Source organism: Falco punctatus, assembly GCF_963210335.1.
Source record: "Falco punctatus genome assembly, chromosome: 6".
Lineage (NCBI taxonomy): Eukaryota > Metazoa > Chordata > Aves > Falconiformes > Falconidae > Falco > Falco punctatus.
In genome coordinates this window covers 77,157,934-77,302,112 of record NC_137585.1, presented here as the reverse complement: position 1 = coordinate 77,302,112, position 144,179 = coordinate 77,157,934, and the positions used below count along the sequence as shown (strand labels likewise).

The 144,179-nt window shown below is 44.0% G+C and overlaps 2 protein-coding genes across 2 annotated transcripts; both read left to right on the top strand.

Annotated features, from left to right (window-relative positions):
* Positions 1-72,572: 72,572 nt before the first annotated feature.
* On the top strand, positions 72,573-104,548 carry NAMPT (nicotinamide phosphoribosyltransferase). The gene is made up of 11 exons (XM_080392021.1): positions 72,573-72,750; positions 84,424-84,580; positions 85,882-85,985; positions 89,326-89,454; positions 89,934-90,092; positions 90,448-90,584; positions 92,611-92,836; positions 94,067-94,186; positions 99,459-99,599; positions 99,756-99,890; positions 101,646-104,548. Exons 1-11 carry the CDS (start codon positions 72,691-72,693, stop codon positions 101,757-101,759), a joined length of 1,482 nt encoding a protein of 493 aa, XP_080248147.1. The 5' UTR covers positions 72,573-72,690; the 3' UTR covers positions 101,760-104,548.
* A 119-nt stretch (positions 104,549-104,667) lies between these two features.
* Positions 104,668-142,730, top strand: SYPL1 (synaptophysin like 1). Its single transcript, XM_080392022.1, is given in 7 exon segments — positions 104,668-137,686; positions 138,423-138,425; positions 138,427-138,542; positions 139,240-139,327; positions 139,331-139,444; positions 140,311-140,499; positions 141,351-142,730. Coding segments are annotated over 7 exon segments (810 nt in total). The 5' UTR covers positions 104,668-137,518; the 3' UTR covers positions 141,483-142,730.
* Positions 142,731-144,179: the final 1,449 nt, after the last annotated feature.

Sequence of the window (144,179 nt, the reverse complement as noted above, 5' to 3'; positions counted from 1 at the left end):
GGTTCTGCAACAGAAAGAGGGACAAGGGCTGGTGTTGCAATGACTTCTGCTAGCAACCATCACCAGTTACTGTTGTGCCAGCTTTTGTGTAGTCATCTCAGGCTTTCAAGTGTTTAATAACTAGTAAAAAGTCCTTTCTTTGGCTGAAATTTGGCATATGAAATAGAAAATTGTTAGGAATACCGTTGCACCTTTTTTCACCCAAACAAGTCTGGTGGTTTTCTGCTCTTGTTTTGGGGATGACTGTTCTCATTTTGGAGATTCCTTCTGGCTATTGCAAATGTAAGAGCAATTCAAATCATATTTACATTTCCTTATGTTTTCCCATCTCTAAAAGCATTATTAATGGACTTAGGGAGCCTGTCACTTGTTAATCTCTATGAGTCATACAAAAAAAGAGATCACTATTGTATGTAGTCTACTTTCTGTTGTCATTTCTCGCTGACTTATCTCCTCTTGAGCATGGGCTTGCAACAGCTGCTGTTGCGGGCTTGTTACCCATAACCTACATCTGCCTTTGCACAACAAACTGGAATGAAAGCAGTGGACTGAAAATGTCTTTCTAGATAGAATTGAACTTAATTCTCTATTGCCTTTTACTTGGGTGGAACAAGAACAATGACACTGTATCGTTGTATGCCATGTCACTGTATGTTGTGTAAGCAGCTCTACCAAATGCAAAGCAGTGGAAAGGAGTGCCTGGTGGCATTGTACAGCTCCAGTCTCCTTTGACTCTTTGTGGTCCAAGAGTCATTCAGGCGCATCTCAGACCTGAGTGGTATTATCTTGTCTTTAAAGTTTTGTAATAATGAAGAGAGCACAAGAAAAATAAAAAAATACTTTGGCTGACTTGAACTGGTACAGGCCAATGAATTACCATGAAAATATTTTTTTTATTGGATAATTCTTATGATCCTTGCTGCAAATATGAAAAGGAAGCATGGCTTGTTATGTGTTAAGTTTCTACTCTGAAGTATTTTGTTGGAAACTAGTTGCCTCTCATATGAAATTAATAGAAATTTCCTATAGCATATGTGATATAAGTAATTGCATTTCCCCAGACAGTGCTCTATACATTAATTATTCATTCCATTGCTGGTTATTTTGTCCTTAATCCAATAATAAACTTCTAGCTGTTCAACTCTGAAATCTTTTTGGTATCAAAAAGCTGGCAAAATTCATAGCATTTGTTATTGGGGAAGTAGTTCTGTGTTGGTAGACTCCGCTAACAATTAGCTCTTGGCACACAGTCACTTAGAGCTTGTCCAGACAGCAGTTTTTGCAAGATTTGGCTTTGCATTTGCAATACTTCAAGTCATTTGCAGCACTATATCCATAGTCACTTTTAGGCCAAAAAATATATTCATATATATGTTTTCCTTAGGTTTTATTTCAATCAGACAAATCTTCTGATGCAGATTGAGCAGCAGCTCAACCTGAAGTGAAGGCCAGGAGCCCACAGTGGGGGGTGGGAAGGGTGAAGGACTGCATCAATCACTGCCGTTAAACAAAATGCTTGTTAATCTTTGCCCTTAGCGTGCAGCAAGCACGAGGGAGCAAGCTCTCGTCTGGAAGAGTATTTGGAGAGAAGTAGCAAACATGCTATAAATTAACACCCTTGCTAACTTAATGGAAACCTTCCTGCCTTAACAACCTGCTAGACAGAGGTATGATTGATCCCGCTATCCGGCAGTGCTCCCCTACCACAAAGGAAATCTGTGTGCACTGTGGTGGATGGGTGGAAATGAGTGCACTGAGAGCAGTTGTCCCAGCCAAAGACCTGGCCACGTCCACAGCATTCCCCACAGCACTGGGGTTGCCGGGTCCTACACCGTGCATGTTGCTGCAGCCACAGGAGATCTGCCACCAGTGAGAACACAGCTGAGATTTATTAGAAGGAGCTGTGATTTAAACGAATTGTAAACAGCCTGAGCGTGCTGTGGTTCATCTGGACTCAGCTTGCTCTTTGCCTCTGAAGCTTCTGATTACCAGGAACCTGACTACAAAGATGTAGCTCCTTTCATGCAGTGTCCTGCCAGGCTGGGTCACAAGTGTGCTACTGAGAGCACGCATGGGTCTACTCCTGTATCTACCACCAGGTCCTCCTCTGCATCTCTGTGGGAGGCATCAGTCCCTCTTCTTTATTATAAGGAAATCTGTGCAGTGAATTGCTAAACCATCCAGCATCTCAGCCATCTGGGAGATGACTATAAAGGCGATTGCTCTGTCAGCTCTTTCTTATGCCTCTACTGTGGAAGTGCATGTGTAATCCCACTGAGAGCTCCGGGCTAGCAGACTGTTTTGTTACCATCAGTGACAAGTTTGCTAAAAAAGAGTATCCTGCTGTTGTCATTTTATATATTTTTGAGGGGTGCTGAGGTTGGAGGTGGGAAGCTGGGGAATGCCATGCAGTGGAATCACATGAGGAGGCACCAGGAGGCTTTGGGTCTCCTTTAATATGAATCTACCCTGGTTAATCCTGACAAGAAGTTGTTTCCAGCAGCTTGGCTTGCAGGAATGAACTGGGAGGGTCAGTCCAAAGCTGGCCTTTGCTGTCAGAAGGAGGTATTTTACATACAAGCCCTCTGCTGGTGCAAACAGTGGAGGAAAGATATATCCTTCAGCTAGGGCTGAGCAAAGTGAGGAGCCGGAAGAGCTGGTGGTGCTCACCTTGCTGGTGTGCCCAACAGGAGGTTGCAGCCGGACCTTATCTTTGCATGGGGTTTTATACAGCAAATAGCTATTGCATGTTTGCTCTTTGGTGAGGAAACAAGGCCTTTTTAAACAGCAACACCTAGGGAGCATTTTTTAGTGCCCATGGACTGGGTACTCCTGTTATCACCTCTGGCAGAAGTTAAGGGCAGACTGGGTTGCAGAGGCACAAATGAACTTGCATGTGGGTAGCTGGCATTTTGGGGGTTGCTTTAAAGCATTTTGACAACTCTCTTGTCCTTGTCCCTCTCTCCCTTGTCCCTCTCTCCCTTGTCCCTCTCCTGCCCTTACACAGCAGCTTTCAGCACGCACAGCTTCTGGGCTTGGACCTTGTGCATTGGGAACAAGTGAATTTGCAGTCACTCTGGGTTGATAATTTCTGCAGCTGGTAGCATTGGTCCCCAGCCTCTCCCCCACGTAGTGTGGGTGGTGAGGAGCTGGGGAGGGGGGAGGCAGCCCAAGGGGCAGCAGCCCTGTTTACCCATAACCAACTGTGCAGGGCAGGGGACAGCTCTGGTATGGGGTGGCAGGAGGGACCCCCGCAAAGGAGGCTGTTCCATGGAGATATGGTGGAGTAGGAGAGAGAGAGAGACCAACATGCAGGTGCATTGCGTTTGGTGGTGCTCTGCTATGTTAGAGGTATCTCTGGTACAAAGTAGTTATGTCATTAAGTGGAGAATGTATACCAGAAACCTCAGCCATGGACCTATCTATCTCTCTAACCTTGTCTTGGTGCCCCTGGGCAAATGGCCATGCCAGCCTGCCAGCAAGGCTTCTTGTGTGTGAGAGAGGCTGCCAAAGAGCAGGGCGCTTCAGGCATTTTGGTAAATGTGTGAAAAGGAAGAAGCTGCTGCAGTGTTTCCTCTCTTGAGTCAGAGGCAGCTTGACTTCATGCAGCTGAAATCTGTGTGGGTCCTGGAGCCAGTATCAAGCATCAGGCAGAGGTGACTGGCACTGGGAAAGCCCAGGTGGGAGCAGAGGTGGACAAGCAGCAGCAGCAGCAGGAGCTGCTCCCACCAGTGCACCCCCTTACCTCCCTGGTTGGTTTTTCCTGGGTTGTTTTATCCCCTCTTTAAGGAAAATACTGTTTGTAATTTGGTTCATATTTGGGAGTAAGGAAAATTTACTCATTGAACACCAGTTTAGCTTAATTTTCCTGTGTTTCTACATGAGGGGTTGGGCCAGGGCTATTTATAATAACAGTGTTAAATCTGAGGTCAGGCCTTGTTGCTGGCTGTGACGGCCGGCAGGTCTGCCCTCTACTACTTCTGCTTTTGCATCTCTTTCATCCACACAATTCAGGCTGAAATGTTCCTGGTTTGTTCATGGCTTGCTTCGTTTACACTTTGTTAAACAAGACAAATAACCGTGCTATGTAATGGTGCTTGATTGTTCTTCACCAGATGTGACCTTACACATGTAGAAAGTGGTTCATACCTCCTTTAAAAAAGAAAAGGAGGGTGTGGGGGGTGAAAAAAGCAAGTTGGAGCCCTATCGACCTAGAGACAAAAGCTACTAGGAAGATAAAATGTCATCCAGACGCAGCAGTGACTGAGCCACAGGATGGGTCCAGAAGCAGCTCTCCAGCAGCGGCAGCCTGCCAAGAAATCAGGTGCTGCTGGGGCTGCTGCCATCAAGTTTTCATTTATTTTTTTTTTTTTACTTTGTCACTTGAAACGTGGCTGTAAGCATAACCCAAGGAGAAAGTCAGAGCAGAGGAGGACAGCAAGCAGCCCCCCACCAGGCTGTCTCCTTGCAGCTCCACCTCTGCCTGCCCTCTCCCAGCTGCCTTCATTGACACATAGCTGTGTTTAAATGTATCTCTCTCCTCCTGGTGCTTTTTCACAGAAACCTCTGGCTTTTGACTGGGGAACAGGGAGAAGATGAGCACTTCTCATGGCTTTCTCCATTCCCAGGGATGGAGGCTCTCTAGACCTCTAATGGCTTCTTAATTATCCAAATCCAAAATTTTTTCAAGACTTTCTCTACCTCATGCATCATATGGCCATGTTAGAGCCGTAAGGACATGGCATGTGCAGATACGCAGGAGGAAGTGCAGCAAAAGGAACCATTTTCTCATTAACTGTATCTACTGAGGACTGTATTTATGTTAAGCCTGGCTGTCATGTTTCAGCCCTGTGCAGCATGCCACCCATGCAAGACTTTTATTTTTCAACGGATTGTATCTCTGGGGACTTCTGTGATTTCTGGCTGCTGCTTGGCTCAGAAAAGTGCCCAGGTCCTGACCCAACCTTGCTCCTCTGGTGGGATTCTGACATGTTACTGCCCATTAAGGGTGCCCCTGAGGTTGTTTTGATCAGGGGATACAATGACTGCTGCAAGATGGGGGGAAAAAACTGCAATGCCTCCAAATATCTGTTTGCTTTTTAAGTTTCTGCCTGCCGTTTTGGCAGGTAGCTAGTGTATGCTGGGAGCTTTCAAATCCTTCTCCTGCTCAACATGGCACTACCTCCTCTGTCCACACCAGGCTGGTACTGCCTGGCGTTTCCACCAATGCAAACCCCTGCGTTGGCAGAACCCACATAATGATGTTAATTCTGGGGCACCACTTGTAGTGTTACTTGGCCTAGTCCTTAATTGTATGAACAGCAGTGATACTAGGCAGTGTAACAGTCTCCCCTTATACTTCAGTAAGTAAGGTCATTTCCGCTGCAAAGAGTAATATAATGACAGGTGATTTCTCAATGGCTCTTTTAAGAAGCAACAAAGAGAAGGAGAATTTGCCCATGAAAACATAAAATTGCCCGTCTGAGCAGGTGCATGGCAGCGCAGCAGCTCCTGGCCTGACAGCCTAGCACCCAGCAGCACCAGGCAGGCACGTGGACAGCTGTTCCAGCTGTGCTCAGTGCCATGGGCTGAGTTCCGAAGTCTTATGGCCACAAAAATAATGGATTTTTTTTCATTATGGAGCACATAACTCACTTGAGACTGAGCTATGCAGAGATGGCTTAGCTCACTTTATATGTTCCCTAGTCTTGCAATTCCTTTTCTGAATAGTAAGCAAAAATAAACCAACCCGAAAAGGAAATTATTCCTCTGGAGACCTTTGATAAGTGCTATTTATAAACCCTCTCAATTATTTTTTCCCATCATGGAAGCCTGAGAGGCCAGTCTGTGCTCTTTGTGATGTGCCTGCAACGAGATGTGGTCACATCTGTGGAGTATTCCCATCTTGGATGTGATTCCTGCCGCTCTGCAGTGTTGGAAATAGGCCCAGCTGGCAGAAGCCAAGCCCTTCAAAGCAACCATCAGTTCTGTGTACCGGTGATTTTTTTTTGGAAGGGGTTGGTTTAGGTCCCCCTCCATTGCCGCCTGTTAATACACAGAAGACTACTCCTGTTACAGTTACCCCTGAGTGACTTACAGCTGAGCCGCTTCCGTGTAACACTCTGGAAATCACTGAAGCTGCAAGGAAGTGTTTACCAAGTTTTAAAGGAAAAATGAGCCTGCCCTCTAGCTGCTGCGCACACACACGTCTCCTTCCCTGGCATTCCTACAGCAGGCAGGACAGCATCAGCTGTGCTTCCTGGGCTCTGCCGGTTCAGAGGCTCCGGGGCTCCAGCTGGGTTTGCTACGCGGTTCCTCTGCACGGCGATGACCAGCCATTCACTGATGTAGTACAGCTGTGTGACTTTTGCACAGCAAAGCTGATTGTCCAAGCCACAGGGCAGCAGTTTGTAGCGCGAGTTCACCCGCGTTGCCTTCATCGTGGTGAGGAAGCAGCCCTTGAAGGGCAGCACCATTTCTCGCAGCCCTCAGGGTCGGGTGGTGCGTAGCACTTCAGGTCAGCACCTGAATTTAAACCAGGTGTAAGATAAGGGCCACAGCAAAAGTGTGTTTGAATGCCAGTTCAACTATGTATATAGATATCATTTGGATAAAAGGATCTTGAAAAATGCAGGAGAAAGCGAGAGGTCATCTGTGTGCTTGGGGGTCTGATACTCTAAAAGCATAGTGCCCCTGAGATGTTGGAAAAGTTCAGCATTTGGAAGTTTTAAATGATGAGAAGACAACCTGATGCTTATACTTGCTTATATATACTGGCACAAAAGCACGTGGCACCATACAAACAGATTGCCGCGCAAAGCAGAGGCAGGGGCCGTGGATTAAGAAGCTGATGGCTTGAGGCATGTGCTGCTTCAAGAAGCGGGGTGCACCTTAAAGATCTTCTGGCTTTCAAGTCTGAGTAATTAAATTGACTGCAAGGAGACAGTAATTTGAATTGTGGCTGGATACAGTAGTTGTTTAGGAAAAGCGAAAAGAGGGAAGGTTGCACCTTATGGGTCTTTCCCTTATGGGTCTTTCCACAGTGTTTCCTCACTTTCTGTCTGTTGTTCTGGAGTTCATCTAAAAGACCCAGAATATAAGATCAGGCCCTTAGCATACCATAATGTAGGAAAAAAAGGAGGAGAAAGCATGAATGGATAAGAGGAGAAAAAGGAGCATTTTCCCCTTCTCATACTGGGAAGTTGCTATATGTGTTCTACTGGTTACATTGGTGAGGGGAGAAATTATTTCAGGGATGTCAGCATGCCTGTGCGTGTTTGTTGTCCATGGTGAAGCCTGGCAATGGCCATTCACAAACACAAAATAATTTCTCCAAACGGTCTGAAAGGAAGAAGTTGTAAACCATTTCAGGAATGTTGAAAGAATTGCTTTGGTTTTAGTTGGGGTGTTTTTTTTGGTAGTGTCCCTCCTCACCCCCCCTTCCCCTCCACCCTTAGAAAAGTCAAAAAGTTTTTTGCAGAGAAAAGAAAACATTTGGCACTTTCACCATGGACTATTTTGTTTTCAACCATTTGAAATGAAAGAAAAGGAATTAATGTTTGGGGAAAGTGGTTCCTTTTTTATTGCTACCTCTGCCTAATGCAAATGCTGGAGATAACATGGATCACGTCTGGATCCTTTCTTTGCCCAGAGCGACTTGGACACTCATTGCCTAAATTTAATGATGATGAAGTTCCTCCTTTTGTAATGGCAAATATGCACTCTGTGTCCTGTGGCAAGGCATCCTGGCAGGAGCTGGGCTCATCCTGAATGACCCTGGTGCTGGCAGTCCTCAGAGAGCCCATTGACCTCTTCTGCAGATGCTGTGTCACTTTGCCAGCCACACTTAGGGGCTGACCAAGGCACAGAGGTATTTATTAACACAGTGGTCAGGCCACCGTGCTGAGAAGGGAGCAAGACTAATCAAATTAACTCTGTTGGAGGGAAAATATAGTTTTTAACCAGAACTTCTTGTTTCTTGGAGAAGCGGCCTAACCACAAGGCTGTGGTGTTACACCTTTTGTCTGAATGAAAATGGCTGTAGGGCACTCGAAAGTAGCTCTTGAGCTGATACAGTCCTCTCCGCCCTTTGTGAGAAGCTAGGAAGAGAGAAAGGGGAAGACCAGTTTAAAGCTTTCTGGTTTAGTTTTTTCTCGGAAAACGTGGATTTTAATTTACTTGTGAATTTTGTGGCAAGTGTCTGCTACCACCGAACGCTTAGAAGCAAAATGTGCAGCCTCCTCCCCACCAGACATCTGGCTAAGGCGGTGGGGCAGAGCGGCAGGGTGGGCAGGCGAAGGGGCTGGGGCTCCAGGGAGGCTTTGAACATGGTGGTCAAACAGGAGAGAGCCGTAAGTGAAGCCCAAGGTGCTGGAAATTTCTGTCTCTGAGGGTGTAATGAAGAGTGAGAACTTGCTGGGGTGGACGAGGGGCAGCTCTTGGGATGAGCCGTCAGGGCGGAGGTTTGCGGCGGTGCCAGGGGTGCGCCGCGGCGTGCGGGACCTCAGCTTGCTTCTTCCATAGCAAGGGTGAGACCTATGGAACAGCTGGCAGAGGCAGCCTGTCTGAAAGTAATGTTGAACGAGGAATTTCCCCACTTCGGAAGCCACTAGGTGGCATGTGAGGTGCAGCAGAAATGAAGCACAGTAGCTGGAGGCAGCGTAAAATGCTCGGTGGCTCGGCATCGCTGGAGGGGCCATCGCCCGGCCCGGGGAGCTGCTGCGCAAAAGCCACCTCCTGGTACTAACTCCATATTCTAACATGTCACAAATGTCTGAGCGTTGTGGTTTTCTTTTTCTTTAAAAAAAAGAAAATAAAAAGTTGGGTTTCTGTGGGACACAGTATATTAACAGGCAGGATCCAGCCCACCATTCTCCGTGGGGACCTCCCAGCATACCCCTGTGCCCCTCGGGGTGCAAACTGGGGGACATAGCCACCCACCCCCTTGGCAGGCTGGATCTGAGTCTTTGCAGCAGTTACCCCCAACCTTCTGCTGTGTTTTCACTTTGAATTTAAACAGGGTGTTGTTTTACATGAACATTCATCAGCTAGGAATTTATCTCTATATTTATATATAATATGATATGATATGATATGATATGATATGATATGATAAAATATAATGTAATATGATATTCTATTCTATCATATTCTATTCTATTCTATTCTATTCTATTCTATCATATTCTATTCTATTCTATCATATTCTATTCTATTCTATTCTATTCTATTACGTTATATATAAAATATAAATAAAATTTGTATTTTATAAATGTCACTGAACAGCCACCATTAGTCTCTACCTACTATTGCAAGGGACAGTGTTGAAGCAGTTGTTCAGCTTTGTCACCTCTGCCTTGTATTGAACCATTTGGTAGTTTTCTTGTAGTATTGTGGTTGGTGGGTTGGTTGGGTTTTTTTTGTTTGTTTGTTTGCTTATTCGTTTTTAATGCTCAAGTTGAACAAACTCCAACAAAGATCCCATGCAAGCCCAGCTGACTAATCAAGGCTACTAATTTCTAGTGATGGGTCACAAATCACAAATATATCTTTGTTTCAATAGCTAAAAGCATCTTCTATGATGTGCTTTTGATTCATTCCTCTGCTTGCATACAATTGCAAGTAATGCCGCAGAGGTCTCTTAAAATTCCCCCAGTGCAGCCTTGGCAGAAGCCAGCTCAGAAACAGCCCTCTGAATCCTGGCCCTCTGAATCACCTGGTCATGGCACAGAATGAATTTTTCTCCCAGCTATTCAGCTTGCAGGAACATTTTCATTTGGAAGAGAAAACTTAGTTTATCAACTGATGGAATAACATGTTGAAATATGTGAAAAAATAAAGGGTACCTCTACAAAAATGTGGAAGCATAAGTAGCCCTGGCTATATGTAAAAGGATGTAGGTTCCACCTACTAATGAGTCCTGGTCTCTAGGAAGAGGGAAGCAGGGAAGTGTTTTGGAAGGCAAAGATGGAGATTAGGCACCTTACTTCTGCGCTGGACATCCTTCATGCAAGTGCCACCAACCACCCATGAAAGCTGTAGGTTGGACATGTGAAAGGTGAGACCAGGGACATGTTCCCACTCTATTTCTTGCAATAAGAACCCAGCCCCTACCTTGATTATGAATCACAGGGGCCCATCAGTAGCCCTGGAGATGGCCTGCTGCTTTTTACCTTTCTGCCCCAGCGGGTATGTGGGTAGTGTTGGCTGGATGGTCTCCATCGGAGTCCTACACGGCCGTCAAGGACTGTCAAGACATATATACTTTCTAATACTTGAAGTCTTGAGCAGATTTATAAATGAAGCAACAGTTTGGAAGTTTTAGCAAAGACTTGCTGGTCTGACTACCTGTGTTTTTTCAGCATAAACACTACTTAGGGTTTTTTCAAAGCAAACCAAAGTGGTTGGTGTTGTAATTTCAGCATTAGCTATCAAAACATCCCTCTTGGTCGCTCTCTTGTTCCTGCGGTATGTAGCCCTGCCTGGCTGGCTTTTGGCTCTGCAGTTCAGAAGAATCTGTAGAGCTGAGCGAAAAGATGAAGGGAATCCAGCCACTTTAAAAAACCAAACCAAACTCCAGCCCCAACAAAACAAGCTATTTAGTAATTTCTGGCTGAATTTCTCCTTTTGTCTAAGGGTTCAGGCTGGAACAATTGGGCACGGGGGCTCCACATGTTTTTGCTAGTTCAAAGGAAATAACTCAGTTGTGTAGGAGCAGTGATAGACCTATAATGAGCTATTTAGAGTAGCAATAAGAAAAAATGCGTGAAAATGTTGAGGTAGCATTGGATTTACTGTGATGAGAGAAGGTGCTAAAGGAGCCCAAACTGCCTGTCTCTAATAATTGTTGTCCCCTACACTGTACCTACTTCTGGCATGTTGCCCTCTCCCTCCCTCCTGCAAAGTGCTTCAGCTCATTTCCAGCTCTGCCAGCAAGTGCTTCCCCACCTGAGGACCCAGCTGCTGCTCCAACCCCATCAGAAAATGAGCATGCCCTTGGCATTTAAGTTCATGTAAATTAAAGCACAACTAACTCACCAACTGGCATCCTAGACCATGTACAAAGAAGTCAGTAAACTCTGTATTGCCTAAAGAAGAAGAGGATTGACTCTTTAAATGCATTTAGTTTTGACAGGCTGATGCTGCATGCTATAGCCACCCAGGCACAGAGTCCTTGTAGCAGAAACAGATTTTGGAGTAGAAACCTCCAGGAGAAACACCCAGACAGACAGTTTTGCTCTTACAGATGTCTGAGAAATCAAAAGTTTCCACCATCCACTTCAGGATGAACCCAAACTCCTGGGACCTTTGCTGTTTAACAGAAAGGTCACAGAGATCTTTCTTATCTCCATAATAGACTAGAAGTCACCAGAAAGGCATTTGCTGGCCAATGACCTGGTTTCAGACTGGAGCTCTGCACCCTCTTGCCCACACCCAGCAGGATGGGATAAGGCATGCCAAGGTAGCTCCCCTTTCTTGAGGGGAGCAGTTCCACCTTGTTCTGGTTAAAGTTTATTTGCAGAAATCTCAACCCTTGCTTTCCTACAGCCTGTCTACTATCCTCTCTGCAGGAAGTCCCCTCTCCCAGAACTGGGGATGGTCTCCCTTGCTTGGAGCACAGGTTGTGTGCCCACATTTTTGTAGCACTGTAGCCTTAGACTGGTTGCCTGGACTGGTGCCTTCAAGTTATTGATGTTTATCCTCTAATGATGAGCTTAATCAGTTCCCAGTAGTGTCACCTTCAGCTGGTGACAGGCTACTGGCTGGGTGCTAGTAGGTGACGTTAAAGAAACACAAAGTGGACTGGAGGAGGAAACCTCATGTTGATGATAAGGGAGGATGCTACAAAGGACTGACCAGGACCCCATGCCTGGTCTGTGGCCATATCACATCTGACCTGTTCCGCAGGGTCTTGGCTACACGAGCTGGGCTTCCAGAACCCCAGCAGGTATGAGCAGAGGGTTTTGCTGCTGCTATTGCAACACCGGTTCCCCCAAGAACTTTAGCTGAGCTCACCACTGTTCCACCCAGACTCCTTGAAAAAAAGGTCTCATGGCCTCACTTCTGGAAGAGCTTATTTGCTCACCAGAAGTTGGTGGCCCAATCCAACTTGAGTGATGTCAGGCACAGAAAGGGAGGGACCCTGTTCTTTGGCCTCAGGCCATGCCAGCAATGAGGACATGCCTGCAGCACTCTGTCAGCAGGGATGTTTTTCTTTAACAACAACAATATTTTTTTCTAAAAATTTTCTGCAGTATTGACTGAGAATTGCCTTGCTCTAGCCAAATTGTCTTGCACTCTAAGCAAAAACATCTAGTCTGGTAAAACTTTGCAAAGTAGAGGCGGATCACTTTGTTATTGCAATAGAAATGTTTCTTAGATCTGTGGGAAAAGAATAAGGTTCCTCAGGTAGCGCAAGTTTATGTGGCATTTCAGCTAAGAAGGGTATGATCATGTGTTTAAATTGCAGCTCAAAGCTTTTAGTGTATGTCCCTAGCTAAAGGGTCAGCTTTGGTTTTCCGGACACCGTGTTGCGCTCTGTGGTACAAACCAGAGGCAGCTCACTCGCAGAACACAGGGAAGAACCTGCAGGTCTTCCTTACGGGAAGGTTCATAATGTAAAGAATCAGAATGAGATCACAATTAAAAAAGATTTGGATGCATTCAGATTTTGCACGTTGAAAGCTGCGATGTTTTGAATGTCGAAGTATTTTTATTAGGCTATGAAGTAAAAATGTTCTGTTCTGGCAGTGCCAAAATAAAACTTCCAGCCTTACCCAAATAGGTGTTTACATTTTTTTCCTATGAAATGCCACTGAAATCTTCCTGTTTCCCGGGGATTCTGGGTTTCAACACAACTCTGTTTTCTGTTTGAAAATTTTCAGCTCTTTGTAGCTGCAACTGCTGGCTAATATAGGATCAGTCCATCTACCTGCTGTACAATTTTGCTCTAAGAAATTCCCCCAACTGCAGCATTTTAATAAAAGCTGTACCAATGCATGTATGTTTAAAATCTGGTTAGAAACATCTTACCTGCAGTGTGCCACATTCTGAAAGAGCATTATCATTACAATAAAATCTCTCTTTTCTTTCATCTGTGACCTACTTTGCAGTAATTTCTATCAAAAAGTATAAATATCTCATGAACAAAACTGTCTATGTTGCATTTTTTATCTTTTTTTTTTTTTTTTTTTTTTGTTAACCTTAATGAATCAAGGCCCCAGAAGTCCAGCTGGCACCGAAGGTGATGCTTATTGTATGTTTTGGGCAGTTGAGGAGCTGGGGAGGTGAGGCTCTGACATGCTGGGTACTCTACCACGTGAGCCTGCAGCAGAGCCTAGGAGACCAGCAGCAGCAGCTTCCCAGAAGCTCGGGACAGTTTCATTTCACTTTCCTGAACCTAGTCATTAAACAACCGGCGGGGGGGGGAAGCAGCTCTTCTGCTATGAAGATTGTGGAAAGCCTGAAGATGTTTTGCGCTTCCTCAGTTCCCACACAATCTATTAGTACATGTGATGCAATGCTTTACTGTAAAATGTAGAAGATTCAGCTTGCAATGTGCCAGATCCTCTGCTTGTCCTTGAGTTCCTCTGCCGAAATGCGGTGCTCGCACTGCCCTGTATTTTTAGCTCCTTTATCATGAGACAGAAGAGCTGGACAGATACCAGGAAAACTAATAGCCTGACTGACTGTGCAGAGGCACAGTACATGGGAATAGCCTCTGTGTCCTGACAACTGTGCCAATACACAAGGTGAAGGAGGGAAGGACTCTTCTGACTAATCGTCCTGTAACTGCACAAGCAAGAAGTGACAGAAGACAAAACATTTTTCCACTTGGAAATGTTATTCTTTTAGGGGCCTTACCTTCCTCCTGCAATGATGTGGTGGCAACCTGTGATAAACACGAGCAGCACAATGAGCACTAAGTCCTAGTTAGAGGGTCAGGAACAAACCTTGAGCCACAGAACAGAAATGCCTTTTTGAATGCATTTATACCAACTCCGTGCAGTGATTCGATTTGCTGACAAAAATTCTCAAGGGGTTTTAATTCCATTTTGTTTTGGTTTGGGTTTTTATTCTTTTATTTCTTGCAATCTAGCCGTTGGAAGTTGATAGCAATGGTAGGAGCTATAAAGTGTAATTATTACAGTTGCTGTTCTGATTTTGGTTTAAGTTCCTTGAAGGCAAGGCTTTTATGAGCTGCAAATCAAGGGCACGCTGGTGAGTGCTTTCCTGGCTTTCAGAGAGTGATCAGCAGTGACAGCTAAAGAACCCATCTATTATTTATCAGATTTATCATAGTTTTGAGTTTTACCCTTTATATCATGCAGGCAGTGGAGTGGAGTAATAAAACACTGCTGCATGGGAAGTGATTTAACATCGCATGGATTGATCCAAAAATAAACTTGACCAGCATCCAGGTACAGGCAACATGGACACTAGAATCTTTATGGAGGAGGTGGATTGCCAAATGCTGGGGTTTCTTCATCGATTGTTCCTTATGATGTCTTTCTTTTAAAAAAAAAAATGGAACTTTTGTCCATACTGACAATCAGAAAAGGCACTTTCATTGCCTGTTTATGCAGAGGATGGTGGGCCAGCATGTGCCAGACACTACTGTTATTACCAGAAGTGCTGCACCAGCTTGGAAAAATGACCTTTCTAAGACTGATCCTGGGTTAAATTTCTACAGAAAAGCCTGGCTGCTCTGCTGTCACTCCAGGACACCCCATCTGTGGGAGCAGCATGACTCCTCTCAGCCTGGCACCCAGCGCCTGATGTGCTACACCAGGAGATGCTGATCCATGGTAGTGCCCGTAAGAAATGCCCTCAGACTCTGTAAAGTATCGTTTAAAATGCTGTTTATGAGAAGTAACACTGCAAGGATAAAATAGCACAGATAATCTTCCATCCCTTTAGATGCCAGGAACCCTGAGCTGTGCACCCACACGCAGCATGCTGTGCAGACCCCTCCACTGACCGGGTTACCCCAGTTTGAGCTGGTTTAGGATTTTCTTACAAGAGAACAACTCTGTGCATCATTTCTACTGTCAAGCAGAAAGGATGTTTGCATCACAAGTCCTTGCCGCACTTTTGGACAAAAGCAAGGCCAGGCTAGAGGTGTAATTGCTGGCACCAAGTGGGAGCTGCCCGCAGGCTCCTGTGTTACAAGATGGTGGTGAAGTTTGTCCTGCAGCTGCAGGGTGCCCCAGCACAGGAATGCAGTGCACGCATGGAGCTCCGTGGGTCCCCAGCTCCTCTGCGCACAGTGCCCCTCTGGTCAGGCTTTGGTCAGGTGCACTGAGGCTTCCCCGCACCCTGGGCTCATACAGAAGCTGTCCCGGCCAGCAGTGCTGTACAAGGGAGTCCCGAGGGGGACCTACGGCAGCATCACAGCGCTGCACCATGATGTTATGTGCCAGTTATCCTGCATTCGCACACCAGACTGCCAGCAGTGGTAATTATGGCTCAGACATATGGGCTAATCCATTGCCTCTTGCTGTGAGATCATCATCCTCACAGCACATCTTTCAGCAAACCTGGCCAGGGAGCTTTAAGACACCTGTAAAAGCCCCTCAGCAAGCAAAAACTGAACCTCAGATCAGTGTTGTCAAACTCCTGAACATCACTAAGCAGATGTTCTTCAAACAATGTAGATGTAAGCTTAATTGATGCAAGCAACCGTGAGTGTGTTTGTGCACCAGCTGATTCATGCCGGCATATTTTTGGTTCTACAGCTACTGCAGAAAAATAGAGTCCTCATCCCCTGTGACCCCACCACTGTCATTGCTCAGGCCTCTGCCAAGGGAGTAGAAAATGCTACCAAAGCAGAAGAGCAGCCTGCCTGTTCCTTGGCACTCAGGATGCATCGGTGGGAGCGGGCACAGCGTGTGCACAGGCTGAGCCCTCCTGCCAAAGGCAGACACTGAAGCAATGACCGCAGACCTAGGGGGGAGACATGGTGGGGCTAAGGCAGTAACCTCCCTGAGCACACGATGGATGCTGCAGGCTTCTTCTTGCTCCCTTCAGTACAAGCCAGGAAGAAAATGGGAATGTGTAAGGAGGTGTACGGAGGTGCATGGGGACCCTGACCCATGGTGCTGTGGGGTGCGTGGTGGCTGGTGGGCAGCGGGGGCTGCCAGGACCACCCCTGTGTCTCTGATGGGTTGTGCTTGCAAAGCACCAGTCTCTCAGCTCAGTGCTGCACAATGGCTGCAGAGAAAATCACTTTGGCCCTCCTCACTCAGTACTTTCATGTCTGCTTGGCCAGGATAGTTTTATTTTTCTCACCTTGTAAACAGAGTTGCCTTAACCTTCACAGAGGATTATCACAAGTTACTGGGGCACATCTGGAGCATACAGTGTGGCTGCTCAGGCTTCGAAAATCAGATTATATTTCCCTTTTAAAACCTAGAGCAATGTGTTCTTGAGCCATGAGTCACTTTAACTGTGACATAATCATTTGGATCATTTATGCTCAAAAAAGAAACCCTGAGCATCAAACAACAGCAGGAGGTGGCAAGGGATGGACAAAAGCCTCCAGATGCTTCCTCCCAAGTGAAACCCAGCAGAGAGCGTGTCCAGTGCCAGCAGCAAGGAGCTGCATCCTTGTACCCTGCAAGGGCAGCTGGGTGGGCTCCTGCCCAGTGGCACATGTTGCAGCTTGGAAGGAAGCACTCCAGTGTTGCAGAAACTCATGCTGACATGACATGACATAAAAACAAATGGGCGGTGGTGCTTGCAGCCCGAATGGGGCAGTGCTTTGGAAGCAGGGGGCTTCTCCTGTGCTCCCACTGCTGCACCCATGGCTTCTGCCTCCAGCCCCACAAGTGCCCAGTGCGCTGCTAGCATGGCCCAACCTGTGCCAGTGCCCTGCAGCAGGGCTCAGTGCCACGGCCACGGCCCCAGTGTGCCACGGGGTGGTGAGGGCTGCACTGGCACCCAGAGGCTGTCCCCCAAATGGGGTCCCAGACCCTGACACAGCCCTATAGCAGGGAACGCCACCTTGGGGTGCACCGGGAAGAACAGCCTTTCACAGGGGTTAGACAAACCTGACCTGACAGTGCCTCCAGGGAGAGTTTGCAGCAGTGGGGAAGGATCGATCATGTTGGATGTGATTCAATGGCATGGAGTCGTGCTTCCCAGGGAGCTGCAGCTGACTGCTGCCCCTTCCCTGCCTGCGTCCAGCTCCTGCCCTCGGCCAACAATGGAGCAAAACAACGGCCCAGCAAAATGAAACCCTGAAAACCTCTCTGCTTTCCTCACATGATTGAAATGCAGCCTGCGGTGAGGGGAAGGGGAAAGCACCAGTTTGGCAGCTCTTTTTAATTAGTCAATGAGTAAGCAAGGTCCGACAATAATCTGGTGAAGGTCCCATCATTGTAGGTGGCAACCCCTGACTTACAAGTCCCCTCTTTGACTTCAGCACAGGATTTTGCACTTGTGTAACACAGTCCTGCTGTTATACAACTAACCCCAGCCACACGTTTTCTGGTTTCACTTGTGATTCATGTCACACAGGAGACGAAACATGCTCACTGAACAAAAGCCACATTGCATTATTTAGGTTAAGGTTTGTAATACTCAGACCCTTGAACAGCAACAGGAATATCAAACAAATTGACAGCAGTAAATGTTTACAGGACCAAAGATCACAGAAAATCAATAAAGTCTGTGAGATGATTGTGAGCAAAAACTTCAAAACCAGAGGCAAAACTTTCCAAACTAAAGGGCCAGCAAAAGATCCATCAGTGCTGATGATGCAGTTTGCTTCTTTCCCTTGTATGCCTTGTGCAATGCCACATGTACAGCTCAGACCAAAAGCTTCTGACCCTAAAATCAGGCTTTATATCATGTGCTTCAATGAAAGGACTTGTAATAGGCACAGGGAGCACCAGGCTGGTCCCAAAGGTGTCTGGTTCGTGGAGTGCTTTCCTGGAATTTGTGCAACAACCAAATATCGCAGGCTGGTGCTTCCTAAGCTGCCTTGTGGTCTGTAGGGCGTGGGTCCATGGGCAAATTTTTTTGGTATACAACTCCCACTTGCAGATCAATAACTTTGTGCAGTCCCAAATTCTTGTGTGAGAGTGGAGAGGTGGTGCACAGCACACCACATTTTCAGTCCCAGATGGTGCTCTAACTGCAGGCTCGTTTGTGGAATCAGAGTTAAGCTGGAACTAGATGCAGCTTGGGGCTGAGTCCCTTTGCACTGGGCTGGGGGAAAAGTGCCCGTGACAAAAGGCAGGCAAAGAGGAGGCAGCATCACAAGAGGAGGTGCAGAGGTGGCCAGTCATGGCTGGAATGATGCTGGGCTAAAGGGGACTCTGGAATTGTACCTGTGGTCTCAGAGCTCAGGTGTAATCCCAGGAAGGAGGAAGACTTAATGCAAAGGGCTTGTTATGAGGCTGAGGCTGCCCAGTGCCTTTCCCAACAGATACTTCTCTGGTCTTGTGATCCCTCAGCCCAGCAACCCAGAATATCCCTGAAACAAGAAATCCTGGAAAGGAGCTTCCCATAATCACCCAAGTTAATCTTCCACTCCCCACCTTCCTGCAGCCTGGAGTGGCTGAGCTCTTTCTCTTGCAGCATGACAAATGCAAAGAAATCCTTCTACAGAATTAAGTTGATTAATATTTAAATCAGCAGCTTTCAACCTGCAGCCCGTTAAATCCCCTGGGTACAAGGTAAGTAACCAACAAATGGGAAGCCTACTGTCAGAAAGCTTAAATTTGTCACAGGGGGATCCCACATCTGTTAGGGAAAATATCTGCACCCATAAAGGTAAAATGATCCATAGCCTCCCAGATTTGTGTTTGCCTGTGAAACATCTGATATTCCAGTGGAACGGCATTCCTATGGAGTTAGCATTTAGCCATGAGAGAAAAACAGCCAGGACTAACATTTGGAAAAGTCATGCAAGTTTTACAAATTTGTAAAAATCCATTATGCAAAACCAGTTGTGTCATGCCTGTGTCATTTAATATCACAGGGATTTAAATCTTGGCTAACCCAACTGGCCAGGCCAGTTCTTTTATAATCCTTAAGACAAAAATGCAAAGTCATGTGTATTCTGTGTGGGGCTCTATTTTTATTTCTTGCAGGCTTCTAGCTCTTTCTCCATTGCTGAACTGCTTGCATAATACATTGCAATTTTAATTCAGGGAGAAAAGCATTTTGTGGCTGCCAGTGACCCAGGAGGTAGGAAATGTTTTGCCAGTGAAATAGAGCAGGTTGTTTTATTGGTGACCGAGGAAGAGGAGGAGGTTAAAGCACCACGTGAAGCTGTTCCTGTGTTCTAGCATTTATTAACAAGACAATGCTGGACTGTATGTGCTCTCAGGGGGATCGGTGGTCCATGCTGCAATGCACTTTCATGCTGCACAAGGAAAGCTTTGCTTAAAGCCTTCGAAGGGTGAGAGTGAGTTAAGCAGAGAATGCCGTTTCACCTGGTCCCATTGCACAGGGCATTCAGCATATAAAAAAGCTTTTTGGCTGTGAGCTCATCGTGCCACATCCATATTTATTGAAGATAATGCAGAATTAGACAGCACTGAATGACACTTAGCTCTTTGCAGTACGACAGTAAATAGCCGCATTGAAGTAGGCACATGCTATTTGCCTCGGTTTGCAGATATGAAAACTGAAGTGCAGAGGTGGGCTGCTCAAGGTGACAAATGCCATCTGGCAGGACTGCGATGAGGACCCAGTCCTGCTCTTTACTGGAGTGCCCTTGTGTGACATGTTTCCAGACTTTGTGTTATGGATCAGCTTCAGCCTTGCCGCTGAACTTTTGACCTGTCATGTGTGGCTGTAGCTCAGCAACTGGGACATCCCTGGGGGCTCAAATGGTTGCCCTCCTCTTGGCCCAGAGCACGAATTAGCCACTCTTCTGATTTCTTGCTCTCTGCAGTACTTTAAACACTCTGCCCCACACTGAGCTTCCTACAGAAGCATGTTCATGCTTGGAAGTTATTTAAGAAAGTGTTCGGTAGCTGTTGTTCAGAAGTGCTATAAGGGCAGCCAGGTAGGAGGCTGGATTAGCTGATCTCCTGAGATCTGCTCCCATCCTAACTGATCTTATCTGAATGGCTGAAAAACATTGACATCCTGTTTTCTGGCAGGGATTGTGCTGAGGTGCCTCAGTTGTTTATCACCTGACATCTTGTGAGAGTTGTGGTGGCTCCAGTCCTTGATCTCCAGAGCTGTCGCTGCTGGAACCAGCCTGAGGCCACCAGTGCCTTGGGATGTGTACACCAGGGTTGCTGTCGAACCAGTGGTTGATGGTTTAGCTCTTGAAGATGCTGGGCACGTGTCAGCAGCAGGTTCCTCTCAAATTAATACATAGCTGCCTAGAGTACACTTGGTTTTCATGCAGCTGGCTTTCCTGGTAGCTTAGCCAAGGTGAAAACCACGAAGGAGTGAGGGAGGATATGCCTCTGCCTATGGCACAGTGCTTTTCCTGAGCTTGGAAGACACTAATCCCACTCAGCTATTAAAATACAAATTTTCCTTACAGGGTGGGGCAAGCACTTAAATAACTTGATTTGATTTATTAAAGCCTTTTAACTAACCTGTCACAAGCACTCCAGTAACCTCTGAAAAATAGCTTGGGTCACCACTGCCTTGGGATCTCCTACATTTTCATGCCCGGGCCATACATCACATGCATATAGAGTGTATAGTATGTTCAACATGTGTGTGTGTAATTTGGTTCCCATTCTCACTATATCTGAGCACCTGCTATTGTACTTTTGAGAAGGGAAACACTATTGTCCCAGTTTACAAAGAGTAAACCGAGGCACAAGGAGCCCAGTGCCCAGGCGAGGAATGCCTGACCCTTCCCTGTCTCTCACTGGAAGTCTGATGGGCGTTGGGTAAGAAAACGCTTTTTGGGTTGTGCAGTTTAATTACTTGGCTGGGGGCACAGAGGACAGCTACAAAGAATTGAACCTAGATTTCAGACTAGCACCTCATGCACCAGATCATCCCCCGTACCTCTCCCATGGAGGTAGAATTACAATGTTTGCATAAGAAAAAAAAAAATGCTGTCCTTGGCAAGTACTGATTTTCTTGATTGAGTAGTTTCTCTGGTTTCATAGTTTAATTCAAATCTAAATAGGAATCCAAGTATTTCTAGCATCTTAGTAATGTGATTTTTCTACTACTGTGAGTTTTGAGTTGTCACTGCTTTGAAATTTTCTAAGTTAGAATTCTTAGACATTACACACATTTATACCTGTCACATTGCATTCTCCCACTTGCTTTTGAAAAGAAGGAATCATTAATGTGTTTTTTTCTCATGGGAAAATATGTTTTCTCTTTCCAGAATTACATTGAAATAGAGAATCAAAACTGAGCCTTCATGCTTCTTTTTTCAGTAAATTGAACTATTGTACACTATTTTTCTCTCCATACCTTGTGTTAACTTATGTTTAATGCATGCCATTGTCATTTCCAAAGCTTACATTTTTCAGGGAATTTAGATGCATGTTTTTGGTCCTTTGAGGGTAACACATGATATTTCTAAAGACCTTGGTTTGCTGTCTCTTAATTCCTCTGTTCTTTGCAGGTGTCCTTTTCTGCACTTGAGAATACTTCTCATTATTCCATGGATTCCAGCTTAAAATTACATTCCTTCCCAACACCAGCTGGTTTATCGATTCCTTTGAAATGTGAGCCTGTATGCAAGGGTATGATTGACACACGACAGGTAAAATGACTTCTCCTTAGGCCCAACTCTTACTGAGAATTTGGCTGCCTCCAGGTGAGGCATTCGCAAGTGAAATGCAGGACTCTGCACCCTGTTGGGTGTTTACGGACCCCTCTCCCATGCACAAGAGCCCATGGTCTCAGGATTGGATCCAAAACAGTCAGTGCTCCAGGCAAGCCTTGGAGAGCTGCTACGCCCAGAGCAAGGCAAGAGCTAAGCATCAGCCCCCAGGCACCTCAGCCAGGGCTGTGGGCAGGCACTGAAACAGAACAAGGTCTTAAAAAAAAAGATTGGTCAGGATGAGTTTGGTACAATGCTCTGGGTGATGCTCTGTTTGTATTGAGAAAGGAATGTACTCTGAATAATTAGAAAAAGGTTCCACTGAATGTACTCTGAATAATTAGAAAATATAAGGTGGGCATCTGAAGGAGATAAGGAGACCATCAAGTCAGGAAATCATTGAACAAAGAAAATTGAAAGGTCTACCCACCTAGATCCCACCTATTGTGAATGGAATGATTAGGTGTCAAAATCAAATGAGTATGTATGTAAACATGTTGTGTTACCTCTCACGAAAACTATATAAAATACCTAACTTTTCACTGAAAACCTTGGAGCTAGTTTGTCCAGTGCGAATCGGCTAGCTCCCCAACGCTGCACAAAATAAACACCTTTGCTGCTTACAGACAAAATTAGTCTCTGAGCAGTTACTCTGTGCCGTTTTGGCATCAGCACCTCCAGAAAGGATTTGTCAGGGTGAGTCGTCAAAGATTTTTCTTTCAAGGAACCAAGCAGGACTCACTTCTTTAAAACTGGGCTGGGGAAAATGTGGCTCATGCGCCCTCCTTCCCCTGTGATTCAGGTGATTCAGGAGTTCTTAAATACAGCAAATTAGCAATTTCTAACCATACTGCGAGGCAAATTTGATGGCACTAATCATCTGTGAACACATAGAAACATTTGCATTTTTGGTTGAAAATTTTATGGTTTAGGGATATGCTGGCATTTCTTCTAGGTGGTTCCTTATCAGTTTTTGCTTTGTACATTCCTGCCTAACCCTTCCAATATTGTATGTAGTCTGTCTCTATTTCCTTCTCTTTCCATTCATATCAACCTTTTCAGAATTCCTCAGTCATCTGATGAAATTGCGATCTATTATCCACATCTATACTTTCTAAGACTAATAGGGGAACAAGTCAAGAATAGAAAGATGTGCAAACTAGCATCTTGCTGTGACTTACTGCTACAGTCCCTCCAATTTCTTATTAGACAAGGTGATTCAGGAACTGTGATTCAGGGGATAACAGGTACTTTGGTGGGAAACATCTGTCTTCTGGGATGGGCTTTTTGTTTGCTTGTTTGTTCTTAGATTTGCTGTATGAGGTTTGAATGGTGTTACCTGATAGGCTTTTCAGGTGCAAATCGGCAATGTCAGCACATGAACAAGATGACTGCAGCAATTTCAGACCTATCAGCCTGACCCTGGGAATGTATCTGGAAAAGGTCCCTACTAAGGTGCACTTCCAAAGGTGAGTTGAGGTATCTGGGTCTATGACTACAAAAACTGCTCCCCCACCCGAACCTACCCAGGGAAGTACCACTGATACCACTATCCCTGACCTGCAAGCTCTGTCTGCGTGTAGAGCAGCAGGTCCATGCAGCTCCTCCCTGTCCCAGACATTGCACCTGCCCAGGGAGGGTTTGTTCACATTCGTTGGGCAGTCCAGTCTGGTTGGCCTTTTTGAGGCTGAATCCTTCTTATCCTCACCCTCCTGGTGATGCTTCACCAATCTCCATGAAATTATGAAGTCACTTAGCAGCCAGGTACTTAAAGCACAGAGTTGGGCTGACCCAGCGAGCAGCCACCCACAAAGCCACTCACTCATTCCCCCTTCCCCAAGACAAGGGAGAGAATAGGAAGAAAAAAAGCAAGAAAACTTGTGGGTTGAGATAAGGGCAGTTTAATAGAATGAGGAAAAAACCCCAGAAGTGATGCAAAGGAAATCGCTCGCTACCTCCCACAAGCAGACTGACGTCCAGCCAGTCTCTGAGCAACAGCTCCCTTAGAAGCCCCAGACCTCCCCTTCATGTCAGCAATAAAACTAGGGAGAGGAGGAAGAAGTTGTACAGTACGGAATACCCCTTTGGCCAGTTCAGATCAGCTGTCCCAGCTGTGTTCCCTCCCTGCCTCTGGCCCACTGCCAGCCTACTCGCCGCAGGGAAGCAGAGCGGGGGAAAGAGAAAGCCTTAACGTTGTGCAAGCACGGTTCAGCAATAACGAATACATCGGTGTGCTATCGACACTGGTTTAGCCACAAATCCAAACTGCAGCACCGTACAGGCTGCTGTGAATAAAGTTGACTCCATCCCAGCCAGACCCAGTCCAAGCACCTGCCTGGGACAGAGAGGGGAGGCCGAGTCCTGCTCCCCACACTTGCTCCTGCACTTTATCCGAAGGCTTGGCAGGCTACCACACAGGGGCCAGCCTGGGCAATAAGGAGAAGAAACCGGGGCTTCCCTGCCTGGCTCAGTGTAAGGACCACCAGACCAGTGCCAGCCACTTGTGTCTTTGGTCCTCTGACATCCCCAGCATGTCTGATACCCACTTTTCCGCTGTCAGCTTCAGTGCAAGGGTATGTCCCTGACCTGCCAGCGGTCCTTCCCTGGCTCCTGGAAGATGTGCTTTCAAATCCTCTTCTGGCACAAGAGGCAACTCAATTTACCACATTTATCTTAGGTAAAAGAGGCTGGTATTCAGTATTTCTGCATTTAATGAGACGCCTGATGCTGTTAGTGTGTGCTAGCTGCATTATGAGTGTACTGGACAGAGTCAGCCCCCAGTTGTTCAGTCTGGAGCCATGTCTGCATCTTACCCTGAACACAGGCATGGAGCAGCTCCTCCTGACAGCCTGGGGCCGCTCCAGCCTCCCCTGGGAGTAAGCTGGAGGCCCCGAGAAATTTAAAAACCAGTATTTGTGTGCCTCAGCATGGTGCTAAGCAGAAGTCTTCAGACCCACAGATATGAACAGAATTGGAGTTTCAGCTTATAGCTCCTCCAGCTCACTTGGTCTGTGACGCCACTTCTCCACTCCCTCCACTGAGCCACGGCACATTACCCGTGCTCACAAGCACTCCTTCAGAAAATGTCTGAAAAAACAGTGGCCCATTTCTTTCTATTCTTTCTTTAAATATCCACAATAATCTCTAGGCTTTAAGCAGCTAGTGCCCTAAAAGCATGTGTTCATCTGTATGCTCTATTAAAGACCATAAGCAAGATAAAGGGAAATTTTCAGCTTGAAATAAAATGCGTAGTTACAATTGCCTTAGTTCTTTTCTGGATCTCTTGGTGCTTCAGAATGCATCTGAGCATCCTACATCCACAAGGATAAAAAAGACAATTCATAGGCACATTAATTGTTACCAATAGTAATATAATCTGACTGTCATGGAATCAAGACTCAAATAAAAATCCCAATGTCTGGAAATCAGCTCTGTTGTTTATAATACCTTCTGTTAGAGCTATAACGAGGCAGAAAGGTGAGGAGGAGGTCCGAAGCTGTGTTTCATAGACTATCAAATCGCAAGATGGAGCCAGATTCATCCACATAAATATTTATATTAGAGAGACAAAGCTGCAGCAAATTCTTGGCTGATGTGAAGAGGCTTCAGATGATGTGAATTTTTATGGCTTGTGCTTTCCAGCAGGGCTGTGACAATTCACATCAGCAGAGGAGCTGCTACTCTATAATTAGCCAAATCCTTGCAACAGGGACTGCTGTCACCTTCCCATCAACCCTGCTCTCCACACACAGTTGCTATTTAACCAGTCACAGAAATGCTGCTTATCAGAGCATCTCGGCAGTGCACCAAACAAAAGACTATCTAGAACTCAGGCTCACTGTCAGACAGGCAGAGCCACAGACAACAGCAGAATTAATTCAGGATCTTTAGTTATGTCAAAAGATCAAAGATCAGCAGATCACAGGACACAGTTTCTTTCACAAAATGCCGGATGCAGGAGTTGGACTGAAGTTGCTCCTGAGCTGTCACCTCCGGGTTATGGCAAGGGAGGCAGCATGGGAGGGAGTCGGACAAGCTCACCCATGGGGGAGCAGGGAGAGCACAGGCATCTGCTTCTGATTGCAGCCTGGGTTGCTCCTGCACACGCCAGGGTCTCTGAAATTGGTTTTTATCCTGAGCGTTACATCCAGCAAAGATGCCTGTTAATACAGACAAAATAACAGAAGGATTACTGGGGTGATGAGGTCTTGGCCAAATGCCCTCTATTGCATTTTTCCTGGGGCAGTGGGGGGAAAGGACAAGCTTTCCTGGCCTCGCTGCAATGTGGGAGAACTTGGGTTGACCTGCGCGGCTCAGTGTGCTGCAGTGCTTGCAGCTTCCCTGGTAGGCCAGCAGCCCTGCCCTGTCCATTGTAGCCTGGTGCAAAAATAGGCCAGAAGGGGCTTTCCTGGAGGTTGCACAGTCCCATCAAATGCCCAGGCAATGCCAGAGTTTAGCTGAGGAAAGTGCCTGCGATATTAGAGAAAGACATGGACAAGGCAAGTAATTAGAAACTGGAAACCAGAAAGGTCACGACATTCCTTTGTATAAAGTGAACATAAAACCCATGCCCAATCCACTTGCAACCCTCATTATCCAAGCAAAACCAGGGACTCGCCACAGGCCAAGGAGTGGCCTGCACTGGGGATGACCCTCCAGCTCACCTTCCAAATCACAGACCCACATCTGGGGTCGCAGCAGTGCCTGTGGATGCTCCATGGGGGTTCCCCTGCTCTGGGACATCCATGCGTGGCTGGGCACCATGGACGGGAGCTGGGTTCTGCACAGCATCCCTCAGCTCAACTTCTGGCACGAGCTTGCTGAGGCTGTGGTCTGCCACACCTGGTGCCCTGATCGGACTGTTCAGGCAAGGACCACAGTGCCCTGCCCCAGCATTTCCATGCTGATCTGCGCTGAGCAGACTCGGTGCAGCTCCACGCAGCCCTTACTCGGACCAGGGGTTTAACTGGTCACCTCATACTCCTCGCCAAGCTCCAGGAAAGACTCTTTCTTCGGGACATAAGTGCTATTTCAAAGAAATGCTGCCCTTCAGGAAAATCACAAGTGGGTGTTTTGTTTCCAGGAGTGACTTTTCCCAAGGCTTTTGCAGTGGCGCTGCCTGTGTGGGCTCCCACACCAGCCTGCTCTCTGGAACCCAGGCTGATGCTTTTTTTGGAAGTTTACACAGAATTCGATTGCTCTTGTTCTGCAGTGTGACTGTGTATTTCTACTTCTGGCCTGGAAGATTTGCAGAGTCAGGGCAACCCCTGGGACATTGTCCTGAGGGATGTCTGCATACAGCATCCCCCCACTGCCCCACCTGGAAGCTGCCCTGGCCACCTCTCCAGTTAAATGCTTGAACCCTCCTGAGAAGAGAACCTCAAGATGCCTTCGCATGCTAGCACAGATCACGGAAGTATTATTTAAGCATCCTCAACTTCTTAGAAACAAGGTAAAGGCAGTGGGGTAGGAGACGTTCCCCTTGGCATTACAGCAATATGAAGAGTTATATCCCGTTATATCCCGTTACTCTCGTCTCTGACTCCACCTTCACAACACTTCTGTGACCGCCTCTTTGGCAAACAGGTATTACCTAACCCTTAAGCGAACCCACTCAGTTTATCAAAGTGTAGTTGAAAAGGTAAATTGCTTTATGATTATGACTTTCCACCACCTGTTCCTGCGTGATTTGATTGCAGAAGCTCCAGAAAACTACAGACAGAATTTCCAGATTATTCTTAGAGAGGATATATATAAATGTGTGTGTGGAGTATGTGTGTGTATTTGTTTATATGAATGAATATATGTATATACACACACACGTTTTGCTTATTGTCTTTTATGTGTGTATGACTACAGAGAGAAAGACAGCAAAATGGGTGGGGACCAACTTCCCTCAGCCCTGTCCATGCAGTGAGCTGTGTCCTTGCTTCCCTCCATCTGCCTCCGTGCTCGTGTGTCACAGCTGCTACCATACGCATGGTGCTCCTGCTCACTGCCAGGATGCAGATGTTGTAGCAACTTCAGTTCATGCCACCACTCCTCTGTGCGCCCTCGGATGTGCTGCACAGCCCAGGGCAGCCTGGGCAGCAGATGGAGCCTTCCCAGGGATCTCCTCCCCTGCCAGGGTGATGCACAGACCCAGAGCAGGGCAGACGTGAGGCTTCACTCAGCCCCTGTGCTCTCTGCCCTGGGGACAGGAGGGGCATTAGCCCACAGGCTGTGCCTCTCATCCCCATGAGACCACTCCCCTTGCACACAATGAAGGCATCAACACCTTCCCACCATGGCCAGTGTATTTCCACACCCATTCCGAGTATGAACACGCAACTGCTAGGCAAAAATAGGATCTCAGTTGCTGTGGGGCTCTCAACACTTTGCTGCAGTCATCGACATTGCCAAAGCATCACTGCCCACAGTGAGGATATCGCCACAATCCCCACCTGCAGCCCAGTCTGGTCAGCCCTCTGCCAAACAACAGCTTGGAATGTGCGAGACCAGTGCCAGGCCCTGCTGTGGTCTGGAAGACATCAGTGCACTGCTGGGGTGTCCAGTCCCTGCCTTTGGTACCCTGCTGTGCTTGCTTCTGGGTGTGGTGGTGACTGGTGGGGGGCAGCTCCTGTCTGGGGGGCAGGCAGAAAGACCCCAATGGGTCACAGCCATGATGGTTGTGAATCTGGCCCACACTATTCCTCTTCCCTGTGAGGTCCCTCAGGCTGTGATGGGGATACGGGGATCATCACAGGCTGCCCATAATGACAGGGAACTGCTGGGAGTTCCTCTGGCTTCAAAAGCTCCACCACACCCATCCTAAGTGGTCTTCTGGACATCATCGAGGACCCTACCCTCCTAGTCACCCTTCTGTGACCCTGCCCAGACCCCACTGTGGGAGCAGGGTGCTTATAAGCTGGGGAGGCCACCAGGACATGGCCGGAGCAGGGGTGCCTGTTTTCTGGGGTACATGAAAGGCTTGGAGCCCATTTTGTGTCTACAACTTCAGTGGAAGCTGCTGTGCAGAGGGATGCGGGAGGAAATGGGGAATGGCTGTGGTGGCCCTGGCTGGCTGCACCACCAGGCTGACCAGCAGTCTGGCCAGAACAGCTGCCAGTGAGAAAGCCCTAGGACCATTGTATGTAACCAGGGATTTTGGCAGCCCCAGTCCATGCGAACCTTGCTTTGGGGGTCTGCAGGGCAGGGCTGAACTGCATTTCATGGTGATGCAGGCTGGAATGGGGTCCTGGGCTGTGGGCAAGGCAGGTAGGAAAGGATGAGGCCATGGTGCCTTTCCGCTGCCTGCTGCCTCAGAGGCATTCCTGGTTCTGCCCCCTGCATCAGACAGGGTCTGTCAGACCTCAAAAAGTTCAGTTTTTTTCTTGATTTCATTACTTTAGGCTTGCCACATATGGTGTGAGTTGTGCTGCTCCTCAAGTCTCAGCAGTACCTTGTATGAGCTTTGGGTGGGAGCTCAGTTCATCGAGTGCTTGATGCTTCAGGTCCCTTAATTAACAACCTGTCCGTCTTCAATAATATTGGAAGAACTGGTACAGTGATCCACTAATAGATAATTAAAGGAAGATAATAGGATTAGTGTTGCATAACTTAGATTTATGAAAGATATTACATTCTCATTTTAAAAGTAATGTTAAATTAGTTTGAGAAGTTTGGTTGATAAACATGATGCAATTAGAGCAATACGCTTAGACTTGTGTAAGGAAGATTGCTTAATCTTGTATTCTGACTGAGATAGAGGATAAGACAAAATTGACACTGAATCTTTGTTTTTTTCAGGAGAGATCCAGAAGAAAATAATCATTATTGACAGTGTTGGAGGAATTAGTAAAAATACTGGCAGAAGCAAATAATAAGTATTTCAGTCTGGTAAAATATGATAAAACATCTCTAGGAACAAAAAAAATGCAGGTCATGTTTGCCTAATAAGGTGTTCTGTCTTGCAGAGCAATAATTCTGGAAGAGATTAGGGCTTACTGGTAGATAATCAGTTGTAATGAAATTGCAGAATGATGTTGGGACCTTCAGAGTCAACGCTGTTCTTGAATGTAGCCCCCAGCTTGTCACTGGGCAGGAGCTCAGTAGCGTTTGCTGCCTCCACATTTGGCACAGGTGCAGCTGGAATATGATGTCCAGTCCTGCACTTTGTGCTCCAGAGGGATATAAAAAACATCAGAGAAAGTTCAGCACAGACTAATACCGTCTGAAGGCCTGAAGAACCTCTTACTGGAGACACAAACTACTTGTCCTCTCTAAATGGTCTGTAAGAACCTGGTAAAAGTTTTTGATGTTACAGATAAAGATACAACAGCATTCTTGATTTAAAGTTGATAGGTAAGTTTAAGCGAGAAATACAATATAATTATTTTCACTAATGAGTGAAAAAAAAATATTTCACTAATGACTAAATTGTCATCGATTTGCCATCCCTGAAGAAGTTTTCAGTCAGTGTTTCTCTGAAGGATACCTTCAGATTCACCTGTAGTTACTGGAATTGAATCAAGGGCTACTTTGGGGGAATTAGGTAAGGACTCAGACAAATGATCTCTCCTGGCCTGACGGTTAGATGTAATCGCACAGCTCAGCCCTATGCAAATCTGAAAATCAAAGTCTGAGTTCAGTATCTTTTCATGCACTGCCGCACAATGTTCAACATCTTGGCAAATGCCAGGGAGGAACAGAATTTGTGCTAGTGACTGCAGGGCAGCCAACACACTCCTCCTTCCCTTTGGGGAGCTCCAGTGCTTGTGGTACCTGCTGTGTCCCAGCTGCTGGCTCGGTGGCTTTCAGTACGCACCTGAGCAGCAGAACAGAATTTTATGGCACATTTAAGACATATCAGATGTAAACTACAGAATCCCATTTCCTATGTACCTTTGTGAATGCTATTCTAATCTCCAAGCCTGTGTAGTGGAATTGCAGAGTAAATCATGACTGGTAAGCTTGCATGAAGCCACCTGTGTGAATACCCATCTCATTGCCCTGTGAGGCTGTGGGGAAGGCTTGCCTGGAACCTGCAGTTCTGACCCTCCTTCTCCAGGACCTTAAAGCTGACGTGAGGGGCATCTCTACTCACTCAGGGGGAACTCTGCCAGCTGCCATTCTCTGATGGAAAGCTGGACAGGAGACCAGATCTAGCAGCCAGTGCCAGTGTCTGAGGGCCAGCTGACAAATGTGGCGATGCATGCTAAGCCCCTTGCTCCAGCACATCGCACCAGCTATCGGTTCAGTCCCCATTGCCAGCAGCCGATGAACACCTACACTTTTACTTCATCCCTTGTCAATGTGGGTTGTATCATGCTCCCATCTGATTGCATTAAGAGCAAATGGATGTGAAGCTCCAATCTTCAAAGCTTCTCATGGATTAGGAGTGGCTTTAAGGCAAAGCTTTGTGATCGTCACCTGCTTCAACCTTGGGTTGCCACATCACCAGCAGTGTCTGTCGGTACTTGCAGCCTTGTACGCAACAGTTTACCCAGCAGACTGTAAACAAACATTTGTCAAGAAGATGGTGTGTGGCTCTGCACAGCTCGCACGAACAGTCTGGCTGCTTTATTATGTCCTTCCCCTGGAAACTCCAGTACCACTGGAATTTAAAAGAATGCTGTGATTATGTGTGTGTGTATACATAGACAGATACCCATATGCATATAGGGAGAGCTGAGGATATAAAATGTATATACTACAGACTACAAATATATAATATAAATAATGTAATTATGAAGCAATAGAGTATATTTATATAAACATATATATGAACACATATATATATATGCATTGTGTTGTATGGAAGGAGTTAGAGTCTGTGAGTACAACCACCGCACACATGCCCATCTCTTCTTCTTAGCACCTTCAGCTGGTGTGAATCCAGAGCTGATAAAGGGCACTCAGCCCACAGCTCAGGCATGGAAGCTCCTCATTCTGCTCAGTGCAGTGCTGTCAGCAGCCCCATGAGCTGCTGAATCCTGTCCTTTCAGTGCCCAGCAATTTAGCCTGGGCGGACTCATTTCTGGTGGGATAAGATTCTGAGGTTGGCTGAGACTAAAAGCTAACCTCGGGGCTAGATTTGCACAAGCAGTCTAGACACAGGAGCTTTCTCCTCTGCAAGGACTCTCTCTGCAGGCACTTCATTTTTTTCCTTTTAATTATTCTTTTGAGAAGATTAAAGCTTTGAAGAATTTTTAGAATAAGGAGCAAAAACTAAAAGTCTGCCACTTTGTGTGACTGTGTTTAATAAAATTCTCTATTTTGACTTTGAATGCTAATTTTAAAGCAAGCAGCCAAGAGCACAGGGCATTTCTGATTATTCTGTGCTGTCACAGGCAAGAAGGTTCAGGAATGAGAACGACAAACCAGATGTCATGACTATTACTTGAAACTCTTCTTTCAACGGTCACACACGTTAGGAGTCTGGATCAGTGAGGAATGCTAGCTGCTTCTACAGGTTTCTTGCTTTTTTATTCTTTCAATAGGACTGTATATCCAAATACAGCAGTATCTCCTTTCCCAGCTCAGACCATTAGAGCTTTGTAAATATATAAGTTCATCCCATTTCTTGGTTTGGATTGCATCACCACTTTTAGCAAGGTGCAAAAGTTATTTTTGTGTAGCTTTTTTTTGTGTTGTATGCAGCTCTATGGAATCCAAGAGTAATTCTTCCAAGGCTTTTTATCTGGTGCATTAAATAAGAAGCTAGATGTGAACTGCTTCAGTAACATGGCTTGGTTTATTGACTATGCAATGGCAATACAGTTGACAGACCTTTACTTGACAAACTAAAAAATCTCTGCCGTCTCATTCTCCATATTTGAGTAAACATCAGATCCCACCTTAGAAGCAGAGTTAAAAATCAAACCTTTGCGGGACATGTGATGCTTTATTTTGTATTTTACACCACGCTACAAATTATGTCTTCAAATGACTTCTTGACTTGTGTAAACACAGAAAAACAAGCCATACATGGCGACATGGTTAAAAAGGCACCCAAGATGGTTTTGTAACTCCTCCTTGACTGGTCTTAAGAGACTTGTGCAATACAAGCTATTTTTAACTGTCTCTTACTGTGTAAGGATGAACACTGCAAGCACAAAGAAGTGTATGTCTTCTCTGCAAGACCTGTGCCTGCTGCGTAGGTGCACCTGCTGGAGCTGTCCTTTTGTCAGGCAGGCACAAGGGATGCAGAGGTATTTTTAGTCTTTGTACATACATATTTTCCCCTTCTAATCCTTGAAGGACAGTATTCTGGGGCAAGGACTATGTCATCCAGTGAGTCACAGGAATCGCCTGTAGGACAGTTTATTGCTTCCAGCCAGTGTGCAGCTTGCCAGAAGCACAAACATCCTTTCTTTCCCAGCAGTTCTCAGCAGCTCAGCCCCCTCCTCATAGTGAATGCTGTCCCTTGGTATTTCATCAGAAATGGTCCTCAGACATGCTTTCTCCCACTATTGTTTTATAAAAGTCTCTTCAGTTCTTGTGTCAGGGATTCCACCTTCCTGTTAAAGGTATCGCTGAAGTGACATCTCTGCAATATTCTGCTTTCCCTACGTCTGTCCCAGCTCGGAGCAGGTGTCACTCCACAGTTACAACAGGTTCGCTTGTTTATACTTTGGTGCTGTCCTCAAGGCTTTCTCCCCAGGCCAGCTCAGGCTCTGGAGAAGGAGCACATCACACACAAAGCTGTCCCTAGTGGATACCCCATCATCCTTCCCTCTGCAGCCGAGGTGGTGCTGGGCTGCCAGTGCACACAAGGGCCAGAGGAGTGTTTCACACAATGTCCTAATGCCCAATAACTGACTTGAGCCGGGCAGCCATCCCTCCACCCATGCTACTCCTACAGCTGTTGTCCTCAGTTCCTCCAGTCCCTGTCTCCTCCAGCCAGCAGGCATTTTCACTCTGCCCATCAAATCCACCCCAGTGGATGCTAAATCCCCCCCTTTTTTGTTTGTTTCTCTACTTCTCAGACTATGTTATTGTGGGTGGAAAACAATCTTCTACATCCCCCTCTGCCCTTCCCAGATGGATTTCTTTCTATCTGCTCCTTTTGGTTGCCAGGTTGCCATCCAGGGCTTATTAGTTCCCTCTCCTCTCCTTTTCTTGCACCTGTCTGCAAAAGTACTTCATCTGATTTACATCATTCTTGAAGGTACTGATTTTGCCTGCAAAGAAGATGCCAAGTGAGACTTCTGCACAGCTTGTGTCAGAATGTGATTTAAACAATGACTGCCTTTTCTTGGCACCAGGTGATGCTTCATGGGACTGAGCTTTTGAATGCAGAGCTTGGAAGGATGAAATATAGCACTAACCTTTAAGGCATCTCCAGAAACTCAAAACGTGTCACTGATCAAATGTCAAGAGCAGTACTCTTAAAATATTTTATCTGGGCTATATGATTTGAAAACCCGAGCACTTTGCTACTTGTGTTAATTGACGATGTATCACTGAATCAAATCATTTTTGTAATGATTATTTCTTATGTATTATTCTCCTGATTCTCCATATGCGTACTTTTAGGTGTTATATTTTTTAAATTAATTATATTTATTTGAAAATATGATGAGGGATATGTGCATGCCTGTAGTATATGGCTTTGGACTCAGCTATTTGAGTCTGTATAAACAGAAAAATGGCAAAGCTTGATTTAAAAGTACTTTGAAATGTTTCTCTTCTGAGAAACCCTAAATCACTCAGAGTAACCATAGGGATCGAGAGCCATGTTCAGAACCTGCTTCAAGAACTCCTCAAGACCAGGGTCGAAAGCGAGAACTCCTTTGGCACCAAGCCGTACTGACCTTGGTAAGGTCAGGGAAGAGATCATGACATGCTGCTACTCCAGGAAAAATGCACTTGATGATCAGAAGGTGTCCGTGTTCCTGAATGGTTGTATCAAGTATCAGTGTATAATCAGATTATCAGCCCTTGTATGGTCCTAAACTAGCAGACCAGGTGTGTGTATATGCTGATCTTAAGCCTGGGCAATTGGTTTTGCTTTTATTGGGCTATAGGTGCATGAAGTTAAGCAAATGTGTGATTGGAGTCTTCACAGGAGTATGGCAAGGAGTATGGCAAGGCCTTAATTCCAAAATTGGGTTAATGCAAGTGGGTCCTTGAGCCCCCATTGAAATTGGATCTTCAGCTGCTTCTGCACATTCACACTTTTGTTGTACAACTTCTGCTACTGCTGTAGATAAAAGCACTGTTCGCATGAGCAAAGTTCAGCACAGATTTCACCTGGCAGAAGGCAGGAATTGAAAAATGAGTTTACCTTGATAACACCATCTTCAAATCAACAGCAGCTGAGAATGCAACATTTTCTAAAAGGGTTCACTATTGAATATCTAGGATATTTGCAAAACTGCGTTTCGATCAACTACTGGATCCAATGGTTAACCCAGATGTCTGTGCAGCAGGCTGCTGTAATTTCCACCATCCTCTTATGGTCTCATTCTTGGACTTTTTAGGTTCCTTACATCCAACAGCTCAAACTACAATTAGCACTGACTGTACCCTTTCTGGGTATAGCTCTGAGGCTCTTGGTGATCTCCTTAGGACCAAAAGGATGGCAAGGATTTACCAGAAGTGAGCTGGGTTTATACTGATCATAAAAGATTTCCCAAGAGAGCTTACAAAATACCTGAATTTCATGCATGTGTTTTATAGACATCCTGATAGTCCTTTAAAGCTCATCAGTTTAATACCAGCGATGGGGTGGCAAACAACTCGTATCAAGGAACTGATGATAAAACTGGGACAGCACAGCTTTGAAGGAAGGCATCCAGCCGACAGGTCAACAGAGAAAAGGTAATTTGAAGAAAAGTTCACCACTGCCTTGTCATCAACAGGAATTCATGCATTCAACCTATAACAACATCAAGTCCTCTCAGACTGGTTGCTTCTCCAAAGCCTGCAGAGACAGAAAAAGTAAATAGCCATATTACACAGAAGAAACACAACAGGCAACAGTGCATGTATATATATCTATATGTGTCTGTGTCTGGATGCATTGCATGCATAACAAAATATATATAATGCATATGTAAACATAACAGATTTGGAAACACTGGAATGCAGCAAGCATTCTAGTAGAGCCTTATCACGTGTCATTTATGCATGTGCTAAGCTTTATGTACACACCTAGGTTGTTTACTCTGCAGTTCTTGAAGCAGAATTGGAATTTACAGTAGTAAAAAGCCATGCTTCTAAAATATTCATGTAAACATTTTACTTAAAACATTTAGGGGTCAGTCAGGCTTCTAGAAATAAAAGCAAATCAAAACCCCAAAATTTGGTTTTCTGGTGTCCTTTATGGCTGTGTTTTTCCTTCATTTCTAATTACAGGGAAAAAAATATCACTACATGTTCCTAAACCCCAAGTTTAAACCTCTCCTGTAGTCCCCAAGATTCTGCTTCCATGTGGATGACTCAATCTGATCACAGTGTTGCTTGAAAAGCAATTCTTGAGATTCATCTTGAACAGTTATGGCTGCTTCTGTGTTTTACATTCATCGAATTCTGTTCTGAATGCAGTGTGAACACCCTTTTCAAATGGATTTTGCAAAGGGTTTGGGGAAAGTTTTCCTAAGACAGTCTTCTCCCTCACCTTTCTCTTTGCCACATGAGCAGGGCACATTTTTTGTGGTGGTTAAACTAATTTGCAGAGATGGGCCTGTAACATGTAAACTGTAATAGCCAACATTTAATTTCCTGGTGGAAGCATTCCTCATGAAAAACTGGCAACGCTTTGGCATATTTTTGGGAAGAAGAAAGAGAGGGGATGGAAGTGAACAGAAGGTAAAAAGGGAGGGATTTTATTTCTTTTTAATAGTGCTGCCAGTAACCATGTGCATCCAGTTTCACCTAATCATGTTCTTTTTTATTGTCCCCCACTGGACTTTTTCTCTGCCAGATTATGGAGATCTGAAATGTATCTGGTGGTCTGCAGTGACTGTACGAGATACCCACTACCCCAGCAGTCTCAGGCCAGATGTTAAAGAAACTTTCTGCTCTACAGAACACATACCAACTTGTATTTTCTCACTTTGTCTTTACCTCTGTTAAATGCAGATGTTGAATGAAGACCCCTGATTACCAACCACTTGTATTCTGGCTGCTGCAAAAGCAGCTTCGTGTCCTTTCACAGCAGAAGCGCTGATAACATGCAGTAAGCACAGCCAGCATCATTGAGATGACGGACAGGAGAAGCTTTAAAAGCTTTGTTGAGGGACAGAAACCATATAAAATAAGGGTGATTTTCCACATATACCCAGCACAATAGCTCAGAAGGTCAGGAATGGATCTCACTGGCTATTTTTACCTGCCAGGACTAGTGCTGACTGCCACAATACCTTAATGCTTCACCTTCCCAAGGACACCAAGCCTGAAGGCTCCCAAAATTTACTGTTTTACCGTTGAGTACGAACATAAACAGTAACCCAAAAGCAGCTGACACACTACAAAGCCACACCGTTTATGGGGTAATAATGTACACTGTACCCATATCCAACACATTCCCATGGAACACTGGTTTCATAGCATACACTGCCATTCATGGGATCTCCATCAGCAAATCTCTGAAAGTGATCCACTGACTTGGGAAGCCACAGGAGGGCAAAATGAATAGAAACCACATTTCCTGTGGGTGAAAATCAGGAGAAAACCATTAAGGAAGCGGCAGTGTGTGGAGCTCACTGTTGTGCTCCCACGTGTCTGTTCAGTTGCCTTGTCCCGAGTGAGCCCTGGGTACAGCTCCCAAAGTGGTCCATGGGAAAACAAAACCAAGAAAACCTGACACCCCCCTTTATGCAAAATCAGTTTTTTCCAGAGCATCTCGCAAGTAACACTTTGTCCTGTTTTCTCTGAACCTTTAGCAAGGGGTTCTCCTGAAGGAGGAGTTACCCCCTATGCCCACTCTCAGATTTCTGTTCCCTGTCTTATCAGCTATAAAGCTATTCTAAAAGACATTTTAGCAATTATTTTAAAGCTGAAACAATACAGCTTTTTTTTTTTTTATCCTTCTCATCTTGCTAGGAAACACTTTTTTTTTTTTTTTTCTGACTCAAACTGGCTATTAGGCAGGGTTTCAGTATTGCTGGTGAAACTCATCCCTCCTCAGCTGCCTGAGGTTTTATTTGTGGCACCCTAACAACCATATCAGGTTCTTTTCATCTCAGACTCTCATCCCATGGTGCTCCTCATTATTGTTTCAAAAAATACTTTTACACAACAGTTGTGGAGGGCCAGAAAGTTATTACCATCTTCCACCAATCTTGCCAAAGAGATTTATCTGTCATGACCAGGAAGCCAATGGCAGAAGGACTGAGACAATCCAGGTCCTCCACGTCCTATCTACCATCCCATAGGAGCAGTCTTAGTTTCCAGCAGACCCATCCCCACCCTGTACTTGGCACAAAACTTCTGTACAGACAGTTTTGGGTATTCAAACACCCTCTACCAGCCTGCCAAATCCTTCTTTCAAGCACTGCATGGAATGAGGCAGGCAACCCAACAGCAGCAATCACATATGATCACATCAGAGAAGTTTATCACGGTGAATCCACACATAGTTTGAAATAATTGGGCTTTTGCAGACATGGTCTACAAGTAGAGGAGTCTCCAGCTAGAGATGGTACTGGGGTCAGATTCCTGGATTACGCCAAAGCCTCCTTCCACACCAGTCTCTGTGACTAAGCAGCTAGGGAATTTGGAATTTAATCTGTAGCCTCAGGAAATTCTGTTTGCCTTTAAAGAGGCTTAGACTCCAGCTCACAGTCTGCAGCATGTAACCTGCAGTGAATATAGTGCAACACAAGTGCACGCAGAGAAATAAGGGAGCACTGAGAGGACAGCACCATGGGAGTTGCTTTCAGACCTTTTCTGGGAAACCAGCAGGACCAAGTGCCTCTCTGAGGAGCCCGTACTGGTGTACACACACAGCAGGAATTACAAGATCTGTGATCTGACTGGGATCACGGAGACATGGTGGGGCAGCTCACCAACTGAAGTGCTGCCATGGATGAATACTGGCTCTCCAGGAAGGACAGGCTGAGAAAGCAAGGAAGGGGTTTGCCCTTTATGTGCAAGAGCAGGGGCAACGCGCAGAGCTCTGCCTGGGGTGGATGGTGCCAGCTGAAAGCTTATGTGTTAGGGTTAGAGGGCCAACCACTGTGGGCAATAGTGTGGTGGGCGTCTGCTACAGACCACCTGATCAGGAAGAGCATTTCCCACTGGTCTCAGGGGCCTGTGATTCTTGAGGGCAAATCTCACCAGTAAAGACCAAGGTAAAGTGAACACTGTTTATCTTGATGGTATCAAGGCTTTAGGCACTGTCTCCCAAAACATTCTTATAAACAAACCAATGAAGATGATAAACCAATGACTAGATAAATGCACAGTGAGGTGTGGATCAGTGGCACAAAGTCCAACCAGAGGCCATTCACTTGTGGGGTACCCCAGGGGTCAATACTGGGGCTAATACTGTTTAACATCTTCGTTAATGACCTGGATGATGAGACAGTGCCCTCTCAGCAATCTGGCAGACAGTTTAAAACTGGGAGAAGTAGCTGATGCCCCAGACTGGCTTGCTGCTGCTTAAAGAGCCCTGCACAGGCTGGAGAAACAAGCAGACAGGAACCTTATGAAGCTCAACACAGGGAAACACCAAGTCCATCACCTGGGCAGGAATGACTTCAGGCAGCAAAGCAGGCAGGAGGTCAACTGACTGGAAAGCAGCTTTGCAGAAAAGGACCTGGAGGTCCTGGTGAAGAAGCTGGCCATGAACCAGCAATCTGCTCTTGCAGCAAAGGAGGCCACAGCCTCCTGGCTGCATTAGGCACAGCATCACCAGCATCAGCAGGTTGAAAGGGGTGATCCTTCCCCTCTGCTTACCACTGGTGTCTTGCATCTCAGTCTGGGCTCCCCAGTACAAGGCAGGCATGGACATAATGCAGTGAGTTCAGCAAAGGGTCATGAAAATGATTAAGGGACTGGAGGATCTGACACACAAGGAGAGGCTGAGAGCTGGGACTGTTCAGCCTGGGAAGAGAAGGCTCAAGGAGATCTTATCAGCATGTATGAATAAAGACCTGATAGGGTGAGCAAAGACAACAGAAACAGACCCTTATCTGTGGTGCCTAGTGAGAGAAAGAGACGAAATAGGTGTAAACTGAAACACAAAATTACACTTGAACACAAAAAAACCCCAACGCTTTTACTGTGAAGATGTTCAGACAACAGTGCAGGTTGCCCAGAGAGCACATGGGATTTCCATTGTAAGAGATTTTCAAAAGTGCCCTGGACACAACCCTGAGCAGCCTGCTGTGGCTGATCCTGCTATGAGCAGCGGGGCTGGACTACTTGATCTCCAGAGGTGCCTTCAAACCTTATCCATGCTGTGACTCTGCAGCCGTATGGTATTTCTTGTAGGTGCCTACTCTGATCCTCAGCTCCTGGCTCATAGCACAGGTAGTTGACGAGCAGCCTGTCCCTTTTTCAGTTCACCTAAGCAGGCATCAGTGCCAGTGGCACCACTTACAGTAATACAGAGATACGATGGCTAAGGAGCTTAATGCCCAACTCCTGCAGCTGCCCCTGCACAGGGACAGGAATATCCACAGTGCCAGAGCAGTAACCTTCTGAATCATTCCAGCCCAAATGCTCAAGAGTATGTCAGAGCATTTGTCTGTTTTGGACTGATGCAAGGAGAATGGCTTATTACACTGATAGAAAGAAAGAAGTTCTTTAACCTTTTAGCCAAGCTCTCTTTCAGCTGTTGAGATAAGGTGGACTAAATCCAGCGGAACTGTGAGTTTCCTTTTATTAGTGATAAAATCTAAGCTGTTTGAAACATCAGGGGGATTTAATAGGCTTAACAGAGACCCCTAAATTCCTCAGAAGGCCTGTGAACTTGGAGTCCAGATCTACAAGAGCTAGGAAGCGCTTGGCACCTTATCAGCAGTCAGCTCAGCAGCCTTCAGAGAATGGAAATCACCTTTTTGTTCAGCTTCCCTTGGTAGCTTGCCAACCTTCTTGTTACTCACTAAGTCAACTGTCTCTAGAAAATATGCTTTCTGGTCTAAGCCACAGGATTCAAAACACAGCTTAATAATAAGCAGCAAGTTAATGGGAATTATATGGTATCATAACATCTCAATGGGTGGAGGCAGTTCTGCTCCTTGACTGCACAATGTCCTAACCAGTCAATGAGTTTTGCTTGGTGGTGCCATTGCCCTGCAGGCACAGTGTGCTTCTCATCAAGTTGTCTGGCCTCTTTCCTTCTGGAAGGCAGCGGGCAGGCAGGGATGCAGAGGGGTAGCATGGAGGAAAGGCCTGAGGAGAGAAAAGCCAAGTAACAGGAGTAGGTGGATGAGCAGTTAGCAAACGACCCCAGAGCCATGAAACTTCCTTAGCAGTTTTCTCAGAGCAGTTGAAGCATCCCCCCCCCGCCCTGCTGCAGCACTCTCCAAACTAGCCAGGTGCAACAAGGTCTTTCACCACCTCATACCAGCATACTCTCCATGCCAGTCCCTCTGCTACCTTCTCCTAGTCTCACCTCATCCAGAGCCCACTCTCTTTTCCTCAGCTGCTCTCCCTTCATTGGCTGCCCAACCTCTTAAAAGAACCAGCCACAGCTGCACCTTATCTACATTGGCCAACCCACAGCTGTATATTATCAACGATAATTAACCCAGCTTCATTCTTCTACACCCCCCAAATTAGCCTCATTGTGACCCTGGGTGTTTCTGTTCGTGTGGCTGAAGTTTGCTGAAGCTGCTTTTCCAATAAGGTCATTCTAATAAACACAAATACTCCCTGTGTACCACTACAGTTGGTACTGTCTGAAGAGTTGTAGGATAAAATGCTCTTGCACTAGTAACTAATACTGAACTATAATCACAGCTATCACTAAGTCTTCTCCCTTCCCCTTCAAAAAATCTCAAATTTACATTTATTCTATCGGCACCCATGCCCAGTCACTGAAGAAGCTGTAACATAAGAAGAGCTGCCAAAGCTGTGGCCAAGGCCCAGCCAGAGACTCCCATGATACATGCTACGAGGGATGGGAGAAAAAAGAAATACAAGGGCAAAGGAAGTGGTATTCCCAAGTACATTCCTTTCTCTGAAATGTTAAATATTTTGCAGTTGCTTTGACCATTTGTGGAGTGCTCTCCATTAAATATCATCATTTGCTATCCCATTAATCACAGCAAGTGAATTAGTAAATAGCTGTGATGAATGTAAGATATGTGTCAGCAAGCACTAATAATTTTTTTCTAAACAAAACTCTGTCTAGCTCTAGAGAAAATACTCCAAAAAAATGTCTGCATGCTCACAGATCTAAGCAAAATGTGCATGAGAATCCAGGACTTGACTGGTTCTCCCATGTCTGGCTGATTTCTGTTTCTTCGCTCTTTTAATTTCGAGTAGCAATGTGAGTTTGCTTATTCTGCAGCACAGAGTGTATTGGCTGTGTCATTCCACTTGAATAGCCCTTTCGTCTGAAACGCAGCTTATGTTCCCTTTAGCATGACAAATAGCACACTTCATCTCCCCCTGGAGCCTGGAAAACTGGAGATGAGATTGGCAGTGCAATATAGGGAGAGATGTCCTCGAAAGAGAGGCAGTGGAGACAAAACCATTTGGCCTGAGTAGAAATAATCACTGGCACTTCCAGCTACAGTCTTCTGATTTCAATCTGTATTTCAATGTAAAATGACTTTCATCACGTTTGTACAGCACCTAGCATAATTGCATCCTAATCTTGACTGTGGGTTTCTGGCACTGCAGTAAACCAGACGTTGAGCTTATAAAAAAAATACACAATCAATCACATGCCCTCAGCATAAATTAAATCCAGGCATGGGTCTTTGTAGGACTTCAGCTTTGTACATTAAAAAAGTAACATTGTGTCCAGAAGAAAACTTTTCTCAACTAATCCTGCATTTTAGAGCCAGCAAAGCTGGGGGTTTCTTTTTAAAAGATGTAACATGCAGGTGGTCTACCATTTGCTGTGGGTACATAAAAGGAGTATTACACAGATAGCGAAGGAGGAATGGATGGATCTGGCAGATGGCATCATGTTCAGGGTTAGCCAAATCCCCTCTCAGGCACAGGAGCCCAGATGGCCAAGCAGAAACGCTTTCTGCCACAAACCCTTTGCGTGCCTTTGTGGCATTTCTGCACTGGGAGGGGAAGCATGTCAATTCACAACCTTGCTGCAATAAAACAAAACTGGATGTATTTTGGCAAATATGTTCATTCTCAGGTCCCTCTTGGCCCCAAAACTTTCCTCCCCTCATCTGAGCCTCTGCCTGGTTGGAGTGCTAATTACAGCTCCTGCATGCTGTTAAAGGTGGTTATCACTGATTTTGAAAGCCAGTTTTGCAAAAAGGGGCAAAACCTCCCTCCTGGCAAGTTTCTGGCCATGCACGTCTAAAATCAGTAAGGTCTGTCTGAGAATCTGGTATTGCAGAGAGTGGGTGGATGCAGCTGCTAAAGGAACCCAGCAAAGGTGACTGGTGCTGATGGAAGTGCTTTGCAAAATGCTCAGCACATCCCATTTGTCTTGACATTGCTTTTCAGCTTGTGGGATTTCAAAAAATCTGCTTTGCTCAAACTCACTGGAGGTTTGAAGTACACAGTTACCCAATAAATTCTCACCACTTGTCTCACAAATGACATGGCAGGACATTTAAGGTGTCGAGACCTTGTGACCAGCTCCTGCCTGCTGCTTTTCATGCTCAGCCCAAGTTGCCACACACTTGTCTCCTCAAACTTGAAGGCACCCCGTGAAACCCCAACTGAGGGCTGTTGCACAGGCATAGTGACCTTCCAACCCTGTGCATCCTCTGCCAGGGCACTATGGTGTCATGGCCAGTGCTGGCACATGCACTGGCCGTGGTTAGCCCAACAGTGGAATAAGGCTTGGAGAGATATTAGTGAGGGCTACAGACCCCATTCTCACCAATGTATCCCCAAGCTGCCCCTGCCTGATGCATTTGGTGAATTCTCAATACATGCAGAGAGAGTGCACAGGGACTAGACGGGGGAGGAGGAATAGGAGGAAGAAAAGTCAAAAATGGCAGAAAGAAGTAGGGCAGGACAAGGAGGGCAGAAGCAGGGCTTGGCTCAGAGGTAAGTGGAGGAAGCATCATACAGCTTGGATGAGAAGAGAGGGTGAATTAGCAATTATCTTTAATCTCCCCTTCTCTTCTGCCTTTCTTGAAACCTGACATTGCCTCCATACCATTTACAGACATGCTTAACACCTTGCACAAGCCTGCTCCCTCACACAGGTTTTCCTTTTCTCTCCTCGTCTCCAGTCCTCCCTCCTGACTGCCAGAGCCTGTGGCTGCTCCCTTGGTGCCTGCTCCATCCCCAGCTGAAGGAGCCCAGCTGTGAAGTCACTTGAGCTGGGATGTCATCTTGCCCTCCTCTACACACATGTCCTCTCGTGATTCCCTAAATGCCTGTAAAAATCCGATAGCTCCTGTTCAGGACAATGACTCCTTTATCATGAAAGCCCTCAACTCCAGCACATCCTTCCTCTTCCTCCCTGAAAAACCCCTCCTACCATAAATTTTTTGCCTTGTGCACACATTTGTGCCAGGGAACGGCCCCTCTACCATGCTTGCTGTGGTTTATGAGCAGAGGTGATGCCCCTAAGCCAGTTGTCCCTTGGCTGTCAGGCCAGCTGGGCCAGCAGGTGCTGTGCTGCAGCCTTCACAGCTGATCATGGATGGGGTGGGCAGTCCACTCCATGGCGCCCGGCTGCTCATACTACCTCCTTTCAAGCCACAGCAGGTTTCTCCATGTTACACCCAAGCCGTAGTCTCCAGCAAAGAACAAATCCAAGCCAGAACCAAGGCCTAAGCACCAGTTTGTAGTAACTATATCGTCAGAAAGGTCCTTGGCCAGCCAAGGTGCGGGCTGGCTTGAGCCTGGCTCCTTGCAGGCTGTTTGGATGCAGCCATCTGTATTGGTGATGAGCAAGTTTGGCTGTATAGACACAAGCTGAACCACGCCAGGGGGCCTCTGGGCCAGAGAACAGGGTTTTATTTCCTAGAACAAACATAGCCTCCACATCAGGAAAGCCTTCAGTGTAGCCTGCAAACTCTTGGAAGCAAGATACACACAACAGCCTCTTCAGCAAAGTGCGATGGATATAGTATGACTTGACTTTTTGCAGATTACAAGCAACTTTGTTCCAGGGTTGAGTCAAGGCAGTGTAAAAGCTCTCCCAAAACCTCAGTGATTGTTGCATGCTCAGGTTTCATATTCAGCATTTTATTACTTTGGCATAAGCACCTTCCATGCCATGGAAAGGAATTCTGCATCTCCATAACACCAAGCAATGACTTTGCTCCCATCATCCATTAAACTACTGTTGCTGCTCCTTCTGCCACCTCCGTTTCTGCATCTCTTCCCATCCCATAGACAGTCCCAGGTCAGACTCTCAGACTCTGGCAGATCCTAACAGATTCTGACTGCCAGGGGTGTCAGGATTAAGTCTCACTTTAGTGTTTAGGTTGCTGAGACAGTAAAATACTGAATGGAAAGTTCAGTGTGTCTCTGAGAAGGTGGGCTTTGAAAGGGCACATGGTTCCAGCAGCCTGGGCAGGCTCTAGCCAGCCAGAAGCATGTGAGGGGAAGAAGGATGGCAGCTCACGTTCCACTGTTCCCTAGCTATGGCAAGAGCAGTATTAGCTGGAAGGTTGCATCTCTGGGAGAGTCATGGAACAAGCCTGCAGTTTGCTCTTGTGCAAGGATGTGTATTAAAAAGAGGCACCCCCATTTTGCTCTTGAAGTACCTAACTGAGCAGGTGGAGCACGAACGTCAACAGGGTGTTGAGAAATGGCGAGTTGTTGAAAGGAGAGGTAGTGTTTGCTAGCTTGATGGAACGAAGAAAAACAATTCTTAATTTATTCCTGTCTTTGAAACTCAAGGGCCTAGAAAAGCTGGGCGTAACCTTTATGAGCTCTTAAAGCTGACTGTGGTTTCCCAGGGCTCCAGGAGAGGACATGGTATTGCTCACCAGCAGTCTGACAAGCAGCCATGACACACCGCTAAGACAGCATGCAGCCTGGCCGCTTCTCCCAAGCCCTTTGGTGGCCGTGCCTCCTGTCAGGGCCTGTCAGCCCATGCTGAGCCCCACGAGCCCATGGCTCAGCACAACACTGCCGCCAGCATTTCCGTGCTGCTGCAGCATGGGTTGGCCTTGACTCCTGTTTACTTGTTAGCATGAGAAAGGGAGGGGGTACTGCTATATTTGAAAAATAAGAAGTTGGTTTCTTCCACACCATTTCATTGTTCCAGCTCCTGATTCGGTTCCAGGAGCTTGTCACCCCTCAGCAGGGATGGCCCTGTGACAGAAACAAAGTCTCTTTGTTTGCTGTGGATCCCTGGGCAATTCTGGGACCCAACTCCCACTGAACTGCTTTCAAATGCTTTTTCCGGCAGTAAGCTTTGAGGTGGTTCCATTTCATCCCACTTCTTCAGGGAGTTATCCTGCATAAAAATGCTGTAGCTCTTTCCCTGACAGGTCCTTAAGATATATTATAACTGTATTTCATACAGCTGCAAAGAGTCTGGCAGCATTAAATTCAGATGGAGCCGTTTGTCACCAGAGGTTAGCAAGGATGAACATAATTTAATAACACGACGAAATTCTTGTTCTGTTTTTGCTGGAACCCCAAAGCTGTGGGCAAGAACATTTCAGGCCTGAGATCCAGACCTTGTCGCCCCTAAGTAATGGTGGGCACAGCCTTGGGGGCACGGCTGGAAAGAAATACTGACATATGATGCTAGTCTGACAAATCTGGGGGGATCTGTTATTTTCTGAAACTTCTGCATCTATTTCATTTTGTGCTGATCAAGAAAGCTCTGAGCTGAGACCAGATGGTACTGATCTGCACAGTGTTACTGCTGGTTGAAACTAAACAGTGCTGCACTTCTTTCACACAGACAGCTATTAAACTGGCAGTGATTATTATTTATTCATTGGTAATTTCAGTGATGTTCAGTTGGGAGTGAAACCACACTCAGCTGGGCACTATTCACTTACACACACAGGGAGTTACAGTTCTTTGTCCCCAGAAACCTAAGCCTGAAGTGAAAACCCCAGATGCAGAGTGCCCTGACCTCAGGCTGTTATCAAATACTTCACTATTTCAAAACCCATTTCTCAGCAAGATGGTTCCTCTTTTTTCCTCCCCAGCGTGAAGAGGCGAGATGTCGTATTACAGCAACTGCTGACTGGACTGGCTGAGAAGACACCCTCTGAGGCACCGCCGAGGTGGCCTGGGGTTGCTGCTTCTCTTTTCTGCATCAAGACATGCTCTGCCACGTTAACACCAGACTAGGCCACCTGCACCCATCTGAGAGCTGTTGGATTTTGTAAAACAGCCTAAACTGTGGACACTGGGAGATGTGGCCCTTGGGCGGCTTTTTTCTCCTCATGGAGGAAAAAGGAAACTGCATGAGGCAGCACTGGCTACAGAAATGTTTCCCTGAAGCAATTCTTGGCAAACCCTTCTCAAAGTCTGTATTAAAACTACTGATTTTTGAACGCTATGATTCAGCAGAGCTTAGGGGACCTCAGCAGCTCAGTGTCCCATGTGGCAGGCCTGGGGCAGGGCCTAGACAATTATTGGGAATGGGGGAAAACAGCACTTTGGAAGAACAAGGTATCTCTGGGGGCCTGGAGAGCCCAAGAAACAAGGCATCAATGCAACCCCCATTTACCTTTGTGAAAGAAATCAGCAGAGGGTGGTCTCAAGAGGTTTTGTGAGGCCACCTTGCTTTCCCTGTTACCCTTGACTCCTTGATGAATGTACCTGCTGTGCTCCAGCACGTGACAACATGCAGATAGTGAAATCCACTGATGGCAAACATCAAGATGAAAAAAAGCTTAATGTAATGGTTGCCATAATAATTTACACCCTATTAGAATTTGTTGTAAGGCTGTCTTGCTACAAGTGTGACAGAGGCCAGCGATACCCTTAAAATGGTAGAGCTAAGCCATAGGTTTGGATGGTAGAGCTAAGCCATAGGTTTGGATAAATAAAAACTTATCTGCAGCACTGATTGATTGCTTTGGACAATATTACAAATTTTCCTGGGAAGTTTTATGATCCAGAATGAATTGGAAGTTTGTTCAGTCTGAATAAATTCTTTCAGTCTGTAATCCAAGAACAGAGATTTCCAAATTCTAAAACCAGGAAGATACCCTGGAGTGGCAGGAGCTGTCAGACTGAAGTTCTAAGTCTGCCCCATAGTTACACTTGTGGCACAGCTAGGTACAAGCCCAGCACACTTCAGTCTTTAAATCCCTGGGTGGCCCAGGAACACCCCAGCCTGTTATCAGTACAGATGAGATGGTAGGGCTGGTTTGAGACAACAGACTGCCTTGAAAGCAGGTCTGAACTCCTTGCCACCTCCATAATTAATTGACACAGGAGATCTCCAGATGGGAATTTTGTACAGTTATACATATTCCCCCTGGTAGCTCTTGCTGTAGCTCCTCTCCTTTGCGTGCCTAAATGTGTATATGTTGATTAATACCCTGGGTGGAGTGTCCCTGATACTTCCATACATCTCTGCTCCTTCAGCAGTTGCAGAAGGGATCAAGTTGTTTGTAGATAAGACATTTGCAAACAGTCAGTACAAACAGTTCCTGCCGATGCAAAAATACTCATGTAGGACAGTCTTTTGTGCACAGTTAAGATATTTAAACCAGTTTGGTATGTAGCTGTCATGGACAAAACAGTTCAGAGCTGGGAAATTTTACTTGAGTTCATTTATTGCCAGACCACACAAGCTTCTGATCCCTGATTTGGATACCAAGGGAAAGATGAACACAAACAGCTAGACAAACATTGACGTGAAACTCCATCATCCCTCCTTCCCAGCCTCAACTTCCCTTACTTTTGCCACAGTTACCAGTCTGTCACAGCTCCTCTGGTGATGGGATATGCGGTGTAGGATGCATGTGATGGCTTTCTGCTGCCTGGTATGTAACTTCTTCTGCCAGGCTGCATTTTGTGGTTCATGACACTCTTTGTGTAATGGTTTCTGCTGCACCGTACATCATGGCCTCTGCTGCTCTCTTCCTCAGTGTCCCTGCTGTGGCATGGGTCACCCATAGGTGTGTTTTTTCACCATGTAGTTTTCACCTATTTCAGGGCAGGCTGGAACCATTTTCAGCAGATGGCAGGTCATGGGCTGACCCCAGGCAGGTCACCGCTGTAAACCAATGCTACATACAGCCTGCAACACCTGCCCACTGCAGCAGGTACGGTCACAGGGATGGATTATGCCTGGTCATGCAGGACGGTGGGACGGCTTGCAACCCAGAACTTGTACAAGCACTGTAGTGGGCACTCCTGTTGGCATGGGACAACGAGCAACCATTCTGAGAAATCTGATTCCCCATGTGAGAGTTAGCTTATGATAAGATTGAAAAGTAATGGTTTTGTTTTAAGCAAACACTCAGTCATTGAGTGTCTACTCAACATTGGGCTGCATGAGACATGGTTATTAAAGTACCTTCATAGCACTCCCTCTGAAAGCTACACAGCTCAGTGGCTCAGTATATCACCAAAAGCATGGACATGAGGTTTAACTCTGCCTATCAGCAGTTGGCTCACTTCAGTTAGGAGCTGTAGCAACCACCTCAGAAGTACAGCCAAAGATTATCAGAACTGAGTTTTTTGTTTATGCTGCCAAATGCAGGGAGTCTGAAAAGTGGCTGGCTGTCCACTTCTCAGAAAGCATTGCAAAGGAGGAAACCTGACAGCCCCATGTCTGCCAAGTAGTGGTCCTACTTTAGGATGAGTTTCGGTCCTATGATTGCCGTGTGCACGCGTGTGTGTGTAATGGGGAATCTGCTGAACTGGCAGAATGGAAGTCAAAGCCCTACTCACAGTCAGGCGTCATGTAGCTAACTAACCTCTCTGTATGCTTTAAATAGAGATCTGGGACCACTGAGGCTTGCATAAAGCGTCTCAAACAATTCCTCTGTGTAGTCACACTATGAGATGGGGAAACTCTCCTCGTATCATGTAAGAGCTGTACAGGCCTGCTCCAGCTGTGCCCATTTTGGGAAAGGATTAAGAGAGGCTTAAGTGTGTGGGGCAGCCTGCGCAGTTCGTACATTTGGGTGGACTCTATCCTTCTTGCTTCTGCTGGCTGACTTGGAGGTTTCATGCTTGGTAGTTTTTCACACCAGTGCTGCTCTGTCTGAAGGTACAACAATTGCTGTAATTCTTCATTGGTCTAAATAATTTCTGACAGCTTTATTTGTACTTAGCTAAATTTATAAAGAACAATGTCAACTCTGGTAGCAGTTATAAAGTCCTCAAATATGCTCAGATATTGCTGTCCATAATGAGTGCACTGTGAAACCCAAAGATTCTTTTCAAAATACACTTTTAAATTAAGCTGCCATGGCAGCTTCTCAGGGAATGCTGTTTGCAGTGGCCAGGCACTTAATTTTAATGCTGATCCCTAATCCTACTTCAAGTAAATCAAAAATGGAAATAAAATTGTGCTATTACACAATTTCCAAGGCAGTCAGTTCTGCTGTCAGCAGATGCAGTGGCTGAAGATCCCCTTAATCACAGACACAGGTTGTCTGAGAGATACGCCCCTGGATAAAAGAAAAAATACTAATGTGAAAGTGAAACACTGGGAAACATTTCACATGAAACCTAAAGTATGTAGTGTGCAAGAGGGTCTGAGTCACAGACACGTTCTACTGTAATATTAGATGTTGCAGACTGTGAAAATGTCACCATTAGTACAAGTTCTGGCCCCTCATCAGGCAGAAAAAATATACATAGGTCAGTTAACCTGCCACATACCGTATTCTTTTTTACTGTTATGGCAATAGTATCTCCATTGAATTCCTATGTGTAATTTATCTCAGAATAGTTAGGAGAATAAATATATATTTATAAAAAGAAATTAAATCTATGTTTAAAAAAAAAAGTATCTCTTTTTTATATGTGGATCTCACTACTCTGGACAGTTGCAAACTTCTACAGTCACACCACAAAGTTTTCTCAGAAGCACTCACAAATTCCCCAGGGTAATTACTGTCACTCCATGTGTATCTTTCATCTGTCAGATATAGTAGATTGAGATACAGTCTGCCAAATGATCAATGCCTGTTTTCTCAAATCCCTTTAAAGATGCTCAACCTTTAACTGTTCTTCTCAGACACCAGATGAAAGCAGCATTTAGCCATTCAGCAACTGAGTTTTGCTCCATATATTCTCCCAAGGCCAAGAGAATGGAGATTCCTTGAGGATATATGAAGGTGATATCTGACAATGCATTCTCAGCTGACAGGTACTTCAGCACATAGTAAATAGCTGGAATAAAACCAAGTATTTTGGGGGGAGTTGTATAAAGACTAATCTGATTCAGAATTCCTGTGCAAATGTTGATAGGTGAAACAGCGTAAGAGAATTTTAAATACAGGCTGTCTTCCTCATTCCTTTCTGCACTCTCTTTCTTTTATTTTTTAACTTAAACTTTTGTCTTTGAATTCCCAGATCACATTTTTCCTTACACATGATTATATATGTAAAAAGCTGGAAACTGATGGGTTGTTTAATTTCAGTGTATGCATATGGGCTGCACTAAAGCCCATGTGAGCTACTATATTCCTGCTGAAAGCCTTGGAAACAGCAAAGGGCAATATGTTACCGGAACTTGTGAAAGGCTGCAGCTGTCTATTTAATTAGTCTGAGATTGCATTTTTTTGGAGTCAGTTGAGATAAGAAGCTGTGAGCTGCAGACTGCTAGCTGACAAGGCTGTCATACCATGGCTTCAAGGGATTTGAACCTCTGCATTCACAGAAGAAGCAAAGCATTTTCAAGGCTGCATACAGGCAATGTCCTGTTGTAAAAGAACACTGTGTAGGAGGAGCCCTTACCGTCATCATCCCCAAAACCCCAATAATTTTCTCGAAGAGACTGAGTGTCCAACCTTATGTAGATACTTTCGAAGAGACTGAGTGTCCAACCTTATGTAGATACTTCTCTGCTTAGTACCTTATCACTACAAGTACTACGTACAGATTGATTGTATGCCTGTTGTAAGGCATGTGCTGCAAAAGGTCTGGCTCAGATTTTGCTTGTTGCATAATTTCCCCACTATGGAGTTATCTGTATCTCAAAGCAGGTTTCAAGCAATGTCAGGTCTCTCAGTGTTATGGAAAACAAACGTTCAGCTAAACATCCTTGCTGGGTAAGTCTGCAGTATGGGTTTACTACATGTTCTGGAGTGAACTATGGGGCCCAAACTGCTGCTGTCAAATTGCTGTGTCTCGCTGGGGGTTAATGGGAGATTGGGGATTGTTATTTTGGTCTGAATCACTGCCCAGATCGGGCAGGTCTCCGCTGCACAGTGGCTCAAGAGCCCTTCCATGAGCACTGCACCCGAATGCTGTGGACACCTCTAATGCACACCACAAACCTCATTTATCTGCTGCACATAGGTCTTGTCAATGTCTTTAGTGGCACAGCATTTAGAAGTTGCAACAAGGTCCCTATAGGATAAGTGACTTCTCCAGGACAAAAAGTGACACTGAGGCCTCTGGAGCAGAAGTATGAAGAAAGTGTTCTTCTAATGGCAGAAAACTCTTGGGCTTTGATGGTTACTCCACAGAAAAAGAAAACTCTGGGGCTGGAGGCTCACAAAGCATGCTCTTGAATGGTCTTAAAGGCTTTACCAATCCTGTTGCCTCAATTTGGACTGCTGGTGCTGCTCTGTTAGGAGTGACTGCTCTGCTACTCAGTTCCAGTATGGTCAACAGGCACACGTTTAGGGGAAATGATGTTCCCACTGCAGACCAGGTGTGAGTCAACAGACCAGTTCTGATTCAGGGTCCCTGGCAGGATAGGGTCACCAGTCTCCATTTACCTCTAGGCCCTGGGCAGAAGGACAAGCCATGGCAGCATGGCAGCAGCCTGTGTCTCTCCACCTGAGAATCCTGTGGAGAGAACATGCGTATCAATCCTGTCTGATTGCAGGTGAAGGTTCTGAAAATGCACACTACAATGCACTGCTCATACCTGCTCCCTGCAGTGCTCTCAGTGACTGCAATGGACTGAGAAGCCTCAGAGACTTGTTCATTTGTTGCCTGTGTTGTAAGAGGATTAGGCCATTGAGTGGCAAGGTTCTTTCAACACATTCAGCTCAGCAGCAACCTATGCTTCAGATCGCAGAGAGGAGTTGAGCAAGCACAGGCAAGGGGAGGGAAGAGTCAGTTTATGCGCAGTACATGAAGTACATCATGGTAGATGTCCTCCTCTGCTGGGAATTAGACAACTCTAATTAGTGAGTGAACTGAGCACCTCTTGCTGATTCAGGCAGTCCTCTAGGAAGGTGAATGATGCCTTCAAATATAGAGACAAAGCCCTTCCCACACTTGCTCTTCACCTGCTGTATGCTATGCTGTGACCCATCCAGACCCAGAAGTGGTCTGGTCCAGCATGTTTCTGAACACTTTAACCAACCATTATTGGCAGTCAGGTGGGGATTTGGCTTTTACAAAGATAGGATATTATCTGAGGATTGAAGACTGCTGGGGAGTGACAGAATTGGGACCAGAGCATCTTTGTCAAAGGGCTGGCCATCCTGGTAAGAAGGACTTTAGACCAGAAAGATTGGGAAATGCAGGTTATGACCCACGGTTAGGTGAGGCAACAGAGGTTGGTAGTGGAAAGCAAACGATGCAGGTGGGTGGGAACAAGAGAGATGTCACAAACAATAGGACAGGGCAAAAGGACACCCATCTCAAATGCATGTCCACAGCCTGAAAAACAAGCATGAAGACCTAGAGCACTACATGCAGAACTGCAACATCACTGTAACAACTGATACGTGGTGGCACAGCTTGTATGACAGCAGTAATGTGAGGGATGGATAGAAGCTCTTCAGGAATGATAGGAGGGAAGAGGACAAGAGAGTTGTCCTCTATGTGAAGAGGCAGCTTGGACATATGGAGCTCTCCTATGGGATAGATGACATGCAAGTTGAGAGTTTATGGGTCAGGATCAGAAGACAAGCCAATAAAGACTGTATTGTGGTGGGACTTTGTAACAGACCACCCGATCAAGGTGAGAAAGTGGATTGAAGTCTTCTTGTAACATTGAAGTCTCTGGATCACAGACTTCTTAGTACTTGTGGGGGGGTTCAGCCTCTCTGACATCTGCTGGAAGGGCCACACAGCAGGATGTAAACAATACAGGAGAATTTTGGAGGATGCCAGTGGTAAATTCTTTCCACAGGAACTGAATGGGCCAAACAAGGGTAACATACAGCTGGATCTGATATTCACAAAGGAGGAAGAATTAGTTGTGAATGTGATTTTATCAGTGGCAACCTTGGCTGTACTGACCATGAAATAGCAGGGCTCGAGATCCTGAGGAGAGTGAAGAAGGTAAGTAGGAGAGTACAGACCCTGGAATTTAAGATAGAAAACTGTGGCTTTTTCAGGCAACTGAAAAAAAATGTAGAATCCCATGGGAAACAGCTCTGAAGTGTGAAGTAGCTCAGGAAAGCTGCCAAGGCTCTAAGTACAGCATCCTCCAAGCACAAGTGCGATATGCAGGATGTCAAGTAGACTTATCAGGAGACTGGACAGTGTAAATAGGGAACTCATGACTGAGCCCCAGTGCAATCAAACAGCATACAGGAGGTTGGGAGCAGGGACAGGCAACAAACAAGGAATTTAGAAAGATTGTGCAGGCCCACAGGGATAGTTAAGAAAGCCAAGTTCAAGTGGAGTTGAAATCTGAAAAAGATGTGAAGGGTAATAATAGTAGAGCTTCTACTACTATAGTAGTAGTAGAAACCTGAAAAAAGAAAATATGGGACCGTTGCTGAATGGGGTAGGCTATTTAGTAACAGTGGACACAGAAAAAGCTGAGGTATAGAGCGCCTTCTTTGCCTCAGCCTTCGCTTACAAAGTCTCCTGGACATCTGGGTTGAAAAGCAGGGTTTAAGGAGGAGAACTACCAGCAATCAAGTCAAAGATGATTTGCTAGATTTCAGTCCACTCAATTCCATGGGACTAGACAGGCTGCATCCAATAATGCTGAGAGAACTGGTCAATACTGTAGTGAGACCATTGTAATTTTTGAAAGGTTGAGGAAAGTCCCCAACTAGTGGAGAAAGGCAACTGTTACACCCGTCTTCAAAAGGGCATGGTCAGCCTCACCACAATCCCTTAACAAGTCATGGAGCAAGGCCTCTTGGAGCACATGTCTGGGCAGGTGAGTGAGAAGATGGTGACAGTCAGCATGGTCTTTACAAAGGGAAAATCATATCTAACCAATCTGACTGCCTTCTATGATAAAATGACTAGATTTGTGGTGAGGGGAGAGAAGTGGCTGCCCCTCGCTTTGAGTTTAGCAATGTTTTTGATGCACTGTCTCACAATAATCTTGTACCCAAGTTGGGATGTTACAATCTGGATAGCTGGACAACTAGATGGAAAAAGCTGGTTGCATGGTTCGGCTCAGTGGTTAACGGGTAGTAGTATGCCTGTAGGCAAGTAACAAGCGGAGTACTGCAGGGGTCTATCATTCGACCTACCCTGTTCATTAACTTTACCAGTCACCTGAAGGAGGCACTGTCATAGAGTTTGCAGATGACACCAAATTGACAGAGAAGGAGGGAGAAATAGACAGTATGCTCAAGGGCATAGCAGCTATTCAGAGAGACCTAGCCAGCTTAGAGGAACGGACCAGCAAGAACCTTCTGAAAATCCACAGGGAGACATGAAAAGTCCTGCACCTGCAACAAGGAGAACTGCCTGCAACTATGCAAGTTGGGCACTGTTTGGCTGGAGAGCAGCTTTGCTGAACCCAGAGGTCTGGGCAGACAGCAAGCTGAACGTAGGTCAATAGCGTGCCCTGGCAGCAAAGGCTGGCGGCCTCTGGGGTGTAATAACAGGGGCAGCACAAGCAGAATGAGCAAAGTGACTGGCATTCATTAGACCACATCTGAAATATCACATCTGAAATTCCACATCCAGTTTAGGGCCCTCCACTGATGATGTTGATCACTTGGACTAAGTTCAGTGAAGGTTCAGGGTGATCAAGGGGCTGCTGCACATGCCCCATGAGGAGAGGCTGAGCTTCTATAGCCCGGAGAAGACAAGGTTCTAAGTGATCCATGGCAGAAAAGTAAAAGATAACAGGCATAAACTGAAATAAAAGAACTAGTATCAGACTGGGTATTGAGGACAACTTTTTTCAGCCTAAGGGCAATTAAGCATTAGAACGAATTGTCCAGAGAAGTTGTGGAGCCTCCATCCTCTAAGAATTTTAAGACCCAACTGGATAAAGCCCTGAGTAACACAGTCTGAACCCATAGATGACTCTAATACCTCCTGAGGTCCCTTCTAACCTGAAAAATCCTATGATTCTATAAACTTCATGGAGTTCTCATTGCTGTGCCCATTGCCAGTGAGCATGGCGACACACCACGGATTCTGTGTTCAGCTAGGGAACAGAACAGTAGGTTCTAATGGCTTTCAGTGGAAGTTATCTCCAACATACACTGGTCTCATGCTGACTTACAATTGTCTGTGCACCCTGGGGCTCAATTGTCTGAAGCATTAAGAGGTTCCTATCTTGCTTTATTTTACCAGAAAATACCTATTTCTTTCAGCCTTTTCCCCCTTCTTGTAGCATACTGCTGGAATGGTTCTGCTGATGACTGCTTGGACTCTTGGGAATGCCAGTGTAGCCTGACAATGGGCAGGCATTTTCCAAGGCTAGTGGAAGATGGAGAAGGAACACTGTAGCCCAGGAAGCTGGAAAAGGAAAAAGGAAGACATGCAAAAGGCAGTGCTGCACTGATTTTTCCCATGTAAGGAGAGCAAATGTAACTGCAGTAGCACTTTGCCAGTAACACCATGACTGGCAGGAAATGAAAGCGGATGCTGTTCAGAGCAATTCTTCCTCACAGAACTGCAATCACAATGTACACAACCAGCACAATTACTGCATTATGGTCTTAACCAGAGCGACTGATGTGATGCAGCTGCCGTCTCTGTAGAAGGCTTCTCCAGCTGATAACAAACAAGGGAAACTCCTGTTCAACAAACCCACAACACTCGACTGTCTGTAAGTGGTCTACAACAGTGAGAATGCTGGGACAGCTTTGGAAAATGTTTGCACTCGCAGTCTGTTGCACTCATGCCCCCTTCCCCCTTCTCTTAGGGTTGAAGCAACTGTACAAAGCAAACCAATCACCAGCGTTAGGCTTCTGGGTAATCAAGAACCACGGCATGAAGACTGAGGATGGCAGTGACAGAGGAAGGACGCTCTTTACTGTTTCCATTAGATGGACTTTATCTAGATCACTGTTCTTGCCTTCAGATGGGAATGACAAGCCAGTGTCTCAGGTTTCCTCTCCCATGACAGGCCTTATATAAAGGCCAAACAACATGTGGCACCACAATGAACTCCTAGTCAAAGTTTTCATCTTAATCATCTTAAGTGAGATCATTTTTGACAAGCCATTGACCATTGACTGACTAAACCTCAAATCAATATGCTGCTAATAAGCATCCCCTTCTTGCTAGGATGCTAGGAAATCCTTCTGGCAGCAAAACCTGACTCCCTTCTCCCAGCATAGCCTCACATAAACAATGTCATTTCTAGACCTCACGTCTTCCTTCTGTAGGAGGATGCAGTCTGGGACATTTACGTCTGTTTGAGGGGAATGAAAAAGCAAAAAGTACAGCAGAAAACCCCAGAAGGGATAACAGCGAACAGCAGCCAAATGCAGTGCCCATGCCAATGGACCCCAGCTGCTGAGTGGAGGGCTTCTTGGAGCTACAATACAGGCCATGGAGGAACATCAACAAAGTGATTAGAGAATGAGGTACACACAGTGACAAGGGCACCACAAAAACTCTTCCAGATGACTATGTGGAATTGAAAATTCAAGGGCTAAACACAATTAAATGCTGTAAACTGTTCTGAATCCGGAGCCTGGGACCAAGTCTTTCCCCATAAAAACCCAGTGGACATTTAAAAAATGGTTACAAATTTGTATGTCTTAATTTCCCAATTTATTAAATGAAAATAATAATTTACCTATTTTATATATTTTATAGGCTTCATTCCTTCGATGATCAAAGAACTCTAAGATCTTAGGAGGGCAGACTGCTATAGAAGCATAAAACATACTCTTTTTGATTACCATCTTATTGATCAAAATGTCTCATATATTTGGAAATTCTCCCTGAATTGAAGTGACTTTTCAAAACGACACAGCAGTGTTTGACTACGTGTGAAAAATAACCTGAAGACCTCTGTTCCAATTAAGCTGAAGAAATGGGAAATTTATTCAAAATGCTGGATTAAAATTACTTTTAAAAAATCTGTAAGGCTCTGTAAGATAAAAACACAAAAAAATCACAGAATATAAATTCTTCCTATCACAGATCTCTTTGGGCTTCTGATCTGACTACAGGAGACAGAAAAATGTAAAATTACGGTTCTTGGAGAAATAACCTATTAAAAAAAAAACTGTGTGAAGTACATAAGAAGGCATTTACCAAGGAATGTTTGTAATCAACATTCCATGAAAGAAAGGTATGTTTTCCAAATCTAACTGCATTAATGGCTTTATCAAAACCTTCCAACGCTTTTTACATGACAATATAGTGATGTGGACACTTCATTTCATTCTATAATGCAAGACCTTCTGATAACAGCATAAATAATCAGTGACTGATACTTGTAAAGTAAAAATGCAGTCCATTTAATAATAGAATATACTTTTCATCTTGTCCACTGGCTAGTCCATAGAAGATAGGAATCTACTACTGCTCCTGATAGTGTTTTTAATACTGAGAAACCCAGTCCTTGTGAGTTTAATCAGATTAAATGCAAGAAGCTCAATATTGATACGATACAGGGTCACACTGATGTGACATACAGCAGTTTTATTCATTGTTTGAAAATCTGTTTTTATCCAATATGTTAAAAGAAATTTGTTAATGGTACAGGTCTTAATTGGTCTTTGAAGGATTTAATTGTCATTATTTAGCCAAACTGGACATGGATCAGAAAAAAAGACATTTTAAATTGTTGTGCTAATGAGTCTTTTTGCCTTTGTTGAATCAGAGTTCACATGTGATAATCCACTTTACTTAAACCAGAAGAGGGGAAACTTTAATCTTAAATATGCCTAATTCCATAATCTTACACCTGTTTTACATAGCAGTAATTACTACTGATTTCAATATGCTTATGCCTATTTTATACCAATGTAGCAGTGAATGAAACAAGCCCCAAACATTTTAATTTGACTCCTCTCAACCTTCCTTATTCACACAGCTAAGCTGTATGTAATCAGTACATATGAAACAAGAAAAAATTATGCTCCATCACTGTCTTTAAAAATTGAAGCATCTGTACTTGCACAATCGGCACTGAGTGCCAGGTAGAGCCACACAGACCTGAGCTGTAGAAGATTAAAGCACCTCAATTGCACTGCCACTATGTTAACTGCTAGGTGTTGCTCCCAAAATGTTAAGTGAAGTCCAGGTTTTCCCTAGGCATTTTTAATCAAAAGTATTAAATCTGTGCAGGAAGTCACTATGACTTTCTAGATAACCCAGCTGAAGATCAGGAATTTCAGAAGATAAAATATAACATAGTCTTTTATACATTAATAAATCACAGTAGCATTCGCAGAAGTACTCACAGGTGTTTTGGAAGTTCTTGGCTCCTTATGACAAATTTACAGAATTTAAAATCTTTCTCAAAAAGTGTGCAGAAATATCTACATGGGAAAAGACTTCGCTAGGCGTTGCTTATACAGACCCATTGCACCATCACGTGCTGACCTCCTGAACCAGAACTGTTCTAAATTACTTTCACCTGAAGTTGACAGAAGAAATAGTGACTACAGCAACTGCTAGAAGGTATTTACAGAGCTTGTGGTGTCCTTCCAAGTGGGACACCTACAGCTGCAATCTACATTCCCCGTTCTGATGGGTCTTTCAGTCAGCTCAGTTGAAAAAAGTCATCAAGAAGGCAGCTATCTTCATGAAGAGGTCACTATCTGTGCACAGTAAAAGGGCAACAGCTGATTCATGTACTGCCCTTTAGCCACCTTTTTTCACTGTTGGCATAGTATTCAGGGTCTTCCATAATCTCTGGTTGTGATGACAGGTACCATCACTTCCTTGGTTCCCAACAGCCAACATCATCGGAACAACAGTGCTGCATTATCTAAACAACTGGTTGGGGCATTTTCTGACTTAACAGGTAGGAAAGACTGAGTAGGTAGAACTAACAAATCTCATGAATATGTATAGGATTTACAGAGTTTCTTATTGAAAAGAGAAGTTAAAATAAAACCTTATCCTGCTTGTTTCCAACACTTCTGTCAGGCTAGAGCATGCTCAGGCTTCCAGGAAACCCCAGTGGATGACCCAGCTTTATTTAGTGCTCTGACAGAAAATGGGAAGCCCAGAAAGCCTGCAGCCATTGGTTTCAAAGCTTCCAGGTTCAATCACTCTTCTCAGGGCTTCCAGTCTCCCAGTTCCTTTCATCCCACTCAGCTCCAAGAAGAGCATCCAGCTTGTGCACCGCAGCTGAGGCAGGTGTCTTGAAGCTGAGGAAGACTGTTTTTAAGAATGTATTTGGTGTTTCTCATAAAACAATTATTAGTAAATTCTTCCATATCAAATATTGACATTTCTACTTCTGTTACTAACACAAAGAATTTTCACTGCATACACACGTTTCCCACAAAGCTGATATTTCTTATTTCAACCAGCTCTGCTCCCAGTTATTTTATGTATTTATCATTATGATAAGACAGAGAAGTACAACCATCCTCATGTTACAAGGAAGGAACAGGCAGCAAGATACACCATCACAAGATGGTGATAACAGCTTGCAGGTAAGCAAGGGAGTTCCAGGTGGTAAGTAGGTGAGACAAGGTGAGGGAGCAAGAGAGCCCTTGGGATGGATAAAACAGGTGCAAAGGGGCCACCCCAAATGCACGTACACAAATACATGTAGCCAGAGAAACAGGAGCAGCTAGAGCTCTGCATCTGGATACAAAGCTATGACATCATTGGAATCACTCAGACATGAGACCAGTCATATCACCAGAGTTCTGGGATGGATGGATAGATGGATGGATGGATGGATGGATGGATGGATGGATGGATGGATGGACGGATGGACGGATGGATGGACAGATGGACAGATGGAAGAAAGGCTTTCAAGGATGATGCCAGGAAAACCAAAGCTGAGCTAGAGTTGAAACTTGCAAAGAACATCGGGGACAACAAGAGCTCCTACAGCTATGTTAGCATTGAAAGAAAGCATTAAAATAAAAATGTGGCCTGCTGCTGAATGGGGTGGGTAATTTAGTGACAGTGGGCACAGATAAGGCTGAGGTACTCAATGCTTCCTTTACCTCAGCCTTTCCCAACAAGGGCTGTTGTGTCTAGAGAGGGGAGCAAAGGAGAACTCTCTTCCTGGAAGAGGTTTGAGGCAAGTATCTCTTAAGAAATCTTGACTCGTCCAATGTGATCAGATCACACATGCCCCATGAGGTGAGGCTGAGCTTGTTTAGCCTGGAGAAGCATTTAGGGACCACCTAACAGCAGCCTTACAGCACCTACAAGCAGGCTGAAACACAGAAGGTTCCAGCTGGATATAAGGTGGGGTGGGCAGGGAGGGGGGGTGGGGGGATATGTCTAGAGACACTGAAGAAACTCTGTCCTTTAAATTTTCAAGACCTGACACAACAAAGCCCTGAACAACATGATCTGAATTCCTTATTGACCTACTTTGAGCAGCAGGCCAGACCAGAGCTCTTCCAAGGCCTCCTCCAATCTGGACAGCTCTATGAATTACCACAGAGCGTTTGAGTTGCCTGAGGTCCATCAGGAAATGGTGGGAAAAGAAACGGACTCAGGATTTGCCAAGACTTCAGCTCACCTTTTTCCCTTCCTGATGCGTTTCCTCTCCCACCAGCTCAAAATAACAAAAAGGTTTTAGAGACTACGCATACACCATTGCACCCAGGGATATCCCCTAATTCCCAGGTCTGAATCTGGAACCATACCACCTCCTGACTGCATCTGGAGCTCTCATATCACCTTTATGAGGCTGGAAGTTCATAGCCATCCTCCTTGCCCTAACCCAGCCTTGCACACTAATGTGCATACTAAATGATCTCAGGTACATCTCCTGGAAAGCTGAGATGCTAGAAGAGATGCTAAACTGGACAACCAGCAGCCAGAACACCACTGTTCCAGTGTGACTCAACACATAGATTAGGACACAACTCCTCTGCGGTTTCCTGATCTAGTGGAATTCCTGAGAACTCTCCCATAGCCATGACTCATAGGAGGGGTGGGGAAGATTGCTCCAGCACTGTTTGCATAAACAAAGATGACTGACCATTTCTTCTACATATATATTCTCACTGTTGTCTTCTGGATCATTTATTTTCAATCTTTAATTTCACTCCCACTCTTTTCCATTGCTTCATGCTAGTCAGTGGACTCTCATTGTCCCCTGAATATTTGTCTTTGGGAATAAAAGTTTTGACCCCTCAGTATTTCAGCACCAAATAGAACATTGTTTCTTAAGCTACACACTCAGACATCCCCCCTGCACATTTCCATCTCACATTTCCAGTATTGCATTTCCATTCTCTCTGTAAAAGAGAACTTTGGGATTAATATATATTGCACAACACTTGTCAGTCAATTGTTATTTAAATCTCAGAAGTCTTCTAAATTTAAATCTTTTAATTGGAATCAAGTTGTTATCAAATGGCAGATCTTTGTGACAGTATAAGTTAGGTTACTGGATAATACAAAACCATCAAAAAATATCAGGTGACACAGAAATAAATCCTCTTAAGAGGAATATGGATTAATTTCCACTACTATGATCAGTTTATAAAAGAGAGAAAACATCACCATGTAAACCACAGAAGAAGGTATCTGCAGAGAAAAAGTGCATCAAATACCTTCTGCTTCCCCAGCAAGAAGAAACTCCTGCCAGAAGCAGCAAAGTGGGTGCTTTAGATAAAAAGACAAAATAAACAAGAAAATTAAAATGTTAAGGAAGGGACTGGTTCCTTTTATATATATATATATATGTATGTATATCTCCTTATATATAATTAATTAAATATAGTAAAATTAACAGAGACTATAGAAAGGTTTGCATTTCCTTTGACACCAAGGATTGTCACTACCTAACTATTCACCTCACCGGGTTCATTGGATCACAAATTTCCCAAAATACTTGTGGAATGAATATTACTCACTACCTGATAAGATTATCTAATTTTCATGTTTAAAAAGTAATATTGCAGCAGATCTCATTATTGTTTCATCCCAACTTCCATGCTGTTTTGACACAAAAATCACACTTCTAAAAATCAGCAAAGTCTAATCTCACTTCTGTTACTCCCCACTAACTCTCCCTCTCCGCTAACCTTGAGATCTTAGGATCAAATTTACAGAGAGAGAAATATAAAAGACACCTTGCTAATGATCCCAGAGGAAGGACTAGCTATAAACAACTGTGGATTTCAGGGGTGTGGTTTAATTATTTGGTTCATTTGTTGAGAGCACTGAGGAAGAAATGAGACTATAGGCAGGAACTGAATTCATGGAGCTTGGCAACCCAGGAGGCGAAGACAAACCGGCAAGAAAACACCGTGTGCAGGGGGCCATGCTGGAAATCAGTTCAGTGCAACTTATCAGATTGACAAACTCTCCTAATGTCACCAAAGTGAAAGGGTAAAGCCAGACCCTACAGGTATCTGTTAGGTGGGTGCGATCCAAATCCAATAGCTTAAACTGGGATCCCACATTGATTCCTGATGCAGCACAAGCTGTTACACAGTATGCCTGCCATCTCTCTTCCTGCTAGGCTCAGGCAGCTTTTCCCTCCACTTCCCAGCACCTCCTGTGGTGCCTCATAATTTGAGGTCAGGTGTTTTTTTAATTTATGCATCAGTCTGATCCGGATTGAAATGGATGCATAAAGTTCATCCCTGTCTCCTCTTCTCCTGCCACAGTAGGCTCCAATCTCCAGTTTTCATTTTGTGTGTAATTACAAAGCACTACATTAAAATTGGGACAAAGGTGAATAAAGTAGAATTTAACAGAAAGGAAAAAAAAAAAAAAAAAAAAGACCTAAATCCAAACATACCATTCATAAAACTCTGTATAATGTAGTAGGTGCCTATTTGTTTAGCCCAAAGACCTTCATGGTGGCTATCAGTTTGCTTCTGTGCAAGCCCACAGCCTGACTGTTTTGGTGCCTACCTCTCTTCAGCCCATCAGCATCCACAAACCATCCCTCTGCTTATATCCAGCAAGCATTTCTAGGCCATGTTTTGTGCACACTAATGGGATTAAGCTCTTTGCAAAAGGCAGCTGCAATCTTTTTCTGTGCAGAGAGTGAGAGCAGAAAACTGCCCACACATTTCACCAGCAGCATGGCAGAAAGGGGCAGCGCGGATGCTCCCAGCCCACACCCTCTGGCACAGCTGCCCGACCAGCCTACCGAGGGCTGGGTGCTGTGCGTAGAACTGACAATGGATTGGGTCTGAAAGGGAGCAGAAGAAGCCTTCATCTGAGTTACACCGTAAGGATTGTGGGGCACTGCTCTAGGAGGGTGTCTGCTGCTCCAGTGACTCTGCATTTCACGTCCATCAGCACACAGAGATCCTGGGAAGCACAGTGCCCTGTGCACAGTGCAAATACTATGTAAAACCACTTTAAAAACAAACAACCAAACAAACTTCATCTCAGAGATTTCTGTTTGAGACGTCAGAAAGAACTCCAGCTCCGCAAACAAGTGCATCCACACATTACTTCATCGCTTCTGCAATTACTCACCAAACGTGCTGATTTTAATCCTGCTCAAGTCAATAAACTGGCAGCACCCTAAATTTAATCCCCTGAGGTAGTTTTTGCTGGTTATGAGCTTAGGCTAATAGTCTAAATTGAACTCTTTTCCCTTCATTGTTACCTTTGGAAGCAATAAAATACCAACCTAAACATAAATTTCCATGAGGATTTCCCCGGTTTCAAAGGTGTCCTCCTAGACAGTTCTATTCCACGTCTGCGCAAGAGAAGCACAGGCCACGGCACAGTCCAGCAGCAGTTTGCATGCACCAGCACTGGGTGAGCAGAAATGATCCTGAATCTGTCTGCCGGGTTTTCTCACCCACAGCTAGGATGACTTAGCACAACAGCCAGGCATCCGGCATCCTTACAAGTACCACAGCCCCAGCCACAGTTACAAGCACCCTCAACTGACTAAAATGGTCTTAATTTCTCTGCTGGTCAAACCATAATCTGTGATGGACTGTTAGCAAAACGGACAACACTTGGGGCTCTGCCTTGATCCCTTTATAATCTAAATATTCACACTCCTCAGGAACAGCAGGAGCGAGGTCTTTGCCTGATAAAGCTCCCAGTTCTCCTTTAGAAAGGGTGCAAGGGGAAAAATCTTTAAACGTTTCTTTAAACTTGCAGTGTGACAAATTTTGTAACCTTGTGATATTTTTTTGCCAGAAAGCTGTCTGTTCAGTACAGCTTGCCCTCCGTAGCATTCTTTCAGAGAGCATAAATAATTTTTTCCTTTTTTTGCCTCTTTAAAGAAACAGTATTCAAGATCCTGAGCATACTAAAGACAGCAGCAGCTCAGAGTGCTCGCTGGAAAAGCACTGCACGTTACAGGATCAGGCCTAAAGTAGAAAGTGTCTGAGCGTGTTAACACAACCCCAAAGAAAAGACAGTTCAGGGCTGAAGTTCATATGAGGAGACTGGTCGATGTCATCAGCTGTGAAACTGCAACTCCTCTAGCTGATGGGTGTTCCAAAATGCTGAAGGTCTGGCCCTCTACTGCTTTTTACAATTGTGTTGATTTACCTTGTTTTGCTTCACATATTGTCAGGCAAAACCATCATGAATATTACAGAAACCGGGCCATTACTACATATACTAAATATGTATAACCTCTCACGTTGTCTACACAGTGAAAACAGAAAATCCAGGCAATCAGTGTTTCTGGGGGGTTCCAGGTTTTTTCTTTTCTTCCTGGGTAGGCAGAAATCAAATAAAGATAAATGTAACTTTCAGCGTGCTGGAACAAACATGGAGACTTAGATCATTAGAAAGTCGTCTTCTGCCTTTTCACTTTTCAAACTAGACAACTGTCATTTGGCCCTCAGACGTAACTGTGGCAGCATGGTTGAACCTTTGCATGTTCTGCCAACTCAGTGGTGCAGCGGGTGCTGTCAACCTTGTATTTTTACCTAGACACACAACTGTATGTCTCTCTCTCATATTTGAATACATACCATGTATTGTGAAATACTCAGAAAAACCCAATCAGTTTAGCTTCAGGTCTCTTATCCTTCCACCGTACAAAGCTCCATCATGCCCCGCAGTGACTGTGGTTGCTGTTGTTACTGTGTTAGTGCAGAGGCTCCGGCTGGAATCCGTCCTCACCCACATCAGGTGATAAAACAAACATGGAACAAGAAATGGTCTCAGCTCCAGAGGACTCACTATTTATTGTTTTACTCTGGAGCAGTAAAACTGATTAAATTAGAAATGTTACTCTAGACAAATGGCAGTAAAATCTTCACACTATGTCATAACATCATATATTCTCCATTGGCCAAACACTGCTGAAGAAACTATTTAGAAGTGCTTCTGAATCCTGAAATAGATTTATGAGAAGTATTTCACTCTTCTTCCTGTAAAAGCCAAATGCATTCACCATGATGAACTCTATTTGCCCAAGCTGAGCCTCAGGGCACTGTAATGAAGAGGAGGAGATTTGGGTTGGGAGACAAAGAAAATATTTTGTGCTTACTTGATTTAAAAGAAAAAGAAACCCAGCTGTTTGAATGTCTGGGGACCATGATGTGTGGGCAAAGGCAGGTGATCCAGTCTAATATTCATGTCAGCTCCCCTCTTGCACTGCCTCCCACACTCCACAGCCATCACTTAACAAGCTGTATGGGGTTATTTCAGTTGCACATCAATTATGCCATGGACACACTCTGTATAGCTCAGAGGTAATTAATACAAAGTTTATTGGCTCAGGTGCAGCACTGCACAAACAAGGTTTAACAGCTTTTGGTGTCGGCTCAGAACTGGGAGCAGTTTGGCCATTTTTATGTGATCTGGAACATGAAGATTAACTGACCTTGTGACCCAAATGTCAAAACACTGACCCAAACCAGCCAGACACTGTATATCTGGACCATGGTACAAACCCAGGAAAACTCAGAAATGCTGCACCAGCACCTTTAACTTCATGGAGCTATGTTAGATTCAGCAACCTCCTGCCCACGAAGGTTGTTCTTGGTCCAAGCTGGTGCTAGACAGATGCACTCAAAATATCCATTCGTAACACTTACTTGCCATCCAGCTCACAAGGAATCTTAAGCATCAAAAAAAAACCACAGAGCAGATCCACCTGAGTGGCTCTTTGTGGAGGGAGCCTCAGGACTCAGCCAAAGCTGGTAAGCTGTGCTGGATCCACAGCACCTACGCAGAACCAGTCAGGCATCTCTGTAACACATGGAACTTCTGGGTGTCCTGTGGGATTCATCCACCTGTGTGACAGCATTTTCAACTTATGTCAGCTTCACATCACTCTGAACAATGAAGCAACTGAATTTTTGTTACTCTCTGAAGAACATGCAAAAACCTCAGTACTGGTTATGCAATGCATGCCAAGAAATAAAACATTATGTGCTGCGATACAAAGCCATAATCATAATCTGAAATTCACCTCTTCCAAAAATCAAGGCAAAAGCCTCACAGCACGTCTAGAAAGCTCGTAATCCAACTCTCAGCAGAAATACATGCACTGACTTCCAAAGCTAAGACCTAATGGCAAGATACAGTTCTTAAGAAGGTATAAAGAAAAAATGACTGGCTGTGACTCACGCTTAGAAGCACAAAAACTGACAAAACCGTTGAAGGTTAGCTGTGCTGAGGTGTGAATCTTACTGACCCAGGTCCTGCAGTCATATAAACACCTCTTGGTAGCTGGAGTTCAGGAAAGAGATGCTGTGCCATGGACTGAACAGGAACTTCAGCAGACAGTCCACCAAGCCACAAAATATTAGGGTTTACATATATGTATATGGTTTACATATATATATATATACACACACACGTGCACAGACAAAAGATCTAAATATCAAATTAGATATAGTCTAGTGCGACTGACCACCAGAAGACTGCTATCTCCTGTAAACAGAATCTTGAACTGGATTGAACCTTGTCCTATATACTGCATAGACAAAGCAATTCCTCTGATTTTTCATACATATTATAGTCATTTATTTATACAGTCTGCACAGGACATAATTTTTAAAGACAGACTTCTACACAAGCCTTTGAATGACTATGAGGCAGAAATACTAGGCTTGCTTCATTCACTGAGTATGATGCGGCAGGATTTTTTATTCAAGCCTATGCAAAATAATCTACCTCTCCGTGACTCCTTGCGATTGGGATACTGTTTAACAGGACTATTCATGGATACCGTTTAGCAATGAGAATTAAATTCTTGAGCTCACTAAAATCTACTTAGATGATCTTAACCAATTATGCACTGATTAACTCTGGAGTCCCAGCCAGGTATTCAAGGAGAAAGAAGGCTACAAGAATACAGAGGAAATGCTGAGATGCTGCAGAATGTTGTTGGATGGGAAGCTTTAGGAAGGATGAGATTTAGGAGACTTCGACTTGAATAAAAGTCTACAGGCTCCACTCTGTTTTCCTCCTGGCTCCACAGTGAAGAATTGTATGCACCGAGGTGGAGAGTGACAGATGCCTGATGAACTCCAGCAACACCAGCCTGGCTGTCAGGCACCGAGGGACTTGTTGCCAATCACTGTAAGCTTAAAGCCCAACATAAGCACTAGTTGCACCAAACCTAAAGCACAAGGGAGTACAGCTAAAATACTGCTCTTTTGCCAGCATATTTGAACAGAAAAATAACAGCATGAAGAGATAATGTTGACATTTAATCTGTCAATATGCCTTGGAATTATCATACAGATACAGGGAGCACAGGGGATTGGTTCGGGCTCCGAATTAACAACCAAAAGAACCAGAAAGACTTTTGGAGTGGAAATTCACACTCTGTGCATAACCACGTTCAGTTACATAGATCTTCTGTGCAACTGTGACGGGACTCTCATGGCTAGATGAAATAAAGTTTTGCAACAGTGATCAAAGAAGGGATATAATGTAATATTGATCTTAATTTGGTTGTCCTTGTATACCTCCTAAGACATCAACCTGAGGATATATTTGCAGGATAGCTTTCCCCCATATACAGCAGCAGGCTACACTATAGACTTCATATACATAAAATGCTGACTGGAGACTTCTGCTATGCACAGTATCACTTATTTATCAGAAATCCCTGGGAAACAAAACCTGTCCCTGGATTAATATGAATTTATTAAAGCTACCGTTAAAAGAGATTTGTTTGTTAAAAATATCTGAATGAGTACCTCTAAAAATCTCTCTCGTGCCAAAGGAAAATGTTAGAAGGTAATTATCGAAGAACCCCAACATTATCAGCAGGCCAAATGGTATCAGAAACAATTTAGCTGAACTTGTATTTAAACTGAAGAACATGATTTCTTGGTGTGGTTCCATGTGAAAAGAGAAGCCAAGCCCCACATCCATTACAAATCCTGATTTCAATAAGCCAGATGAACAGTTCAAAGTCACTTTCACAGATAATAGATGACAAACGCAGCACAGGAACTGAGTTATTTGAGATTCCTAGGTTTATTTCTCTTCTGCCATTTTAACTATACTCACACCATCTACTGCTGCAAGAGTTGTATTTAATTTTTTCCCAACTTAAAATATGTTCTTTTCACCAGCAAACTGTGATTTAATACAGTTCTGTTTAGCATAATACCATTTTCTATTAATACTCCAGTGTCCTAACTTTACAATATTTCATTACAGATACAGCTTTAGATATGTTCATATGAGCTAAATTAAACCATTATTCAAGTTCTGGCACATCTTAAGATACAAGAAAGAGCCAGCAGGAGGAGGAGGAAGATGCTGACAAAAATTCTGTCTGAGCAAACCATCATCAATTATTCTACTGAAGGCTTGAAGATATATCTGGATAATTCTGTAGCAAGAAATGTCATTTTTTTGAAAAACCAACAAGCCCTGTAGTATTTCCCTGACTTTTCTAATTTCTTGCAACAGTTAAAAGACTGATCTGATCAAATTTATTTATTTTTTCTTTTTACTACTCTGCCTTATATTAAAATAGACTTTCCAAGCAAAAAATAAGATTCATCCTTTGCAGCAGAGAAATTTCTCCATGAAAAACACACAAATAAGTGATGTGGTAAGTGGGAAAATTCTGATGTAAATGACATCACAGAAGAAAGTTTTGGGCCCAAACAAGGGAGATTTATGTATCATTTCAAATTATCCCATAATCATATTGTCACATTAATAGGACACACCACAAAAGGAATCCTTGGAAGGAATTAAGGAGAAGTCAAGCCCAGAGAACTTCAGAAAACTCATTTTATGTTTAAGGAGGATATGGGGAAAGGTAGAGCAGCTTTCTAGACTAGCAAGTAAATAGCACTTTAAGATAAGTTTTGCTAAGGGAAGAAAGCAGACTGGGTTGACTATGCAGCAAGAAAAGAAAAAGAGGTAAGAAGGGAAAGACCTATAGAAAGCCCTGAGAAAGAAAACTGAGATTTCAACTTTTTTTTTTTTTTTTTTTTTTTTTTTCTGTAATGGGGAATTAATGGTAAGAACATAACTTGGTGACAAGGAGCAGAGTTAGTTGCAAGTTCACAGTGGATAACAGCAATAACAGCTGTCACGGTTTACCTTTTAAAAAAAACAAAACAGCAGCAAATAACTTTAATACTTAGAAGTTGTAATTAAATAAAAGACCTGGAACTTCTCTCACATTAAATGGCGTAAAGTAAGAGCACGCTGAAGTCAACAGGGGCACACAAGGGTGACTGAAAGAAGCTGCACTGAAAACAGTGCAATTATGGATCCGCCAGGACTGACGTACAATCAAGTCCAAAATATCTGGATCCCCATTCCTGATCTTACTCTGTGCAATTTTCTTGGATTGTCACGTTTCTATGAAAACCTAACTGGTGAAAGCCATCTTTTCCGAATCATCCTAATGAAGTTTTCAGTTATACGCTTTTGGGTTTGGATTTGTATGTCATCAAACGCCAACCTAAGTGTTGATTCGCCAATGGTTTTACGGAAAAGGCTAATTATGGAGCTTCTTTCTAACGTAGCACCAATTGGTAGTGTTGCTAATATTCCATGTTCTTTTTCTATACATCTACTTAGTACAAACTAAGCAGCCCATCTTCCCGTCACGGACGAGCCACGATTACGCCCGAAGCCCCGTTTGCCACGCGCTCCAAGCGCAGCGCTCCGCCGTCACAGGATCACATGTAAGTCAAACACCTCCAGCATTTACACCACCAGACTTCAGCGACGGTGGCCACAAGGAAAGCTGTCGGAAGGCGTACGTCTCTTTGTACGTCGCCTACTGGACAGCACCTGCTCCAAAGAGGGTATAAGTCAGTGAAGCAGCATCGTGTTCTCGCAGGCGGCCGGGGGTGCCGGGACCAGGCCCGCAGGCCGGCGCTCCGGGGACAGCGGCAGGCCCGGCCCGGGCAGCGCCTGGCTGCGCGGTCACACCACTCAGCAGCTCCAGCCCCGCTCCGGGCGCTCTCGGCCTTCCCCGTCTTCCCAGTCCTGTCGCTCCCGCCTCGTCCCCCCAGCGTATGCACCCGTCTCCCGGCCCCTCCTCACCGCGGCGCCCGAGGGCCCAGACCCCGCCGGCAGCCGGCCTCCTCCGGGGCCCTGCCCGCCTCACTCTCGGGGGGGGGGGGGGGGGCGGCCGCTAAACCCCCTCTCCCGGGCTCCGTCCCGCCTAGCGGGGGCCCTGCACCCCACGGCACAGGCGAGGCCAGGCCGCCGGGCGGCCGCCCTGCCCTCGCTTCAGCGTTCGCTCGCCTGCGGCTGCCGGCACCCTCCCCCGCGGGAGACAGCTGCGGCGACCCCCAGGCCGGCCGAGGCAGCCCGGTGCGGCTCTGCGCCCCTCACAGCCCGGGAGAGCGGGGAGGCGGGCGGGGAGGCGGCCCTACCTCCCGGCTGCCGTGCCCCCGGCACCGCGGTGGCCCGGGGCACGGCACCTCGGGGCACGCCCGCCCAGGACCGGCCCCCCGCGGAAGCCGAGGCCGCCGCCCACCCTTTCCCGTAACCTCCGCCCGCAGGCGGTGGCCGCGGAGAATCGAAACCGCACCCGCCCCCCCCCCTCGCCCCCGGCAGCTGCCCCCTCCCCGCCCGTTCTGCCGAGCACGCCGCCGCGCTGCTGGCCAATAGCGACAGAGCGCGCACCGTCCGCGCAGTGACGTCACCGGGACGGCCCCGCCCCTCCTGCCCTCCGCCCGGAATCCAATGAAAGCGAACGTGCGGCACGGGGCATCTTCCCGCCCCCCTAACGTCACAGCCAACTCCTCCCTTCCCCTGCACCGACCGGGCGGCGGGCCCAATCAGAGCCTGCCTGGCGCTCTGGCCCCGCCCATCCGAGCAGTGACCTCACGGCCCCTCCTTCGACGGCGGGGACGTGCGGCCAATCAGCGGGGCGGGCGGCCGCTCGAGCCCCGCCCCCCAGGCGTAATCCCCTTGTCCCCGCCCCGCCACCGTCTCCCCTTTCTCCTCTCTCCCCCCGCACCGAACGCCTGGCGGCGGCGGGTGGCGGCGTAGCCCAGTCCTGTCCGTGCTGGCGGCGGCGCCTCCCGGGGCTGGGCGACATGGAGTGCGCTGCGGCGGGGGCCGAGTTCAACATCCTCCTCGCTACCGACTCCTACAAGGTGGGCGCGGGCACGGCGGCCGGGAGGGGGTCACCTCTGTGGGCGCCCCTGCACTGCCGCACCGGACCCGCCGGGCCTGGCGCCGAGGCTTCTCTATCCGTGGGGCGCCGGGCCAGGCCGGCCCCGTCGCCGCCGGCTCCCTCCCCCTGCCCGCCTGGCCGGCCCTGGGAGGCCCCCCCCCCCCCCGCCCCCCCTCCCTGAGGGGTGCTCTGCCTCGGGGCGGCGCGAAGGGGCATCGCGGAGGGAGGCCTGGGCGGGGGCTGCCCCCGCTGCCCCGCGCCGCCGAGGGGGCGGCCGGGCCCGCTGCCCTCCTCCCCCCTCCCCGCGGGGTGCCCGGGTTCGCTGGCGGTTGGGGAGAACAGAAAGTGAAAGTGGGCAGGGGGTGCGCCGCCGCCCCGCCGGCGCGGCGCGGGGCCGCCATGGCGAGCACGCTGGGGGGGGGGGGCCGCCGCCGAGCATCGTCTGCTGCCCGCCGGGGTGGAGAGCGGGCGCGCTCGCCGCCAGCCAGCGAAACTGTGACTCGCTCCTTTTTTTTTTCTGGTGGTTTTTTTTTGTTTTTCTCGCGTTTCGCTTCTCCCTGGGGGGAGAAAGGGTGCTGGTGGCTGGGTGCCCGCCGGTTTGTGCCCGGCTGCGATACAGGCCGCTTCCAGGACCCGGCTGCCTGACCCGTCGCGCCGGTAGCCCGCTGCTTGGGTCCCGCTCCTTGCGGTGCCGGGTGTGCCGGCCAAGGCGATCCGGCAGAGCCAGGGCATCGTAGTCCTTCGACGTCCGCCCTCTTCCGTGAAATCACTTAAGAATCGGGGAGCTTGGCGCCACGGCCAGGTACAGTCGCGCTGTCCGCCCCCCGACCCAGCGGCCCCCGCCGTGCCCCGCAGCCGGGTGTGCGGGGTGCCCCGGGCACGCCCGCCGCTGCGCAGCCTTGCGGTACCGTGAGCGCCCGCTTCCCGGGCAGCGGGCAGAGCCGGCGAGGGGTCCCCGACCCTGGTGGGACAGATGTGTCTCCTAGACTGAAAAACTTTCTTCCTTCCGGAGCTGCCCTGCGGTGTCAGAGAGGTTGGTGCCCTGAACAAACCACAGCGACGGACCCGATTGTCGTTATGCAGCGTGTATTATGTTACAGCTCTCTGACCAGAGGGTACTTCTAGATAAGGAGTCGAAAAAAGCAAATACGATCTTGTGGCCAGGTCTCCTTACTGTCTAACTACCAAAATACCGGCCTCGGTACATGCTCCAGTTGCTGACTTGTGCTGTACACCTTTCCTGGCTCCTCCTGCTGTGATGTTGTTATTGTACGATGTTACAGGGTGCTTTTTTGGTAAAGAAATCCTTAACGTTTATTGTTGCTGTTTGTGGGAATGTGTGTTGGAAGACTGGAAGATGCTGTTAAATCTTAGAGTGGCTCAGGCAAAGCCATCTGAGTGCTGCTGTTGAGGGCTAACGAAACTGCTTTCAGTAAGGGCTTAATCTAGCTGCAGTGATGTTTAAGAACTATGTTTAAGTGTTCGTTATCAAACCTGTTCAAATCTGGAAGATCCACTTCTCTTCTATGGCTGAGACTAATCACATTAAATACTGTAGGCCTGGCTTGAAACGGTGTCTTATTTTAAATCTAATTTGCACACTACTTCTAAATTCATGGGATTGTGCTCTAGGGTTAGTGGTAGTGAGCAGCACTGGAGTGACAGGTGACCAGTTTGCTTCTGTTTTGTAGATTATTCCAGGAGTGGTAGAAATCTTAAAAGGCCCAAGTTTTCTGTTCTTCCTCCAGCTTAAATCTGAAATTGGGTGAGGTTTTCTGTGGCAGCTAGGAGCATTTTGTGTTGTATTAAAAACAGTTGGGATTGTCTGTTTTGCTTTGTTAGGACTGCTCAAATTATTTCTCTTCCTGTATGCTTTTTTCCAAATCTTAGGAACTCCAGACTCTTTGAAAAATGCTGAAACAAGTAGCTTATTTTATCCTGTTAGGTAACATAAGCAAACATCACTTATCTTCTCCTTTGGATGATACTCTCGTTTTCTAATCAATGAAACACTGAAAAAGTTCTGGTATCTCAGGGTCATATCTGTCAGAACTCATTAGTTTGAGTTAGCTCCAGTGTCCCAGTTCACAGTTGCTACAGTTGGAAATTTGGGTAGAGAGAAAACTGGTTGCTGGTTTAGTGCCTATAAAAACTCAGAAACAAAGTAGTTTGGTAGGCAAAGATTTGTCTGTTGACAGTTAACCCTGCCTCCCATTCCTCTAAACATTTTCCTGTCTGTGTGTACATCACAGGACATTTCCTCTTAAGTCATAGAAGATTATCAAATTCTTGCTTTCAAACTCTTACAAGCTGTTTCTGAAAAACAACTGGGTGTCATGCTAATTTCTAGCATACTGGATATTTTTAGATAGGAATAGTTCCCGTCAGGTGAATTTCAGAGACTTGCTACACCCTGGACCTAAGCACTGAGCTGCCGTTAAGAACTGGGGCTTAGTGAATTGTACAAATGCTCCAGGATTTTGAGGCCAGGCTTCAAATTGTGCAGTTTATCTCTAACCCCCCATAACAAGATAAACATTTTGACATCAGTTAGGTTTTTTTCTTCCGGTGTACTTTGATGCATATGCTTAAGCTTCTCCAAATCCCCTACCAGTGTAATTCCTTCTGTGTGCTGGATGTTATATGCCATCCCCTCAGACTCTGGGCATAGGTATATGGTATGGGGTGTGTGTATCTTGCTGGTAAATAATAGCAGTCTTTAGTTCTTTGGATCATCAGAATTTCAAGAGATTCATCAGAGCGGCGTTAGCTGGGGAAGCTCTTTGTGTGGATGTCCAGTGTAGCAATAACACTTCTAATAGTGAAGTCTTCTGCTGGTGACTCAGTATTGCTGAAAAAGGGAAGCACTTGAGGTCGGAACTGTTGTTGGTAGAAAGCTGCAAGTGAGGGGGATCAGCAGGCTCCTTGAAGCTCACTGTTCATGCTGCGTGATGTCTTACTCTCGTGTCTATACCAAGAAGTCCCTGCAATCTTGCCCCTCTGTGACAACAGCGAGGGTGCTGTTTGCTTGAGAAGTGCAGCGAGTGAGGGCGTCTGCCCTTCAGTTCCTCACTCGTGTGATGTTGTTGACACACCACCTCTGCATTGTCTTTCTGTTCAATTCCCAATGCTCTCTTTACCCATATTTGTTTATTTCTACGCAGGCAAGAAATCCTCCAGGGTATGTGTAGTCTGAAGCTGTACTGAGAGGATCAGCTTAGCAGAGCTGTGGTGCCGTTCAGTCGGAAGATACCAGTGACTGGTGTATACCAGCCCTGGGTGGATGGGCCATGAGCTGCAGGCGTGAAAGGGCTATCCAAATGAGAACTGAACCTTGTTTGCTGCAGTGATGATAGCTTATTTTGCTTTTACCAGTGAGGTGTATTGCTGTTGCTTAGAATGTTTCGTAATTAAGCTGATAGTCATAATAAGCTGTCATGCAATTACCCCATCATAGGAGGAGCTGAACTGTAAATGAGATCTGCTTCAGAATTCAGTTCTTTCCGGACCCTTCAAGGAAGCCTGAAAGATACATTTTAACGCTCAATGCCTTACGTGTTGAATTTTATGTATTTGTCACTTTGAATTCTTTTATTTCACATGGATGTAGGAGAGCACTTCTGAAACACTTCATGTGAGTGTGTGTTAATTCCAGGCTCTGGCAGCCTGTATATTCTTTATTTAGAAGGCTAGAGGTATGCAAAGAAGAGACATGAGTCCTCTTTAGCTTATTGATTTTGAGTAGTACATAATGACTACAAAATACTCCTTTCAGTAGCCCATATATGTGTATATATATTTATTTTTTTAATTAAAGTCCTGTGATTGAGGGGTTGAATGTGTTCTCTTACCTTCTGTAATTCTGTCAGTGGAAAAGCATTGGAAACTTACGCTTCAGCACTCCTCATAAGAAGCAGTCTGCGCTCCATCTAGGTTCATTATCTTCCAAGTCTTGATTTGCGGTCACACAGTCCTGTGACAAACCCCCAGTCATCGTTGTTCTAAGGGAACACTGCAACTGTACAGAATTCAGCCAGTTTTTAAATTAATAGAAAGTAAGCCCTCCCAGAATCGTTGCAGCTCTCACTGTTCAAAAGATAAATGTTTTTCTTTTTTCATTAAGGAACAGGAAACTTGTAGCAGTATGTGAAGTGGTACAGCTGACTGTTCACAAATGTGTAAGCAGTAAACATAAGGCATTTTGTCATCTTTATTACGATAATTTTGGATGCAAAACCATGCTGGTTTTGACTGGGGTGGAGTTAATTTTCTCCATAGTAGCTAGTACGGGGCTGTGCTCTGGATTTGTGCTGGAGACAGTGTGATAACACAGGGATGTTTTCGTTGCCACTGAACAGCGCTTGCACAGAGCCAAGGGCTTTTCTGCCCCTCACCCCACCCCACCAGCGAGTGGGCTGGGGGGGCACAAGGAGCTGGGAGGGGACACAGCCAGGACAGCTGGCCCCAACTGACCAAGGGGATAGCCCAGACCATATGACATCATGCCCAGCACACAAGCCTGGGGGAAGGAGGAGCTGGGAAGGGACGTTCAGAGTGATGGCATTTGTTGGGCCAAGTCACCGTTTGGTGTGATGGAGCCCTCCGTGCCTGGAGGTGGCTGAGCCTGCCTGCCCGTGGGAAGTGGTGAGTGAGTTCCCTGCTTTGCTTGTGTGCACGGCTTTTGCTTTACCTGTTAAACTGTCTTTATCTCAACCCACGAATTTTCTCACTTTTCCCCTTCCAGTTCTGTCCCCCATCCCACAGGGAGAGTGGTGAGTGAAGGCTGTGTGGGGCTTAGTTGCCAGCTGGAGTTAAACCATAAGAAAAACACACCAGAATTTTTAGTGGTAAAGAAACCTGCCATAAAGTGTTACCTTGTGTTTTTCTCTGAGTAATTTGGAATACATTCAGTTCTAGTGCATATACATGACCTTGTTTTTTTAATGAGTGTGGATGTGGTCGCTTACAGCATCTCTGCTGATAATGTGCAGCTTCCGTAGGAATTCAGTTGCTTGCATGTACTTTCCTTAGCTTAGTACTGACTGAGCTCTTAACTTTTCTTTCCTCACCCCTGGTCCTCTTATTTTTCAGTACACATACAAGAGATGACGGTTGAACTGGAATACAGAGACATTAAAAGTGGTACAGGATTAACCTTCAGTCATAACCTGCATTAGCTTATCCCTGTCATCTCATAAGATCAGATACCTCCTGATATTCCCACTTTAGTTCTCAAACATTATCTTAACCTGTATTTGCTTCACTTCACACATAAACACACACCCTTTTTAATAAGGGGGTCTGGATTCTTTCTGAGGCTACTTTTGTAATTTGAAGCTCATGTATAACCAAAATAGTAAGGTTATACTTGTCTCTTATTTTTTTACTTACTTCAAGTGTCTTGCACTTTACCTGCTATTGTTGGATGCCCTTTTTGTGGAATTATTAAAAGATTGATTCTTCTGATGTTTCCTCTTCCGTTCAAATAAGCTTATAATTTTACCACGCTGACTTCTGGTTTGGTTTTCATTTCCACGTTTGTTTGTGTTGAGTATTCCTTTTGTGATTGCTTTGAAAGCTACAACAGCATCCTTGTTGAATATAACTGCTAGTCACAGTCGTGGTTGTTTGTTTTCCTGAAGGGGGTCAGCACTACCTTATAACTGCTGTCAGTTATGTCTCATCCCAGTGAGGCGTATCTGATAAGGCATTCCCTTTGTTCCCAAGTACTGGTTCACCTCCTCGCTGTTGTTAACGATGTTGTTTTCCATATAGGTTGTTGGCAGCCTTTGCTTGTAATTGCTCCATTGGCTAAACCTCGTAAAGGTTTAGGTAAAGCAGTGTTTCAATGACCTCTTTCCACAACGTTTTAAAATAATCATGGGGATCTTAGAGGTGATTTGCAGCATTCTCCCTGGTGTAAGTGCCAGAAGCACCACTGTGGTAAAATAAGCTAAATTGTACGTGGGGGTGAGGATCTCTTCCAGCACCAGAGAGCCATTCTGACACTGAACCCCACAACCAAGGCTCTCATTTTCGCTTGTCACATCAACTAGGCTGCAGTCAATTCTCACCTACGCTGGAAAGGCTGTAGCTCACTTCAGTGTACAGGCAGGCTCGTAGGACAGTGACTGACCCATACCTGGGCCCAGTGACTTGCTGCAGACCTGAAGTGAAGCCATCCAGGAAAAGTAATCATGTGAAAAGATGGTCTTAAAGATATCCAGTGGTAATAGCTAATAGAAAAGGATTAAATATATAAATCATGCATCTTACACTGATACCTCTGACAATTAGCAAATCATTTTCTCTCACATTGTTTTTGTTCTAGGGAAAGATACTATAAATGGGGCTTGTAACTCTCCCGTACACAGAATGTTCCAAACACACCCCATGCACAACTCCACCGGGGAAGGTGCCAGAAAGGAGTTCTGTTGGTAGTTCTTACACAGCCCCGGTAGGCAGATGAAAGGCACCACAACAGTTGTTCTACCTGCTTTCTGGGCTGAGATGGGGAATCGCTGACTTTTGGACTCGGCTGGTGACACTTGCTGAGTGGCCCAGCTACGAGCTTCCAGGGATGTGCTGCTTCTGGCCTGTCTTCCACCTGTCCCTCTGATTCTTCACGTTTGTGAAGTACCATGGGTTCAGTAGCTGGGTTCTGTACATGGGTTGCATAAAGATTTTTCAGAATGGCTCCAGAAAGTTCAAATTCTGTCGTAGTTGAACTGTTAACATCATATCAACTGTAGGCAAGATCCTGCTGCCTAAACACTTGGGGACTGGTTTTCTTCACCATAGGCAGGGCTTGGAAGCATCTTTCTGATGGTTCACGTTAGCACCCATCTGAGCCAGGTGAGCCCCAGGAATAAATCACTGATGGAGAATTTGGCCATGCCTGACCTCTCTACTTGTGTCGGACTTGCTTTTCTCATGTTTTCAAGTGGTTGAGTTATATAGACTCAGTCTTTCAAAGGAACTTAATTGCAGTTTCTTGTCCAACGGTGCTTGTAGATTAGAAGATTATTTGGCTTTTATGCCAAAGGTTTTCTTATCTAGCCTATAAAAATGCAGCCTTTACCTTAGTCATTCCTGTTTTGTGATGAATACCTGTTAAATCCTTTTTCTTATAATTTAACTGTTAATGTTTGGGGTGGTTTTTGGGTTGGTTGATCTAAATGCAACTTGTGCTTCATGGTTTTCCTGTTTTCCTCAAATGGCTGTTTCCTCAAATGGGTTTAGTTAAGGAGATGTAGTTGTTGTGGAAGTGTTCTTTGTTCAGATATACCCTTATTTGGATTAAATTTAATAAGAAGCTATCACAACTGGAATAAAAGTGCTCTATTTCAGTCATAGTACATAACCTTGTTGCAGGTGGTTGTTCCAAGGCTGTTTGTCATACTTTTTGTAGACAAAACCTAAACCACAGCCTTTGAACTGACTATCAAAAAGCATTTGAAGATATTTTGGGGTTTTGTTTTCTTGTAAGGGTCTCTTAATCCCAGTAGGATCTTTGGGGTTTTGTTTTTGGTTTTTTGTTGGGTTTTGTTTTTACCCCTACTGACTTTATAGTCACTACTGTATTCCTACTGACTTTATAGTAACTCCTGCCTACCAAGAGCTTGTCTGCACATGTCCTGCATCTGTCATCCCCTAACAGAAAGTACAAATTTATCAATACTCTCTTGATCTGTCAGACATAAAATACACTTCAAATATTTTACATTGTCACTGGTTGTTCCTTCTCTTCTTTAGAATACAGAAAGATGAAAACTTCGTCTGACAACAAGGAAAGTTCAGGCGTTTTTTGAAGCATCATTTTCATTGTCCAAGTGCCTTGTAGTGTTGTGTTGGGTTTTTGTTTGGGTTTGTTTTTTTTTTTAATTTGGTTGATTTGTTGTCCCTGGCACTCTTTGTGAACTGCTCCTGCTCCCTAGAGTTTGATCCTTTTTCAGACTGTTTTAACCACCAGGCATTTCACTACATACCAGACCTCCCAGCCATCGCTGTGGTGGATGGGTATTATTTCCCCGTGTCATAGTAGTCCAGAACTGCCAGCTAACGGTCAGAGCTGCTGTGATGTTTTGCAGGCAGATGCTCCTGACAGGTACAGTGCCCTCCCTGACAGCTTGAAAGCAAAACAGACAGTCAGATAAGTGAACAGGGGACACCAGGTCGTGGGCTTAACTTTTCACATACCTATACAGCATGCCTGTAGTAAGCCATGCTTAGCAAGTGTGGTGTCTTTAAATAGTGAGTTGTCTGCAAGAAGCCTTGTGGACACCCAAGGAGTGTTTCAGCTTTATAGATAAAACTAATGTTGAGGAATGTCAAAAGAAGCACAAGTTAATTTAAAATTGCAGTGGTAAAGTTTGCTTAGATCTAAATATCTTAATTGCCAGGGATGTGTATTTTTCACTGTCTAAATAGATTCTAATGTGTGAAGAATATAATTGAATCTTAAACATATAACTGTTGTAAAAGTAGTTCATGGGCTCTTTCAAGTACTTGAAGCAATTTAATTGATAAAATGACATTTTTACCATGCACAGAATTTTTATTTAGATTGGAGTCCCTAGAAATAACTGTCCTCTGGACATTAGCTGGTATGTATTTTCAGGTTAATATCTAATCTAATGACAGAAAAATTAGCTAAACCTGTAATTTCGTGTTTGAGGAAACCTGAGTGGGTTTTTTGGTAGGTAATCTGGAGGAGCAGTTTCCCCAGGTATGCTACATAAAGAATAAATCTGGTTGTTGGCATTCCAGCCTGATTTCAGCCCTCCAATTCTGATTTGCAGCCAGAGCACAGTGTGTTGTGATCATACTTCAAAGTAGAGCCAGAATGGGAGGTCCCTAAAAACCTTTGTATTTAAACACCGTAGGAAAAGGTGGCACCAACTCAGTGTGTGCACTGCACACCTTCAGCTAATTTGGGTCTGTAACCCATTTGACAGAGAGAAGCTTTTAGCTGGAGGAGATGTTATGAACTGCAAAAGTAAAAAAAAAAAAAAAAAATTAAAAAAAATTAAAAGATAGTAGCTGAAGATCAAGCAAATTTTCATCATAACATAGGTGTTGGCTTGAGCAACCTGCCCATACTTAGTAAGCTGGATGATTAATTTTTTTAAAGAAATCTTGAGTAGGCAGTCTCATGCAGATGTAGTTTTCTTTGTTTTGCTTGAACTGTTGTAGTAGAACAGTGTTACAGTAGTTTGCTCTGGAGCTTCTCCCAGGGAATTCAGATACCAGTTTGGGGAATTGTTCTTGGGCCACCTGCTACTGTACTGTACTGGAAGCTGGTGGGCTCTGCGAGCATTTACTCTGAAATCATGGAGCTGGAGCATGCCAGTAGGATGAAGAACAAAAACAAAAGTTGAACGGAGTTCCTGGGTGATACAATCACATCACAAAGATTCACCAACTTAAAGTTCAGTCCCAGTCACAAAACACAGCAAAATTTTTTCATCTAGTTGCTGTAACGGACTGAAAGTGGCAAGCGTGCAAAGCGAGGAGTTTCTACTCGCCATGCCCCATGGTGAATGGACCTGCTCGTGATCTGTTCCGTGCTCTTTTTCTTGGAGTCCATTTAATGCAATTTTTTGTAAGGGTGTTGGGGGGGGGTGGGGTGGGGTGGGGTGGTATCCTTATTGCCCTTAGAAAGACATGTCAGCCAGCGTATTTTTGACTGCTCCAAGGTAAGGGTGGAGGAGGTTGTGTGGGGGTGTGTTTTGGTTTCGTTTCTTTGGTTTCCTTTAAAAACACTATGATATCCTGAGGAGAGTTTTCTGTGAGCTGGCAGTGTGGTTTACTTTTTTGGAAGCTCTGTGTAGAACTAGGAAAGGACGTGTTGTAATTTGTGGAGTGAGAAATTTAATAGCTAGAACTAGATCTAAAAGCCAGGTTTTGTCTTTGGGACTGACATTGCTACTGTTCAGCGTTCGGCGTGCAAGTGCTGGTGGAATCGGAACAGGATAGGTGTGTGCTGTGTGAAGTAAAGGCAGAAAACCTGCAATGACAAGCTTGGGTTTTGTTTGATTGGCCTTGAAAACTTGATGCTGTTAAAGACGATGGAAAGATCTGCAAATCTACCTTTTTGTTATTTGGAGGTTTTCTTGCAGCATTGGAAACACGAGCGTAGCAGCGTTGTGCTGGTATAGGAGAAGGAAAAAATTCACTTGAGCAGTCTAGTTTGTTGACCAAACTGAGGGAAATACTAGGGATAGATGGTATCTGAGAAGAAAAAGAAAACTGTATTTTTAAAACACTTTAATACACAGTTTTAGCAATATAGGTATGGGAAACCTTCAGATCTTTTATTTTGAATGTGTCAGGGATACATTTAAAAAACCAGGATGACAAGGAAGAAATGGTAAAACTGTTTTCTAATTCCTTGTGATATCACAAATAAAATATTTAAGGTGATTTGGAGTAAGAAGTAACAGCAAAAGACTTATATGTTAGAGCATGACTGCCTTGTAAATATGGGGGTTTGCGAAAAATTCAGACGTGACTTTTACACCTTTTGGGGTTTTGTTCTGATGTACGATGGCACTTTACTTGGCTGTAGGAAGAGTTTTCCATTATGAAACATACAGACTTGTTCACAGACTTTTCATCATAATTTCAGAAAACTTTTCATAGCTTCACCTTTGGGAATGCCTTAAGCTGATTTATGTATCTTGTAATTTAAATATCGGTAGTATGAAGTTAATGTCATCATGTAATCTTTATGTTTAATATGGAATTACGGACTTTGCATGGAGTTTGCCTTTTACACATCAGGAGATAAAATCTTGCAGGTTTAAGTTGTTAATATTTAGAGCGTACTTGCTTCAAATGATGCATTACTCTAAGTTTCTGGGTAGACTGACTATCAGTAGCTTAAAAAAAAGCTGCTATGGTTGAATCCAGCATAACACTGTATGTTCGAATGCCCAGTTTCCATGTAGTCCATGCTTACAGGCTGCAACTTTTCTGCTTCCTTCACACTGATCGTGAACTTTCTTAAAGATTGGGAAAAGACCTCTGCCTAGCAAACTTACAAAACCAGTAATGCTGTTAAGCTGGTTTTGATGTAACCAGGGCTTGAGAAACCCACTGTGCTCACAGTGAACGGGACGCCTGGGTAAAGGCCATTGCCAATGCCTCCTGGAGTCTGGATGGCTTTTATTTAAACTACGTTAATATGGCCTTCAAAACTTGAATCGAATACAAGCAGGTACTTCCACTTTGGTAGTGGCAGGCGATTTTGTGCTTCCCGTAGCTGTTTGATTTGGCCAAAGCGCAGGAGAGCAAAAACTGACCCGGCATGTTGGTGCTCAGGGCTGATCCTAAAATCCTGCCCAGTGGCTTTCCTGGTTAATGAAAGTGAAGTCATCAGGGGAGTGGAAGAGCTGACCGTGAAGATTACTCCAAGGGGAAAAGGTTGACACAGAAGGAAAAATAAGATAAGGAAGAGAGTCTTTTGAACTGCAAATTGAAGGTGGCTGGAAAAGGAGAAATCCCCTAAGTATTGTATAGAACGTGAATGGGATAAATAATAATAATCCAGAAGAGCTGTGGGTTACTCTAAGCTGTAACGTACAAACGTGATTTCTCTTGTGCTTTCTAGTGATGTCTTGAGCTCTTACTGAAGTTTTTCTTAATGTAGGTTACACACTACAAGCAATATCCACCTAACACAAGCAAAGTATATTCCTACTTTGAATGTCGTGAAAAGAAGACTGAAAATTCCAAATTAAGGAAAGTGAAATATGAAGAAACTGTTTTTTATGGTTTGCAGTACATTCTGAACAAATACTTAAAAGGTAACTGTCTCAAATTCCAGTAAAACTTTACCTGTAAATAAATACCTTAGTATTTCTCAAGCCTGGAGTGTCGTAGTTGAAACAATTCTAGGTTATCTTCATACAGTGTAGGTGGCGACACGCATAAGACCTTATTTATTTGATTCTTAAAATGAGATGCCCACCCTCGTAAAATGATATTGACTGTTTAATTCAGATACCTCTCTACTATGTTATTTATGCCAACGATTTATTAAAAAACAAGAGGTGTTTATATCCCAACTTCAGTGGGCTAAAATGAATGGAAATCGAGCAAGACTGTGCATACAATCACAAGAAGATCAGAGATTCAAGGGAAAATACATTTTGTGTTTTGAATTTAAATTTTAGTCTGTATTTACTGGCTTATTTGCTGTGTAAACTAGTAATGGTTTTAATTTCCCCTAAATTTTGGTTGCCACTCAGCTTAGATCATGGAATATGGCAGCTATGTGTGAAAGTGTTTTCAATATTGACAACTTCAAGAGTAACATCTGAAAATTCCTTGGTGCCATTTAATGTGGTGTGTGCTTTTTTGCATTATGTGCAAATATCACCTGTTCTGACCTAAATGCGAGTTGCCTTCTGCCAAGCTTTAGAAGGAAAGCTTTAGTCATAGGGCTTTCATAGCTTTGTCTTGATCCAGAATCTGTAAATCTCTGCCAGTTTTGCCAAAGATTGGAATTCCACTATAATCAAAACACTGGATAATCTTGTTTCTTTTCTCTTTAGCAATCTGAGGATTTTTCTCTAACGTTGATTTCCAGTAGATGATTGATCCTACAGCAGTAGCAACGCTTATTCAAATAACGTGGTTACTCTTGTCAGTTCCTATTGCAAAGTGGTCAAACAAAGACTGGTTGTAAGGCTTCTCCACGGGAATTCTCCCTGGAGCAGCGTAGCTTAACCCTTGTGCTAGTGTGGCTATGTCTTGTTGCATGTGCCAGCTTGCACAGTCATCACATTCCTCTGGGAAAAGCACTGCTAATAAAACTCTTGACAGGTTGTTGTCTGTCATAAAAAAGTAATAATCTCAAATTGTTCCTGAGTCACCCGCAAACCACAAGTGTATTTTGTCCTGGTGGTTTTCCTGAGCATCTTAATCTATATAATAAATGAAAGTAAAATTTGGTTTTCACATAGCTGGTATACTGCATTTGACATGTTTTCCATCTTTTTGTGGGAGGCTAAGACTTTTCTGTGTCTGAACCTTTTTGTTATTTGTTTTATAATTTGATGACTATCTTAAGTTTCTAAGCTTTCATCTGTTTTTGAAACCACAGGTAAAGTGGTGACCAAAGAGAAAATCAAGGAAGCCAAAGAAGTATATAGGGAGCATTTTCAAGATGATGTCTTCAACGAAAAGGGATGGAACTATATTCTGGAGGTAAGAATTTATGAAAATAGTATGAGATCATAATGAAGGATTTATGAATCAACTGTAGAATAAATAGAGCAGTCTCTCCTTTTAACCGTGATAGTAAAGACTGGATAAATTTAGCTTTTTATGTTTAGTGTACAGGGAGTAGCAGCTGTCAAAGAATAATCATATAATTGTAATTCCGTAGAGAAAAGTAATTTTCATCCTTTCAGATGCCAAATACGGCTTTGCAGGTAATAAGGATTTATGGCTGTCGTCAGCCAGCTAGTCTTAAGTGAGGGCTTGTTGGCAAGTCTCCGTATGTAATATAGTGCTTAGTGGTTGCTTGCATCATTTACATTGCTTTCTGTAACTAATCATAACCATTTTTATTCTAATGCAGAAAGCCGTACAACCTCTTTCATGTGTAAATAGTTCCAGAAAATACATGTTTTGTTAAATTCCTAAATTTTTCAGAGATACTCAAATTGAACTTTGTTATGAAATACAAGGCTTGAGCACTTCTGACACACAAATACTTCCAAATTAAGTCTTTCCACAATTATCCTCTTTCCCTTTTGTTTAAAAAGGTGTCAGTCTTCAGGTAATTGCAAACATCTTTTCTCGAGAAAAGCAGCAGATTCAGACTAATAGCATTCATCAGAGCTGTTCTAATCTCGGCAGATTAATTAAATGCTAAGTTTCATTGTGGGTTCTAGTGAATGGATATTTTTGGCATTTGAAAACACAGGTTTTAGTTCTTTGCATTTATTTTTCCCTGGATACCCTGACTGTATGCATTTTATGGTGGCATCTGTCTATGCATGTCATCATGCAACCAGGGTGGACCATAGGGTGTGCAAGAGAAAAGTGACTTTCAGTTAAATGTTGCAAATGACAGCAAGGTAAATAAAACTGCTATTTTCTAAGAGAGTGAGAGGTGTCTAGAGGACTTGCATCTCTTTCAAATAAGTACAGATGTGAATTCAATCCATATTTGTCTTTAAGCTACATTATGCTTTGTGAACTGCTCTCATCTGTGTTTAAAGTAATCTTGATCCCTCTTTGGCTAAACTGGATTAATACACTTCTAATGCTGCATGTCTGTCCGTGCTGAGTTTTAATGTGGTTTAACTAATTCCGTTCAACTTTTGGTTTAGTGAAGGGAAGCCTTCATCCATACCCCCAGTATACACTGTTTATTCCCTTGTCGGATTTTCTTGGTAAAATCGTGCATACGTAGAAACAAATACAGCTTCCACTTCTTGATCTTAGGTGCTGATGGCTCTCAGACTGGAGGTGTATGTACCCTTTGGGTCTCTGTATGCCCTTATGTACCCTGCTTCTGCTCACTGAATTCCTGCATATATTTACATACCTACCACTGCTCGCTCTCTGGCTCTGTTACCTAATGTGTAGTGTTAGGTAAAGTGGAGGGAGCAGTAGCTGTATGAATGAAGTGCAAAAATGTACATGCATGAATTTGTACTGAGAGTAAATGAATGAGTAAATACTGATAGGGTGAAGGGGTGGAAGAAAGAAACAGACAGCCTGGAGAATGAGGGGGTCGTGTAGAGGCTGAAAGTTGGCAGAAATTGATGATGAGTGATAGAGATGTAAGCCCTAAATGATACAAGTTGACTTTACTTAAAAATTTCGAAAAGGGCTATAATACAGTGCTGTGCATGACCATACTGCTTTTTTTTCTGTGGACAAAATCAACACCTATGGCAACTTTGAAATCTGTTTTTTTTCACTTAACTATACTTTGTTGAATCATTAATAAATTATTTTGAGCCTTTTTGAGGGCTTCATTGGCATTTGTTAATCCAGAACTGACATCTCCAAGTTTGCTGACTAAACCCTGTGCGGTATATAAACACAATTTGTTTCAGTATATTACCCTTTCAAAGAAACTTTTAAACCATAGTGTAGAAGAGACTTCTAACATGTCTTGAGCGCTGGAGAATATTTTGACGCTGCTTATGAATCTGTGTAATATCTCTGAATTGAAGCAATTTTTGTTGCCTTTAAAGGATATCTCATGAGAAGTTTCCCGACAAAAAAAAATCAATACACCAAACATTTTGAGTATTATCAGTTTAGCTTGCAAAGTTCTAAAGTTCTTTCAGCAAGTTATAATTAGTCTTTTAGAGTTGCTGTTTGCAACTTACTTTTTCAAAAGGCATATTTCACACAATCTTTAGTCCTTCAGGGGTGAAAGACTGACTTTGACAAAAGAATGATGCTTCAAGATGAGTTTTCATGATAAATGAGTAGTTGATATGACAGAATACTTTCTAAAATAGTTATTAAATGGATCCTGGCCTAATAAACTAACAAAGCACACATCTATACTAAGCAAAACTAGGGATTTTGTTGAAGGCCTAGTGTCCTGGTTTTGGCCTCGGCAGAGTTAATTTTCTTCCTAGTACCTAATGCAGTGCTGTGTTTTGGGCTTAATATGAAAATAATGTTGATAACACACTGATGGTTTTGGTTGTTGCTAAGCAGTGCTTACACCAAGTCAGGGGCTTTTCAGCTTCTCAGGCCCTGCCAGCAGAAGGCTGGGGGGGCCCAAGGAGCTGGGAGGGGACAGGACTGGCACAGCTGACCCCAGCTGACCAAAGGGATAGCCCAGACCAGATGTCACGCCAGTATATAAACTGGGGAGAAAGCCGGCCAGGAGGCACTGCTCGGGAGCTGCCTAGGCATCCGTTTGCAATGGTGGTGGTTGGCAATGGCATTGTGTGTTACTTGTTTTGTATATTCTAATTCTTTTTAAATCATTATTATTATTGTTCCTTTCCAGTCCTATTAAAGAGTCTTCATCTCAACCCACGAGTTTTCTCTCTTTTACTCTTCCAGTCCTCTCCCCCATCTCGCTGGGCAGGGGGCAGTGAGCGAGCAGCTGCATGGGGCTTAGTTGCCAGCTGGGGTTAAACCATGGCACTTAGATAATACAGCTAGACTTTTTTCAGCTTACTCCATGTGAAAGTGCTGAAGAAAACTGAGTAGCAAATATTTCTTGTTCTGCAGGTAGAACTTGTGGGTTTTTATACAATATTTAAGCCTTCCTGACTCAGTTTGCAGAAGGAATACAACTGATAACCATCATTTGGTTTGATAAAAGAGACTATTTTTTAAGTTACAGGATTTTCCACCTTTTTTGATAGATGCAGATTTTGTTTGTTTACTTGGGCTTGTGGGTGTGCAAACAAACAACGTTATTTTTAAGGTTAAAAAATGAAGAAAACAAAAGCTTTATCGATAAACTTGTAGCCTGACTTTTATCCGTTGCAGTCAAATAAAAGAGGTAGGTCCTAATCTTTCCTGTTATCTAACAACATGACTATTTCTTACACAGAAATACGATGGCCATCTTCCTATAGAAATAAAGGCTGTTCCTGAGGGCTCTGTAATTCCCAGAGGAAATGTTCTTTTCACAGTAGAAAACACAGATCCAGAGTGCTACTGGCTCACAAATTGGATTGAGGTCAGTTTTGAAAGTTAACATGTTTTTTCTAAGTAAATATTAATGCACTTAAAGGCTGAATCCTTTATTGGTTTAGGGGGAATCTGGCAGCTTTAATTTTCTGCTTTAAGTAAGCCTGGGTTCTGTTTTTAGTGCTTTTACGTAGACCTTTCCCCCCTAGCTGGCAAGAGACTGTAGTAACTTTACAGGAAATGCACAACAGTACTTTAATTCACAAGGAAAGGAGGATGAGGAACAGGGCGTTGTGTGTCTTGTAGCTCAGGAGCTGTAACTCCTGAGGTGGCAAATACCTGGTCTACCTTAGAAAGGTGTTATAAAGGCTAATTACTTCAGCCCTAAAGCAAACTGTTGAAGGCATCAGTACTTTCTGAGTGGGCGGTGAAAATAAATAGATCTTTTTGTGCCTGGTTAAATGCCAAGTGGGGATTTTTATTAGGTGTATGTTTGCTTAGGAATTAATGTGATGTGTTTTGTTTTAGACTATTCTTGTGCAGTCGTGGTATCCAATAACAGTGGCTACAAACTCTAGAGAGCAGAAAAAGATTTTGGCCAAATATTTGCTAGAGACTTCTGGCAGCTTAGAAGGACTGGAGTATAAACTGCATGACTTCGGTTACAGAGGAGTTTCTTCCCAAGAGGTGATACTACTTATCTCATAGTCGGAGAAGTGTAATTGTTCTTAACCATAAAGGACAGTAGTGTGCATCTGTTAACAGTTGTGTCCCTGTTCAGCGGTGAAACTGTGAATGGGGAGAGCACGCTGTGTTTGGACTTGGGGGGGGGGCAGGGGGTAGATATGTGTCTGAACTGTGAGCGCTAGGCTGGGAGAGCTTTTTCCTATATGGAAGCTGTCCTTCCTGTGTAAATGCATGAAGAGGGGGTTGGTGAAATGGGAGCAGTGGCAGAGTTTTGCTGCTACAAACTAGTGCTAGGTGGTGACTGGGTTTAGGCTTCTATGCTTGGTGTGGCAGCTGGAAGTTGCATCTTTTTCAGACTGCAGGAATAGGAGCTTCAGCTCATTTGGTGAACTTCAAAGGAACAGACACTGTAGCAGGAATTGCATTAATTAAAAAGTACTATGGTACAAAAGATCCGGTTCCAGGATATTCTGTTCCAGCTGCTGAACACAGGTAAGATATTGGGCTATTAAACCCTTTTTAAAAATAGATTAACAAAATGTACTTTTTTTCTTATCTGTCTTTGTATGCAGAAATATTAAACTGTTTCACTTATACAGTAGTAACCGTGACTGATCCAATTGTTGAGGCAGAAGTTCAATACTGATGCCTGTGTATGTTCTAGGGGCACAAGAGTGGCACGATTGTTCTTAACCATAAATGTGTTTTTAAATGTTTTTAAGTATAACCTTCTTATCAGTGTCTAAGTAGATTTGAATTATTCTTTTTAGAATTAACTTGAAGGCCTACTGATTAAAGTAGATATTGAGGATTTGTGTTGTGAACTTAATTTTTGTTTTAAACAAAAAATTATAAAATTAAAAAAGCATAGTAGTTGCAATTCTGGACTCTCCCCACATCATGTTTTCCCTCCAGAAGTTCCTTTAAAGATTTCCATCCGCATAACTAATTCAGCCAATGGTAAATCCTTGATCTCGAAGAATTGTGAGAGTGTTCTTGGGAGTAACTGATCTCAAACACATTGAGATGAAGAGCTCTCATTTTTTATATCCAAATCCTGTACAAGGTCAGGAGTGAATGCAAATCGTTGGACTTCACTTGCATGTCTGCATACTGGAATGAACAGAAGATAAAGGAAGGGACAGTTATGCTTTTCTTAGAGTACAAAATCTGGTGCTTTTAAATAGTGAATGTTTTCACTTGCGATTGCAAGACAGATACTGGAAAGGCTTACACGAATAGCCCTTAGAGGACAGTGATCATCTTTAAAGGAATACTGCTTCATGTAGCTCTGGACCATTGCTGTAGTGCTGTTCTAGAACTCCTGCATCAGTAGAAATTATAGATGTTGTCTGAAACATCTTCTCTTAGCTTAGCTTAATACTAGTTAAATCCAGAAATGATGGCCCAAGCAACTATAAAATTCTTTGTAATGGAAGCAAACACATGGAGTCAAGAGAACAAGCGTCTTTTGCATAGCATGTTGAAATGGTGGCATAAGAACAGATGGCTTAAACTGCCCTAACTAAAGTTTGCATTGCCAAACACAGGCTGCAGTCACACCTTTCCAAGTTAGTACACAAAAAGGGGTCTTGTGCAAGAGACCAAAATTTTTCCAGAATTGTTCTACTGTTCCACAGCCACCAATGTGAGTTGGTGGTGTGAGTGTGGTGCTCGCCTCTGGTGTGCCACCAGGGTTATGCCTTGGACTTCCCCAACCTCTTTGGAAGAAATTTTGGGTTGTCTCTTCACTACTGTGACCTGGGGCTTGTCCACACAGTAGTTCATGCTAGCATTTTACAGTAAAAATCCAATGCCCACAAGCTCTTACTACACACCCGTTCTTTGTGTGAGGGTGTTTCTAGGTGTTCACACACAGGTTTAAGTCACTTAAACTGGTCTGTGGTGGCCGCATACAAAACAGCTACCGCCAATCCACTGGCATTCCATAACTTACTACCTCTTAGCAACTCTGGTTTACGTGCTTGCTTGTACCCTTCTACCAAGGGTAATGCCCTGAGGTTCCTCTCAAAGAATGTTTGTATGAGTGAGGATAATAGTTTTATAGCACTGTTAAAACAGAAAAGGCATTGTGTTTCCTTCTACGACTTTTCTGCCATATGCTGCTAGTTCCCTGCTTCCCATTTTGCAGTCTGAAGTTGCCAGAGCAGATGTTCTGTACTTGTATCTGTAGTTCCCCACTGTCTGAATTTCAGGTTTAAAAGAGAAACTCTCTCCCAAATGTGTAAAAAAAACAAACAAAAAACCCCACATTTATATGTGAAAGGAGTTTCATGTGTCAAGTGTTTGAGTTGCCAAAGATAAATCCAGGGTGCTGTTTATTTACTACATAGCATATTTATTATCCGTGCAACACAGGGCTGATAAGACAGCTTAAGCTATGTGCTTGTAATCATATTGCCTATTGTTATCTTGAACTGTGCTGGTAGGAAATACAGAATGTGTGATTTAACATATAAATGCTGCTCTAATATGGATTTTTCAATTGGCTTTACAGTACCATAACAGCTTGGGGGAAAGATCATGAAAAAGATGCTTTTGAACACATAGTGACACAGTTTTCTTCAGTGCCTGTATCTGTGGTTAGTGACAGCTATGACATTTACAATGCTTGTGAAAGAATATGGGGTGATGACTTAAGGCATATAATTGAAGCCCGAAGTCCAGAGGCACCGCTTATCATTAGACCAGATTCTGGGAATCCCCTTGACACTGTTTTAAAGGTAATCCTTGTTTAAGTCATTTGTATATAAGATTGGGGAGTGCAATTGTTTGTTTTGTAGTGACTGGCTAACAAACGTAGGAAACATAATGCTCTAACTTGGTACACGTAGCGTATAGTTAATGCTGGGCAATTTTGACCTATGAAAAAATGTAAACATTTACCTCATCTCAATATAGATATGGAAACTTTTGCAGTCTAAACAGTTTGATCTTTTTCATCAAACCCATTCTTGCATACCATCCTTGAAGCTTTTACAACAGTAACTAACCAGTTCTGCTGGTCTAACAATGCCGGAATGATTCTATAAAGAGAAACTTTCATCGCTTAAATTAAGTGGGAAACAACTTGAGTATTAATGAATGGCAGGCCAGTAGGACTTATTACCAATGAGTTTAGGTATCTTGGCATCCTGTTTTAATGTTTTATGCTACAAATACAAGTTTAGCACTCTTCTCCCTTTTGTAAGATGTGCATTTAAGTCAGTGGCATGTGACCTCCAAGCTGAAAGATGCTTCTCACCACATAGCTCTTTAGAGAGCATAATGATTGTTGCAGTTCTGTAGTAAAAGCTTTGGATACCTCTGAATTTGAGTAGCTGTCAGCACTATTCTAATAGAAAGTAGGGGAGACTTTAGTTGTGTTGGTACTCTATCAAATCAGATCCATACAGCTTTAACACTTTTTTTTTTCTTTGGGACAAGTGACATATCCCAAATAGGAACTTTGAATAATCTTTATCAGAACTGATAAGAAAAACTTGTAACTGAAGTGTTTAATTTAAATTATTGGTCGCTAACAAAACCAAAGAAAACTAAAAGCCTCATCTAACACCTTAAGGGATGTCAAAAGAAGAGCAGAACCTTCAGCTGACGCATTTAACAGCAAAAACTCACAGCAACCAAAGAGGGAGAAGAGGGAGGCATGGTTTTGATTAGCTCTTTGGGTACAAGTTCGTAGAGGCCATATGGTCTGTGACTGCTTTAATCTGATGGCTTCCCCCACAATGGTTGGCATGCTTTTTGTTTGTGTGCTGCTGTGGACAGATTTAGAACAGGATATGTGGATTTATTTATGAGTTGGTTTGTTTGCTTTTTTGCTGGTTTTGAGTGTTTTGGGGTGGGTTTTTTTGAGAGAGAGCAAGCATGACTCAGTGTGGAAGTCGTGTTTCTGTTTTGGAATGGCAGGTTTTTATTTTTATTTTGAACTGTCTCCCTTCTCTTTTCAACAGGTCTTGGAGATCTTGGGGAAGAAGTTTCCCATTACGGAGAATTCAAAAGGCTACAAGTTGCTGCCACCATATCTCAGAGTTATTCAGGGGGATGGTGTGGATATCAACACATTGCAGGAGGTAGGAGATCCTGTTCATGTGTCAGGGTGACACTGATAATGCTGATATTTAATCTGGACTCTGTTACCACTAGTCAGATGCTGCAGCAGAGACTGCTGACCCCACCCTGCCCTTCATTCCAGATGCTGGCAGCTATATCCTCACATGTAAAACAAATTCATTAAAACTCCACAGGGAATTTTTAAGATTCATAAAAAAACTGAAAGGCATTTCCTAATCCCCCTGTTGTAACTCTTCTCCTCCCACTGTCTCTCCTTTTGTTTGCTTTCATCCTGCTTGTCAAATCTAATTCAAATCAAAATCTGGCAGTGTTTGGTCCTTTCATTGATATCTCAGGCATACTGTGTGATTGCTGTGCTATAGCAACAGTAGTAATTAAGGGGTTTGGCTCATTAGTTATGTACCATCTGAAGTGTGCTTGCACTCAAATATTGAAGGTGTAGTTTTGAAGAAGACCTTTTTTAAAAACAAGGGTAAGGGTTCATTGATTTTTGGATAGTGGAATAAGGATTGGTGAAAGCCCAGGCAACATGTATAACAGGTTAGACTGTAGTCTGAGTTAAAAGTGCAATTTCATCAAGGCCAAAATTGGCTATTTAGTACATGCTGCATGCTTGAAACTAGTTATAAATTCACCACTATTGACTAGATGGAGATCCTAGGTAATATAATGTGGCTACGAAGGTACAGACTGCAGTAACTGCAGATGACAGAGGAGGATGACTTGACTTTTATCAGGTTTGTCCTGTATCATTCATCTTCAGCTGTATTAGAGTTCAAAAACAGAAACAAGTTGGATAAACTTAAGATTAATTTAACTTGATTTTATTGACACTTGTCTTAGCTTTCTAGACTGACACATCCTTAGATTCTTCTTAACAAAGTTGACTTTTGCTGGTTCTCAAAATTAGAAGCAAGAGAGCCATCAGGCTTGTTCTTTAGTCTGAAACTGCATATCTGACATGGGCACCCATGTGAACCTCAACAACAGAACTCAAATTTGTCACTTGGACCCTTGGAAAGCAGTTAATACTGAGATTGTTACCTGACATGCGTTATGGTTTTGCTCCTCCTCCAATAGCCTTTAAAGCAAATTTTATTTTGCTTTTTTTTTTTGTCCCATGTGGCTTTTTGAGACTGTACAACTGTGCTAATGAGTTTAACTGAACACAAGCAAGAGAGGTTAATAGCTGGAAAGAAAGTTTTCACTCAATACTAGGGGAAAAGGGCTTTATTTTTTAAAAAACTTTTGCCTGTTCCTAACAACCATTTGTCAGGACTGATGCCTGTATTAGGCAAAGTAGGTTGTCACTGAGACTTTCATGAGTCGTAACAGGAACGAAACTGGACTATTAATTCGTTCTTGTATGGAACTCAGTGGTTACTTTCTATAAGTTATACTGGATGCTTATATAACATTGATTGTAATCAGAATATTAAAACTAGTATTTAAATTTTTTTCATTAGAACTAGAAATGCAATGCTCTCAAAGTTCTAAATAGAGCAGGAAAATAATTCCGGTAGCGAATGGGAAAGGATGACGTAGAAGGAGCAATTCTTTGTTCAGATGATCTGCCTGTTTACGTGTTTTCCTCATTGAACTGTAACTGATTACGGGGGGAAAAGGCTTCCTGTAATACGTAGAAGAAGAGAGCTGAAGATGTAGTTCCACAAGATGTGCAGAGCAGACATAACTCACTGTTGCCTAGTGGCTGCCTTCTCATCTCTTCCTGACTCTGTAACCTTGCTGCACACATCATGTCAGCTTTGGGCATTGAACTGCCAGTCATTAAACTGATTTAGCCCACACATGTCGCAGCAAACTCTTTCAGCTGAAAGCAATCAATTTTGTGGTTTAATGAATTTAATTTGGCCCAAAAAAGGGGCCAGTACTCACTAGCCCCATACAGGACAGGGAATAAACTGTTACTTTGAACTGGGAGAAGCAGTCAGGAAGGAAAGAGACACTTCTCATTTGACAGCAGCAAGTTATGTTGGAGCAAAAAGATTGTAATCTTGCAGCCTAATTTTAGTTATGTTTAAATTTCGTGGATCTCTATCTTCTTTTATCACCAAAACCAAGTTTACCATGCTGCCTTTTGGAAGACAGGGTAATAGCTTGCCGTCTAAAAAATGAACCAACCAAACAAAACCAACCCAACCCCAAAACCAATCCAAACCTGAAGTATAATTCATCCTTTTTAAAAAGGATTTTACGTGAACAAATATGAATATTGTTGTGGCAGTCTTTTCGTGCCCCCCCACCCCCCACTTATAGCCTGTGCAAGTGATTATTCTAATTATTCCATATCAGCCTTATGTTGTAGGTGTGACTTATTGTTACGGATCACATGAAAGGTAATGGGTACAATAGGAAGATCTAGATGAGTAATGACCAATCAGTCTCATGTAATGATCCAAACTAGCTGAAACAACAATATAGAAAACAACTTGGAGTATAAACTGGATTTTAAAATTCTTTGTTTTAATAGGGGATGCTGGTAGAACAGGTAAGGAACATTTTCTGACTTTCTTTTAGCATTTTCACTTTTAAAAATCATTCCAATCTGCTAATCCACAATTTACTACACTTTCAAAGGATTTTCTTTGAACATTCAATTTCCAGGTGTCTTCAAATTTTTACACAAAGAAAATCCTCTAATCTGGAGTCACAGTTGGTATATCTAATCATGCTCATAATGGTCAGAGGAAGCTGGTCAAAATCTTGACATCTGAACTGTTCTGCCTGTATAGGTTTGAAAGTGCGAGACAAGAAATTGTTCTGTGTTGTTTCCCTTTGGGGGAGGCTTGAGTTGTTTCACATCTCCCCCTTTTCTTCCCTGTTACTGCTGCTGTTTGCCGTATTTTCCCCATACCTAAGAAGCTGTTACCTAGTCCTCTGCTGCACGTCACTGGTAGTCAGAGCTGTCTTTCAACTTAGTCTCAATTTCCCTTCCCTTCCACCCTCACCAGCCAAAGATCAGTCTGAGTAAGGAAATCCCTTGGGAGAGAGTGGAGAGGTGGAAGCCAGCTCTTCACCCAGGGTGAGTGAGGAGTTGTGCCTGTGGCCCGAGATGAACAAGCCATCTGTAACTGAGAGCAGGAACACTAGCTGAAAAGGGGTTCACGTTTCTTCTCACACAGGCAAGAAGGTTAAGGGGCCGTGGCCCACCTACGCTGTACTTGGGCTAGCAGCTGTTAACCTACAAGTATCAGTGAACATCAAGTCTAAGCTTCGTGTACCTTGGTAGGATGTTGCTGATACCAGGTGGTTTGCGCTACATCTTGTGGGCATGTTCAAGCAAGTTCAGTGTCAGACCTGATCTATAAAACTGGATAAGAAAGGAGTAGAATGCTGGCTTAGGCTTGGCCAGCAGTTCCTGTGGCTTCAGGCTTGGTCAGCATCTTGACAGAACTTGCTCAGAGTCCGGGTGGAGTTTACATACATTTACCCCTTCAAAAGGCAGTGCAGGTAGGCAGGGTGTGTATCCGAGCCCAGTCAAGGCTGGTTCCTTACGGTACTACAGGGCCTTATGCTTAAGTAGAGGGTATGCAAAATCCTTTTCCTTACCCTTTCTTTGTCATCTTCAGTTACTTCTGAGATGCTTAATTAATTTCAATCCTTTCTACTCCCTGAGTACCCCTGACTGGTTCCAGGAGAACCTAATCACCTGAAAATACAGATTCCTTTTGTGCATGGTCACTGTCTGAAAGGGTATGATGATTACTGCTAAAATCAATAGGATTGACACATATCAAGGAGGTATTTGTTCAGGCTACAAAGCTTCCAAAAGGTTCTCTTAAAGGAAGGTCATGGTGCTAGGGCCTGAGATTCTTTTGCTTGGCTTCTTAGATGAGGCTGAGTAAGCTGGTACCATTAGAATGATGAAAACTTATCAGTGAGATCTCTACTAGGGAGAAATCTGCTAAGAAAAGTAGTGGGGAGGTGTTCAGAGCATACCCTGAAAATGTTACGGCTCTGCAGTCCGCCTGCCCTGTTGGCTGGCCTCTGTCGGGCATTCAGGCTGAGAGTATCTGTGAAGAGACTGTATGTGACTAACTGGGTAAACAAAATACTAGTATGCTCTTTCATTTACGGTAGCTACCCATTTGCCACTGCCTTAGTTGGAATAATCTCTTTTTCTTTTTTTCCTTTTTTTTTTTATGAATGAACCTTTAATTTTGACTTAGCTGTCACCTAAAAAAAAAAATGGCTTGGCATCAGTAGCTCCTGTAATGGTCCTGTTCAGTGTTACTGTGGCATTTCTTTTTGGTGCAGGAGGCTGAGATTGCACAAAGGATTACCAGATTTCTGGCTGTGTTGAGTTCTGAAACTGCACTGTTCCGCATAGATCATGTCCTTCCATTCTGCCTCTCACCTTCCTTTTTTCTGGATGGATGGGATTTTTGTTATTTCAACTGCTCTGAAGTTTTCTCACCCACTCTTGTTAGTAAAACGTTTAGGGGATAGGACTTTAAAGATGCCCTTATTGGGGCTATAGCCATCATTTCAGGCTGTCATAAAAGTAACAGGCCAGGGGAACAGATTTTGACCATTTATGAGCATGACAAAACTAGCACCCATTACTTCAGGCTAGAGGATGTCATGTTTGGCTGGATAGAATGAAGGTGGGGGGAAATACTCTAGTAAGGTTTAACTTGGCTGTTGGGAGCAGTGTAGCTCACATTGATCTGTACCTGCCTGAGGAGGTGGCAAAGTGAACTCTTTGAGCAGCTGTATGTATTTCCATTTCCCATCTTCAAAACTGCTAATCTGATTAATTCTAGTCAGTGTAGTTTTTCAGGAGAATTGCTCTGTTGAAGTCACTGGTCAAAGTGAATAACAACTCTCTGGAACGGATGAGCAAGATGACTGCATTGTTTCGGGATACACGCTATGCTTTGAGGTCTTCCCATAATTCAGAGAAACTGGAGGGCTCTGAAATAGCCCGTGAAGTCTCTTTATTTTCTTTAAAGTTTTCATTGTCTGGGCATTAAGTTACTGTGCTGCCCTAGTGTGGGAAGTATGTATGTTGGCATGGTAATAGTTTTACAGCACAAGCTTTCTATAATTGCGCCATGCTGGAATCACAAATAAAAAGGCAAACAGCGAGCCAAGTATTGACAGAGTTGTTACGTACATCTCCTGGAAACTGAATGTTAGTTGGTTTAATTGTCTGTAAAAGCATCTTGTTTAAGTAGTATAATATTTTTATTGAAAAATGGCATGGCCTAGAAGTATGCTTTGTCATAATTTTCTTTTTCTTATCAGATTGTGGAAGGAATGAAGAAGAATAAATGGAGCATTGAGAATATTGCCTTTGGATCTGGTGGAGCTTTGTTGCAGAAACTAACCAGAGATCTCTTAAACTGTTCCTTCAAATGTAGTTATGTGGTGACCAACGGTCTCGGGGTATGTTTTTGTACAACTTCTACTACTCTGTTTTCAGTAGAGGCCTCCCTACTTAAAAATCTGTTTGATGTTTCCTGTTACATTACCATCATCTGCATTAGGTACACAAGCCCCACGAAGCCCTTTCCTTTTGAAAAAATACTCTTTTCATTTTAGGTAAATGTCTTCAAGGATCCAGTTGCTGATCCGAACAAAAGGTCAAAGAAAGGACGACTGTCACTGCATAGGACACCTGCTGGAGATTATGTGACACTTGAAGAAGGCAAGGGAGATCTTGAAGAGTATGGGCAGGTATGAATTTCCAAAATGCATTGCATCGTTCTCATACAAAAATAGACTTGAGAAAAAAGCAGGTTGTAACTTATTATCATAATTTAATTCTTATTGTCTTTTTGTTCAGCTCCCGTCTTACTACTACTGAAGTGCACCTAGTGCCAAATTCAGTAACAGCAGAATGTTAGAATGTCAGTAGAACGTTCAGGCTTTACAACTAGAGAACTTTTGATTATGTTTGTCTTGAGAACATTGCTGCTTTTTTCAAAAACTAATGTCTCAACGTTGCAGAATATATACTAACAAAGAAGTTCTTTATGGGCTGTATCGCACAATTTGAGTAGTGACCTGACTTGTAGGTGGGGGAGGGACAGGCACAACTAAAACTTGTTTCTACTTCCCCATTGAGATTTTTAAATAGTTCCTTCGGGTGTTAATGCTCTGTACATGGAGTAGTTGCCCAGTTTTCAAAGACTTTAAACTAGAAATCTAATTTCCCTGGTATAATTGCAAAGCGAGATACTATTTCAGTAAGATAAGCACAAATTTTATGCTGAACTCAGGCTTTCAGTTTGATATCTCTTACATTTTCAGCATGCAAGCAATTAAATGTTTAACTGCATGTTGAGCCTCTTCCTGAAATAAGAGTTTGGAAAATAAGTGATCAAATTGCACTTCAGGCTTTAGAAGCAGGAAATTTCTTGAGTTTTCTGTTATACAGAAGCATATTTCTGTGCTACTAGGCAGAGGGATACTACTAGGCATACTGTTCTTTGCAACAGTAAGCATAAAACTGAGATGTCTCTGAGAAATTTCAAGACAGAAAACAACCAGAGTTGTATACGCTATACAATAGTATTATAAAGATAATGTGGTCTGGATGCAACTATAAGAAAAGACTGACAAAGTTGTATATACAAGTATGCATGTGCTGAACATTCATATATACATATATATATATATACATATGTATGTAGAGAGGGAGGGACCTAATGGTGAGAAATCTCTTCAAAACAAATCACAAGACTTTGGCTCTGAAATTAGGCAATATACATTTACTAATTTTTTGAAAGATGAAATAAGTAATTTTACCAAATTTCTGTCCTGGGATATTAGAGGAGGTTGTTTGTGTGCAGGTTCTGGGGCTCCCTGGAAAGTGACAGGGTAACGTACACTCTTTTGTGGGCCCATTTCCCTAAAGCCGCAGGTCCTTGCAACAGGTCATCAAGCACAGCAACTGCTCAGCACGGCTTCTGTGCTAATTTTCTGTACAAAGCTGTACTTACTGATCTTGCAGTGTGCTGTTGGCAAGCACTTCTTGATCCACTGTTTTACAAAATACATGTGCAAAGGGGACTGTGAAGAGTTTTTTTTACTTCTCCCCCCGTAGTTGCTCTAGAAGAAATAAAGATGTCGTTTAAAGCTTTGTAATAGAATTGTATTTAATTGGTGGAGTGTTGCCTTTTTTACTAGCTGCTCTAGCAAGGTGTATTTAGCGTGTGTGTATTTTGGCTTTGGCCAGATGTGGACAACTCACTTTAGGATCTACTCAGCACAAAGCTTCTGTCTGCACACAAGATTGCCTAAATTCCCTTCTTCTGTCTCACTGTTAGGGAAAGATGTCAGGAGAAGCTGTAAAGATTTGGTATCTTGACAGTTTAAAGCTCTGCTCTTACACAGCTTGATGCGGGTGCTCGCTGTTGAGCTCGTGTAACCTGTGTTGTTTGTTCATTTGCCAAATCGCCCTCACTAAAACAGTGGTGTTTCTTGCAGGATCTCCTTCATACAGTATTTAAGAATGGAAAGGTAACGAAATCATACTCATTTGATGAAGTAAGACAAAATGCCAGGCTGAAGAACAGTGAACTAGAAACGGCGTCTCACTAAGTTTCATTCCATGTCTCTGTATGTGTGTGTGTAACAAGTACGTACTGCATAGCTACTGGGTTTATTGTACAGATTTGTGTGTTAGTGTTTTATGACATTGTAGCCAAATTATTTGTTGGTTTATGGACATACTGCCCTATCTTTTGCCAGTCTTTAGAAAAGATGAAATCAGGAAATGGTACTTACATTGTAAAACATATTTAATGCTACAGTGTGCTTTTTAGGGCCCTTTGCCGGTAGTGATTCAATCTGGTATTGATCTTTTCACAAATGAGACAGAGCTGAGAAACTTTTTTATATATAACAGAATATCACAAAATGGATTTACATAAAATTATCATAATTGCTTTATGTTTATATTTAACTTGTATTTTTGTACAAACAAGATTGTGTAAAATATATTTAAAGTTTCAATAATTAAGTCTTTCCAACTTTTCATGATTTTTATGAGCACAGACTTTCAAGAAAATATTGGGGGGGGGGGATCCATTGCCTTTTGTCCATTAATCAGCAAATAAAACATGGCCTTAAAGTTTGTTGTGACATTGTACCATTTGATGACTAAATCAGGACTTGTTTCTCCTTAAGATCCCATAGAATTGCTCACCTCACCGTTTCTTGTAGTTGTCTGTATTAGTAAATCTGCGTTAAAGAAAATTACTGTTCTTACTAGAAGGTTTAGGTACTACAGACCTTGCCGGCACGGTAAGGTATGTAAATGAAATGCCAAATTTGAAAGGATTCTCTACTGCAACTTACCTTGCCAAGTCTATCCCACTTGGCATATGCACCTCAATATTTTAAGAGTAAAGTTTTTAAGAGATCTCCTCTTCCACTATAGAATATATGTGTAAAATACTGAAATATGGAAGCGGTGTATTTTAAAGTAACTACACTTCTGGGTTTATTTTTCATATACTGTAAGTGACATGACTTTAAAGCAAAATACTGGACTGGGTAGTGCACTTTTTTACTTTTTTGTATTTTTTTCATTGATTTGCCTTTTGTCAGACTGGATGTTAAATTGTAAAAATGTTTAACTATTTTTGTTAACAACTTTAATAAAACTTTATGCTAGCCAAACTCCTACATGAATGGCAGACCTGTTTCCCCTTCTCGCCCTGCCTCACTGGGGTGAGGAGGGGCTTTTCTTCTGCAGAGGGTAACTGTAAAACAATGTGTTTGAGAGAGACTTTGGAACTGTCTGCACTTGATTGTATTTGCTCTCTGCGTATGCTTGATTTGAATATCTGCTGGAAGACAAAACTGTTAAGGATTTTTTTGAGAAGCTATGTAGTAACCTCTGAAATGTTCGATAGTACTGTAGGATGGCTCTCACTAGAAAAGTACCTCCCTTAAAAAAAAACAACAGCAAAAGCAGATGGCTCCTGCGTTATGTTGGTGATCAGCTATCAGCCAATAGCTCAATATACTGGTGTAATTAATGTTTTTAATTAGTAAATGATGTTCCAGAAAAATGTTAGGGGTCATCTAAAATAATTTCAGCCTACGTCATTTTATAAAATGTGCTTTTAAAGGAAGATTGAAAAGCCATACTTCGTCGTTCTTATTCTCTTGCCAAAAAGGGCCACATCAAAGCACCCACAGTATTTCCAGGGTTTGTGGTTAAGACGTTTATGCCCAGTCTGAATAGTTCTTGTTAATAACAACTTGTTTTCCACTTGTAGTGTATGTAATTATACATTTAAGTGATGTATTGTTTTAAAGATAGTGCTTTAGTAAGACTCTAAATGCTGACCTTTCACACTGAGGAACTGCCTTCCCTTTGCTATTAATGATATTGTTTGTATTTGGCCAGGAAAGGTTTGAAATCTGGACCTAGGATCAGTAGCAGGTAAACAGTACAGAGCCTATTTCCCTCCTCCACATGTGTACTAGGGAATTTTATGATGTATGGTTTAAAAAACAATAAAGTAAATGCTGCTTTCATTCTGTACCAATAAAAATTTTGATAACTATTGACTACCCATAACTGATATTTTTGTACTTGAGAACTAAGAATATACTGTGGAAGCACTGTGTTCTTGTGTACCATGAAATACATTAGTAATTGTTCGGTATTGTCTAAAACTTTTAAGAGTTGAAGCAACTTGTGCATGTCACCTTCAGAAGCTGTCACATCACTCATTTTCTTAAATGTTAGTATCTTAAAAGAAGAAAAAAAAAAAAGAACACCTGGTGCTATTCAGACCTGAATACATGTCTCTGTGTTTGGCGGTTTGATATTCTGGGCATCAAGGGGTTGACAGAAATTACTGCAGTGCTTGAACCATAAAATATCCTGATTCTTCCACATGAAAGCAGGCAGCATGTTTGTTTGCTTTAAATTACTAGATTTGTAGTCATTGATATATTTTAATTATCCCCCATTTCATAATATAATACAGTATTTGTATTTAAAAATAGGAATTGGGAGTTTTGTGTTTAAGACTTATTTGTAACCATATTTAGCATAAGAAATGGATTTTATAAGACTATTTTTTTTTCTTCAGCTGCATGATTATGAAAGGATGCTTTTTTGGTACTTTGAAAGATCTGAGGAGAGAACAGAAGAGTACTTAACTGTTTGGTTTGCCAAAATCGGAACAAAGCTTAAACAGCTGGGTTTTTTTCTTAAAGGTTTTTACATTCCTTCTTAACCTGTTTAGTGAAGAATAAATATTCCTCACTTAAATCCTGTGTTAAAAGTAATTTTAATGTACTTGACATCAACTACCAGTATGTAATACACATGGAAATAAAGTTTAGTTCTGGCAGTGAAAATGATAGCCATCTGACTGTGTCTTGAAGTTGTGATGTTGGGCATCCGATTTCCTTCCTGTGCTCTTTGTTGCTGAACACGGAGCAGAGCGGTGCTGTCATTGCAGCGCTCTGTAGGGAGCTGCTCAGCTGGCTTGCATGCAGTTTGTGATTAGGTGATTGAATTTAAGCAGCTCAGTTCTAGAGAGGGGAAAATGGGCTCTTTTTTTGCTTTATTGCCCCCCCCCTCCCTTTTTTTTTTCTTTTTTTTTTTTTTGCAGGGGTGTGTGTGAGCGCATTGGTGCTTCAGCATCTTGCCTGTTTGTGCTTGAAGATGAAGCACTTGTAATTGAGCTTGATACAAGGAGTTGTCCTTTTTTATATATATTTGACATAATCCTTTCTCAAATAAAGATTCATTATTTCAATTTTACCTCTAAAGCCACTAAAAATGCCTGATTAAAAGCAAATTAACCAAAGATGTTTCAGCCAGCCTTCAGTTCACTTCAGTATCTGTCAAAAAATGTCAGCTCTTCATCAGAGAGAACATCTCATGTCCCTTTGGACAGGATTTTCGTAACATTTTAACTTGCAGAGGGTATGTTACAAACACACATCCACACCAACAGCATTTGTAAGGCAGCTAGTGTAAAGATTATTTATTGTTATTTGTTGCTGGTCTCTTCAGGTTGTACCATAATGTAAAAAGGGGCTCTTGTAGCCTACAATAATGGCATTTTAACACTTGAATTTAAAGTCTCTGTTACGTTGTCTTTACAGAGAACATGCACAGCTTAAGCAGTAGGCAGGCCTCTTCCCCATGCTGGTAAGATCCTCCATCTACAACACTGGCTTTTCTCACTCTAGTCAGCCTTGGTGTAAGTGACGGTGGGCTCCCGGGTCATCACGCAAAGGAGTCTGCAGGGAAATTCCAAGCCTCAGGCTGTGCAGGAGAAGGCAAGAGACTCACAAATGTGTCTCTTCCTACATCCTCCAATTTACTGTAATAAATAAAATAGTATCTGTGCTGAGCTGCCCGAGGCAGGAACTGTAAGGGTTCATTTGAGCAATAGTAATTGCATCTTTGCCTGGTACATATGGGGGGTTTTGTCCACGAGAGCCCTATCGGGGTCCTCTAGGTGCACACCTCTGTGAAACTTGTCACACCTGAAAGAGAGATGACCCTCTTCTCTTACACCTGGTGGATGAAAGCACCTGATGTGGAGAGCTGCATGCCTTCTAAATAACCCAATGATGGGAAATAAGGGAATGCTGAGACTGAAGATGCTCTGTGAAGTAACAGTTACTGAAATTGCAGTTGTTAACCAGGGATGATACTCGTTCCCCAGCCCCTGCTGTTTTACTAGTAACACAGCTGACCTTGTTAATGAGTTTAAACCATGCTTCACAGTTATTGAAATATGCTTGGTTTTACTTTATGATAAAGGATGAAAAGCAGTTGGCAACAGAGCATTTTGAAAAAGTATTTTCCTGTGGCACGGTGTGTTGTTGAAAAGTGCCCTGACTCCTGCTGTAACATAATCCAGAGCAATTCAAAGGGTAGGGGAGTGAAGTCAGCAGGATTCTTCTTGGGCAACATATTCTGTTCCATATAATTTCCTTACTAATCTTTATATGAGTACTCCTAGCTGCTTTTTGAATCGAATTTCTAGAATTTTCTGTTTATGGTGAGGTTTCCTGGAATCAGAACTGCAGTCCTCTCTCCTGACCCTGGCTGGTGCGGAGAGGTCTCTTAAGGACGGATAGAGAGCCATCATGCCTCCAGCAAGGTTTTTACTTCCCTCTTAAAAAACTCAAGGGCAAGTTTATTGTTTGTTTACCTTTAAGCCAAAAAATGAAAATATTTGGGTTGTATAACTCCTTTTCCCCCAGCAATTTAGACTGTCTCTAAATCAATTCAAGCTGTTTCAAGATCACAAGATATATTTATTCAAGCATACTGTAATTTATCAAGATACATAACTATTTACATTTTCATACACTTCATTGATTAATATTGGTCTATGAGATCTGAGGATCTGATTTTTTGTAGTTGTTCCAATGCTTGTGTCAAGTAAACATATTGTATGTAGCCAGTTAATTATAAATTACTGAAAATGGCTTCAGAATTTTCTATAACTGCAGTACTTAAGAAATTGAAGTGTGTAGATAAAGAATGCATGGACAGATCTAAGGGCTTGACATTTTTACTACTTTGTCAGTTTAGGTTAAAGCTTTCGCATCAGCTTTTATGCAAAAGGAGATGAGGTAGCTTATTTTATAATGACTGAGTATTCATATCACCAAATTAGTAATAAAAGTGACATGCACATCAGGCTGACTGTATGGTCTCCAAACCTTCCATCTTCTAAAGTCAAGTGAAGAACATCACTCTCAAGTGTCTTCTTTTCCCACAAAAGGGAGAAGGTAAAAAAGGCTGTTTTCTCAGCCCATTTTGGATGTGGTTTCCTCAGCTCTCTGGCTAAAGAGCAAGGCTGGTGTGCTCTTCGCTTTCCAAGAAGTTTTCCCTATTCCAGACGATGCTACCCTATTTTAAGCATAAGGAATTGTGGCTTGTTGGATGTGGCAGAAGGCTGGCATACCCTGGCAATTGCAGAGGGTGATCTCTGGGTGACATGGCTTTGGGTAGAGGTACGCCTGTAAGTCACAGAAAGGTCAGACCATGACAACTGATCTCCCCCTGGTGAGGGGGCCTCCCTGTCACTTCTGTTTCAGCTGAGCAGGTTCAACAGGTTCAAGTCCATCCTGTCATCTGCTGTGCAAATGTGGAGGCTGCTCAGCCGAAGCAGAGGGTTGCAGTGTCCCTGTGATAACAAAGCAGGGGTCTGTTAACGTGCCCTGGTCTCACCTTAATCCGTTTTTCAAGGTTTGTAGCTACTTGTTAAGCCAAATGCCAGTGACAAACTTAATTAAAGCTACTGTTCTTTCCACATGCTGGTTTTTGCAACCTCACCACCAGCACTAGTACTTGAAGACCATTATTTGCTTTTATTGCAACAATAAATCTCCAGAAGATAAAAAGGAAGATTTCACCTCTGTATGAGGTTTTGCAATCTTTACACCTTCGGACACAAGCAAATAGATTCACACACTAAAACCAAAAGAGAAAGCTGTCCTTTTGCTGCCTTTCATGTCCTGAGCTGTGACCATGAAAATGTTAATAGAGATGTGAGGATTTGGCAAAACAGTGGATTTGTTCTCTTAAAAATTGGTTTCCTTATAAAAGCCATATACTAAAACATACACTTATAATCTTTATTGTAATTCATAAACCATAGATGAATACTCAAACACTTTAGCTTGGTTTCTGCGGGTGCTTTTTGACTCCCCGGTCCCAGCCAGGTGCCAGGCAGTTTCCAGACGGTTAATCCCATCGGGCAGAGAGGCCACGCGGGCACACAGCAAGGCAAAGTACTCAGGTGCATAGAGAGCACAATGCTGGGCCTTGTGTCTGCTGGGCAAGTCCAGCACTACTTGAAATAACCTCGTCATGGACCCCCGAAGGACAAAATGCATTTGCAGTGGGTTTGGTGAGCCTAATTCTGCTCCAGCTCTACTTACAGCCTCGAGGCTATTCCTGCGGCTGGTTTGTTGTAAGAAAGCACACAAGTGTTGGATCCCTGGTCTGATTTTCACAGCCTGTACTGTGATTAGGCAAGACTTGGAAAGAGTTTCATTATTTCTTCCCTGTTAAAATACGGTCCTGCCCAAAGGTGTTTTGAGGCAAGAACCTATATGGTGTGGTGTAGGCCAGCATGAGAAGAGGGAGTGACTTTGCAGGTTGTGCTATGATTGTAAATAATAATTCCTTCCCAAGTCAATTGTTTAGATATACATACTGTCTCCAAGATGGTTGTTACAGTGCTGCAGCAACGGCAAGGGTATGGAGATGCGTGTTGGCTAAGGCTGCTTCTGGTTCTTTTCCAACTGGCTTTCTTTACTACTCTCTTAAAATGTAGTTTGGAAAGTACCACTCTCACCAAGCAGCCACATGTAATTTTCCTACGATGCGGTAAAGCTCTGTGTTACAGTGTCTGTTCTTGCCTAACAGTTGAATTGCTTGTGTTTCTTTTTCTTTGGTTGGTTTTAGTGCTATTGAGCTTTGCACTGACATTTTTGTGAAGCTGTTTTTTATAACCCCAGGATTTTGTATTTAAGTGGTAGTAGATGAATCATAACGCATCACTTCATGCGTGAGGTTAGGGTTATTTTTTCCTGTACACATCAGTTTATGTTTATGCTAAATTTTATCTCCCATTTTAATTTGCAGTGACTGTGTTTCATAAGGTCCTTTTGCAATTCTTCACAATGAACACCCATCCTTATTACCCTGAGTAACCAGCACCTCCAGCAAACTGTCACCTACCTACTCATCGTTCTCTAGATTGTTTAATAACATGTTGAGCAGCATGAGTTCCGGCACAGATCACTTAAGTGGAGTTTCACACTCTCTGTGAAAGCTGAGGGGGTTTCCTGCTGTGCTTTCTATCTGTTAACATCGTACCCATGTAAGGATCTCCTTTCACGTCTCAAAACTTCTTAGCTTCCTTCAAGACTTGATTATGAACCTTGTTGAATGTCTTTTTGAAATTAAAGTAGGTTATATTAAAAGGGTCTCATCCACACAGCCGTTGACTCCTTCAAAGGGCTTCAAAGAAAGTGACTTTCTCTTGCACGTGTCATCCAGAGTCTTCCCCAGGAGCTTAAATTCATTCCTTCCACTGTAATTACAAAGTTAAGTTTGTCTACCTTCATCATCCAGCCCCTCGGTCTTTCTGTGCCTTTGTCCACAAGACCAATTCAAAATTTGGAAAATCTGGCTCCAGACAACTCAGGGAATTTGTGAAACTGAATCTTGTTCTCCTGCTGTCTTTGCCATGTTGCAATGCGGTCCTCAGCGATGAATGGCACAATGCCGACAAGTTTCTACAGTCCTATTCATGTGCTGACAGTCACCTATTTCAGTGGAGTAGCTTGGGATAAGAAAATCAGCTGGGTATTAGGACAAATCTATTCACCAGGTCTGAAGTAAAGAGACACAGTTGTCAAGTGACAGACCAGCTTGTGGGAGGCTCGGCACCTGGTGATGCCTCTCAGGGACTTGCACAAACAGGAAAGCTGGACATTATGAAAGAGACAGCCTCACCAGCCTCTTCTCAAGGAATTTGATGTGGACTAGAGGCAGGGAGAACCTAGTCTGCACAGTGCTCGTCCTTGGACTCCAGGGAAGTTCTTGTATTCCACAAGGGACTCTGGACTAAACCAGACTCCAGAGCACTTCTGAATAAAGTGCCGTTTACTTTAGAATCCCATGCAAGGCTCTGTGGACATGCCTCATGTCGGAAAAAAATAGTTATATAAACCTGGTCATCTCTATCCTTGAAATGAGGGTATATTGAAACCACTGAGGTGCCTCTGGCATATTTGGTGGGCAAGTGAGCACGGGCAACTGGTATTTTACATATGGTGACTGTACAGGGATCACATGCCTGTAAGTGTATGTACATACATGTATATTTTACATACACTAAGATGCAAATCTCTCTGTCTATAAATAGACAGATGTATATAGATGTGTATATATTCTATCTATAGAAGGATATGTCCATAAAGACTAAAGACATTCTAATATATTTCATGGACTATGACCTTTCACAGACTCGGTACAGGGATCCTTGCCCTATTTCTTCCCGACGGCTTCATTTTATACACAGAAGCGTTGTGTAAGCAGCCTTTTCAGCTACCACCTGTCTGGCAGCTTATGCTGAAATGATCATCTATGATTACTCCTAAATCTGTCTCTGAATTAGTGCTTGCCAAGACAGTCTGCATGTCTGCCTCTGGTGTTGTGTAAGTTGGTATTTATCTACCTGCCAGTGGACGTCATGTGACTTGTGACCAGGCAAGACTGGTTTTCGGTTTTTGTAGCAGTCACCTGTCTTTATCCCTCTTTATTACCCTTCAATTTACATGTCTTCCACAGACTTAATCAGCAGAAGTTTTATGGCATTGTCTAGTTCACTGATGAACAAACTGAGTTGTGGCAAAAAGATCCCAGCCCTTTGGCACCGCTGCTAAAAATGGTTGTGTTTGTTGGTGACTCCCAAAGATCAATATTTTGAGATCAGTGGAAGAACTAGTTCTTAATCCATGTAGTTAATTACCTGGCAATTACCTGTAAATAAATAAAACCAAATGTGGTGCTGTACTAATGCCTTGGAGGAATTAACATTGCATTAGGATGGTTTTCTTTATTCAACAGACCTGCAATCCCATCAATAAAAAGACACCAGCCTTATTTAATTCCCTTCATTACTACTTATTAAAGTTCTCTGAACTGAAAGGTTAAGGACGATGTCCCTTCAGGTTTGAGCAGAAAGTACTGCCAGCCAAATCCTGGCATCTACTGCAGTTCCTAACGATGAAAGGAAATACCTTTAGCCAAGGAACGTGCTGGGAATATTTGGCTGGAGAAAGCGGCCCTGGAGAAGTGAGACCTGTGTGTTATCTAGGTAAAGTCACAGGAGAAGTAGAAACCATCACGCTGGGGACTGTCCTGCCTCCCACAGCCCAGACCTGGCAGCTCATCCATCCCTGGGCAAATGTCTGCATTGGACCAACTTGCTGAGCCACAGGGCTTGGGCTCCACCCCAGCACCAGGGGGCTCCTGGGTGAGGGGAGGTCCCAGGTGATGCAGGACAGGGCACTTTGAAGCACTCAACACCTGGACAGAACCAGCAGATGATGGTGCAGCTTGCACCTATGTTTCTATGAGATTAAAACCTGTGTACTTTGGTGATAAAGAAGGTGGAAGATAGCTGTGGTGGACCTAAATCAAGTTGATGATACGTCCCCAACACTCTGCTCCAGCAACATTTAAAAGCTTCTGAAATGAACATAAATGTAGTGTTCCCCCATGTTTATGTGCCAGAAGTCACCACAAAACAGTGAGCAACGCTGATGAGGTAGGAAAAGAGTAAAGGAACAACGTTTTTAAGGGAGAGAACAACTTCTTGAGATACACGTGGTCCAGGGCAGGCTGGTGATACGTCCTCTCCAGTGGAAAGGGCAGCCTCTAGCCCTTGTTATGCCAATGCTTGTCGTACACACAAGAAGGCCCAGGGCATTTGTGTTTCAAAACTGAGTTCCAGGTCAGCCTGGCTGCAAGCTTGAGGACAGCAGAAGTCTCACAGACCAAGGGAGTCTGTAGGGAAATGGCTGCTTCGAGTATGCCAGATCCCTCTGTCTGCAGCTAAGAAAAGCCAGAGGGACGGACACTGCTGAGGGCATCCTGTTAAGCACAGGTGAGGACTGTATAGCTCTCACTAGTGACCTTTCAGCTTCCAAAACCTTGGCTGTAATTTGCAAAAATGCATTTTGCCTTTGCCATCACACCTGTGCAAGTGGAGGTGGGAGGGAAGGAACTGAACCGCAGCCAGCTGAGCACCCTTTGAGCACGCTGCTTCTCTGGAAGTGTCAAGCTGAAGCCAAGAAGCACAGCCAGGCCGCCTGGGACCCTACAGTGAGACTTTTCCATCAGCAGTTGCTGCCCAGATGCTGCTCTCAGGAGGGACCCCTCTGTCCCTGCAGCCCAGCACCCTCTGGAGTGACTCCATTCCCAGCTCCAGGTAAGTTCCAAAGGTGAGTGAGCAGCCTCAGGGCAAAACTACATCTGGTCTTCAGGCAGCAGCAGGCTTCTGGTGAAAACTATTGCACCCGTCTTGTGTTTATTTCCCCTGGGGAGAGGCCCGCTGTCTCAGGACAGTATGTGATGTTTTTCTCTCCTGTTGGTGCAGGCTGGGGACCAGGCACCCCTGGGTGACGGGCAGGTGTTGGCAGCGCCAGTGGCCCACAGGAGATGCGCTATACCTCTGCCTCACTCATTGATGCTTCCTTCTGATTAAGGTCCTCGCTGATAGGCTTGATGTCAGCTCAGTACCAGTCAGGAAAGGGCAGAAGACAACTCCAGAAAGGAAAAATTATTTCAGAAGTGGAAGAATCCAGGGTTCTCTGATGCTTTTCTCTGCTGGGTGAATAACAAACTACCTGGCCACAGCATTTGTAACTAGACTCTTCTCCATATTTTTAGCAACTGATCTATGAGATCATTTTTCTATTTTCAGTTGTTTGTGACTTGGGACTTTTCTGCTGGGAACATGCTGAGCAGGAAGGACCATATACCCTTACCTTCCAGCAAGGGGCTGCGCAGACCCTATGCACCCAGCAAAGGATACTAATTTTCTGAGCAATTTACCTCCCTGGAGCATCAGCAATCCAGGGCATCAACAACAGTTTTGGAAATGCCCTCCATATTGATCCTCCGAGATGCATGAGAATAAACATGTACCCAGGAAAAGTCCAGACAGTCCTCGCTAAACTGACCTGAACACTTCCATAAGCATGCAGAGTCTGTCTGTAAACCTGGATGTCATCTCCTGTGCCCCACTGGCAAGTGAACAGTGTCTTGCTTAAAGCAAGAAATGTAATTCCCACGCATGCCTTTCGGTGACTCAGCGGTTTCAGTGCCAAGGGTCACACAACAGGTCATATACTCTGAGTATCCTACACCATTCCCAGTATTAACACAGTGCTTGCTACAAACACCTAGATCTGGTAGCTGGACACCACTAGCAGGCCCTGCTATCAGAAAAGGGCAGCTTCATCATCCCCCACTTGCCTGCTCCTCTCCTGCCTGCCCTACTGCGTTACACGCAATGTGCCTTACATCATCTCTTACCTCAAAGGGCAAAGGGATCCAGACCCTGAGCGCTGCTGTTCATTCATAAATGAGTAAGGACACAGTAACTAGTTGACTGAGCAATAAGCCACAGCTATAACTTTACACCAAGCCAGCAAAATTACCTGCAGGATCCCCCTAATACCACCTGTTTTGTGCTAAAACCGCAGCTTTCTTTATCTATGCCAGAACTTTAACATCCATTAAACAGAGACAATCTCTTGCAAATGGGGCAAGGCTCAGAAGAGGCAAGTTACCTGGTCTGTCTGCAAGTGGCATGGTCCCAGCAGTGTAGGGACACAGGGCTGATGGCCACAGCTGGGCACGCTCCTGCCTGGTGTGTCAGACACAGCCTCAGCCACTTGCTCCCATGGCTAACAGCTCCCCCTCCAAATTTGTTTCACGTTGTAGAAGTGATTTCTTGGTAGCAGCATCCTCCTGGCACCACATCTCACGAACCCAAGTCCCCTGTAATGTCACCTTTTCTCCCCAGGTGGCTGTGTATGGACATGCATCAGCCACTCCCTGTCCTCTCTTTGGCAAGATAATTAACCTCCCACTGCAAAGTGCTTCATAAAGAGGAGTTTATGCCCCTTCCCCAGCAAACCTGCACCACATCAACAACCCTCCAAAAGCCCCGCAGTAACTGCCACCTGGGTGGCAGCAGTGCCATCATCCCCTCAGCTCAGGGTGCCCCCCCAGCCGGCCGGTGTCTCAGAGCAGGGCGCTAGGACTTGGCTCACACCCCAATCGCTGCGCCCATGTGCTGGGTGGGTGAGCACTGCTGACCTTTAAGACCTTGGCACAGCAGCAGGTTTGTCAGCCAGGATGAAATTCTGGCTCTGGAAAACCGAGAGTAAATCCAGGCGCAGAAGATCTCGATTTTGCCTGAGCAGACCCCTACGTCCAAGGTAATCTGTGGGATTTTTGCACATTAGGAGCCTTGGCAGGGCTTCGCTAATGGAAGCACAGGCACCAACGTGGTGACCCTGTGCGGAGCCACAGGACACGGGAGCTCCTTGCAGCCTGATGGCCGCCACCGACCTCTGCGAGCCAGCAAGCACAAGATCTCTCAGCTTTGGGACTTCAGCGTTTCCACAGCTTCAGGTTCACCAGCTCAGCTGCAGAAGTTTTAAGCTACTTATTTACTTTTCCTGTGGTGCTTCAAATGTATAAAGTTCTTATAGAAGTGGCACTTCTACTACCAAAAGGGGATTGTTTATCAGGTTTTATTTCCTTTCAAGTTAGAGGAGGAGTGGAAGAAAATATGAACTTTTTTTTCTCTGAGAAAACAAACTGACCTTTGAGTGTTATGAAAGTCTTTATACAATAATTTGGGCAAAGAGAACTGGAATTTCTCCTGTGAAGCATATTTTTCCTTTAAAAATGTCAGTTTGCTAAAACCAGAACAGTTTGCAGAAAGGCTTGTTTTCAGTGAATCTGCCCATTTGATAGCTGGTTAGAAAAGTTTTGAAATTGCTGAAATGCTGAGTTTGTCAGCATAACTCTTCAAATATGAAGTTTGTCTACAGTTGGAGTTTAAAAAAATTAGAATTAAAAAAATAGAAAAAATCAACAATAATAAACAATAGAATTGAAATAAAAAATAACTATTTTTGCATTATTTAAAAACAAAATGTTTAAACAGACCTAATCCAAAACACATGGTGACCATCAGTTTACAACAGCTTTGAAATTTGGGTTTCTGGGGAGTGGAACATTCACCCCATCCCAGGAGGAGACTGGTAAGCAGCCCTGGCAGGAAAGCTGCAGGGTATATGGGCACCAGGGCCGTGAGGCTTCATGCCTGTGCTTTAGGATAAACTGCTGACCTTGCGCAATGGCATCGCTTTCTTTACAGGTTATCTCTTCCAAAATGGGCTGACCCTGACCTGTGGCTGTGACCGTGGTCATGCAAAGCATGAACTCTGCCTTGGTTCAGGCCAGCACACAGCCAGTAACTCCTCTGAAGAGCTGTGCACAAAATAAATATGTCTAGCACCCTGATGCAAATATAATGTTAGTTAGAAATCAGGAAGCCCCTTCTGACTCATGAGTAGCTTCTCCCAGCGGCTCGGAGGTGGGACACAGCCACTGCACGGTTTGCCTGAGCCCACAGGCAGCATGGGGAGGGATGGGGTGATGTAGAGTTGCCCTTATTTCTATTTATTTTACTGATCTGCCCCTATTTGATGGGTTTTTCAGTTTTCAGAATAGCACAGGTTCCAAGCAACAGGTGCAGCATTTCTGGCTCTCTCCCTCTTCACCAAAGGCAGTGCAAGACATCTAATGAAAAGAAGAAGAAACATTAAGCTAAAGGCACGTGTTGGTCTTACTAACCAACGCTAACTAACCTTAGAAGGCTTATTACTGTTTTGCTGCTACTTTTTACCTCAAAAAGGAAGTACTCTGGGCTGGAACTACTGTGAGACATGTTTAGAGCAAGATAAGAGTCCAGTCAAGATCCTGCCCTCCGTTAAAGGTATTTTTGTTCAGGAAATATATTGGTAACCACTGGTGGGTGGGCGAAACCAAAGCAGATGATTAAAAGTAGGTGAGTAAACTGTCTTTCTTTTTACTCTTTTTTTTCCACCTGCTTTCTGCACCAGAGAAAGCACACAAAACCAGATACATTAATTCTAATTTTGGGAAAAGTGGGGGGGTTAAGGCTAAAACAGAAAAGGAAGACTTCATCTTGAAACAACGCCTGCCAGAGCCTGCATTGGCAAGGTGCTAATGCGCTTCCCGCCTGGGTGAAATGATGCTGCCTTTGGCCTTGAGCCCCATGGCACACCATGGCTCATCATAGATATCTTTTATTGTGGCTTAGGGCCAAAAAGGCAAAAATAATGACTTATATTTGCACAGCACATTTCATAATCCACTGGGGTTGCAACTGAGCAGGTTGTGTGCAGCTGTGCCCTTCTCATTCAAATTCCTGAGTGCCAAATTAATGCGCTGGTTTGTGCTTGTTAGAGAAGACACTAAGTGGCCTGTCTTTCCTCTTTGTTGCTTGATAATGCACCCTGCTGCAAGTCACCCTGAGAGCTGCTGCTGTTGATTTTTATCCTCCTAGGGCTGAAACAACACTTTAATACCAGGTAGTGTATAATCAGTACAAACCTGCCCTTGCTCAGGTCCCCAGCTGGAGCAAGAGATGTATCTGTCTGAAAGCCAGAAAGACAAAACCATGTGTTCTCTCAGCTGTTCATCTCCAAACTGCTCTTTCTGGCAGCTGGGCATGAGGCTTCTTCATCTGGCATTAATGTCTATGTCTGCTCTTCAAAAAATCACCCATCACTTATTTTTTTGCCTCCTTGCTGCTTAGCCTAACATTTTCCTGAATAGCCAGGAATAAAGTGGCCTTGTGGGCTTTTTTAAGTTCACAGAGCTATAGGTGAATAACAATACCCAAGAATCAAAAGCATTATGTTTAAATGTGTCTAATAAATACAATGAAGAGAGAGAGAAGTCTGAAGGCTTTTCTACACCTGAAACAGATAATTCAAGGGTCATGAAAAATTCACTGCGATAAAAAATGTAAGTCCCTGGAGCTTTTGGAGTAAATCTGGTCCAAACCCAAAGAGAGTCAACCAGGGATGCCTTTAATAAATGTTTAATTAATCAATCATGGGATCATGCAGTTCCTAATTATCTTCTAATAGGCATTTTACCCAGTAATTAGTTTATCTACGCACTGAGCTCACACCAAAGGCCAGCGTCCTCCTCCCGCTGGGCAATATTGCTGATGGATGCTTGTCAACAGTCCTCATAGCCCCTGGTACAGCCACGCTGGCTCAGCACCCAGAGCTTAGCTCAGAGAGTCACCCCAAGTCACAGTGCCCAAACGGCCAGATCAGGTGGGTGCCTGTACCTGCAGGCAGGGTTTGAGGGGTGGCTGGGGATCCAACATCCCCCCCAGCGGGCAGAGGGATGCATCCTCCCACCAAGACCTGGGGTGATGCAGTAGCTTCCCTTTTCACCTGGGATTTTGCTGGCAATGGGAAGTCTCTGTCTCCCAGCTCCTGCTGGCATTGTCTATGGGAGTTGCAGGGGCAGGATTTGGCTGGGCTGTTGGAAGTTTATCCTCACTCTCCAGGAGCCACAAAGCTCCCAGGGTAGCCAGTGGAGTGATGGGAGGGGTGAAACCCGAACCATGGGCACCCCAACTTGGGCCTGGGGGTCCTTCAGCCACCTGCAGTGCAGTGGCAGGAGCTCAGAGGAGCAGTGCAGCCTGAATAATGTCATTTTCCAGCCCAAAATAATGCCACTGAAGCCAAGTCAATGTCAGCTTGTGTTCTACATATTTATGGGTTGTTCTGCCCATGTCTGGTGCGGAAGAAATAATAACAGTTGTACACTAGACTGATGCGGTCCTTTTGGGCTTGGGCTTCACTGTGCCAGGCAGGAAGCCCAGCCCCGCTCCTGCCCAGCAGCCACCCCAGCACCCAGCCTGGGAGAGGAGCCTGACCCCAGCTTTGCAGAGCACCACCTGCCTCCTGGGGTGTCTAGCGCAGTCCCACATCCATCCCATGCTGTAGTCCCCATCCAAATAGCAATAGCATGAAACTGTATTTTATTTAACTCAGTTTTGCTTTCTATAAAAATACAGTAAGAAAGATTATTTCACCAACCAAACTGGGGGAATCCATTAAATAACTATCAGAAAGCCCTGTGCAGCTTTCTGAACTACTCTGTTATTAGATGGAACTGGTTTCTTTTGAGGACTATCTTTATTTTGACTATTTATTTAAAATATTTCAACTAACAACCAAACTAGTATAAAAAATGTTGCCTTGACTCCAGACCCAACCTAGAAGCTTTAAGGTTGATTTGCTTTAGGTTTCTGAGACCAGAAATCAGTGCTGGGCTTGCAGAGGATGCTCAGCTGCAGCCCTGTGGCACAGGCACAGTGTATCATCACACCTTTGCCTCTTGAGCGTAATGCCACCTGAACACAGGCTGTGCCCCTTCCCTGCCTGCTTGATTTTTGGGGGCATTTTCTCTTGGTAGGTCTGTAAGGCCTTCCTCAGGGAAATACTTTGTAACCTCTACTAATCACGAAAGCAATTAGGTAGAAACCCACATAGGAACCCTCTAGTTAGGATCTAGAAATGCATCTTGCCAAAAGCCAGAGCTGACATCTCCTGGAGCAAAAGGCTGGGTTTTTCCTTCTCAAAGGACAACAAAATATGAGGACGTCCCCACCAGTGCAATCCTGGGTCTGTGCTGCAACCGCTGCAGTGAAGCCTTCACGCTCAGCGGTGGATTCATGCTCAGGCTGGCATTGGTTGCTGGAGGCTGTGTGTGACCTGCTGGAGTAATCCCATGTGCACAACAGCTCGGACATGTCTTTTGACATAAAGGTGACAACTTCACGGCTCGGCTGAGCAGTATGTTGGAGCTAGGTTGCTTGTCTGACTTGGCACTATGGGATGGGATTGTGTAGTGGGAAAAGCCAGTATCAATTAATCTCAGCATTTTTAGCTCCAGCTTCAGTTATGTGAAGGGCCGTCTCATTCTGTGAGTAGTTCTTCACATCCCATCATGGTTCAAGCAGGTTTCTTACCTGCCTCTTCACTCCTGTGCTGGGGCACTTGTGGGCGGGAGGGTAGGGGACGGTATCTCCCTCCCTCTGTGTTCTCAGCCTGGGTAACTAGTCCCCAGCTGACAGCCAGCTCGTGGGGACACTGTCACTGCTGTCCTCACCATGGGGTTCCTGTGTGGCAGCACCGATGACCGCACATCGAGTGCACAAGACTGTCCCCACGTCATGCACATCACCATGTTATCCGTTACCACTGCTACAGTGTGACCGCTGGTCTCTCACTGATTCCATTTCTTTTTAATGAAAGTAGATGGACTTCAAAGCCCCAGAGGAGTGATTTCAGGTAGGGGAGGGTCAAAGTGTAGCTCAGTCTTGCTGGGCAACTTCATAAGCTGAATTTGACAGTGATTAGATAGAAATGCATGGATGTGCCTCTGCTCCAGGAGACACGTGTCCACCGATCCAGGTAGTCAGTGGCTACAACCTGTCTTGTCTGCAAGGGGATGCAAACAAATTTTTTGTGGCTGGACAGAGCAGAGAGATGCATGCTTGTGGTGGGCATAGTTGCAGGGAGGGATTTCATGAAGATCCCAGTGCTGGCAAGGAGCCACCAGGACAAGTGCAGGGGTTGTAGCAGCCTCCTGGACAAGAAGCCAGCACAGGTTGGTCACTGCCCATAATTTCAATGAGGCTACTGTGGCATGTACAGGCTTAATGTGAGAGCACAGGTACAGCTGGAAGGGACTCAAGGAAAGAAGAAGATACCATGTAGACAAACAGAAACAAACAGGAGTTTTTTCAAGGAAAGACCTACTTTTTAAACAAGAACGGGAAACCCTGGGGGAGGTGGGGATGCTGCTGCTGCTTCATCCTTTGACTCCACGAACAAGGCAGGGATCTGCAAAGCAGTTGCCAAACCCCTGAGAGTGTGAGTCCAAGGCATGTGGCAGCTACAGAGGCACCATCTCAGCTCAAGGCTTTGTCCCCCAGGGCCCGAAAACCCCCGAGGGTGGCTGTGGCTGACTCTGGTTTCATACAAATCACTATAAATCAGACATAGGTCCCATCAGGTTCGTAAATGCACATTACTGCTGTCTGTACCTCATTGCTCAGTCTCTTGTATGCCGTTTCACAAGGAATCCCCAACTCTGGTGCAGGTCTCCTTTTCCACACATTTAAAAGAAGGTGAATTAACCTGAGCCTGTTAATATGTCAACCAAGTTGAAACATTTGCAGGTAAAACATAAAGCTCAGGTTGATAATGGCAACTGGAAACCTTGCTAGAGCAAGACATAGCATCTGGAAACAAAACAGCTGGGGATGCACAACAGGCTATTGAGCTGGTTTGGGGGGAAGGGGATGTACATGAGGCTATTGAGCTGGTTTGATGGGAAGCATTGATTTTCCTCTATAGTCAAATGCTGCCACACAGCTTCGCAAATTCTCCCTGCTCCCACTTCATTCAAAAGTTAAAAATGGACTGCAGTGCTGGAGAAAGGGTTGATGAAACAATAGCTCTTTTTGTCTTTTCTTCCTCAGCAACACAGGGAGAACAAATTGCAAGGGGAAAAGAAGAAAAAAGCATGTATCTGCCAAGATGAGTCTCGTCCTTTTTGCCAGTGGGCTGAGCAGAGTATGTAGCGTCTTTCTCAGAGGAATCACAACTGCAGTGAAAACTACAACTGAGTCAACTCTGGTGCCGGGAAATCCCCAGTTTTCCCACATGAGATGACCAAGGAAGATTTTTGGTCACTGAAGACTGTTACCCTTTTCCCCAAAGGCAGCACAGGAGTTAAGAGTGTAAGCAGCTGCCCTCAAGTAACAGGACTATAAATCTCTGTCTCAAGGGCAATGAAAATGAAACTGCCTCAAGTGCTATTGGAAAATCCCTCCTTGTTTCTTACTGGATTCAGCCACACAGAATTAAATCACTGGTTTTTCCTTACTCAGGGCTGTGCAGCTTGTAGATAAAGGAAGACAAATGTAGTCATCTGTGGCATCTTGCTTGGTTGATGCTCTTGTGCACAGGGGCTGTATAAAACCACCTTCCAGAGTGAGGCGACAACTCATCCATACAGGAACCAGGCCCTGTTTTTGTTGAACTTAGTTTTTTTCTTTCACGTATGGAATATCTGACATCAACATCGCTGTGATAGCAGCTGCACAAGGAAATACATTACTTCCTCTCTGAGTGTGTTCCATCACTCAACATTTTATTTTTGCACTAAACCACAACCGGGTATGTCACCCAATTCTGTGCCCCACTATCCCCTGCCACCGGAAAGGCACTAGAAAAGCATCATGGAGGCAAAATGTGCCACAAAAGGCCCGTTCAGTATTTGTGTCAAATGCCTTCCCCACAAACGTGCTGCCGAGGCAGTTTTCTGGACTCACAGAGTAGCCGAGGGCTCTTCTTGCAGCATATGCCCCTTCCTCCCAAAGCTGTCAACCTAAATGGGGACAAGAAATCCAATCCTTAGCAAGACCCGCAGTCCAAACTTGCTCCAGAACCCAGAAGACAATGAAATCCTCTCTCTGGCTGTGCAAATAATGGAGAAAAACCCGAAACATTGACAAGCCTCTTACTGCTTTTCCTTTCCTTAGCAATAATTCCTTAGCAATAAATCCTTAGCAATAATAAGACAAAAGAGATAACTTGTATCCTAAAAGAACTAGGTTCTGCTTGGGTGCAATGCCGTTGATGTCTATGAGAAGGCTATCAGCAAGGGCGTTTGGGTGTTTTACCCCAACACAGAAATGCAGAAAACACACTGCTAGCTGACTGCAAAATTCATAAGCACTCCCTGCTCCCTCGCAAGCTTTTGCACAAGCTCAGGCTCAAACTGATGTGCCCTTGCACCGGCTGGAGCAGGAGGCAGCAGCTGGGTGCAACGTGACCTCCTCTGCCCAAAGCAGCTTTTGCAGCAAGGAAGTCATTAATGACTTTGCAGCAGCACGGGGCAGTTCTGGGGGCTCTGCTGCCTCCAGCCCTGGCTCCCCACAGGCTCCTGGACAATCTTCTGCATTCTCTGAGTGTCTGAGATGAATCCCATGCTGAGGGCTGATTTTCTTAATATGGCAGCTGAGTTCAAATAAACCGCATTTTATTCACATACAGCTGAAAGATTTTGTTGGATCCAAAATGTCATGTTCTCCGTCTGATCAGGTTTGAATCTATTCTCATTATTAAATAAAGAAAATTTCAGAATAAAACATGTTTTCAAAATGAAAAACTACAGCATTTTAATTGAAAATATGTAAAATGGAAGTCTTATTTCTATACATGTATATTATATATATGTAACATTAATAAAAATATGTCATATCTTTTTCTTTTCTGTATATATATATCATACCCTTATATTCACCCAAAAGACACTTTCTGAATTAGATACAATTTCTTGTCAACACAGGAGAACTTTGAGGGGAATAAGCCATTTATCAGAAATAAAAAAAAAAAAAGAAGAAAAAAACCCCAAACAAATCCTGATCCAGTCCCTTTTCTAGATCTGCAATTTTGCTTCCATTCATTTTGCAGTCACTAGTAGGGCTGTTGGCTCTTCCGAATGCACCTGAGTGAAATTCAATCTAGTCCTGAGGTCAACTTGAATGTCAGCATTGCCTAGATGGGAGAGGTCTTACTTGAGCGGTAAGTGATCTATAGAGTTGTGCTGGTTCATTGCACGGGGCTGAATGCGACCTTTAGATTGCTCCTTCAGCTCATCCGAGACTTTGTACATTATCTTTGGGACATTAAGCACAGCAGGATGAGCTCTCTGGGGAAATTCGGCAGTGTTGCCAGCACTCTGATGTCTGGTCCTGTGGGACGCAATGTACTTCTATCTCCGGCTTCTGGAGTCATATGAATATGTGAGGATCTCAGCTTTCAAGACATTGAAAAGTAGGTTTCTAGCTATTGAGATTGCAGAGAAAAGCTGGCAAATGTCACCTCCTAAAGGTAAAGAATCAGAAGACAAATGAAAAAGAATCTGAGCTGTAGCAAAAAACTGATTTTTAAGCTAACTGCATGGCTTAAAACCAGCACGTTTTTGAGGACCAACTATCAACTTTTGAATAGTTGGAATAAGAAATATCATTAAATTCATGAAGAAAGAAAAAAATGTTCCTTGCTTTTTCCTTCTTCTCTCCCTGCCCTTCTTCCTTCTTTTCTAAGGCTTTAGCCTATTGCTTACAGTCCTTGATGCTTCTCGGTCCAGACATGCCATTGGAGGAGGATGCTGCTAACCAGTCAGATGAAGTGTGATTACTGGGAATTTTCCAGGGTTGCAAAATGTTTTCCTTGCATCTGCCAAAGCTAACAGCAGCAGCAGTCGCTGAACACGTGCCACTGGAAAATCACAAGCAGGCTGGCTGCCAAGTATGCGGAGCTCTTTGGACAGAAGCATGTCAGGGTCTTGTGAGTGTGAAAGGACATTGCCATGTCTGAGCTGGCAAGGCAACGCTCCGGGCTGGCCTCGGGCACGTGACAGCCCATGACTGTGTTCCCAGCCAGGAGGGCTGGGGCTGAGCCAGGTGCTGCCTGCAGAGATGCACTGCGAGCTGCTGGGCTTCACATCGCAGCAAGCCTTGTGCAAGGACTGTCCGTTTGCCATCAGAAGAGCACATTTATTTTTAATGGAACAGTTTAAGTGGAAGCAAAGTGGTCAGCATGGAATAAACAATCTCGGCTAATGGCACGCTGACATTCAGTCACAGTTCAGTGGGGATGTCTCCAGCACCCCTTGAATCTTGTGCCAAGCCATCAAATCCCTCTCATTCAGCAATGCGCATTTGCCAAAAAAAGGCTAAAAAGAAATCTATTGAGGAGTTAGTCTACTGTGAGCACGTGAAGAGGATCATCACCAGTTGGTGTGGAGAATTTTAAATTTATACTGCCCACATATGTCCACACTAGATCAGACCTGGAGCCTGTCTGGCTCTGTAGCCTGTTCCATGGCAGTGCCCCAAACTAGGGGAAAGATACCTAGAACTATGGAAGTCTTTCTTCCAGCCTCACATGAGTTGTGACATGCGGGATTTGGTGAGGGAGTCCATTCGCCAGTGGCATTGTAGCAAAAAAGGAGCTCTTTTGTACAACTCTGAATCCCATGGCTGCAGTAATGCCTCATCCAGAAAAAAAATGGTGGGAAAGGATGAATCCATGTAACTTAGAGAGATCATAATTTTTCACAGAATCACAGAATGCTGTGGGTTGGAGAGGACCTTTAAAGATCATCTGATAGTCCAATTCCCCTGCCATGGGCGAGGACATCTTTCACTCGATCAGGTTGCTCAAAGCCCTGTCCAGTCTGACCATGAACACTGGGTGACCTGTTGCAGTGTGTTACCACCCTCATTGTAAAAATTTCTTCCTTATACCCTGTTTTGGTAGTATCTGTCCAGGTGAGAACCTCATCTTGTGTATACAGAGAAACAGGAACACACACCTCTGTATACAATTGCTCTCATTTGGGTTGATTTCTACTTTCATGCTTTTGCACTGAAGCCTAATTCTTCAATTAAAGCTATCTATTTCCATGGGACATGTCCAATGGCATCCACATTTTTAGGATATGACTTCCAAGGAGTTATTCTTGATTTATACCATTTTAATGAAAAAATCGAATGAAGCTCCATCTTATAGAAGGTTTTGTCAAAACACTTAGGCCCTAAATTCTGCATTCCATTAACAATATGCATTTTAATCAGGTACTTGAAATTCATATCTTAATGTAGATTATGTGTGCATATGTTATGTGCCAAGCCTATATATACCTCTGTGAGGAGCTCAAAAAAAACCCTCAAATCCTCTCTCTTGGATGTTAACAGGCAAGCATGGAGAAGGTAGAATTTTTAGGCACTATGTATAACCAAGAATTTGGTGCACGCTCACAGACGCGATCAAAGGGGGCAGTAACAGTGGATTTATGCCTTTGCGGAACCAGCCAAGCTGGGACAGCCTCACAGTTTGCTGCCTGTGGCCCTCAGAGGTTGTTCCAGCTTTATGTTTCACTAACACAAACAATCGAAATGCTGCCTGGGGGCAACAGATCAGCAGGACTGATTAAACCAACTACTGGAAAAATCCCCAGGAAGCTCGTCAAAACATAGCATCTCCAGCACTGAAACACAAGCTGTGTTAGTTCCTAGAACCCACTCCTGGGTTTGGTAGGTTTAAATGGTATGTTCATACAGACACAGACATGCAGCCAGCCCGTGATCCTGAGATGACAGCGCAACAGGTTATCTCTTACAGCACAGCAGAGCTGGAGGCATTAAAGCGCTGTGCACAGGTAAGGCACATCCTGCTGGCTGTGCTCTACTGACATGCAGGTATTTGCTGAAGGGCACATTACAATGACAGGGGCACCAGTATGTATAAATGACTCCAGAGCAACCACATAATTAGGCAACCTAGACTTTCCTTCTAAGCTTTCAGTTCTTCAAAATTTTCTCTGAGTAAAGGGCTCATCTGTGAATATGATGAATGGCCTATGAAATGGCTCGTACAGCAGGATGCTTACAATAAAATGGGTTTGGAGCAGACAAGGCAGCGTTATTATTCCCCTGCCTGCCTGGCTTCTTGCCAGCCTCCTGCCGCCTTCTATCTCCCATGACAGGAGGATGGAAAAATTTTCCCAGAATTGGTTAACATGAGAGAGATCCTATGAAAAAAGGATAGAGTATGAAGGAGGGAGGTGATGGTTGAAGGGAGAAATCAGGATTGCAAGGGCTGACGCAAGCGTTAAGCACCTGGAGAGGTGGAAGAGCAATGAGAGTCACCACAACAGGGAGCAAGAAGGAAATCCCAGGCAACAACTTCTCTATGTACGCTCCAGCTCTTCCCCAAAAATGCTGCTCCTATATGAGAAAATTCAAGAGTGGCAAGGAAAGCCACCTGCCCTGGAGGACTGTTGGTCAGCAAACGGGTGAAGCATTCCAGGGCAGGAACTAGACACATGGACCAGCTCTCAATTATCAGGCACAGTTTAGGAGTGAGCATGGTCCAGAGATCATTCCCACCCAGTCCTGCAGCCACCGTGGTTTGGAGGTTAAGGCTTTATGAGTGGAGAGTCAGATAACACCATGTCAGCTGGCCTCCATGTCCAGGAGGGTCCCTGGCCACGTTTAATTTACTGCAGCTGAAGCATCTGGGAAACTAAGGTTTTCTTCTGTATTTTATACTACATTTCACACTGCGTTTATACTGCCAACCACCACAGCCTTATGGCTGTGGATAGATAAGAATTTTTAAAAACTGGACTGGAAAAACCTTTAAAGCAAATCTTTAACCTGGTTTTTAAAAATCTTTCTGTGAGGGCCAGTTGTTTTTACAGCCCAAGTATCTGAAGGCCCAGACTTGTCAGGTAGCCTATAGGAGACCCTTTTCTTCTGGTTTCTCTGTGATATTGCTTTCCTAGGATAATCTGGCAACATTGCAACACCTTTCTCAACTGCTATCCTCGTTTGTTCCATTTTCTGCCAAAAATTGTGCTCCTGTTGAAGCTCACAGTCTGACTGCCCAAATTTATTCCCTGACTGGATGCAGCAAGCAAAGGCCAGAGGCCAGGGGTCACTGTGTGCCTACTTGGTTTGTCTCTGCTAAATGTCAAGCGCTGAAGCGGTCTTGGAGGAAAGATGTTAAATATGTAGCTACCAAATTACAGTGCCAAGAGTATGGTTTGCTTTTTCCATGCGAAGTTGGACTTGGCCAAACTCTTGGCTTGCATCGAGGAGAGACCTCACCCTTGCATTTGGAAGGCTATGAACTTTTAGGCTAAGGATTTATGAACTATTTTCTTTCATTGAGTAGCATTTGCTTTTAATGACATCAAGGAAGGCTTTTTTATTTACATAGGTTGCTTGAGACTTGTTTGATTTGTGTTTTGTTTTCTAGAAAATTTAATCCAGTCAGATAATAACTGAATTAACTACATAGCAACACTTTAATTTTATTATGCCCTCTATTTCAGTCTTCACTTCTCATTGCCATTTCCATGTTATTTAGCGCATGTGTATTTTTGCAATTTGTGATGTAAAAGATACGATCTACCTAGTGTATTTCATTGCTTCCAAATTCTTAACAGATTCTTTAAGAACTTCTATTGTCTCTCCTTTGGCAGACAAATAATACCTGCCTGACCATCTGTATTTGTGTACAGTTATCCCACCCAAGTACACAAGACTTCCTTTCTCACCATTTAGAATGAGAAATATTTGTACTGTTGAATAGATTAGTTTTTATTTTATGGCCTGATGTCCATGACCCGGATTTGAGTTATAAACTGGTCATGTGTCAGGGCTCATTATCCACTGATTACATAAGCTATTGTTACCAGGATAAATTTAGAATTCATCTGAAAATCACAATTAATCATTTGACCAGCTCTACAAATAAGGTCAGCCAACATCTACTGTCTCTAAGTTCATGTATATTTTAGAATATCTTCTGTGGTTTAGCTGCCTTGATTTGTGTTATAATCAGATATATCTAATTACAGATTCAAATTGCTTTGTATATTAGCTTACTAACTCAAGTGTGTTGGCATGTCTTTTAAAGACTATCATATTCTAAATATGTGCATAGACAATAAAGTAGCAAGATCTGAAATAATTACTATTTATATCCTTCCATTGTTTGCTCAAAACCCAGTATTTCATATTCAGATATTGTTTTCAAGATGATTAAGCTGACTCCTAAAATGTTTTTCCTAAAATGTTTTTGTTTTTTCAAGTCCAATAATGCTTCAGGACTATTTCCATCTGGTAGTAATAGTCCTGTTTATTCTGGAACATCTTGGTTTATATTATGCCTCTGTGTCACAAAATCTATTGAAATCATGCAAAACACCAATCTTTCTGCCAAAGTCAATAAAATTACTACTTGTTGAAGAAAACAGTAAACAACAGAACTTTGTAATGATGTCATTAACACATCCTTTGTCAACAGTTGGGAAATCTGGAATCTTCAAGAAAAATAAATAATAAAAAAATAATTAATTCAGCTTAGTTGTACAATTAATTACACATAAACTTCTAATGAGATTTGGCTAGAAATGTAAACAATTTTTGTAGCAGCATTAGCTGCACAGCAGCATAGCAGCTGTAGTTCAGCATGTAGCATTGGTGCTGCATTTTATCCATCCACCTCATAAATGGACACATTTTAAAGCTTCTTTAATTCTGAGAGTCAGCACGCTCCAACAGGCCCTTTGCAACTGGTCTATAGACCTCAGCTGATCTTGAATCCAGTTCAGGAGTCTGATTCAGCACATTTTGGGGGCTCCCAAGGGATTTTGTCCTACCCTACATTTTCTGCTGGGAACCAAATTCTCCTGTTCTTTGTGTTCAGAACATTCCTGGGATGTCACCCCAAACTACCTCTTGCTTTGTGCCAACACAAGCTTTTGTGCATCCATTTGGTACAAAAAAGAAGAACCTACTCACGAGTTTATTTTTTGCCCTGATCAGTTCAAATCTGTGACAGTATAAACTTCCGCTGAAAACAGTGCAGCCATGGATGAAGTATGTTTATTTAACAGTCAGTGCCAACAAAGCAGCACATAAAGCACTAGAAAACAGAGTGGTAGGCTGAAGTCCAGTGGACAGATATTGCCAGAAAATGGGGTGGTATGGTCAAAACTGAACTTACTATGTTAGCTCTCAGACTGCTGTCAGAAAATGAAGAGAGGGGGAGAGGGAGGGGTTTTCTGATTTGTAGATTCATCAAAAAGTCAATTAATAATAGCATTACAGAGTTGTGTTTTCCATAGGGTACAGGTCACATGTAGTACTAAATGCTAAGCTTTCATGAGACCAATGTATATTCAGGGATCCTACTGATAACCCACACCAAGCTCAAGCGGTCTGGCTGCAGCACAAAGTATGTTCTACCACCTTTCCTCCATGATTTCCACTTTAACTCAGCATCTATGGTATTCTTAATGTCTTCCCTTCATCCAATCAATTCTGTTGGGTTTCACAGATGACAAACATAAATTAATAATAATTTATTAAACGAATGATAAGCCCCTTGTCCTGAAAATGGGTATTTCCACAGCGTGCACTATCACAACACGCCACTAGATGGTACAACAGGATTCTGTCTGCACAGAGCTGTAGCCACTCAGCGCTCCCAGATAAAACCCTTCCAGTAAGAAACTAAATTAATTCTGGTTGAAGATTCATAAGTCTAGAAAGTAATTTAGAGGTTTTATTTCAAGTGCATACATCATATTCTTCGTCCCTTACAGTTAATTGTTATGTTCCAGAAATGTCTTCAGCAATGACTTCCCAACGTGTATTTACAGAACAAGGCACATAACAGAATACTTACTGTAGAGGGCAAGTCCCGCAGCTACCTAGTTAAAACCTACAAAGCTATGAACTATGACAATTAAGCCACAGGATTCGTTTGTGGATTTTGATCCCCCATGGAAATCACACTGCCTGGGAGACATGCAGTTACGAGAAACTTTTGCTCTGAAGCATCCTTCAGAGGAGCTACTGCCTCTGTGGCAAGGACTGCCTTCCCTCTTGCCCTTTGGAAATGTACACAAAAATGTGAGGGGTAAGGGACATGACTGCCTGCCTTTCAGTGGCTTCCACAGAGATCAAGGAGAGTAACAAGAATTTTTACACATGCAACAGTAGAAAATTGAAATTCAAGGCAGAAGGGTACTAATAAGCAACATAATAGTTCAGAAGTAATTGTCCTGCTATGAGTGAAATGTTTACCATTTATTTTAAAATTTTTGATATGGTGTCTCAGAGAAAATCTAACTTTTATTATCCACAGACCTTAAAACCTGCTTGGATATGATAGAAGAATGGTACATGCAGTGAAATATGTCTCAAGGACTTTTAGTAGAGGGCAACATTAAACAGTGATTTCCAGCGCCTTGGAGAAAAAAGCAGAGGGGTGCCACAGAAATCAGGGAAAGGAACAACATCACTTGGCATTGTTATTAGAAAGCCAAAAGAGAAATAAATGGAATAATAAATATACTACCAGGTCTAAAGAGGGAATATCTATCTAAAACATCAGAGCACACAAGCAAATAAAATGATACAGATACTAGAAAACAAACAGATAGCTAACAGAATGGACAAAAAATATGTAGCCTATTTACATCACAAGAAACTACCTGTAGACAGCTATTTGGCAGGTGAGATTTATTTAATACGGGAGGAAGAAAAGCATTTTCCCCACCTGCAGTTTCCAAAGTTATGACAGACCTACTGAATAGACAGCATTGTGGACAGAGTGGTCCCATGCAACGGTGTGTCCCCTGCCAGATAAGCATTAACTTAATCATCCACTCTTTCTCTATCTATAAACACAGAGCTCAGGACTTCCCTGAATTAATCCTTGTTTGGACTGTGTAGGGGATTAGGATGGGAAAAGAACATCATGTATCATCAAGGTTTTTTCCACTGCTATCACAAGCAACAATATTGCAAATACTCTAAACTCCCTCTTAAAACAACTTCCAGTGTTTGCCTTCTGCTGGAAGACATTTCCAGAATCTCAGACTTAGACTTTATGTTCAGCATAAATTATATTCTTTGATTATATGCAGTGATCCCTGTGGTAAAACAGTCTTTTAATATAAATCTCTGCCTTCCCTAGGTCTACTCCCTCATGAACTTCAAGTCAGCAGTAATACCTTCAGTTACCCTTCCTTTTGCTAAGCGAAATCACCCAAGTTCTTTCAGTCTGAGAAAATGAGCTCTCCGTGACCCTTAATCATCCAGGTAGTTTGAATTAATCTTTCACAAGCATTAGTAAATGAGACCGCTGTGTAATGCTCCAGAGGAGGCTCACTCGCTCCTTGCACAGGGGCAGTAGTGTTTTGCTGTCTCCATCGGAGACACGTATCCCCAGGGCAGGCAGGAATCCCACTGGTCTCTCCCACAGTCTCGTCAGACACCATGAGGCCAGCTATATAAACCCACAGATTGTCCTTCTTTTTATTTTCCAAAGAATGGGATTCGGTAAACTGAGAAATTTTTTATATTTTTATATTTTTATATTATTAAGAATGTAATATTAATTAATTAAAATATTTTTTTTTCACTTTAGAGCTATCAGTTACCTAGTTTCTAATTAAGTCTGTGTTTCACATCAGTTTCATATCCTTCTGGAGTCATCAAGTACCAGGTCAAACACCTTGTAGAACTTGGAAGCAGTTACAGTGACAATTATTATTGGCCCCAACCTTTGATCACCACTGGTTATTCATCAGCTAATCAGCAAAAACTAACTCCCACATGACTGTGTAGCTTGACATTAACTATATTGTTCTAATTTAATTCTCTATCAGTATGGTTCTGCATCAGTCAGCCCATATTTTTCTTAGGTATAGTGATAAATGGATAAGCCTATAATGCCATAACACCTGACATCTGGACCTTGACCACCAATTTAAAGATGATGGGCAATTATTGTTCATATTAAGACAGTTCCTTTACCAGCCCTGGCCAAACACGGCTGCTGAGTATTGACAGCTGATACAAAAGCTTTAGCGGATGTAACTCAACACTATCCTGAGCTCTGCTGGAGTGGAAAGGATTTATTACACAATTAGCGTATTGATACTTTGCTGCTTTTTCCCAAATACACAAAATAGTATTGCCCATTCCTGCATTTTTTTTTCCTTTTTATTGCCCCCCCCCCCCCCCCCCCCGGTTGATTTCCATCATTTATGTCTATTCACTTTGCTATAATGTCTTCCTTCTGCGTTTCAAAAATGCATTGCTGTTGTCTGCAGGGCTGTACATATACCGGTCCCTTGGTCCATTTGCTTTCTTATCACTTTTCTGCCATAGGCTGCCTCCTAATTTATATTCATTATTACCAAGTTCTCCCTGCTCCCATTTGTTACGTAATTTTTATACTTCTGTTGCTTTCTCCCTAAGCCAAACTGGTTTTCTAAGCAAAATAACTCTCTTTTTCTGTAGCGGGATATTTTTGTCCTCTTAAACAGTATACCTGCTTAAATTCTTCCTTGCAAAGATTTGATTCGGAATTGGTTTTAGCTTATGAAATTAGCCCTGTGGAAGTACTAGCTATATTTAAAGTGTTTGATATCACTTTGGAATGCCATCCACTAGCAAAAATGTTCCAAAATACTTTTAAACCCAGTGGAGACATAAGTTATATGGAGTGAAAAATTAAGAGCCTTTTCCAATTTTGCATTAATGAGCCCGCAGCTAGAACATTGTATATAGTTCAGAGTACACCCAAAGCAGACATCTAACAACTGAAAAGACTTGGGGAAGAAAAAAAAAAAAATAATCAATCAGGGCTAAGAGCATTTTTGAAGAAAGTTTTAAATAGTGAAATAAATGCTTTTAACTGACTGACAAGTGGAAAAGGAGAGGAATCAAAGTGCCTATATGCATTTTTAGGGAGATACATTGCCTACAGGGTATAAGTAGAAGATGGGGAATAAGGAAGACAGAGAAAGAAAATACTGAAATATATTGGATGGGGGGCAAGGAGTTTCTTGGTTCATTTAAACTGAACCAAGTCTTTATATGCCACATGTATGGAACAGTTCTTGGGCATGAAGGATGTGGAGATGATGAGCAAATAGATATTCCATCTTCTATCTTGGTCTGTCCCTTTTTTGTATTCTTATTCTACTCCTTAAAGGCACTGGCTATGCAGGCAGCTAAGCTAATCAAGGTGGCTTGAACCCTCAGTATCGTACTGCTTGTCTGGACTGTGGAGGTTTTTTTGTGAGCTTCATGTAGTATATGGAGAGTAGGGGCATAGATATTCTCCCACAGGATATGTTTTCCTGGATTGGACACTGCTCATTTAAATCTGTGACAGACCCGTAGAAGATCAAAGGACATTTCACCAACTGCTTTAGAGATACCACCATGAAACACAGCAAAAACACTGTCAGTTCCACAGACCCCCCCACTGGACTGATCCTGCAAGACATGCACAGCCCAAACTAAAGCACATTTTAGTTGTGCCATTGCAATATCGCCACAAAAGAGACACTAGAAGACTCGCACAGCTCTACTGCAGTCTTGTTCCCTAGTTTGCATCCACTGTTCAGCTCCATTGCATTTAAGAAGGATTAATTTCATCACCAAAATCACAGCTTACTGTTCTCCCCTTGTAACATCACTCAATGACATATCTTATGAAGTCAAATCATAAATTCATTATAACTGAAGTAACTAACTTCATTGTCTTAAACCTTATCCTGGAGGTACTCGGGTACCATTTGCTAAGCATATCTAAAGCATGCCCAAGGCAACAGGATGAAGGCTCAGGCAGAATCAGCTCTGCCCCTGCCGTACTACAGGGCTGATGGCACCACAGAGCAATGCACTTGCAGGAGATGGAACTGTTTCAAGGCTGTGTCCAAGACCACACCAGAGCACACACAGGAAGCCCGAACGCTCACAGATCTTGTCACCTTCACTTGGAAATGCAAGGTGTCATCATTCTGCAGACTGGTGGTTTAGGCTCCTCTTACCACCTTGGGGATTGCCATTCCTATGATACCCTGCTGCGATTTCCAACAGTATTGAGAGGTTGTAGCAGCCTCCTTTGAGGAGGGGCTGATCATTTTGATCTCATGCAAACTGCGTGAGAACATTAGACCCTTCTGCCAATGTTTTGCACACATCTGGGAGTGCTCTGCTCCATGACAAAACTAAGAAATACAACGTTTTAAAAATTAAATTTAGCATGTGCTTGATGATACCTGTATGCTCTGCTAGAGCCACGGGAGGCTTGAGCACTTGCAGAATGGCCCCATTCTGCCAAGGAAAGCTCCACAGGTATGCATGCATGTGCTCATACCCTTCAGTGCACTCTGTACCAAGTGTAGTTTGTACCCATAAATGCATATTCTTGGAGATTTCCAATAGACAGGTCAACTAGTCATAATTTCTAAATTAGTTACTAATCTGCAAGCTGATCTTAACAGCGAGCTCATACACTAACAACTACCTTAGTAGTGATGCTAGCAAGCTTGCAGTTACATCAGATTTAAAAGCTGTTTGCAGATACTGGGATTAATAGAATCAGTAATAATAATTAATTGTATTTTGAAGTATCAATGGTGTAATGTTTATGCAATAAAGAACCTATTTTATTAATTTTTAAGAGTTTTTATAACCCTTAAGGACTTGCATGTCAAAATTTGACAACTGGGGAATGACCATATTTTGTGTGTGCAGTCCATGGCACGCTCACAAGCACAAACAAGAACAAAGCAGAAGACACCAGTCAGGGAGGAGGCTGCCAGACTGGGCAGCAGCTGTATTTGTAACATAGCAGTGAAAGAAAAAGCCATCCCTTTCCACAGATTTAAACTTGGACTACCTCCAGGAGCCCATAGCAGCAGGCAGATCTCAGCATCTCTCTTGCTTGTTGTCAAGCTAGGGTCGAAAATCCTCCTTGAACAGAGAGGCAAACTGCATGAGAACATTAGACCCTTCTGCCAATGTTTTGCAGCAGTGCAGCCCCAGGCCGGCTGAAAGGCTGATGCTTTGCTACTGTTCTCATATGTACTCCCCAACCTGGAAGCTTCCCTATGCATTCCCACCCTTGGCTGGCCTCCCATGACTTATTCACTGTAGTAACATCTGTCACAAAGCAAACTCAGCCAATATTGCCCACCGGCCTCCATATCCCTGACCATTCCTTCCTTATCTGTCAGTATCAAGTCCATAGAGCACCTCACCTCATCAGCTCTTCCATCACCTGTGCGAGTGAGCCATCACTGCAGTCCAGAAAACTCCTGGATTGCTTGTGCCCTGCTGCGCTGACCTTCCAGCAGGTGCTTAAAGTTCCTCTCGGGAGCCAGAGCCACCTTCTGGTTATCTGAAGGTCTCCTCTACTTCTTCCTGATTAGGTAGCTTGTAGTAGACAGCCACAGTAGCATCACTCATGTTGTTCTGCCCTCTAACGCTAGCCCATAAACTCTCAGCTGGCTCCTCATTCACCATTTCTTCTGCTCTCTCACCCATCTTGGTTTGTCCCTCTTAAGGAGCCTTTATCCAACCATGGCAACACTCCGGTCACATGAACTATCCGATGCTGTCTCCATGACCCAAATGAGATTGTAGCCCTGCAATTACACACAGATCTCCAGTTCCTCCTGTCTATTCCCATGCTACATGTGTTACTATACAGGCACTTTACACAGTCACTCTTTCATGCCGACTTCCCGGAAGAGAGAGCTTGCACCACCACATTGTTCTGTAGGCACTTCCTTACATGCGTACATGCACTTGGAGGGGAAGTTCTGCCCTGTTTTCTTTTTTTAAAGTCTCCCCTTCAAATCATGTCATCCTGTGCACTTTGCTTACCAAACCAGTCCACCACTTCCTCACTTAATGTGGGTCATCATCTCTTCCTCTGATGCCCAATCAATCACTCCTAGTTTAAAGCTCTCCTCAGCAGATTAGCCAGCCTGTTGGAAAAGATGCTTTTGCCCTACTTGGTCAAGTGGATCCCATCTTTTCATAATAATCTTGAGTTCTCAGAGAGGGTTCCATGGTGATAAAAGCTGAATCCCTGTTGTTGACACCAGCTGCGCAAATAATAATTGATCTGCAGGATCTTTTCACTTCTCCCCAGGCCCTTCTTCCTCACTGGAAAAAATGAGGAGAAAACCAGCTGGGCCCCCAAGACATTGACCACAACTTCAGAACAACACAGCAGTCATGCTTGAAATGTTCTGGGTCTCCCCTGGTGGTATTGTTGGTACTCACATGGAAGAGCAGCAGCAATTAATAGTTTGAAGCTTGTCTCTCACAGCATCCTGGATCCAAGTCCCTGGTGAGCAGCAAACCTCAGGCTCAGCTGGCACAGAAGCTTCATTGGAGAAAACTCCCCACCCTTTTTCTGCTACCAGGGTACTGACTCCATTCTATAGCTGCAGACCTACAGCTGCAGCCATCCTTCTGGTGCCAGGAGCCACAAGCTTCCAGCCTTCACCATCATGGGAGCCTCCGTTTCCTAGCCGCATGGGCACAGACTCCACCTGCCCCTCCTATAGGAATGCGGTGGATTCCATTTCCTGGAGTTGCAGGATCTCAGAGAAGATCCAGTTGATCCCTTTCTCATCATCTCTGATGCTGTGTAGGCTGCTGACCTCCTCCCACAGCTCCTGGTGACACACACCTTTCACCTGTGCACGCATCCTGCAGGCAAGGAGCCTGTGTGCCGTAGCCCCAGCAAGAGGCCCCAGGCACTCCTCTGCAGCCCCAGGACTGGGGAGCTGTACCATCCCTCAGCAGCTCAGCCTGAGCCAAGGCCTCTGATGCACCAGGGACAGCTGATCCAGACAGTGCTGGGGACCGTGACCTGCAGCACACCACCACCACTGAGCATGCATATGCTGCTCTGCAAAGGCCCGCTTCTGCACAAATGGCTGCACCTGCTAACTATACGCGGGAGCTGCACTCCAAGCCAGCTCTTCCATTGGCATACCCTCAACACCTGCTGTAAGGCTGCCTGAAGCCATGACAGGGCTCAGCTGGGACAAAACCTCCCAGCACCCTTTGGCCAGGAGCAGCTCATAGAGCTTGCCGGAAGCTGCTAGATCAGTTGGATCTAGCTAGAAGCAGCCACAGCCTCCCTTCCCAAGAGCAGCACCAGACTCCCTCATGTTCCTCAGTGGGTTCCCAGGAGTCCCCCTGCAATCCCAGAAGAAGCTTTTGGAAGATCTTGAAGCAAAGCCAGGAAACTGTGCTGTCCAGTCAGGGCGGAGGGCTGTGGGCAGCCCCTCACACAGGCCTCAAATCTTCTTCAGCATGAGTTTTAGCTCTTCGGTTTCACTGAAGGTTAATGTATGAACAATAGAGCACAATCACAAAAACGATTTAAAGCTTAAAAAATTAAATGCTGATGATGACATTTCAGCAAACTTCCACTGTGCGTGAATTGTCAATTTGCTAGGAAAATCACTAAGCCCAAAGCCAAGGTATGGCACAGGCGATGCTCTGAAGAGTGCCAGCCTCTGCTGCCAGCCTCTGCTGCTGTCCCTCCTGTGAGGCTTGGCCACGGGGACATGCAGTCCCCACAGCCAGCCCTCGCTGCAGACCCACAGCCCCTCAGCCTGCCGGGGGAGGAGGGGCATCCCACTGCTGCCTTGTGCCACAAAATGGCTGACACCGCTTCTTCCTGTGACAGGTACCACACCGCTTCCCCCACCCACAGACAAGTCCTCAGTGGCAGTAGCCCCCACAGCCAGCTCTGACTGCAGCCCCTCAGCCCCCACAGCCAGCCCTCATCACAGCCCCGCAGCCCCTCAGCCTGCCGGGGGAGGAGGGGCATCCCGCTGCTGCCTTGTGCCACAAAATGGCTGACACCGTTTCTTCCTGTGACAGGTACTGCTCTGCTTCCCCACCCACAGACAAGTCCTCAGTGGCAGTAGCCCCCACAGCCAGCCCTGACTGCAGCCCCTCAGCCCCCACAGCCAGTCCTCGCTGCAGCCCCGCAGCCCCTCAGCCTGCCGGGGGAGGAGGAGCGTCCCACACATTTGCTGCCTCATGCCACAAAATGGCTGACGCCGTTCCTTCCTTGACAGTACTGCACCACTTTCCCCACGCACAGACAAGGTCCTCGGTGGCAGTAGCGCCCACCCTGCACTGAAGAGCCCCAGATGAGGTCACGGAGGGTAGGCCAGCTCCTCTGCGAGATGAGCGGGTATGGCAGGGCCAAGCACAGCAACCAGCCCTACAGGGAGGTGGCTGTGGAGGGGCAGGTGGTGGTGTGAGTCCTTGCTGGCTGCTTTGGTGTCTCCCAGGATGGATGGCTTGAGGCTGGACTTTGGCTTGCTGCTGGAGCCTTTGGGCTTTATTAAAGTCCTCGAGTGGGTGAGTAGGGGTTGGGAGGTGTGAGGGGTACTTTGTTCTCTTTGTGGGGCTGTTTCTTCCCCTTTGCTAGGCCTGGCTTTGCTCTGTGCCTCAGTTGGGTAAGCCTGGAGAGGTGTGTGCTAATGGGCTGCCTGCCCCCTGCCTGGTGTTGCTGATGGTGGGTGTTCAACACCAGACTGCTCTTCAGCCAAGCCCTCTGACAGGGACGAAGAAAACAGTTCTGTGGATACATAAAATCTATGTTAGTTACAAGTCTGTCATACGGACTTGTGCTGTTGTGTGTTGTGATTGTTGGGGGTTTAGGGTTTTGCTAGGGAACAAAGGGAAAACAAGAGCTAGAGGGTCAAGCTGGTATGGATTACTCTGAGCATGTACCTTCTAGCTACTCCAATCTACAGTCGTAGATGTTTGGGACTCCTAAAAATACTTCTCTTACCCACCACAAGAGGTACTGTGCTGGCTTTTAGTATTAAAAAACAAACAAAAACTTCTGCAGTAGAGCTAAGAAGTATAAACAAGAAGAACTTTCAAATGGGCTCTTGCTAGAGGTATTGCTCGTGTTTGTGGATTATAGAAACTCAATGTTTTCATTAGTTCTTGACATCACTTCATACTTCAGCATTGCTAACTCTGTCCCCATTTCTTGCCCTCTTTAGCTGTTTCAGCTAAATATTGAGTTTATTTCCTTTGAGCTCTAGTGGTGTGGACTAACATGTCTGTGTATCAATTCCTATAGATTTTTTTCCATCTTTACTTTTGCCACGTGTGGAGGCTTTCAAGGTGAAACTACCCTTCTAGTTTCCTGCAAAGATGTGGTAAACAAAACAGTTACAGCTGCTTTTGCTTATCCATTCAGGTGAGTATGAGCTCTTCAGTTGTCACTCGTATGCTAATTATTTATCATTCAGTCATTCCCCATCTGTCTCCCTATGAATATGTACCTACTGTATATATCTGAATGAATGTGTGAAACCTTTGATTTGCTCTGTAGTAGCAATAAATAAATATTTAGTCATAATTGTTCAAAGCATTGTAGTTGTCAGTGCCCTATAGAAAGAAGTAGGTAGAAATGGCAATAGGCTGTATTACTGCTTTGTATCGTTCCACCTTAAGCTCCATTATAGCAGTGCATGAATGCTACAGAAGGTAATTAATAAGCAAAGCAACACAATTAATTGTAACAGCCTATTTCTTCATCAATTTTTAGCTGCTTTGGAAGCCCTAATAAGATTATTTTGGATGTGCTGTTATCATATTTTTGTTCAAAGATGGACTAGACAATACTCCTCCATCTGACACACACCCCCCTCCCACAAGCCTCAGGGCTATTTAGCCACTTAGCGGGAACGAGCTACACCTGCACATCGTCCATGTCAATCAACCCACTGCCTTCATTCCTCTACATATAGCTGATACCTTCTACAAACATAAATTGCCTTTTGGACTAAACTTACTCAACTAGAATGCTGAAGCATTGTTATTGGAAGTATGACTGTATGAAGTTTCCCCTATGTAGTAAACTCTTAACTACATGAAGGATGTAATCTTTGCAGGTTGAATACTGTTGTATTTAGTGCACCAGACCCAAAATGTTGTGGTGGTACTTGGACTGATGTCTATCTCAAGGGCAACTTCTCCTCTTAGGCACAATTCTTTGTTACACTTGCAGTGTTGGTATTCCTCTACTGCATTGCTGCACTTGTGGTATATATTGGATATAAGCATGTGTATCGGCAAAATAACAAGCTTCCGCTAGCTGTAAGTAATACTAAGGTATCTTGATGTTTTGGCTTTGAAACCAGAAAGAGATGAGAAACACTGTTAATACAAGACTATCTGAATAACTTATGAATATTCAGTAGTTCCAAAGGCTAGATGGAGTGGGAACACAACTATCTCAGTCTAGTCACTACAGCACTCAAGCAGAAAAGGGGACCCAAAGCCCTTGAACATCCATGGCGTCGTACCATATGCAGTTATTGGAGCAGAGTGGAATGAAGTTCCACCTCCTCAGGCAAACGGTGTCTTCAACACAACTTTTCTTTTGTATTATGAATTTAAATATAGAATTGTTCCATAGGCAGAACCTCGTCTGTTAGTCTCTGGGAATTTTCCCTGTGTAGAGCACCTGCTGTGCAGACACAATTGGCAGAGGGAAATAGTTATCTTGTACATTTTAGTCACCTTAAAGCCCTGATCCTCGAATGAGAAATTTCAGAGGGTGCCCAGAAACAGACCTAGTGAGCAGATTGAAATCCTCTGTCCTATCTCCTCTACCACGCCCACTTTACTAAACTTTGACTTAAATTTTTGTAACATAAGTTAATATAAATTCATATAATCAGAAATTAGTTTCTAAAATAAGATGCCTAGCACTTGATTTCTTACTAAGGGTAAAATTGCTTATGCTTGATAGGTGCAAAAGGCATACAGTTTTGTAGCTGATTATCAACACAGAATATAACTTGTGTTGTAATTACAACATGGTTAACAGCTAAATTTGCTTGTGGTCAGTAACCCTGATGCAGTTATTTCGGAGATATAATTGATATTGTCTCTGCCTTGCTCTCTTATGTTACATTCATGCAAAAATTTTTCACCTAATAATGAGTATTCTTCCGCAGGACTTCACTATCACTGTCATAACAGCCTTTCTGTGGCTCTTCAGTACCTTTGCTTGGGCAAAGGCACTTGCTGACATCAAAACGTCCACAGGGGCCAGCATTATTCCAGGAATTGAATCTTGCAAAGCACTAGGAACAACTTGTCCTTTTGCTTCTGTGACCAGCTTGGGAACTCTGAATGTGTCTGTGGTATGTATGCCTTCTGCCATATGGGTACAGTAAACATGTAGAAAATAGCCAATGGCACCTGAGAGCCCTGTTCTACTGATTGCATGTGTTGCTTTATGTGTTAAGATTGGTTTACGGGTTATCAGTCATTCAGGCCCATTAATGCTGTGGTAAAACACTGACCAGACTTCTTTTTCAGAAGGAAATAACTTCTTCAAAGAAATTAAGAGAAAGAACTTGTAGGATCTGTCCCTAGAGTTCTTAGATGCAGCATTTCCAGACATATTTGAGTCTGTTATTTCTGACTGTATGCAAAATAAAATATTGCTGAGCCACCCAAGTGGTTTGACTGATATAAGTAAGGAGGAAACACTATGCTTCCTGCTTTGTCTTTTGGTGTTGAACCTAGCTTTTTAGTCAGCTGTGAGCACTTCTACACATCAAACGGAAGCTCCTTGTAATACAATGATATAAAGCTCATGTTCACAGGAAGAACTCCTCACAGCAGGGCAAATGAGGCTTATTGTATGATCTTCCTAGCGATTCCTGCTTTTCAAAACTCTGGCTGTTATTCGTTGGCCCGGTAGTAGTTAATCACATGCTCTGGATGTACATATGCAGACATGCCAAGTGACTGAAAAGAGCTTGTCTAATTCCATACCAAGGATAGAGTATGATGACTATCTGACTTCCAAAGAAGTCCATTAAAATGTCTTGTAATACTCTAAAGCATGTGGGAATGTCTTTCCAAATCAAAGGGGTGCTAAAGATAGCAATTTTTTCTGGTTTGCCTTGAGGTCATATTCTGTCTTTTTAAAAAACAAACAAACAAACAAAAACAACTTAATCTCACATTTTTTCTTAACCTACAGGTGTTTGGCTTCCTTAATACGGTTTTATGGGTAGTAAATATTTGGGTTATGTACAAGGACAACAACCTGCACAACCAATCAAACAGAATTTCTCGAAGTCAAGGAACATATCCAGCTCAAACAGGAGTATAAAACCAAGGAGATAATTTGAAGGGCTTCAACTTTTATGTCATGCTGCCACAGAGCATGGAGCCATTATGATTTATTTCAATAATAACTAATAATACTTTGAATAAACTTCTGTTTTCTATGACGGTTTGACATAAGGTCTTGGATAATCCAAGTGTTTAATTACCTTGAAATATATTATGCCTTTTGAAATTTTGCAGCTTTTTATTACAGTTCTTGATGAGCAAAATGTTGAAGCAATCTGGATGCTGACCCTTCCAGGTTCTTAAATTAGCCTCATAGGAGGGATGGGTGAGAAGCAACTGCATCTGGGTTAGAACTAAAGAAGTTGCAATAATAACAAGCCTTGGCTGAAAAAACAAAAAATAAATGCAGCTAGGGCATGTGAAAAAGCAGTTCAGCTTCTTTCTATCACTGATACCTTGCAAGAGCCATCAGAGTTGAACTCGTAGCTCTGTCAGCGTTTTAGCCACCACATGTAGGTTTCTGGATATTCCATTCAGATTATTGTATCAAATCTGCTGACAAGCCTGTCTGGAAGGACATTACTTCTGTGTTTAATATGCTGTTACAATGGCTTGGGACAATTTCTGAACAAGAAGGTAGCTTATAGTTCCACTGTAAGCTTGTTTAACAGAGTTGAGCGTGTATATGTGTGCAATAGATGACTTGAAAACTTGGAGAGAGGAAAAAAAGTAACGTATGGCCTAAAACTCATGCAAGTACTGTAGAAATCAAAGCTGATATATTCTAAATGCTAGTGTCTGGGCTTCTCACATTCCTTGTGAGGTGCATGAACAATGCTTCTGTGTGAAAGTACGTAACTGGAGATATCTTAATATAACTGTCTTCATTTATGTTGTTCAGCTTATTCAGTAGGAGCGGTATTTGGCTTTTGTCACGTGGACTTCTTTATTAAGATATCTGACTCTGAATTGCAAAAAAACCACCCAGCTGTTGGGTGTTTTTTGATCTAAACTGTGATGACAATAGACTTAAGTGTACATATAACAAATCCTAATCGTTCAGTGTGCCAGAGCTACTGATTCTCTGATAGTAAACCTCCAGTCCAAAGAGTATAATAAAATAAGTATGACTGTTGCTGAAAGAATGTGCCTTGCATCCTTACTGCTGGAACAGCAATGCAAGTGTATTGGCTTTGTAGCTTCTGGAACATGGCTCTAGCTATTGCTGTCCTTCCTAGCTGAATGAGTTATCTGTGCTAAAGAAGGGTTTTTACACTGATGCCTCGGGGGGGGGGTGGGGGGTGGGGGGGGGGTTGTAGAGAGGACTATATCACTCCTGCAGACTAGAGCTGCACTTCAGACACTTCTTTCTGTCAGCCCAAAGTGGGGGCTTTTATTACTGTCCGAAATTTCATTTGAATATCCTTCTGGAACAGCTAAGTGCAGTGTTGAGGTGTCCTTTTCTAAAAGCATGCTCTTCTGTTTCTTCTCTGTTCCTGGATAAAGGATTTGAAAGCAATGAGTTTCTGCTGTTTCCTGTTAAGGACAATACTATCTGTGTTACTGCCATGAGAAAGCAGGCTTGCCTTTTCTCAGTGCTTACCTAAGTACCAAGTATTACAAAGGCCTCTTGAGGGAAGATAAGAGAAAAGCAGTACTCTGTTCCAGCACTTGCACCAAAAGTATGGCACTCAAAAATCATAATGCTGTCTTCTCAGGACCTTCCCTCTGTGTCCTGGACCTTCTGCAACCCAAGAGGCAATTCTCAGCAGGAGAAGACTAGGGCGTGGGGTTTAGGAAGGACAGTACCATTCTTGTATTCAGAAGTGAGATATGAAACCAGTTACTTCTATTATGGGTTTGTTTGGGTTTGTTTTGTTAGCAACACTGTGTTATGATCTAGACCAGGGGTCCTCAAACTACGGCCCGCAGGCCGGATACGGCTCCCCAGGGTCCTCAATCTGCCCCCCCCCCCCACACCGGGGGTTGGGGGGGAAACCAAGCAGCCGCAGATGACTGCCTGCCACTGCATCTGCGCGCCGGCCCCCTGGTTAAAAAGTTTGAGGACCCCTGAATTCTAGAGAGCTGATGAAACTGCCAAATGGCTTGACAATGGAGTGGGTTTTTAGGTTCACACTCAAAGGTCTTTAAGCAGATCTGTGTTAATGGAGCGACTGACCCGGTGCCCTCTACATTCTTGCATGAGTAGATGTGTTATGTGAGTGGCCTAGGGCATGTGCGTTCTTCTAGTAGTCCCATGCTGTTTGCACCTCCTTTGCTATCAGAAAATGAATTATGGTTGAGTAGTCTTCTGTCATTTCAGTGGTCTGAACTAGTCTTGAAGCTTCGCTGGAAGTATTGATGATAAAAGATGAATGTGATCTTTTCTTTCATCTCTGCTACCAGGCTCTACGCACCAGAACTGCATTGAGCTGTAAATGTAGTGTAACTTTTGTGGAAAGGCTGTGTATATAGCAATTACAATGCTTTGGTGTTAGCTAACATAAAATACAAATCTTTTATTGAAATTTAAAGAGCTGAGGCAGTTGATGATAAATACAAGGAAGTGTTATTTCCAAGTGTTCTTGTGCTAGCTGTTCTCCTGCCTCTCAAGAACCTCTGTCAGCAATTACTTTTGTGGTGTCCTTTCTGACCTCTTTGTTTGCATCAGTTTCATGTTCCAAACAGTAACTTTAAACCTTAAATCCTCATTCCTCCTTGAAGCGAGTTCACT

Coding starts and splice junctions, on each gene's coding strand:
- NAMPT (XM_080392021.1), top strand. CDS start 72,691: ATGGAGTGCGCTGCGGCGGGGGCCGAGTTCAACATCCTCCTCGCTACC. Junction 85,986..89,325: donor GATGGAACTATATTCTGGAG/GTAAGAATTTAT, acceptor TTTCTTACACAG/AAATACGATGGCCATCTTCC. Junction 92,837..94,066: donor CCCTTGACACTGTTTTAAAG/GTAATCCTTGTT, acceptor TCTTTTCAACAG/GTCTTGGAGATCTTGGGGAA.